This window comes from Eleutherodactylus coqui, chromosome 9, assembly GCF_035609145.1.
Source record: "Eleutherodactylus coqui strain aEleCoq1 chromosome 9, aEleCoq1.hap1, whole genome shotgun sequence".
In the NCBI taxonomy this organism is placed as follows: domain Eukaryota; kingdom Metazoa; phylum Chordata; class Amphibia; order Anura; family Eleutherodactylidae; genus Eleutherodactylus; species Eleutherodactylus coqui.
The window spans coordinates 151385798-151529976 of record NC_089845.1 but is presented as its reverse complement, the minus strand read 5'-3'; the positions used below and the strand labels follow the sequence as shown (position 1 = coordinate 151529976).

General features: G+C 46.5%; 3 protein-coding genes across 4 annotated transcripts in view; 1 reads left to right on the top strand and 2 right to left on the bottom strand.

Annotated features, from left to right (window-relative positions):
* Positions 1-29377: 29377 nt before the first annotated feature.
* On the bottom strand, positions 29378-43431 carry LOC136578521 (fucolectin-like). Its single transcript, XM_066578647.1, has 4 exons — positions 43361-43431; positions 31385-31458; positions 30765-31047; positions 29378-29696 (listed from the first exon to the last, which is right to left on the bottom strand). The coding sequence occupies exons 2-4, from the start codon at positions 31455-31457 to the stop codon at positions 29528-29530; spliced, it is 525 nt and encodes a 174-aa protein (XP_066434744.1). The 5' UTR covers position 31458; positions 43361-43431; the 3' UTR covers positions 29378-29527.
* Positions 43432-55218: 11787 nt separating this feature from the next.
* Positions 55219-80679, bottom strand: LOC136578522 (fucolectin-like). 2 transcript variants are annotated; one of them, XM_066578649.1, is made up of 4 exons: positions 80675-80679; positions 57226-57299; positions 56606-56888; positions 55219-55537 (listed from the first exon to the last, which is right to left on the bottom strand). In XM_066578649.1, exons 2-4 carry the CDS (start codon positions 57296-57298, stop codon positions 55369-55371), a joined length of 525 nt encoding a protein of 174 aa, XP_066434746.1. In that variant the 5' UTR covers position 57299; positions 80675-80679; the 3' UTR covers positions 55219-55368. The 2 variants fall into 2 exon arrangements, with proteins under 2 accessions (XP_066434746.1, XP_066434745.1); XM_066578648.1 differs by lacking the exon at positions 80675-80679 and adding an exon at positions 62027-62091.
* Positions 80680-143574: 62895 nt separating this feature from the next.
* Positions 143575-144179, top strand: part of PRDM14 (PR/SET domain 14) — an 8172-nt gene continuing 7567 nt past the window's right edge. The window contains exon 1 of the mRNA XM_066579050.1: positions 143575-144179. This exon is cut by the window's right edge and continues 12 nt beyond it. Within this exon, the coding sequence (XP_066435147.1) occupies positions 143594-144179 (586 nt within the window). The 5' untranslated portion in view covers positions 143575-143593.

Genomic DNA, 144179 nt, shown 5'->3' with positions numbered 1-144179 from the left:
GGGGGTAGCAGCGCGAAACAGGGACGAGCTCTCTCTCTCTCCTTCTCCCCCCCACTCCCCTCTGCAACCCCCCGCTCACCCACGGCGCCTCCCGAATCTTTTCACCCGAGTAGTGAAGTACTCGAAAATCGCGGTGCTCGATTGCGAAATCGGCCTTACCGAGTACGTTCGCTCATCTCTAGAGATGATCAATGAGTGGAAAAAATGGATCTGCGCTAGAGATGAGCGAGCACCAAAATGCTCGGGTGCTCGTTACTCAGGACGAAATTATCGCGATGCTCGAGGGTTCGTTTCGAGTAACGAACCCCATTGAAGTCAATGGGCGACCCGAGCATTTTTGTATTTCGCCGATGCTCGCTAAGGTTTTCATGTGTGAAAATCTGGGCAATTCAAGAAAATGATGGGAACGACACAGCAACGGATAGGGCAGGCGAGGGGCTACATGTTGGGCTGCATCTCAAGTTCACAGGTCCCACTATTAAGCCACAATAGCGGCAAGAGTGGGCCCCCCCCCAACAACTTTTACTTCTGAAAAGCCCTCATTAGCAATGGATACCTTAGCTAAGCACCACACTACCTCCAACAAAGCACAATCACTGCCTGCATGACACTCCGCTGCCACTTCTCCTGGGTTACATGCTGCCCAACCCCCCCCCCACGACCCAGTGTCCACAGCGCACACCAAACTGTCCCTGCCCAGCCTTCAGCTGCCCTCATGCCACGCCACCCTCATGTCTATTTATAAGAGCGTCTGCCATGACGAGGAACCGCAGGCACACACTGCAGAGGGTTGGCATGGCTAGGCAGCGACCCTCTTTAAAAGGGGCGGGGCGATAGCCCACAATGCTGTACAGAAGCAATGAGAAATATAATCCTGTGCCACCGCCATCAGGAGCTGCACACGTGGGCATAGCAATGGGGAACCTATGTGCCACACACTATTCATTCTGTCAAGGTGTCTGCATGCCCCAGTCAGAGCGCGGTTTTTAATTCATAGACACAGGCAGGTACAACTCCCTATTGTGAAGTCCCTGTGGACCGACAGCATGGGTGGCTCCCTGGAACCCACCGGCGGTACATAAAAATATCCCATTGCATTGCCCAACACAGCTGAGGTAGTAATGTCGTGCTTAATGCAGGTGGGCTTCGGCCCACACTGCATGCCCCAGTCAGACTGGGGTTCTTTAGAAGTGGAAACAGATGCATTTATAATTCCCTGTGGACCCACAGCATGGGTGGGTGCCAGGAAGCCACCGGCGGTACATAAATATATCCCATTGCATTGCCCAACACAGCGGATGTAACGTCAGCTGTAATGCAGGTGGGCTAAAAATTAATTTGATTACACTGTAGGCGAGGGCCCACAAAAATTGCTGTATCAACAGTACTAATGTACATCCAAAAAATTGGCCATGGCCAACCAAGAGGGCAGGTGAAACCCATTAATCGCTTTGGTTAATGTGGCTTAAGTGGTAACTAGGCCTGGAGGCAGCCCAGTTTAACGAAAAATTGGTTCAAGTTAAAGTTTCAACGCTTTTAAGAGCATTGAAACGTATAAAAATTGTTTAGAAAAATTATATGAGTGAGCCTTGGGGCCCTAAGAAAAATTGCCCGTTCAGCGTGATTACGTGAGGTTTCAGGAGGAGGAGCAGGAGGAGGAGGAGGAGGAATAATATACACAGATTGATGAAGCAGAAATGTCCCCGTTTTGGATGGTGAGAGAGAACGATGCTTCCATCCGCGGGTGCAGCCTACGTATTGCTTACGTATCGCTGCTGTCCGCTGGTGGAGAAGAGAAGTCTGGGGAAATCCAGGCTTTGTTCATCTTGATGAGTGTTAGCCTGTCGGCACTGTCGGTTGAGAGGTGGGTACGCTTATCCGTGATGATTCCCCCAGCCACACTAAACACACTCTCTGACAAGACGCTAGCCGCAGGACAAGCAAGCACCTCCAGGGCATACAGCGCGAGCTCAGGCCACGTGTCCAGCTTCGACACCCAGTAGTTGTAGGGGGCAGAGGCGTCACGGAGGACGGTCGTGCGATCGGCTACGTACTCCCTCACCATCCTTTTACAGTGCTCCCGCCAACTCAGCCTTGACTGGGGAGCGGTGACACAGTCTTGCTGGGGAGCCATAAAGCTGGCAAAGGCCTTGGAGAATGTTCCCCTGCCTGCGCTGTACATGCTGCCTGATCTCTGCGCCTCCCCTGCTACCTGGCCCTCGGAACTGCGCCTTCGGCCACTAGCGCTGTCGGATGGGAAGTTTACCATCAGTTTGTCCACCAGCGCCCTGTGGTATAGCATCATTCTCGAACCCCTTTCCTCTTCGGGAATGAGAGTGCAAAGGCTCTCCTTATACCGTGGATCGAGCAGTGTGTACACCCAGTAATCCGTAGTGGCCAGAATGCGTGTAACGCGAGGGTCACGAGAAAGGCATCCTAACATGAAGTCAGCCATGTGTGCCAGGGTACCTGTACGCAACACATGGCTGTCTTCACTAGGAAGATCACTTTCAGGATCCTCCTCCTCCTCCTCTTCCTCCTCCTCAGGCCATACACACTGAAAGGATGACAGGCAAGCAGCATGGGTACCGTCAGCAGTGGGCCAAGCTGTCTCTTCCCCCTCCTCCTCATCCTCCTCATGCTCCTCCTCCTCCTCCTGAACGCGCTGAGATATAGACAGGAGGGTGCTCTGACTATCCAGCGACATACTGTCTTCCCCCAGCTCTGTTTCCGAGCGCAAAGCGTCTGCCTTTATGCTTTGCAGGGAACTTCTCAAGATGCATAGCAGAGGAATGGTGACGCTAATGATTGCAGCATCGCCGCTCACCACCTGGGTAGACTCCTCAAATTTTCCAAGGACCTGGCAGATGTCTGCCAACCAGGCCCACTCTTCTGTAAAGAATTGAGGAGGCTGACTCCCACTGCGCCGCGCAAGTTGGAGTTGGTATTCCACTATAGCTCTACGCTGCTCATAGAGTCTGGCCAACATGTGGAGCGTAGAGTTCCACTGTGTGGGCACGTCGCACAGCAGTCGGTGCACTGGCAGATTAAATCGATGTTGCAGGGTCCGCAGGGTGGCAGCGTGCGTGTGTGATTTGCGGAAATGTGCGCAGATCCGGCGCACCTTTCCGAGCAGGTATGACAAGTGGGGGTAGCTTTTCAGAAAGCGCTGAACCACCAAATTAAACACATGGGCCAGGCATGGCACGTGCGTGAGGCTGCCGAGCTGCAGAGCCGCCACCAGCTTACGGCCGTTGTCACACACGACCATGCCCGGTTGGAGGCTCAGCGGCGCAAGCCAGCGGTCCGTCTGCTCTGTCAGACCCTGCAGCAGTTCGTGGGCCGTGTGCCTCTTCTCTCCTAAGCTGAGTAGTTTCAGCACGGCCTGCTGACGCTTGCCCACCGCTGTGCTGCCACGCCGCGTGACACCGACTGCTGGCGACGTGCTGCTGCTGACACATCTTGATTGCGAGACAGAGGTTGCGTTGGAGGAGGAGGAGGGTGGTTTAGTGGAGGAAGCATACACCCCCGCAGATACCACCACCGAGCTGGGGCACGCAATTCGGGGGGTGGGTAGGACGTGAGCGGTCCCAGGCTCTGACTCTGTCCCAGCCTCCACTAAATTCACCCAATGTGCCGTCAGAGAGATATAGTGGCCCTGCCCGCCTGTGCTTGTCCACGTGTCTGTTGTTAAGTGGACTTTGGCAGTAACCGCGTTGGTGAGGGCGCGTACAATGTTGCGGGAGACGTGGTCGTGCAGGTCTGGGACGGCACATCGGGAAAAGTAGTGGCGACTGGGAACCGAGTAGCGCGGGGCCGCCGCCGCCATCATGCTTTTGAAAGCCTCCGTTTCCACAAGCCTATACGGCAGCATCTCTAGGCTGATCAATTTGGCAATGTGCACGTTTAACGCTTGAGCGTGCGGGTGCGTGGCGTCGTACTTGCGCTTGCGCTCAAACTGTGGCGCTAGTGACGTCTGGACGCTACGCTGAGAGACATTGCTGGATGGGGCCGAGGACAGCGGAGGTGAGGGTGTGGGTACAGGCCAGGAGACGGTAGTGCCTGTGTCCTCAGAGGGGGGTTGGATCTCAGTGGCAGGTTGGGGCACAGGGGGAGAGGCAGGGGTGCAAACCGGAGGCGGTGAACGGGCATCGTCCCACCTTGTGGGGTGCTTGGCCATCATATGCCTGCGCATGCTGTTGGTGGTGCCTCCCCAGCTGATCTTGGCGCGACAAAGGTTGCACACCACTGTTCGTCGGTCGTCAGGCGTCTCTGTGAAAAACTGCCAGACCTTAGAGCACCTCGGCCTCTGCAGGGTGGCATGGCGCGAGGGTGCGCTTTGGGAAACAGTTGGTGGATTATTCGGTCTGGCCCTGCCTCCACCCCTGGCCACCGCACTGCCTCTTGCAACCTGCCCTGCTGCTGCCCTTGCCTGCCCCTCTGAAGACCTGTCCTGAGTAGGCGTTGCACACCAGGTGGGGTCAGTCACCTCATCGTCCTGCTGCTCTTCCTCCGAATCCTCTGTGCGCTCCTCCCTCGGACTTACTGCCCTTACTACTACCTCACTGCAAGACAACTGTGTCTCATCGTCATCGTCCTCCTCACCCACTGAAAGGTCTTGAGACAGTTGGCGGAAGTCCCCAGCCTCATCCCCGGACCCCGGGAACTTTCCAATGGTTGTGCATCAGTGACGATAAACTCCTCTGGTGGGAGAGGAACCACTGCTGCCCAATCTGAGCAGGGACCCGAGAACAGTTCCTGGGAGTCTTCCCGCTCCTGAGCATGTGTCATTGTAGTGGAGTGAGGAGGCTGGGAGGAAGGAGGAGCAGCAGACAGAGGATTCGGATTTGCAGCACTGGACGGCGCAGAACTCTGGGTGGATGATAGCTTGCTCGAAGCACTTTCTGCCATCCACGACAGGACCTGCTCACACTGCTCATTTTCTAATAAAGGTCTCCCGCGTGGACCCATTAATTGGGCGATGAATCTGGGGACGCCAGAAACGTGCCTCTCTCCTAATCGCGCAGTAGTCGGCTGCGACACACCTGGATCAGGAGCTCGGCCTGTGCCCACACCCTCACTTGGGCCTCCGCGTCCTCGGCCGCGTCCACGTCCTCTAGGCCTACCCCTACCCCTCAGCATGCTGTATTACCAGTGATTTCCAAGCCAGGAAAAAAATTGGCGCAAGCCTGCAGCCAAAATAGAATTTTTTCCCTTGTTTTTCAAAGGACAAGCCACACTGCGTGTATTCAATGAATACTACTAAGTTTAATAACTGTGTTGTGGCCCTGCAAATGTGTCAGAGAACTGCAGTGATGCAAAGTTATTCGCTACAGCAGATCAGGGATTTCCCATGCAGGAAAAAAATTGGCGCAAGCCTGCAGTAAAACGTAGCTGGCTGCGTCTGATTTTTTTAAACGTTCTGCACGCAGCACACATGTACCCAGAGCCCTGAGGACTGTCAGAGGCAGGCGAAATAGAATTTTTTCCCTTGTTTTTCAAAGGAAAAGCCACACTGCGTCTATTCAATGAATAATGTATGTCTTCTGGCCCTGCCTACACAATTCTATCCCTGTAGTATTAATGCCGGGTGCAATGGTCTGCACAGCCGGTTTTGAGAAAAAAAAATAAAAATGCAACACTGCTAACAGCAGCCTGGACAGTACTGCACACGGATAGATGTGGCCCTAGAAAGGACCGTTGGGGTTCTTGAAGCCTACACTCACTGCTAACACTCTCCCTGCCTAACCCCCACTTCTGTCCCTATTGCAGGGCGCAATGCTCTGCAGATCCAATTTTGAAAAAAAAATTAAAAATACAGTGCTAACACAGTGCTGCACACTAGTAGATGTGGCCCTGAGAAGGACCGTTGGGGTTCTTGAAGCCTACACTAACTCCTAACGCTCTCCCTACAGCAGCTCCAGCACGATACCACTGTCCCTCAGCTAACTCACAAGGCATCTGAGCCGAGCCGCGGGAGGGGCCGATTTTTATACTCGGGTGACACCTGATCTCGCCAGCCACTCACAGCAGGGGGGTGGTATATGGCTTGAACGTCACAGGGGGAAGTTGTAATGCCTTCCCTGTCTTTCAATTGGCCAGAAAAGCGCGCTAACGTCTCAGAGAGGAAACTGAAAGTAACCAGAACATCGCGTGGTACTCGTTACGAGTACCGAGCATCCCGAACACGCTAATATTCGCCCGAGTATCAAGCTCGGACGAGTACGTTCGCTCATCTCTAATCTGTGCTCCTTTTTTCCACTCATTGATCATTTCTTATACGGTTCCCGGTACTCTGGGATACGGAGGATCCGCTTGTTCTCCTGCCTATAGCCCGGTAGGATTTCTGGAGTTTCCGGATGTTATGTTAAAGGCTCACCAGGATATGGGGTGTTAGTGGAGACCCCCATTTGGGCTCCACTATACACCGGGTAAGTCATACCCATTTTTGTTTTAGTGTCTAATTTGATTCCTGAATGTCTTGGAGCGCTATCCTTGCTTACACTTTGTCATTAATGAGAGAGAGAGAGAGAGAGAGAGAGCACACGAACCAAAAAAAAAAAAGCTTGGCACCCGGAAGTCCACATACAAAAAATGCTTGAGTCTCCCATTGTAGTCAATGGGATTTGTTACTCGAGTAGAGCTCTCAAATTTTACGAAAAGCTCCACTCGAATAATGAGGACCCGAGCATTTGGGTGCTTGCTCATCTCTAGATAGGATCAATCCCACTCTTGAGTGGGCACCAGCACCTGCCTGGGTAAGCCAGGTGCTGACGCCAGCCAAGCCCTGGGGGTTGCACAAACTTTGCCCCTGAGATAGACCAGCTTTGTCCGTGACCTCTTCAGGCTTCTCTTATGACCATCTGCTTCCTCTTCTCTAAGTCTGAAAACTTTGGTTTCTTGCATTGAGTTTGGTCTTGACTCTTGTCATAATTTCTCCAGAACACAACAACACTTGGTCATTGTGGTTCTCAATCAGACAACTGCAGATCTGGAGGGCATTAATACAAACGTGACAGTGAAATATGAAGTAGTATCCCAAAAGGGAGGATGGAGTACTGGAATGACACACTGTGGAAAGTTAGAAACTGCAGGACTTTTGGCTAGGGGTGAGTGAGATAAAGGTCTTACAAAAAATCCTTAATTCAGCGACTATTTTAGTAAGTTGTTTAGCTTAAACTTACATATCTCACAGCGAAAAGTTTTTTCTGCCCACAATACCCCTTTAAAGTTGGAATCTAGTTAGATTAAAGGGGTTGTGCCAAGACAGACATTTTCAACATAGGTGATAAAAGTCTGATCGATGGGGGCCACAACGCTAAGACCACCACAATGTTGGAGAACTGGGGTCCCACATCCCCCTCTTCTGTCACTGTGGGGATGCATCTCCCACCTGCAGTCACGTCAGATTGAATGCTGCGATGGCCTCAAACTCTCAGAGATAAGTGGGAATGCACATGCATGTGCACAGTAACTTCCCCAGAGGACACCTCAGGAATGGGGGACCAGGTGAGTAGGAAAAGAGGGCACCCGGACTCCAAGTCACCTAAATTGTAAGCACCATAACTAGTTTATGATAGTCATAGTCGATGACAGATTCCCTTTAAAGGGGTGGTCTCGTGAAAGCAAGTGGGTCTATACACTTCTGTATGGCCATATTAATGCACTTTGTAATATACATCGTGCATTAAATGTGAGCCATACAGAAGTTATTCACTTACCTGCTCCGTTGCTAGCGTCCCCGTTGCCATGGTTCCGTCTAACTTCGGTGTCTTCTTGCTTTTTTAGACGCGCTTGCGCAGATGCATCTTCTCCCTTCGGCTGGTCTTGGAAGCATCGGCGTTTTGGCTCCGCCCCCTTGTACGCATCATCGTGTAGCTCCGCCCCATGACGTGTGCCGGTTCCAGCCTCCTGATTGGCTGGAATCGGCATGTGACGGGGGCGGAGCTACGCGATGACGCGAAGGGGGCGGAGCCAAAACGCCGATGCTTCCAAGACCAGCCGAAGGGAGAAGATGCATCTGCGCAAGCGCGTCTAAAAAAGCAAGAAGACACCGAAGTTAGACGGAACCATGGCAACGGGGACGCTAGCAACGGAGCAGGTAAGTGAATAACTTCTGTATGGCTCATATTTAATGCACGATGTATATTACAAAGTGCATTAATATGGCCATACAGAAGTGTATAGACCCACTTGCTTTCACGAGACAACCCCTTTAAGGCTCATCAAAGGAGAGTGGAGGGGAAACCAGATGCCAGACATGTCCTAGATGTCAAAATCCAGCACTTTAATAAGGCCCATTTTTATTTTTGCTATAGGACTCTACCAATTTTATGGCAAGACTGATATTCATTAAACATATAGGTATAGACATTCCCACAACATGGACGAACACTGATTCACATTCTGCAGGAATTCTCTATTTCAGAAAGTCATTGGAAAGCACCACTTTCTGACCACTAGGTGGCGCACACACTCTGTACATCATCTTTTAACTCTCTGGATTTGTTTGTTTGCTTTTCCAAATGAATGAAATAATTGTTACAATTTTACAGCTTTCTTTTTTCTCCACACTGGATACAAATAGTAACAGCCTGATGCTGTCTGGTAATAGGGGACTACAGTAGTAGCAGTGGGAACAGTAGAGTATGGGGCTATACAGCGTTACTGATCAGGGGGATCAGCACAATTGGGGGAGGATCAGCACTAGAGATGAGCGAGCGTACTTGTCCGAGCTTGATGCTCGTTCGAGTATTAGGGTGTTCGAGATGCTCGTTACTCGAGACGAGCACCATGCGGCACTCGACTCAATTACATTTCCTTCCCTGAGAAATTTGCGCGCTTTTCTGGCCAATAGAAGCACCGGGAAGGCATTAAAACTTCCTCCTGTCACATTCCAGCCCTATCCCACCTCCCTGCAGTGAGTGGCTGGGGAGATCAGGTGTCACCCGAGTATTTAAATCTGCCCCGCCCACGGCTCGCCACAGATGCACGCTGACAGAGATCAGGGAAAGTGCTGTTGATGCTGTTGCTGCTATAGGGAGAGTATTAGGTGTTATTTTAGGCTTGAAGAACCCCAACGGTCCTTCTTAGGGCCACATCTGACCGTGTGCAGTACTGTTGAGGCTGCTTTTAGCAGTGTTGCACCATTTTTTTTTTTTTTTTTGTATATCAGGCGTGCAGACCATAGCGTCCTCAGTCTGCAGTCATTTTACTGAGTATAGGGGCAGTACTGGTGAGGCAGGGACAGTGGTACAGGGAAAGAGGTATACTGGCTATATAGGCAGTGAGCTTTTTCCAAAAAATTGGAGAAAAATACTATATTTGGGCTGCCTGTGACGTCTTCAGTTTACTGCGTGTCTGCTGGGGGTAGTAGTCGCTAATTAATACCCAGCTAAGCGTTACAGCAGGCTTGCGCATAATTGTTTCCTGGCTCTGCTGCGCCCGTTACATGACCGCCGTCATCCCGCCAGAGGGAAACAGTATACATAATATACGCTGCATATGGTGTCTGTCTGGTTTTTCACCTCACCATTTTAAAAAATAGAAGCAAAATACTTAAGGCCTACTACTGCCCTTTGGCCACTTGACTGGTTCTGCGCTGTGAATTCCAGTAGCTCAGTCATACGCACCTAGGTCTCACTACAGGCTTGCGCATAATTGTTTCCTGGCTCTGCTGTGCCCGTTACATGACCGCCGTCATCCCGTCAGAGGGAAACAGTATACATAATATACGCTGCATACGGTGTCTGTCTGGTTTTTCACTTCACCATTTTAAAAAATAGAAGCAAAATACTTAAGGCCTACCACTGGCCTTTGGCCACTTGACTGGTTCTGCCCTATGAATTCCAGTAGCTCAGTCATACGCACCTAGATCTCACTACAGGCTTGTGCATAATTGTTTCCTGGCTCTGCTGTGCGTTCCGTAAGCGAAGCGAAGCCTCCAACCACAGGCCAATAAGCGGCACATTTAATTACAGCGTTCTGTTTCTGCTCTACTCGTAATACACCATGCTGAGGGGTAGGGGTAGGCCTGGAGGACATGGACGGGGATGAGGACACGGAGGCCCAAGCCAGGGTGTGGACACAGGCCGAGCTCCTGGTCCAGGTGTATTGCAGCCGACTGCTGCGGGATTAGGAGAGAGGCAAGTTTCTGGGGTCCCCAGATTCATCTCACAATTAATGGGTCCACGCGGTAGACCTTTATTAGAAACTGAGCAGTGTGAGCAGGTCCTGTCGTGGATGGCAGAAAGTGCATCCAGCAATCTATCGACCACCCAGTTCATGGACAACTACAGCGGATTCGACGGAACTGTACATTGGATTCTGATTTTGAAGAGCAAGCTTTAGTTTTAAAAAATCGTTTTAAAGGAAAAAACTATCCAGTACAAATAATAGATGACGCATACAGTAAATTAGATAATAAGAACAGTGATAGAGTAAAAAAAACTTAATAAAACTCATAAAAAGACAATTTCAAAAAATTTTAAAAATCCAGCTTTTATCACTCGATACAATAGTGATCATGTTGCAATTAGGAATATTTTTAAAAAAACATTGGCCTATAGTATTGAATGACCCTTTTTTAATGGATCAATTAGATAAAAACTAGAGATGAGCGAGCGTACTCGGATAAGCACTACTCGCTCGAGTAATTTGCTTTATCCGAGTATTGCTGTGCTCGGGTCTGAAGATTCGGGTGCCGGCACAGAGCGGGGAGCTGCAGGGGAGAGCGGGGAGGAACGGAGGGGAGATCTTTCTCTACCTCTCTCCCGCCCGCTCTCCCCTGCTCCCCGCTGCGACTCACCTGTCAGCCGCAGCGGCACCCGAATCTTCAGACCCGAGCACAGCGATACTTGGATAAAGCAAATTACTCGAGCGAGTAGTGCTTTTCCGAGTACGCTCGCTCATCTCTAATAAAAACTCTTTGTTAATATTTAGAAAAAATACGTCAATACAAAATTTAATAGCACCCTCTGACCCGGAGAAGAAAAAGAAAAAACTAAAAGCTATAGATTCTGAAAAATCGGGAAATTATAAATGCATGCGTAATAAATGTAAATGCTGTTTAGTTATTTCACACAAGAAAACCTATATAGATCATATTAAAATAAAAATCCCCATTTCCCAACATCTTACGTGTAGCTCCACACAAATTATATATTTAGTAGAGTGCCCTTGTGAACTCAAATATATAGGTAGAACTATAAATAGTTTAAAAAAACGGATCAGCAACCATCGACAAAATATAAAAAATAATTTACGGATACATAGTTTATCCAAACATTTCAATGATTTCCATAATGGGGACTCGTCCTTAATGAGGGTTACAGCGTTAGAAAGGATCGAAACAAAATCAATTATCTCATTGAGAAAAAAAGAAATGTTTTGGATATACCGTGTCAATACATTAGTCCCCTTCGGCCTGAATGAATTGTTAGAAAAGATTTAACAATTTTTTTTTAAATTTTCTAACAAATTAATTATTAATTAGAGATGAGCGAACACCAAAATGTTCGGGTGTTCGTTATTTGGAACGAACTTCCCGCGATGTTCGAGGGTTCGTTTCGAATAACGAACCCCATTGAAGTCAATGGGCGACCAGAGCATTTTTGTATTTCGCCGATGCTCGCTAAGGTTTTCATGTGTGAAAATCTGGGCAATTCAAGAAAGTGATGGGAACGACACAGCAACGGATAGGGCAGGCGAGGGGCTACATGTTGGGCTGCATCTCAAGTTCACATGTCCCACTATTAAGCCACAATAGCGGCAAGAGTGCCCCCCCCCCTCCCAACAACTTTTACTTCTGAAAAGCCCTCATTAGCATGGCATACCTTTGCTAAGCACCACACTACCTCCAACAAAGCACAATCACTGCCTGGATGACACTCCGCTGCCACTTCTCCTGGGTTACATGCTGCCCAACCGCCCCGCCTCCCCCCCACAGCGCACACCAAAGTGTCCCTGCGCAGCCTTCAGCTGCCCTCATGCCACGCCACACTCATGTCTATTTAGAAGTGCGTCTGCCATGAGGAGGAACCGCAGGCACACACTGCAGAGGGTTGGCACGGCTAGGCAGCGACCCTCTTTAAAAGGGGCGGGGCGATAGCCCACAATGCTGTACAGAAGCAATGAGAAATAGAATCCTGTGCCACCGCCATCAGGAGCTGCACACGTGGGCATAGCAATGGGGAGCCTATGTGCCACACACTATTCATTCTGTCAAGGTGTCTGCATGCCCCAGTCAGACTGGTAATATGTACCTTAACAGTAACCGCGTTGGTGGTAATGTGGTGGTGACTGCGGACCTAGTAGCACGGTTGTATTTTGTTGGTTTTCGGAATGCGGCCAGGATTAAGTGGGCCGTGGCGGGGGGATGGTGTGGGGGCTCTCTTGTTGTGTCGGTAAAGGTGAAATTCTTGGACTGCCACCAGACGAACCAATGCAAAGGCATTTGCCAAGAATGTTTTCCCTGTTGGAGGAGGAGGGGGATGTTTTTGAGGCACTACGTGTCTACTCCACGTGTCCGTGGTTATATGCACCTTAACAGTAACCGCGTTGGTGGGAAATGGCCTCGCCGCCATCATGTCTTTGGGAAGCCTCTGTTTCCACACCCCAGAGACATACCATTAGCAGCGGTATAGGCAGAGCCCAGAATTCGTAACATTTCAGCTGTAGCATTAGGACAGGCCCCACTAACATATCAGTAGCAGCATTATAGGAGGAGCGCAGTCTTCGTTCCATGTCAGCAATAGTAGCACTCAAGACAGGCCCCAGTAACAATTCCGAAGCAGCAGTATAGCGGGAGCGCAGTCTTCGTTCCATGTCAGCAATAGTAGCACTCAAGACAGGCCCCAGTAACAATTCCGAAGCAGCAGTATAGCGGGAGCGCAGTCTTCGTTCCATGTCAGCAATAGTAGCACTCAAGACAGGCCCCAGTAACAATTCCGAAGCAGCAGTATAGCGGGAGCGCAGTCTTCGTACCATGTCAGCAATAGTAGCACTCAAGACAGGCCCCAGTAACAATTCCGAAACAGCAGTATAGCGGGAGCGCAGTCTTAGTTCCATTTCAGTAGCCTTAGTATAGCCAAGGCCCAAGTTACATTTATGTAGCTAAAGTGTAGGCCAACCCCACACACTTTTCTGTACCATGAGTGCAGGCGAAGAACATACAAATTGCTATGATTACACTGTAGGTGAGGGCCCCAAAAATTTGGTGTACCAACAGTACTAATGTACCTCAGTAAAAATTGGCCATGCCCAACCAAGATGGCAGGTGAATCGCTTTGGTTAATGTGGCTTAAGTGGTAACTAGGCCTGGAGGCAGCCCAGTGTAACGAAAAATTGGTTCAAGTTAAAGTTCCAATGCTTTTAAGCGCATTGAAACTTATAAAAATTGTTCAGAAAAATTATTTGAGTGAGCCTTGTGGCCCTAAGAAAAATTGCCCGTTCAGCGTGATTACGTGAGGTTTCAGGAGGAGGAGCAGGAGAAGGAGGAGGAATATTAGACACAGATTGATGAAGCAGAAATGTCCCCGTTTTGGATGGTGAGAGAGAACGTAGCTTCCATCCGCGGGTGCAGCCTACGTATTGCTTACGTATCGCTGCTGTCCGCTGGTGGAGAACAGAAGTCTGGGGAAATCCAGCCTTTGTTCATCTTGATGAGTGTTAGCCTGTCGGCACTGTCGGTTGACAAGCGGCTACGCTTATCTGTGATGATTCCCCCAGCCGCACTAAACACCCTCTCCGACAAGACGCTAGCCGCAGGACAAGCAAGCACCTCCAGGGCATACAGCGCTAGTTCAGGCCACGTGTCCAGCTTCGACACCCAGTAGTTGTAGGTGGCAGAGGCGTCACGGAGGACGGTCGTGCGATCGGCTACGTACTCCCTCACCATCCTTTTACAGTGCTCCCGCCGACTCAGCCTTGACTGGGGAGCGGTGACACAGTCTTGGTGGGGAGCCATAAAGCTGTCCAGGCCCTTAAAGACTGTTGCACTGCCTGGGATGTACATGCTGCTCGATCTACGCACCTCCCCTGCTACCTTGCCCTCGGTACTGCGCCTTCTGCCACTAGCGCTGTCGGCTGGGAATTTTACCATCAGCTTGTCCGCAAGGGTCCTGTGGTATAGCAACACTCTCGAACCCCTTTCCTCTTCGGGAATGAGAGTGGGCAGGTTCTCCTTATAGCGTGGGTCGAGCAGTGTGTACACCCAGTAATCCGTCGTGGCCAGAATGCGTGCAACGCGAGGGTCACGAGAAAGGCATCCTAACATGAAGTCAGCCATGTGTGCCAGGGTACCTGTACGCAACACATGGCTGTCTTCACTAGGAAGATCACTTTCAGGATCCTCCTCCTCCTCCTCCTCCTCAGGCCATACACGCTGAAAGGATGACAGGCAATCAGCCGGTGTACCGTCAGCAGCGGGTCAAGCTGTCTCTTCCCCCTCCTCCTCATCCTCCTCATGCTCCTCCTCCTCCTCCTGTACGCGCTGAGAAATAGACAGGAGGGTGCCCTGACTATCCAGCGGCATACTGTCTTCCCCCGCCCCCGTTTCCGAGCGCAAAGCAGCTGCCTTTATGGTTTGCCGGGAATTTCTCAAGATGCATAGCAGAGGAATGGTGACGCTAATGATTGTAGCATCACCGCTCACCACCTGGGTAGACTCCTCAAAATTACCAAGGACATGGCAGATGTCTGCCAACCAGGCCCACTCTTCTGAAAGGAATTGAGGAGGCTGACTCACACTGCGCCGCCCATGTTGGAGTTGGTATTCGACTATAGCTCTACGCTGTTCATAGAGCCTGGCCAACATGTGGAGCGTAGAGTTCCACCGTGTGGGCACGTCGCACAGCAGTCGGTGCACTGGCAGCTTAAAGTGATGTTGCAGGGTGCGCAGGGTGGCAGCGTCCGTGTGGGACTTGCGGAAATGTGCGCAGAGCCGGCGCGCCTTTACGAGCAGGTCTGACAAGCGTGGGTAGCTTTTCAGAAAGCGCTGAACCACCAAATTAAAGACGTGGGCCAGGCATGGCACGTGCGTGAGGCTGCCGAGCTGCAGAGCCGCCACCAGGTTACGGCCGTTGTCACACACGACCATGCCCGGTTGGAGGCTCAGCGGCGCAAGCCAGCGGTCGGTCTGCTGTGTCAGACCCTGCAGCAGTTCGTGGGCCGTGTGCCTCTTATCGCCTAAGCTGAGTAGTTTCAGCACGGCCTGCTGACGCTTGCCCACCGCTGTGCTGCCACACCGCGCGACACCGACTGCTGGCGACATGCTGCTGCTAACACATCTTGATTGCGAGACAGAGGAGGAGGAGGAGGAGGGTGCTTTAGTGGAGGAAGCATACACCTCCGCAGATACCACCACCGAGCTGGGGCCCGCAATTCTGGGGGTGGGTAGGACGTGAGCGGTCCCAGGCTCTGACTCTGTCCCAGCCTCCACTAAATTCACCCAATGTGCCGTCAGGGAGATGTAGTGGCCCTGCCCGCCTGTGCTTGTCCACGTGTCCGTTGTTAAGTGGACCGTGGCAGTAACCGCGTTGGTGAGGGCGCGTACAATGTTGCGGGAGACGTGGTCGTGCAGGGCTGGGACGGCACATCGGGAAAAGTAGTGGCGACTGGGAACTGAGTAGCGCGGGGCCGCCGCCTCCATGATACTTTTGAAGGACTCCGTTTCCACAACCCTATACGGCAGCATCTCAAGGCTGATGAATTTTGCTATGCACACGGTTAACGTTTGAGCGTGCGGGTGCGTGGCGGCGTACTTGCGCTTACGCTCCAACAGTTGCGCAAGCGACGGCTGGACGGTGCGCTGAACTACACTGCTGGATGGGGCCGAGGACAGCGGAGATGAGGGTGTGGGTGCAGGCCATGAGGCGGTAGTGCCTGTGTCCTGAGAGGGGGGTTGCATCTCAGTGGCAGGTTGGGGCACAGGGGGAGAGGCAGGGGTGCAAACCGGAGGCGCTGAACGGCCTTCGTTCCACCTTGTGGGGTGCTTGGCCATCATATGTCTGCGCATGGTGGTGGTGGTGAGGCTGTTGGTGTTGGCTCCCCGGCTGAGCTTTGCGCGACAAAGGTTGCACACCACTGTTCGTCGGTCGTCAGGCGTTTCTGTGAAAAACTGCCAGACCTTAGAGCACCTCGGCCTCTGCAGGGTGGCATGGCGCGAGGGGGCGCTTTGGGAAACAGTTGGTGGATTATTCGGTCTGGCCCTGCCTCTACCCCTGGCCACCGCACTGCCTCTTGCAACCTGCCCTGCTGATGCCCTTGACTCCCCCTCTGAAGACCTGTCCTCCTGAGTAAGCGTTGCACACCAGGTGGGGTCAGTCACCTCATCGTCCTGCTGCTCTTCCGCCGAATCCTCTGTGCGCTGCTCCCTCGGACTTACTGCCCTTACTACTACCTCACTGCAAGACAACTGTGTCTGATCGTCATCGTCCTCCTCACCCACAGAAAGTTGTTGAGACAGTTGGCGTAAGTCCCCAGCCTCTTCCCCCGGACCCCGGGAACTTTCGAATGGTTGGGCATCAGTGACGATAAACTCCTCTGGTGGGAGAGGAACCGCTGCTGCCCAATCTAAGCAGGGGCCCGAGAACAGTTCCTGGGAGTGTTCCCGCTCCTGAGCAGGTGTCATTGTAGTGGAGTGAGGAGGCTGGGAGGAAGGAGGAGCAGCAGATAGAGGATTCGGATTTGCAGCAGTGGACGGCGCAGAACTGCGTGTTGACGATAGGTTGCTCGAAGCACTTTCTGCCATCCAGGACAGGACCTGCTCACACTGCTCATTTTCTAATAACCGTCTCCCGCGTGGACCCATTAATTGGGCGATGAATGTGGGGACTCCAGAAACGTGCCTCTCTCCTAATCGCGCAGCAGTCGGCTGCGACACACCTGGATCAGGAGCTCGGCCTGTGCCCACACCCTGACTTGGCCCTCCGCATCCTCGGCCGCGTCCACGTCCTCTAGGTCTACCCCTACCCCTCAGCGTGCTGTATTACCAGTGATTTGATTTCACAGGCAGGAAATAAATTGGCGCAAGACTGCAGCCAAATATAATTTTTTCCCTTTTTTGAAAACGAAAGGCCCCACTGCCTCTAGTGAATGAATAATCTAAGTTTAATAACTGTGCTGTGTCCCTGCTAATGTGTCACAGAACGTGAGGGTAGCAGAGTTATTAACTCTGGCAGAGCAGGTATTTTTTTTCCCAATTAAGGAAAGCAAATGGCGAAGCCAGGAGTAAAACGTAGCTGGGTGCGTCTGATTTTTAAACGTTGCACACGCAGCCGACACGTGTCCACCGCCCTTAGGACGGACAGAGGCAGGACAAATAGAATTATTTTCAGTGTTTTTCCACCAAAAGGCAGCACTGCGTATATTCAATGAACATGAGAAGTTTAATAACTGTGCTGTGTCCCTGCTAATGTGGCACAGAATGTGAGGGTAGCAGAGTTATTAACTCTGGCAGAGCAGGTATTTTTTTTCCCAATTAAGGAAAGCAAATGGCGAAGCCAGGAGTAAAACGTAGCTGGGTGCGTCTGATTTTTAAACGTTGCACACGCAGCCGACACGTGTCCACCGCCCTTAGGACGGACAGAGGCAGGACAAATACAATTATTTTCAGTTTTTTTCCACCAAAAGGCAGCACTGCGTATATTCAATGAATAATAACTGTGTTGTGGCCCTGCCTACACAATTCTTTCCCTGCAGTATCAATGGAGGGTGCAATGCTCTGCAGAGGCGATTTTGAGAAGAAAAAAAATATGCAGCACAGCTAACAGCAGCCAGCACAGTACTGCACACGGTTAAATATGGCCCTAGAAAGGACTGTTGAGGTTCTTGAAGGCTACACTCTCCCTGCCTATGCAGCACTTCTGTCCCTAATGCCGGGTGCAACGCTCTGCAGAGCCGATTTTGAGAAAAAAAATAATTGCCACTGCTAACAGCAGCCAACACACAGCTATCAGTGGCCCTAATAAGGACCTTTGGGGGTCTTGAAGCCTACACTAACTACCAATTCTTTCCCTACAGCAGCTCCGGTACAAACAGCACTGTCCCTCATCTAACTCACACGGCATCTGAGGCGAGCCGTGGGAGGGGCCGACTTTTATATTCGGCGGACACCTGATCACCCCAGCCACTCACAGCAGGGGGGTGGTATAGGGCTGGAACAACACAGGGGGAAGTTGTAATGCCTTCCCTGTCTCTCAATTGGCCAGAAAAGCGCGCTAACGTCTCAGGGAAGGAAGTGAAAGTAACCCGAACACCGCATGGTGTTCGTTACGAATAACGAACATCCCGAACACCCTAATATTCGCACGAATATCAAGCTCGGAAGAACACGTTCGCTCATCTCTATTATTAATCATTAATTATTTATTATACAATTTTATTATATCTTGTTTCCGTAGGGTCTTTATAAGAATTAATTAATTGTAATTATTGATTGTACAAAAATAGATTTTATATATATATATATATATATATATATACATTATAAATTTTATTCTATAAGTAATGAGAATATTGATGCACAATGAGAATGTTTTTTAAACACTATAGTAATAACAATACACTATAATTGAGTGTGGTAGGTTGAATTTGAATCTGACCGTACTGTGTTTGCGGCTGTTTTAATAAAGTTTCATTAATCAATATATGGAACGCAAAGAGCGTTCCATGTGACTTAGTACTATTTGACACTACTAGTGATGTAATTGTGGGACGGGAGGGGCGTTCCCTATGCCTCCAGTTTCTCCCTTTGGAGCAACCTTGATTGCTGCTTTGAAAGCTTATGGAAGCATGTGAGTAGACTATATAAATACCTGCTATATTGTACTTGTATGTATGTTTATTTTGGAGCTTGAAAAAGGCGATTGCATTCGCCGAAACGCGTCGCTCTCATCTATGTAAATAAATTTAATTATATTTACATTCTTCGTCTTTTATCCCGACGACCGCAAAAGCAGCTCTTTTTTTTCTTTTCATTATTGTTAGTCTTCTACGCCGTCCACTGCTGCAACTCTGAATCTTCTGGCTGCTGCTCCTCCTTCCTCCCAGCCTCCTCACTCCATGAAAATGACACATTCTGAGGAGCGGGCAGACTCCCAGGAACTGTTCTCGGGCCCCTGCCCAGATTGGGCAGCAATGGTTCCTCTCCCACCTGAGGAGTTTGACATGACCGATGCCCAACCTTTGGAAAGTTCCCGGGGTCCGGGGGATGAGGCTGGGGACTTCCGGCAACTGTCTCAAGAGCTTTCAGTGGGTGAGGAGGACGACAACGATGAGACAGAGTTGTCTATCAGTGAGGTAGTAGTAAGGGCAATAAGTCCGAGGGAGGAGTGCACAGAGGATTCGGAGGAAGAGCAGCTGGACGATGAGGTGACTGACCCCACCTGGTTTGCTAAGCCTACTCAGGCAGGTCTTCAGAGGGGGAGGCAAGTGCAGCAGCAGCAGTGCGGTGGCCAGGGGTAGAGGCAGGGCCAGACCGAATAATCCACCAACTGTTTCCCAAAGCGCCCCCTCGCGCCATGCCACCCTGCAGAGGCCGAGGTGCTCAAAGGTGTGGCAGTTTTTCACTGAGAGTGCAGACGACCGACGAACAGTGGTGTGCAAGGTTTGTCGCGCCAAGATCAGCCGGGGAGCCACCACCACCAGCCTCACCACCACCAGCATGCGCAGGCATATGATGGCCAAGCACCCCACAAGGTGGGATGAAGGCCGTTCACCGCCTCCAGTTTGCACCACTGCCTCTCCCTCTGTACCCCAACCTGCCACTGAGATCCAACCCCCCTCTCAGGATACAGGCATGACCGTCTCCCGGCCTGCACCCACACGCTCACCTCCGCTGTCCTCGGCCCCATCCAGCAATGTCTCTCAGCGCAGCGTCCAGCCATCGCTAGCGCAACTGTTTGAGCGCAAGCGCAAATACACCACCACGCACCCGCACGCTCAAGCGTTAAACGTGCACATAGCCAAATTGATCAGCCTGGAGATGCTGCCGTATAGGCTTGTGGAAACGGAGGCTTTCAAAAACATGATGGCGGCGGCAGCCCGGCGCTACTTGATTCCCAGTCGCACCTTTTCCCGATGTGCCATCCCAGCCCTGCACGACCACGTCTCCCGCAACATTGTACGCGCCCTCACCAACGCGGTTACTGCCAAGGTCCACTTAACAACGGACACGTGGACAAGCACAGGCGGGCAGGGCCACTATATCTCCCTGACAGCACATTGGGTGAATTTAGTGGAGGCTGGGACCGAGTCAGAGCCTGGGACCGCTCACGTCCTACCCACCCCCAGAATTGCGGGCCCCAGCTTGGTGGTGGTATCTGCGGCGGTGTATGCTTCCTCCACTAAACCACCCTCCTCCACCTACACAACCTCTGTCTCACAATCAAGATGTGTCAGCAGCAGCAGGACGTCGCCAGCAGTCGGTGTCGCGCGGGGTGGCAGCACAGCGGTGGGCAAGCGTCAGCAGGCAGTGCTGAAACTACTCAGCTTAGGAGAGAAGAGGCACACGGCCCATGAAGTGCTATAGGGTCTGACAGAGCAGACCGACCGCTGGCTTTCGCCGCTGAGCCTTCACCTGGGCATGGTCGTGTGTGACAACGGCCGTAACCTGGTGGCGGCTCTGCAGCTCGGCAGCCTCACACACGTGCCATGCCTGACCCACGTCTTTAATTTGGTAGTTCAGCGCTTTCTGAAAAGCTACCCACACTTGTCAGACCTGCTCGGAAAGGTGCGCCGGCTCAGCGCACATTTCCGCAAGTCCAACACGGACACTGCCACCCTGCGGACCCTGCAAAATCAGTTTAATCTGCCAGTGCACCGACTGCTGTGCGACGTGCCCACACAGTGGAACTCTACGCTCCACATGTTCACCAGGCTCTATGAGCAGCGTAGAGCTATAGTGGAATACCAACTCCAACGTGGGCGGCGCAGTGGGAGTCAGCCTCCTCAATTCTTTACAAAAGAGTGGGCCTGGTTGGCAGACATCTGCCAGGTCGTTGCAAACTTTGAGGAGTCTACCCAGATGGTGAGCGGCGATGCTGCAATCATTAGCGTCACCATTCCTCTGCTATGCCTCTTGAGAAGTTTCCTGCTAAGCATAAAGGCAGATGCTTTGCGCTCGGAAACGGAGGCGGGGGAAGACAGTATGTCGCTGGATAGTCAGAGCACCCTTATGTCTATATCTCAGAGCGTTTTGGAGGAGGAGGAGGGGGAGGAGCATGAGGAGGAGGGGGAAGAGACAGCCTGGCCCACTGCTGACGGTACCCATGCTGCTTGCCTGTCATCCTTTCAGCATGTATGGCCTGAGGAGGAGGAGGAGGAGGAGGAGGATCCTGAAAGTGATCTTCCTAGTGAGGACAGCCATGTGTTGCGTACAGGTACCCTGGCACACATGGCTGACTTCATGTTAGGATGCCTTTCTCGTGACCCTCGCGTTACATGCATTCTGGCCACTACGGATTACTGGGTGTACACACTGCTCGACCCACGGTATAAGGAGAACCTTTCCACTCTCATTCCCGAAGAGGAAAGGGGTTCGAGAATGATGCTATACCACAGGGCGCTGGTGGACAAACTGATGGTAAACTTCCCATCCGACAGCGCTAGTGGCAGAAGGCGCAGTTCCGAGGGCCAGATAGCAGGAGAGGCGCAGAGATCAGGCAGCATGTACAGCGCAGGCAGGGGAACATTCTCCAAGGCCTTTGCCAGCTTTATGGCTCCCCAGCAAGACTGTGTCACCGCTCCCCAGTCAAGGCTGAGTTGGCGGGAGCACTGTTAAAGGATGGTGAGGGAGCACGTAGCCGATCGTACGACCATCCTCTGTGACGCCTCTGCCCCCTACAACTACTGGGTGTCGAAGCTGGACACGTGGCCTGAACTCGCGCTGTATGCCCTGGAGGTGCTTGCTTGTCCTGCGGCTAGCGTCTTGTCAGAGAGGGTGTTTAGTGCGGCTGGGGGAATCATCACGGATAAGCGTACCCGCCTGTCAACTGACAGTGCCGACAGGCTAACACTCATCAAGATGAACAAAGCCTGGATTTCCCCAGACTTCTCTTCTTCACCAGCGGACAGCAGCGATACCTAAGCAATACGTAGGCTGCACCCGCGGATGGAAGCATCGTTCTCTATCACCATCAAAAACGGGGACATTTTTGCTTCATCAATCTGTGTATAATATTCCTCCTGCTCCTCCTCCTGAAACCTCACATAATCATGCCGAACGGGCAATTTTTCTTAGGCCCACAAGGCTCAGTCAAATAATTTTTGTAAACAATTTTTATACGTTTCAATGCTCATTAAAGCGTTGAAACTTGCAACTGAACCAATTTTTATTTTAACTGGGCTGCCTCCAGGCCTAGTTACCAATTAAGCCACATTAACCAAAGCAATTAATGGGTTTCACCTGCCCTCTTGGTTGGGCATGGGCAATTTTTCTCAGGTACATTAGTACTGTTGGTACACCAATTTTTGGGGGCCCTCGCCTACAGTGTAATCCAATTAATTTTTTGCCCACCTGCATTACAGCTGACGTTACATCAGCTGTGTTGGGCACTGCAATGGGATATATTTATGTACCGCCGGTGGGTTCCAGGGAGCCACCCATGCCGTGGATCCACACGGAGTTGTAACTGCATGTGTCCACTTCTAAAGAACCCCAGTCTGACTGGGGCATGCAGTGTGGGCCCAAGCCCACTTGCATTAAACATGACATTACCTCAGCTGTGATGGGCAATGCAATGGGATATTTTTATGTACCGCCGGTGGCTTCCTGGCACCCACCCATGCTGTGGGTCCACACAGAGTTGTAACTGCATGTGTCCACTTCTAAAGAACCCCAGTCTGACTGTGGCATGCAGTGTGGGCCCAAGCCCACCTGCATTTAATCGGACGTTACCTCAGCTGTGATGGGCACTGCAATGGGATACATTAATGTACAGCCAGTGGGTTCCAGGGAGCCACCCATGCTGAGGGTGCACACGGAATTCCCATTGTGGAGTTGTACCTGCCTGTGACTATTTATAAAAAACTGCGGTCTGACTGGAGCATGCAGACACCTTGACAGAATGAATAGTGTGTGGCACATAGGTTCCCCATTGCTATGCCCACGTGTGCAGCTCCTGATGGCGGTGGCACAGGATTATATTTCTCATTGCTTCTGTACAGCATTGTGGGCTATCGCCCCGCCCCTTTTAAAGAGGGTCGCTGCCTAGCCGTGCCAACCCTCTGCAGTGTGTTCCTGCGGTTCCTCCTCATGGCAGACGCACTTATAAATAGACATGAGGGTGGCGTGGCATGAGGGCAGCTGAAGGCTGGGCAGGGACAGTTTGGTGTGCGCTGTGGACACTGGGTCGTGCGGGATGGGGGGGGGGGGTTGGGCAGCATGTAACCCAGGAGAAGTGGCAGCGGAGTGTCATGCAGGCAGTGATTGTGCTTTGTTGGAGGTAGTGTGGTGCTTAGCTAAGGTATGCATTGCTAATGAGGGCTTTTCAGAAGTAAAAGTTGTTGGGGGGGGCACTCTTGCCGCTATTGTGGCTTAATAGTGGGACCTGGGAACTTGAGATGCAGCCCAACATGTAGCCCCTCGCCTGCCCTATCCGTTGCTGTGTCGTTCCCATCACTTTCTTGAATTGCCCTGATTTTCACAAATGGAAACCTTAGCGAGCATCGGCGATATACAAAAATGCTCGAGTCGCCCATTGACTTCAATGGGGTTCGTTACTCGAAACGAACCCTCGAGCATCGCGATAATTTCGTCCCGAGTAACGAGCACCCGAGCATTTTGGTGCTCGCTCATCTCTATTGACTACAAAAACCACAGCAGCTATTGTGCAGAAACACTTTATATTGAGCTATGGATGCCCTGATCAAATCTTATCTGACAGAGGTTCAGCATTTGAGTCCCAACTATTTCAAGAACTCTGTGATGTTTATCAATGCAAAATATTTCGCACAACGCTGAAACTGTCATATTGCATGTTTCCTTTTCAGATTTCTACATGCTTATGGACTTTTAACACAGGACTAAAAAGTAATGATGTGTGACTACTGCTTATCCCATAAATTCCTTCCCTTACAGGTTGCCTACTGTACAGTACACGCTATTCAAATGTCTTTTATTGCATTCATGTGTTTTTGCAGAAATTGTCTGACTTTGGGGAGAAAAATAATGTAAGAACCCCATAGCTAGCTGGGACCTAAGACTCTGTCTTAACCCAACGTAATCCCTGAAAATACTTGCAAGTACTCTAATTCCTAAATTAATGTGCTGTCATGCATCCCAGTAGGCATACTTCTGCATCCCCCGAATCTCAGTACACACTGTAGATGGCTATGTTTTAAATAGGGGGGAACTGTAGTGGCCCGGAAGTCCTACAGGACAGTCACCCAGTCACCAGTCCTGTAACACCTCCTGTGCTCCTACGAGACATAGAACGTGCTCGTTTAGAGCAATTACTCAAACGGGTATTGCTTTTTTCGAGTAACTGCCTACTCGGGCGAAAAGATTCGGGGGCGCTGGGGGCTAGCAGGGGGGGAACAGGAGGGGGCTCTCTCTCCTCCCTCCTCCCCCCCTCCTCCCCCTGCTCCCCCCCAGCGCCCCCGAATCTTTTCGACTGATTAGGTAGTTACTCAAAAAAAGCGATACTCATTTGAGTAATTGCTCTAAACGAGCACGTTCGCTCATCTCTAATCCCTAGCAATACTATTGTTAATATTTTCAATTTCTGTATCGAATTCGAGAAGCATGGTGCTGTCCAGTTGTATAAGAAGCTCCATGAACCCCACAGAGCAAGTATTGAACAGCTCCTCCCATTGTCTCTTAAAATCCTCATCATAGCAAATGATGGAAAGATATGGAGAGGTAATCCCCTAGGGGTCAATTCTTTTAAGACATATCTCTCCAGAGAAGCTCTGTTCCACACGGTTTTAGTTCTTCTATGTAGTAACACCTTCAGTTTATCAATCAATTTCCCAACACCTCTCCGGTGCTGATCTAAAACCAAGATGAAGTCATCCTTGAAAACCTGGTCTAAGCGTGACATCCAGGACTCATCACCAGACTTTAAATCCTTAGCGCCTCCAAAACCCGTAACTGTAAAAAATAGAAAAATCAATATGAACACATACAAAAACTTGCAAGATTTACTGATAAAGGGTCCAGGAATGTAGCGAGAAGCAGTATGTGGGGGTCGTCTACAGTTGACTTGGATTTATCCACATATTTGTAGTCCGGCACTCACTGGAATTCTGGAATAATAGTTCCAGATTATTGAATACTCTCTACCCAGACATTTTGTGGATCTCACAGAACCCAGATAGAAAAGTTAGATTTCTGCAAAACTCTGCTTGTAGTTCCATCTCAGACAGATAAGCAAATGATTACAGTTGCAGCATCATTAGATGAAAGGTTTTGCCGCCTGAGGTTATAAAGGTGCTTCACCTGTTGCCATATAAACCCCCCAGTGACCAAGCTTTTTTTCATTTTCAATTTTTGGTGCACTGGAGATGCACCCCCCCCCCCCCCCCCCCCGCGCTGTTAACCCCTTCCCTGCCGGGCTCTCGCGACATAATCTCAAAGAGCCCGGCCTGTCGCCATGGCAACAGGATGCCAGACACTGGCGTCCTGTGTTGCCAGAGCCTATGATCGCTGTATAAGCGATAAGGCATAGCAGGGCAATAGCCCTGCCATGCCTTATCACAGCGATCATAAGTGGTATGCTGCAAGTCCCTCAAAGGGACTCAAATAGTGTAAAAAAAAGCAAATAAAAATGTAAAAAAAATGTTTAAATGGCACATATTTGGTATTGACGCATCTGTAATGATATGTACAAAAAGCTGAACATGCTTTTTATTTTGTATGGCAAAAGGCGTAAAAAAACCCGCTAAAAAACTGAGGCAAAATGCTAACTTTTAGCATTTTGCCTCCCAAAAAATGCAATAAAAGTGATCAAAAATGCCGTATATTCCCCCAAATGGAACCAATAAAAACTACCGCTCATCTCGCAAACAATAAGCCCTCATAGAGCTCCGTACATAGAAAAATAAAAAAGTTACAGGACTTTGAATGCAGCGATATAGAAAAAAAAGATTTCCAAAAAAAGGGTTTTTACTCCAAAAAAGTGGAAAAACCTAAAAAAAATAGGAATTTTGGTATCGCTGTAATCCTACCGACCCGCAGAAAAAAATGGATTGTGTCATTTATGCTGCATGATTAACGCTGTAAAAAAAAACAACCAAAATCTATGGCAGAATTGATGCATTTTCTCTCCCTATTATCATAAAAAAAATAAAAAAAGTTTTACAATATAGTCAATGTACCCAAAAATGGGACCATCAAAAACTACAGCTCGCCACGCAAAAAACAAGCCCTTATACGGCCGCGTCGACGGAAAAAAAAAAAAGTTATGGCTTTTGAAAATGGAGGCGAAAATCCCCCAAAAATCGTTGCATCCTTAAGCCCAAAATAGGCCATGTCATTAAGGGGTTAATGAGGGCTTGTTTTTTTGCGGGATGAGTTGTATTTTTCATTGGTACTATGTAACGTACCATATAATGTACTGAAAATTGTTTTTTAAATTCTAAGGAGGAGTAAAAAGAAAAGACAAAACAACATTCTGCCATCTTTCGATGCGTCTTGTTTCTATGGGCCACAAAGTGCAACAAAATTGACATGATAACTTTATTCTATGGGTCAGTACTACAATACCAAACATATAGTTTTTTTTCCCTATACTACTTGTATTTTTTAAGATATTTCATTTTTAAAAATTATTTTCTACCAACTTCATAGGAATTATAGGATTGTATGATGCTCAGATACCAGCGGCCAGGTCAGGTAGTACTTCTGTATCTGCTGACACTGACATTGTCCTTCTCCCATCTTCCCTCAGATTTGCAGGCAATGCTGGAGGTGGAGGGAGCTTCTCACTTACCTCCTCTGCAGACTGTGTGTGACTTGCAGGATGAAGGACCTGTGATGGTCATGTGACTGTTATGCTTCATCCACTGTACCCTCAGTAATTGTACTGATAAGAAAGGCCAGTATGGTCAGTGCAGTTGGTACTCTCTAGTGAGAGCTGGCCCACTGACTGACTGGCCCACAGGCAATCTGCCCAGCAGATTACCCGTCTGGGCCAGGTACATCCCTTTCTAGTGTATGACTGAGGAGGTAAGGAGAGAATGGCACATTCCTCCTGCCATCCAGGACTGTGGGACAGCGTTCCCAAACTGAAACTATCCCGAAGAATTCAGGATGGTTGGGAGGCTTGTGTGATGTCGAGAATTACCAAGCAAGACCTGGAGAGTGTTACAGACAGTGGTTGGTGATCAAACCTGACAAACAGTGGTTGTTTCAGAGTAGTGAGGCTGGCCATGAAAGAGGAGAGTCTACAGAACTCTGTGTGGGCTGAAGTAGTAGCGTACTGTCAGCTTTGAGAGGTGGTCAGTTATGTGGTGTCAGCTGGGAGTGGGAGACACGACAGCTTAGAGGGAGCCAAGGTGGGTTGGGTGGTGCTGGTCCAAATCTAGGGGTGGCTACAGCTGGGACTTATAAAGGGCTGTATGGAGCTTCAGCCTGAGAGAAGAGGACCATCAGCATGCAGAGGAAGTTTGGCTGCTTTGTGGCCTCTAGTGTGGCCTAGACAGTTCAGTCCTGTGTTGCAGTAGTGCAACGTCCCATAGGGACACCCCAGACACTTGACAAACGTGGGGAGCTGGGAGGGCTAAGTGTTGGCTTGTCACGGCAGCACTTACTAGACTGCTTTTCCCAGAGCGATGACACGTAGCCAAGGCCAGAGCAGGATTGCAGGCCACCATGGACATCCCTAGGATAGGGAATGCCAATAAACAGGATGAAGGGGGTAGTAGTTATCACGGGTGATGTCACTGTTCCTACACAGTGGTATGCTACACGGCAGAGAATAAACACAATAAAGAGAGGGGTGCATAGTACCTCGGGTCCCCAGGAAGAGTTAGGGCCCTGTATAACTTGTAATAAACTTTGGCAAAACAATTATTTAAGGCAATTCAGGTACAATTCTTCACAGTGGAGGTAGAACAGAGATCAGAGGTCAGGGAAGATACACAGGATGAAACCAGTCCTACAGTACATGTTATCTGTCAGGAACCGCTCCTGAACTGGGAGCATTCCAGAGGAGGAAGGGGGTAGGGGTCACTCCAAACACACTCTGGCAGCAATTATTTACTTCAAGGATTAGCACCCCGCACTGGAGGTGTGTGGGCATGACTTAGTAGTGTACTTCTACAAGGTGATTCTGGCGTTGGATGGCCGTATAGGAAAAAAACTTGTGGGATTGAATTAGTACCTCTGCAGTGGGTCTCTCTATACAGAATTACTTACGAGTGCTCTCTCTTAGGCTTGGGCTCACTCCATTCACATCCAAACTTCAAACACTATGGGATACCTCTCCTTCTCTTCCATCATGACCACAAGGAAGCTGAAGGTGCTTCCATGTGGCTCTGTGTTGTAGACTTTCTCTGAAGACAAGATGGAAGCTCCTTTCCCGCTCTCAATCACTCCTATTTATACCCTCACTCATACCACATGGCATGACAAACTGATACAGTTACATGCATGCAATGATTTTTTTAAAGTTAACCTCTCAAGCGCCACAGCTGTGCAACACACACACTGGATATGACAAGACAGGTTCTGCACAGTGCATCCACATAAGACAAACGTGTATGACATTTATGGAGGAGACCAAGATGGTGTACTGGTCCACTACAGTAGCATTCATCTCTATGACACTGCCAAGGATAGCGGAGTACTCCACGTGGCTTCTTCGATAATGCCCTAGAAATAAATGGAGCAGAAGCAGACGGAGAGGACACAAACCCCAGCTTTTGGACCCCCACCAGTCAGACACCTATTCCTATCCTAAGGATTGGGGAAAGTTTAAGACTTGGGACAGGCCCTTTAAATCTAGTTTCTAGGACTTTGAAAAGCCACCTCTGCTGGACATATTCAGAAAGTCATGCTACTGACCCAGAATGCCCTATGTAAAAATGTCGTCAAACTGTGTTTTCAACCCACGTAATTTTACTGCAGTTTTTCCAGGCTTGTTCTTAAAAGAACAGTTACAGGAAATGTACCAAGAACTCATCGAAAACAGCCTTGTATTACACTGGAAAACAGGACAGTCACACCCACAGTAATAAACTGAGTTGTTGAGTTTGGGAGAAGCATCATTACCATCCAGGAGTTTAGCAATCCTGGGTGACAACCTCTGTGGAAATTATAAAGCTAGCCATATTGGTTGTCACCAGCTTTACCAGAAACTGATATAATAGCAAAGCCAAAATAGAATTTATTATCTTCACTATGACTGATGATTTAAAACTTAAGACACGCACGTTGAAAGCAAGAGAAAGCTTTTATTTTTGACTCTTAGCAAATAAAGAAGTTTTAGTTGAGGACATGCTATTTCCAACTTTTGAGCAACTAATTATACAAAGGGAAAAAATGCTAATACAGAGATGGAGATGCAGAAGAAGCATGTGCAGTTTAATAGCAGGTTTGAAAAGGCTTGCCGATGGGTTTTCCATAAACCTCGACTTCGCACAGCGTCAACCACTCTGGGCGATCTGGCATCACCACGCTGATGTACTGACCTTCCATCTCCTTACAGCAGTACGTCAAGGTGCCGTTTGAAAGAGCAGTGACCTTAGCGCACCTGGAGGAGAAAAACAATAAGCCATTTGATAATCAGCTGCTCATTCTTCCACACTCATCATGTTTAGGGTGACTTGGAACATAAAACACGTACAAATTCTACAACTTCAAGATTGATTGAATGAAGAAGAACTGCAAAGGTGGTCAAACACATGTGATTGTCTTAAGAACTGTATATTTTGTTGAATTTATCACATGGACCAAAGGACAGTATATAAAGTATAGATTAGATTAGGAAATGTGGCTGTTACCCTATGAAAACTGAACTAATGTGTGCAATATAGGCACTAGATCAGCCTTGAAAGGCTAGACTAGAAGAGAAGAACTTTCATAGCTGGGATGTAGATGCATCTTGGGACCTATGAAGGGAAATATTAAATAAGGATAGCAAGGAAAAAAAGAAAAACGGATCATTCACCAAATTATGTAAAATCTTCCACATATAACTTACAAGATGTTTCAGCTACTAGAGGAGACAATTCGGTATATAGGATGAAGGTACAAATCAAAAAGAATTATTACGAATATATCGAATGATTCATGACTATGAGGCCAAAACAATAAAAAAAGGACATTGAGGAGAAACACATGATGGGACATTGTGGAGAAATACAAGACAAGACATTGTGGAGGAACAGAAGATGGGACATTTTGGAGAAGCAGAAGATGGGGAGGAACACAAGACAAAAAAACAGGACATTGTGGACGAACACAAGATGGGAAATTATGAAGGAAGACAGTATGGGACATTGCGAAGAAATGCAAGACAGGATATTTTGCAAAATGCAAGATGGGATTGTGAAGAAACACAAGATGGAATATTCTGGAGGAACCCAAGATGGGACATTGTGGAGGAACACAAGACAAGAGAATGTGGAGGAACACAAGATGGGATATTGTGAAGGAACACAAAACACAATAAGATGGTACATTGTGGAGGAACACAAGACCGGATGTTGTGGAGAAACACAACACAGGACATTGTGGAGTAACACAATATAGGACTATATATTTATATGGTCCCCAGGAGTTAAAAATAAGTATATAGTGTCAAATATTAATAACTTACACTGGGTTGTTGTTATCTTTAGAGTTTCCAATCCGGATCTCGGCTCCCAGCAGTCGTTCCGGACAACAGTCTAGCCTGTTTGTTATGATAACAGTTGTTATCTTGTAGACCTCCTTCAGGTCCACTTTCCACCAGGAAATTGTCCCATAATGGTTGTGAGCACATGATCCCTTGTAGTAATCAGTGTTTTTGTTACCATCTATGGCATTACTGGCATGTCCCATGTTATCACTCATATATTGGGAATCCTGGGAGGCTTCTCCCCTTCTTGCTAGATTTATGGCTGAGGAAGTAACAACAGAAGAGTTTTAAATCATGTAGAGTTGAAATGTGAGCAGTGTCGTTCTTTGTTTTCATTCTGTCCATTTCTTCCCATAAAATCCAATAAGAGTCAGATGGAGGAGGGACTGAGAAATCAAAGCATGACAGTGCAATCCATTGAAGACATAGTGTCATATAGTGCCAAAATAACAGAGCTCTGTACCACAATGTAAGTTTAGCGGTAGTTTGGTGCAGGGCATGGAGGCTTCTGGGCCTCTAACTCCTTTGGCCATGCTATAACCCAGCCTTGGGTTCCTATGTGTGGCACAGATATATTACAGATGTACATCTTATCTCACCTCCAGGTTCAGGCAAACATCCCAGAGTTAGAGCCAGAAATCCGAGCAAAATCAGAGACGTCAGAAGAGTCATTCTGGAGAAAAAAAAAGGGGTACAGAGAGTTGGAGTGGCAGTCGTAGTGGCTGTAGTAGTTGTAGTAGTATTAGTAGTAGTAATACTTGTAGTGATGGTAGCATTAGTATTAGCAGGAGTAATACTTGTAGTAGTAGTATTAGATTTAGTATTAGCTGCATTAGCATTAGAAGTAGTGGTGGCAGTAGTAGCAGTAATGCCTGTAGTGATAGTAGTATTTGTATAAGCAGTAGTAACACTTCTATCGTAGCCGTATTAGATTTAGTAGCAGCAGTGGTGGTATTAGACGTGGTGGCAGTAGTAGTGCTAGTAGTAGTAGTTTTTGGTAGTGACAGCAATTGTAGCACTAGTAGTATTAGTAGTAGTCATGGTAGTTGTAGTATTAGAATTAGTGGTACTTGCACTACTTCCCTTTTTTTTATTTGAGGATGCAAATAGGTTAAGATTAGAGATGAGCGAGCATACTCGTCCGAGCTTGATACTCGTTTGAGTATTAGGGTGTTCGAGATGCTCGTTACTCGTAACGAGTACCACGCGGTGTTCGGGTTACTTTCATTTTCTTCCCTGAGAAATTTGCGCGCTTTTCTGGCCAATAGAAAGACAGGGAAGGCATTACAACTTCCCCCTGCAACGTTCAAGCCCTATACCACCCCCCTGCAGTGAGTGGCTGGCGAGATTAGGTGTCACCCGAGTATTAAAATGTGCCCCTCCCGCGGCTCGCCACAGATGCATTCTGACATTAGTTCAGGGAAAGTGGTATCTTGGTGGAGCTGCTATAGGGAGAGCGTTAGGAGTATTTTAGGTTTCAAGAACCCCAACGGTCCTTCTTAAGGCCATAGAAATCGCAGATCGCACCTATGTGCGATCTGCGATTTCTGTTCTCTTCTCTATATGCGCTCAATGGGGCCAGCGGCAGCAGCGCCGACCCCATTGAGAACATATAGAAGACAAATCATTCTTCTCTGCCACAGCTGTAACAGCTGTGGCAGAGAAGAACGATGTTTGCCCATTGAATTCAATGGAGCCAGCAATACAGCAGGTTCCACTGAAAGCAATGGGCTGCCAGCGTGCGCGGGGATGAATTGTCAGGAAGGGCTTAAATATATAAGCCCTTCCCTGCAATTCATCCAGAAATGTGTTACAATAAAAATATATACCGGCGTATAAGGCGACGGGACAATGATGTCATTGAATGGCTGTGATTGGCTGAAGGCACGTGTGTTTCTGGAGGTGGGGATTTCAACCACTGTGTCCAGAAAGCAATGCTCTGCCGGGGACCAGAAGGGAGCGACAGCCTGCAGGAGCACCGCAGAACGTCAGAAGAAGTGAGTAATGATTTTTATTCTTTGCTCCACTGTATTGCCGGCGTATAAGGTGACAGTTGGGGGGTCGCCTTATACGCCCCGTCGCCTTATACGCCGGTATATATTTTTATTGTAACACATTTCTGGATGAATTGCAGGGAAGGGCTTATATATTTAACCCCTTCCCGACCATTCATCCTGCGATCGCCGGCAGCCCATTGCTTTCAGTGGAACCTGCTGTATTGCTGGCTCCATTGAATTCAATGGGCAAACATCGTTCTTCTCTGCCACAGCTGTTACAGCTATGGCAGAGGAGAACGATCTTTACGCTGACAGTGCGGGGGGGGGGGCACTCTTGCCGCTATTGTGTCTTAATAGTGGGACCTGGGAACTTGAGATGCAGCCCAACATGTAGCCCCTAGCCTGCCCTATCCGTTGCTGTGTCGTTCCCATCACTTTCTTGAATTGCCCAGATTTTCACAAACGAAAACCTTAGCGAGCATCGGCGATATACAAAAATGCTCGGGTCGCCCATTGACTTCAATGGGGTTCGTTACTCGAAACGAACCCTCGAGCATTGCGAAAATCTCGTCCCGAGTAACGAGCACCCGAGCATTTTGGTGCTCGCTCATCTCTAGTTAAGATCTCAGGATGCAGTAGCGGCTCAATGTGTTATCCAGAAACATATAATTGCCAGAATCCCATCCTAGTCCAGGGATGGTGACACCTTCCTATTTTCCCTCCTGAGGTCAGTGACTGCATTGTAGATGACTCTCTGACTGTCTCATTTTGATAACTTGGCCATCTCCCTTCTCTGTTTCAGCAATGGCTATGAAAGAGGCTTCCTGCAGACGGGACTCGACCTGAGCGCCTGCAGAGAGCAGCGCGTACTCACTCGCGCCCCGCAGCTCCGGATATTTCATGTGCCGGCTGCCGGGCAGCCGGCGCATGCGCACACCGGAGCCGGCGGTGGGTGAGTGACGTTTCTGTGCGGGGCTCTTTGTTAACGCAATCCTATGCAGGCTTGCCGCGGCGGAAATCCGCCCATCTGCAGGCGGCCAGAGAAGGGGGCTGGTTCAGTTATTGAGGTGCTGACACCTCTAGACCCAAATTGGATTCTGGTAAGTATATGTGTCTGACAAACCTTGTTAACCCCTTGGCTAGATTCGCCATGCATGTACACTGGATTTCCTGATGGCCACTTAAATGTTCCAGATGGTCCCCTGTGATGAGATGGCAGGGTACCCTTTGTGTGTTGCGGCAGCTTAAGGCTTGTACAGGCCTCGTTGGTTGACATGTATTTCTGCTTATTAAGATGTGCCTGTGACCTGAGCCACTTCTTAATATAATGCCTTCAGGAATATAATATACTGTAATGCTGAGGTATTGCTGTATATTGTATAAGCAAACAAGGAATCGCAATTTTAAGTCCCCTTAAGGGACTAAAAAGAAATAATAATTACAAAAAATAGTAAATATTAAAATTATTATTAAAACAAGGGATGCATTACTGTGTAGGAGACATAACTGGAGGCCTTATTACCAAATCAGGCACAAAGTTGGCCAAGTTGTATATATATACATATTTTAATTAGATACCTGGTGGAGGCTTATGGTCGCGTACTGCCGGCAATGTATGTATATACAAATATATGTGTTATACTCTGTATGCTTGAAAAAGGCTCATTTGAGAGCTGAAATGCGTTGCATTACTTTTTTGAATAAAGCTCTTGCAACAGGATCGTATGGTGTTATTCATAACTTCATCTCTGCCTGACCCGGAGTGGATACTACGAGGGGTGCATTCATCTGAGGCACCCCTGTGAAGTAAGTTCTCCACTCTTTACATGTTTTCTTTGTGCTACCTGGAGCGCTGGGATTTTTTTAGGCCTTGACCTACTTTGTATCATTTCCTGGAATAGGTACACTGTTAAGGATACAGTGTGTAATACTACCAAGAGTGTAGTGTTAAGTGTTCCGGCACAATACAGGCTTTTTTTATTGCAACTAGACAGCACTTTAAACCTCTGTCAAAGATTGTTAGCCTAAGGTGAGTTACAATGGGGAACTCACAGGAAAATGGCGATAAGAACGGTGCCTGGAAGACTGCTAAACACCAGGCTGAGGGAAGAAAAGTTAAAAATGCAGTACAAGGATGTCAAGCAATGCTAAAAAGAGATAGTATGAATCAAGAAGGATGCTTGGACAGTTGTGCAAGTGGAAATCGGCCATGTGTTTGCTTCTGAGAGACGTTAGCAGCATTAGGTGACACGTCAAACCGCAGTGCATAAAACTTTCTTACTTGTGTCTGTACACTGTTGGCCGTACTGCGTAATTAAGACTCAATCTTTACTTACAAAACCTAGCTTTTCAGTCTGTGTAAGAATGAATAACTGTTTGTGTAGTGTGGATTTGCAGTTTGTAATAGGGGGAAGCTTTATTATATATAGTCTTGATTAGAGAAGGTTAATACAGTCTTGCTTCTCCGAGACTCGGAGATAAAGTGAATTCTGAAGGGAGGGGCTGTCAGCTTAGGAGAAACTTATACAGTGGATCAAAAAGACTGCTGCATAGAATTACAGAACAATAAATGAGATGCAGAAATAAACTTGTTTTATAGGTGGTTTGCGGAAGTGAAATGTTGAATAGCAGATTGTGATGAAAAAAAAATGAAGTGAATTAAAGTGTCTCAGCAAGTATGTGCAGAAGGTTATAAGAAAGTTGAATTGAAAGGATGTTTATCTACAGTTGTTTTAAAGTTGTCTGTGCAATGTGAATTGAAAATGTGCGGTTTTTGCTGCAAAACAGAATTAGAGAGTAATACTTGTCAATTCTGACCATAAATAATGTGGATCTGTTATTTTTGTGAATTTTTTGTGTGTGAATGGCTGCTGTAAGTGTTGTATATGAGATATATACTATTGGTCTGTTAAACTTATAGTGTGAAAAAGACGCTCAAACAGGGAGCCAAACCACAGATTGACTGGATACAGCTACCAAAGGTAGGCGTTGTGGAGATTAAAATGCCAAGACAAAAACTACGGCAAAGAGATTGTCAAATGAAGTTTTATATATATATATATATATCTATATATATATATTGTACCAGAAGTCATAGAAAATAGTAGAGGCACACATTTTATTAGCCCTCTACTACTGCTCAGACCTGCATCTAATTGTAAGACTGAGTTGAGCTCCATATGAAGTTTTGTTTTGTAGGGCCCCTGTAAAAGGTCTATACTTTCTTCAGTCCCAGCATTAGGACCTCACTTCCCATGTGAGTGCCTTATATCAGAAGTTAACTGTCACTTATAAATGTGTATTTTCCTCGATTCCAGATCCAGACTCAAGAGAGGAGTCGCATAGTCTTGCTTACAAGTGATTGTGTAATTCTCAAAAGGACATATTGAAAAAAAAGTTTAGAACCGAGTTTTGATCAACCATACCAGATCCACTTGACAGCTGCCACTTCAGTCAAATTGGATAATAATGTGCTTGAAAAGGACTACTGTTGATAGCCGAAACGCGTTGCACTCCAGCACTTTGTTTTTCATGTACATCACCCAGTGGGTCTCTTGTTAGAGACCCACTCTGTTCTTTTACAAATAAAGTGGAACCTCCATATCTACACCCTGGATGTGGACCCAGCATGATTTGTATTTACAAGGCGTTCCTGGATACCCAGAGGGGAGAGAGTATTTCTGCATCCAGCTGATCTCCCTCCCATCTGCCGGGTGTGTTTATTTCTATCTTCCTGACCCAGTGCCCGAGTGCATGAATGGTATTTATTGATCTCAATGGGGAAGGTATTGCTGTGCTGGGGGAGAAGATGGCTAGAAGGTTGGAGGAGTATTTAAACTAGGAACTGGGGGAGGTTAACGAAAGAGATATAGGAGAAGACAGTGTAGGCAGTGACCTGGGACTAAGTAATGAAAATGGAAGTGGAGCAGTGGGAGTGGTTAGTAGAGTTAGAACTGGCAGAAGAGTTAGAAGGCATACACGTAATATAAAAAAATAACCAAAACCTTCTAAACTCTATGGTGACTAATGCTTGAAGTCTGACCAATAAAGTAGACATACTAGAAGTAATAATGTCTGAGGAAAACTACGACATAGTGGGAATAACTAAAATCTGGTTGAATGAAAGCTGTGACTGGGCGGTCAACTTACTGGCTTACAGTCTGTTCAGAAGGGATGGTAAAAAAAACATACAGGGGGAGGAGTTTGTCTCTCTGCAAAATCCTGTTTAAAGCCCACATTACGGAAAGATATATAGGACAGAGATGAACATGTGGAGTCTCTATGTATAGAAATACATGGAGGGGAAAACAACAATATAATTCTCATAGGGGTTTTCTATGGACCACCAAATACTACAGAAACTACTGAAAATCTACTATTGAAGTAATTAGATAAAGCAGCAAATCACAATGAGGTAATTATTACAGGGGACTTTAACTATCCAGATGTAAACTGGAAAGCCGAAACCTGCAGATTTCAGAGCGTTAACAACTTTCTCTTGATTACTACAGATAATTACCTCACCCAATTTTTACAAGACTGAACTAGAAGGATGGCCATTTTGGAAGTAATATTAACCAACAGACCAGACAGAATAACAGGGGTGCAGGTTGAGAGGAACCTAGGAAATAGCGAACATAATAATACATTTCAACTTGTCTTTCAGAAGAGAGTTTTATGAAAATACTAAACTTTAGTAAAGACAAGTTCAATCAGCTTAGTGATGCCCTCAACCTGATTGACTGGGATAATGTCCTCAAAAATAAGAGTTCAAACAATAAATGGAAAATGTTTAAAAACATCCCAATTACTTAATGTGAGAGGTTCATACTTAGAGGAATAAAAGGGTTAGGAGTAGGAGATAACCAATGTGGCTCAGTAAAGATGTAAAGTGGGCAATAAACATCAAAAAGAAAGACTTTACACTACTAAAACAAGAAGGCAGCAAAGAAGCACTAAAAACCTATAGGGAAAAAATTAATGATTAGAGATGAGCGAACATACTCGTTTCGAGTAATTACGCGATCGAGCACCGCGATTTTCGAGTACTTCCATACTCGGGTGAAAAGATTTGGGGGCGCCGGGGGGCAGGGGGAGGCGTGGCGGAGTGGGGGGTAGCAGCAGGGAACAGGGGGGAGCCCTCTCTCTCTCCCTCTCCCCCCCCACTCCCCGCTGCAACTCCCCACTCACCCACGCCGCCCCCCGAATCTTTTTGCCCGAGTACAGAAGTACTCGAAAATCGCGGCACTCGGGCAAAAAAGGGGCGTGGCCGAGTAGGTTCGCTCATCTCTATTAATGATATAAAAATCAAATAAAAGCAGCAAAGATAGAGACAGAGAGACTTGTTGCCAAAGAGAGTAAAACTAAGCCTAAACTGTTCTTCAACTATATAAATAATAAAAAGATTAATACTGAAATTCTTGTCCCTTTAATAAATAATGTAGGAAAAATTGTTGAGGGTGATGAAGAGAAAGCAAATCTATTAAATAGTTTTTTTCTCCAGTGTATTCACAGGGGAAAATGAAATGTCAGGTGAGATGCAGAGTGATAATGTAAACTCTCTTCACTAAATGTCACTAGTCTAATCCAGGAAGAAGTGCAGAATCGTCTTTAAAAAATTAAAATAGAGAAATCACCAGGTACCAATGGCATACACCCCCAGGTTCTAAGAAAATTAGGTAATATGATATACAGACTGTTGTTTCTAATATTCAAGGACTCAATGGTGAGAATGTCTTTTCCATTGGATTAGAGCATAGCCAGTGTGGTGCTCATATTCAAAAAGGGGTGAAAACGTGAACCTGGAAATTTCATTACTTCTAATGAGGGAAAAATATTTGAAGGGGTCTTGTGTATCTGGACTCTTCCAAGATGTTTGATACTGTGCCACATAAAAGGTTGGTATATAAAATGAGAATGCTTGGTTTGGGTGAGAATGTGTGTAAGTAAGTGGCCCAGTAAAAGAAAGATGAGGGTGTTTATTAATGGTACATGCTGTCATTGGTGCATTGTTACTAGTGGGGTACCACAAGGGTAAGTTTTGCGCCCTAGTCTTTATAATATATTTATAAAGGACCTAGTAGAAGGATTGTGCAGTAAAATAGCCGTATTTGCTGGTGACAGAAAACTATGTAAAGAAATTAACACCAGAGAGGATGCATGGCAGTTGCAAGAGGATCTGGATAAATTGGGGTCTTGGGCGGAAAAGTGGCAAATAAGGTTTAACACTGATGATTGTAAGGTTATGCACATGGGCAGAGGAAATACATGTCACCATTACACACTAAATGGGAAACCACTGGGCAAAACTCATATGGAAAAAGACTTGGGGATTTTAGTTAACTGCAAGCTTAACTGGAGCAACCAGTGTCAGGTAGCTGCTGCCAAGGAAAATAGGATCATGGGGTGCATCAAAGGAGATCTAGGGACACATGACAAGAACATTTGTTCTTCCTCTTTACTGGTCACTGGTCAGACCACATATGGAATATTCTATACAACTTTGGGTACCATTACTTAAGGAGGACATATCAGAGCCTGAGCAGGCACAAGGGCCGGCAACTAAAGTAATAAATGGAATGGGCGGACTATAATACCCAGAGAGATTATCAAAATTCAGGTTATTTAGTTTAGAAAAAAGATGTCCGAGGGTCGACCCAATAACTATGCATAAATATATCAGAGGACAATACAGAGATGTCCCCCATCATCTATTTATACCCAGGACTGTGACTGTAACAAGGGGGCGCCCTCTACGTCTAGAGGAAAGAAGGTTTCTACACCGACGTAGAAGGGGGTTCTTTACTATAAGAGCAGTGAGACTATGGAACTCTCTGCCTGAGGACGTGGTGATGGCAAATTAGATAAAAGAGTACAAGTGGCCTGGACGCCTATCTTGAGTGTTACAATGTTACATGTTATATCACTAGTTACTTCAGAAGGTTGTTGATTTGGGGATTATTCCAATTGACAAATTGGGGTCAGGAAGGATTTTTTTCCCTAAATGGGGAAAATTGGCTTCTATTTTATTGGGGTTTTTTTTTTTTTATTTCCTTTCCCCTGGATCAACATTGGGGAGTAATAGGCTGAACGTGTCTTTTTCAGACTTACATACTATGTTACTACGTACTATATGTAATCTATATATCTAAAGATGAAAGCCCTCACTGACTCACTGACTGACTGACTCACTGACTGACTGACTCGCCAAAAGTTCTCCAACTTCCCTATGTCGTAGAAACATGAAATTGGGCACACACATAGATTATCTCCAAAATAGGAAAAGTAATTGGGTCCCAACTCGATTATTCAATTCTAGCGCAAAAGAATTGGCGTCGAAATTTTACGTACGTAATCTAAATCTGTCACTTTCCAATGTCATAGAAACTTAACATTTGGCCCGAGCATTGATTATGTCATAAATGGGAAAAGTTAATGGGTCCCAACTCGATTATTCAATTCTATGCGCAAAAGAATTAGCGTCGAAATTTTACGTACTGAATCTAATTCTCTCACTTCCCGGTGTTATAGAAACTCGAAATTTGGAAGGAGCATTGATTATGTCATAAATAGGAAAAGTTAATGGGTCCCAACTCGATTATTCAATTCTATGCGCAAAAGAATTAGCGTCCAAATTTTACGTACGGAATCTAATTATCTCACTTTCCGGTGTCATAGAAACGTGAAATTTGGCACGAGCATTGATTATGTCATAAGTAGGAAAAGTTCGTAGGTCCCAACTCGATTATTCAATTCTAGCGCAAAAGAATTGACGTAGAAATTTTACGTGCGGAATGTAATTTTTCCACTTTCCGGTGTCATAGAAACGCGAAATTTGGCACGAGCATTGATTATGTCATAAATAGGAAAAGCTAATGGGTCCCAACTCAATTATTCAATTCTATGCGCAAAAGAATTAGCGTCCAAATTTTACTTACGGAATCTAAATCTGTGACTTTCCAATGTCATAGAAACGTAAAATTTCGCCCGAGCTTTGATTATGTCATAAATGGGAAAAGTTAATGGGTCCCAACACGATTATTCAATTCTATGCGCAAAAGAATTAGCGTCCAAATTTTACGTACGGAATCGAATTCTCTCACTTCCCGGTGTTATAGAAACTCGAAATTTGGCATGAGCATTGATTATGTCATCTATAGGAAAAGTTAATGGGTCCCAACTCGATTATTCAATTCTATGCGCAAAAGAATTAGCGTCCAAATTTTAAGTACGGAATCTAATTTTCTCACTTTGCGGTGTCATAGAAACGTGAAATTTGGCACGAGCATTGATTATGTCATAAATAGGAAGAGCAAATGGGTCCCAACTAGATTATTCAATTCTAGCGCAAAAGAATTGGCGTTGAAATTTTACGTGCGGAATGTAATTTTCTCACTTTCCGGTGTCATAGAAACGGGAAATTTGGCACGAGCATTGATTATGTCAGAAGTAGGAAAAGCTGATGGGTCCCAACTCGATTATTCATTTCTATGCACAAAAGAATTAGCATCCAAATTTTACGTGCGGAATGTAATTTCTTCACTTTCCGGTGTCATAGAAACAGGAAATTTGGCACGAGCATTGATTATGTCATTAATAGGAAAAGCTAATGGGTCCCAACTCGATTATTCAATTCTATGCGCAAAAGAATTAGTATCCAAATTTTACGTACGGAATCTAATTTTCTCACTTCCCAATGTAATAGAAACGGGAAATTTGGCACGAGCATTGATTATGTCATAAATAGAAAAAGTTAATGTGTCCCAACTACATTATTCAATTCTAGCGCAAAAGAATTGGCGTCGAAATTTTACATGCGGAATGTAATTTCTTCACTTTCCAGTGTCATAGAAACAGGAAATTTGGCACAAGCATTGATTATGTCATAAATAGTAAAAGCAAATGGGTCCCAACTCCATTATTCAATTCTATGCGCAAAAGAATTGGCGTCGTAATTTTACGTGCGGAATGTAATTTTCTCACTTTCCGGTGTCATAGAAACGGGAAAATTGTCATGAGCATTGATTATGTCATAAGTAGGAAAAGCTAATGGGTCCCAATTCCATTATTCAATTCTATGCGCAAAAGAATTAGCATCCAAATTTTACGTGCGGAATGTAATTTTCTCACTTTCCGGTGTCATAGAAACGGGAAATTTGGCACGAGCATTGATTGTCATAAGTGGGAAAAGCTAATGGGTCCCAACTCGATTATTCAATTCTATGCGCAAAAGAATTAGCGTCCAAATTTTACGTGCAGAATGTAATTTCTTCACTTCCCGGTGTCATAGAAACAGGAAATTTGGCACGAGCATTGATTATGTCATAAATAGGAAAAGCTAATGGGTCCCAACTCCATTATTCAAGTCTAGTGCAAAAGAATTGGCATCGAAATTTTACGTACGGAATGTAATTTTTTCACTTTCCGGTGTCATAGAAACAGGAAATTTGGCACAAGCATTGATTATGTCATAAATACTAAAAGCTAATGGGTCCCAACTTCATTATTCAATTCTATGCGCAAAAGAATTAGCGTTCAAATTTTACGTACGGAATATAATTTTCTCACTTTCCGGTGTCATAGAAACGGGAAATTTGGCACGAGCATTGATTATGTAATAAGTAGGAAAAGCTAATGGGTCCCAACAAGATTATTCAATTTCCTGCGCAAAAGAATTAGCGTCCAAATTTTACGTGCGGAATGTAATTTTCTCACTTTCCGGTGTCATAGAAACGGGAATTTTGGCACGAGCATTGATTATGTTATAAATAGGAAAAGCTAATGGGCCCCAACTCGATTATTAAATTTCATGCGCAAAAGAATTAGCGTCCAAATTTTACGTGCGGAATGTAATTTTCTCACTTTTCGGTGTCATAGAAACGGGAAATTTGGCACGAGCATTGATTATGTCATAAATAGGGAAAGCTAATGGGTCCCAACTCCATTATTCAATTCTATGCGCAAAAGAATTAGCATCCAAATTTTACGTACATAATCTAATTTTCTCACTTTCCGGTGTCATAGAAACATGAAATTTGGCACAAGCATTGATTGTCATAAATAGGAAAAGTTAATAGGTCCCAACTAGATTATTCAATTCTAAGTGCAAAATAATTAGTGTCCAAATTTTATGTACGGAATCTAATTTTCTCTCTTCCTGATGTCATTTTATAAAAAGGAAGCATCGCATGGTTGCCTCCCCGTGGTATTTCCTGGGTAACGCAGAGAACTATGCAAAATGGTGAACATATGTTTTTCCTCAGTATCTCTAAAGCAACCATGACTTCATAAGATTTTCCGTGTGAACACCAGATAAACACCAGTACCAAATTAACTCGGGCGAAGCCGGGTATATCAGCTAGTTATATATATACAGCAGGTACAGTTATATATCTTCTGTATACAGTGATATGGACCATGCTGGTATAACCTGGGTATCTCCTACTCCAGTAAAAAGTAGATCTCTTGCATATTATTATATATGTTATCTGATTGCAAGTGACACCTGTGAATTATGGAGCTACCCTGCTTTCAGTGACTTATTCCTGCAGAGCGTTCTCGCAGTTGGACTGTACTCACATTTTAGGAGTCCTTTGGCCTCTGTGACTGGAGCGGCCTCAGTCCTGAATATTTATACAGTATTAAGTGCCAGTCCTCCTCCTTCTCTTTTCTTGCCTGCCATCTGTGGTTTTTCCAATGAATTCACCTCCCGTAGGAAACTTCCTTATAGCTTATAATATCAAACAAACTCACCTTCATGGGAAAGCGTCTTATTGGGAAATCACTAACCCATCATCATTGTCCCAAGATTGTCATTATACTTTTATGTTAAATAGGGGTAACGCCAGGCTCCTGGCACTCAGCCCCATTCTCAAGATTGGTAGAGATCACAGCAGGTCGGACCACCACTAATCAGAAACATTGACATAGCTGAGCTGAGTGTGTAGGGGGGAAGCAGCAGAGATAGTCACCATATCAACCAGGTCTCCCAACTCTTCTGAATCTATACCTGTATCAAGATGTAATGATGAAGCAGGGAGCCATCAGCCAGCCATCTTTCTGCAGCTCGGTAGGCGTGATGCAGTGACATCATTGTGTCTGTCAAGCCACAGAAAACACAGTGGACACCCGTGGAGTGATCCCCTCTGTGGGAGCGGGATAGGGGGTAATTTGCTATTTTAAGTGAAAGGCACTCAGTGCATCATAGTTTGTGGAGGCACTTCAGAGGCATCACTGGGGGCACATTTTCAGGAGGGCACCATACTGTGTAGGGACGTCACCGTGGGAACCATACTGTGTGGGGGCATAACTGACAACACTTTTTATTTGGGGGCAATAGGGAAACATCATACTTATGGGGGATAATCACTGAGTGTATCATGCTATGTGGAGGCATCGGTAAGGACAGCTTTTCTGTGTAGGGGCACTAGAGAAACATCATACTCTGGGAAGGCATCACTGGAGGCAGCTTTGTCTGTGTGGGAGCACTAACTGGGCATCTTTCTGTGGGTGGGGGAGCATCTGTTACGGCACTCTGCTCCCCCGAGCGCCAGATGGGGGTGCCCTGATCTTCCCGCACCCCACTGTCCCTGCCTACTTGCCTCGGCCCTGGCTAACCCCAGGCGGACAACTGGATGGCGGTCCTTGCCCTGGCTAGGGACCTGGCGACTGACAAGAAGCAAGCTACCTAATGGGGGGAACAGAGTGCCAACAGGGGAGGCAGATGGAACCGACCAACAAAACTACCAAGCTGGAGATGGAGCTCACAGGCAAACAGACAGAATACTGGATAGCAACTAGTGCTGACTGGGCCAGACTAAACTAGAGGCTAACAGAACCGACAAGAGCAGACAGAACAAAGGGAACCAGAGAGAACCAGAGGGAGCTGACCGGCAACTATGGACTGGCTGAGGCTAACCGCAGACAGACTGGCTAGGTGCAAGCAGAACCAATAACTGGCAGTGAGCTCACTTCACTGCCAGTCTTTTAACCACAAGGTTCCGCCCAGGGGCGGAGAGTGGGAGGAGGCAACTCCACCCACTGCTGTATAAGAAGAATGGAGGAGTGTGGGCGGCACCCTACGGGTGGACACGCCCACGCCGCCACCCACCGGCCGCCCCAAGCTGCTGGGATAACCTCGACACAGGGCTCCAGGCTGCCGGAGCGACGCGCGCTGACCGCGGGACCCCGTGCCGCGCTGTATGGTAACAGCATCACTAGAGACACTTTTTTCTGTGTGGGAGCACTAAGGGGAATCTTTACTGTTTGTGTGTCACTAATATGTAGGGGCAATACAGGGCCATCATACTGCTGTGATTGCACTAAGCAGGTATTATATTGTGGGGGGGGGGGGCACCAAAAGGAAGTACATGCTGTCAGGCGATTACTGCGGGGACATAGTTAGTGTGAGGGGGCACTATTGCAACACCCCAGAAGGGTGACTCTGGGCACCTGGCTAACAGGTAGAGCTGGGAGGGATAAGTGCTGGCTTGTCATGGCGGCACTTAGCAGGCTCTGGTCCCGGAGCGATGACACGTAGCCAAGGCCCGAGCAGGATCCCAGGCTAGCTTCGACACTCCTTTGGCAGGGAGTGCCAATAAATGGGATGGAGGGAGTAGTAGTACTTATCACTCGTGACGCCAGTGTTCCCACATACAACGATATTCTATGCGGCAGAGTAATAAACACGGAGACTTGTGTATAGTACCTCGGGTCCCTAGGAACGGTTAGGGCCCAGTATAATTTTTACTTGCAATAAACTTGTATAACAGGTAATGCAGGTAAAATTCACTTTCAGTAGTTACAGGCTATAGCTCAGAGGTAGGGAGGATACACAGGATGAATACGGCCCTACAGTCCACGTTATCTGTATGTCATCAGGTCCTGGATTGGGAGTTCTCCAGAGGAGGAAGGGGGTTGGGGGTCACTCCGCATACACTCTGGCAAACAATTATTCAGGAACGCTTAGCCAATATACACCCACAAAGCAGATGTATGGGTGTCTCAATAAAATACCTCTGTGCGGTGATCCTAATGACGGATGGCCGAACAGGTAAAGTCTGTGGTGTGAACAGGTACCTATTTTAGAAGTACCCTGCACTCCTTTCATGCCCACTCTCCAAATGCTACTGGATGCCACTCTTCCTCCTCCATCTTCACCTACATGGAAGCTGAAGGTGCTTCCATGCGGCTCTGAGTTAGGACACTCCTCTCCTGAAGATGGACTCCTTTCCCGCTCTCAGTCTCTCCCATTTATAACCTCACTGATACTACCTAACAAGACAAACTGACACATTTACAGGCATGCAGTGAGTTTATTAAAGTTAACCCTTTAGACGCTGCAGCTGTGCAACACACATACAGAAAATGACATGACAGCTTTGCACAGTTCATCCACATGGGACAATACATGTATGACATTCATGGAGGGGATCAGGATGATGTTCTGGGCCACTACACTATTACTATATGCCATATAAAGAGGACCCTATGAAAGTGTGTGGGGCACAAGGGGGCACCATAATTGTGTAAGGACACAGAGGGGAATTAGGCGGGGTTGGAGTCATGGTTTAATGTTAAAAAAAATGCCTTTTCCTCTTTTCATGAGTTGAAAGTTGGGAGGCATGTTAACAAGTGTTCAGTATCTCATGTACGATTAAATTGTACACTGTGTTGACAACAGTATTGGGGCCCCCACCAATCTCGGGCTGTCAGGCGAATAGGATATGCAAATTGGAAGCGTGATCATTAGGTATAAAGGGCAGTATCACACAGGCATATCCCAGTACAGAAACCATTAGAATGCCACAATGTATAGAGTTGACAGACTTTCAATAGGTTATCACATTAGGACATCGCAGTGCTTCATTAACTGATAGAACGTGGACAACAGGGGGCGTGGCTAGGCATGAGAGGGTAAAGCCGCACATCTCGGCGCTCCGCAGCCACCGACGTCCAGATAGCCGGAAAAGCGCCAAAATAACCCAAACCCGATGATGACCATAGTGGGGAAGAAGAAGGCAGACCAGCCGCAGACCCATGGTTCCCCTTTGAGCCGGTTCCTGCACGGAACAAACGCCGCCGGAGCGGGAAGACGGCTGTCCAATATGGCGCCGGGTCAGCGCGAGAAGCCCGCGCTGAAGCAGAGCGGCAGCACAGTAACTTCACCCACAAGCCGGGAGACAGCAGGAGAGCCCCAGGCTGGCACACCGCCAGGGCAGAGAGAAAAGCCCTCACAGCAGCGGAACAGAGCATCGGAGGTTCCGCCGGCAGACACCGCTGGTACAGTGAGGTCCCTCCCAGACACAGCGCAGGGACCGAGGGGGAAGACAGCAGTGCGACCAGCTGGAGAAGCGGGAGCGCTGCAGAAATACCTGGGTGGAGCGGGAAAACCTCCTCCCGATGAGATCCAGGGGCTGCAGGCAGAAAGGAGCGAGCAGCAGGCACAAGGTGCAGAAGCACCAGCGACAAACACCAGAGCAGCAGAGCAGCACAACACTGACATGGAGCAGCGAGCAGGACGGAAGGAGCTGCGGACCGGGAGTACAGGTACCCCACCACCAAGCAGAGCCCAACAACCTGATCTGGGCGGGAGGGGGAATAGGGCAGTGGCCCCAGGGTCACCAATCAGTTATCCCACTGACCCTACACTCTACAAAATGGGCAATAAACCCCATGAGACCCCCAGCCAGGAACACAGCCCCAACGCAAAGGGCAGCAGAAGGGACCTGGAGGCAGACCCCACCCCTCCCTGGAAGGACAACCCAAGCCAGAACGGGTTAATGCAGGGAGACAATTTAACCCCTGATGCCCAACCCCCACAGAGAGACAACAGAGACATAAATACCTTTCAGGACCACAACTCCCAGCAAGTTACTGAAGCAGAAGCCCTGGGCAAGCAAACAGCGCCTCCTGCGGATGATTCCCAAACACTACAAGCCCTCTGGGTGATGATACGCGCCCTACCCACCAAAACAGATTTAGAGATGCAAATACGACGAATAGAAGAGAAACACGAGAGGGCCATCGCGACAGTCAACCACTCTGTACAGGCCCTTTCAGAACGGGTGACGGCGCTAGAAGAGAACCCCGAGGTCTCCTATACGGACTTTCAACAACTAACAAGCATCATAGAACAACAGCAGAAACAGCTCAGCGAGCTAACTTTCCACCTCGACAATGTCGAAAATAGAGGCCGGCGCAATAACTTAAAGCTGAGAGGTCTCCCAGAGGACATACCACCAGATGCGCTCTACGAGTGCGCAACAAACATCTTTAACAAGCTACTACGTCGTCCAGAAGACAGGACGATAGAACTGGACAGGGTCCACAGAATGATGGGCGGGAGAACACGGAACCCCAATCTGCCAAGGGATGTCATCTGCCGAGTGCACTTTTATAGACAAAAGGAGGTGAGACGACCTGAGGTGTTGGTATAAGCTCTATTATCTTTAAAATCAAGGAGATCACGGCTGAACTGTGTGTGCTTTCTGTCCTTGATTTGTGTCGTAAATTTTTCGATATTTGTGTAGAGGGCCTTCTCTTTTATAGAGAACTCAGGATCAGTACTGAATGCTTTAGCTCTTTCTATCTGCTCCTCCAACTTTTTTTGGTTAACCCCAAGTGTTGATTTTTCTTCGTCCAATAACAATTTAATCAATTTGAGGGAGGCTAATGTAGATTCGTCTTGCCATTTTTTGAGAAATGTAGGATTTTGGAGACGTTTAGGTGGTACAATTGGGTTACGGAGGCCCCGGGGGACTATCTGATGTTCAATATATTTTTGTAGACCCTGGACCTCCCACCAATTTCGTAGATATTCACGGTATAAAAATGTAAGATCTTTAAAACATTTTTCAATAGATTGATTCTGATGTGTAGCTCTGAATTCCCCTTCTGAGAAAACCGCACCTGCCTCAGACAGCCACTGAGACGTGTTAAAGTCTTTTGAAAGAAAACCCGCCATAAAATAGAGAGACTAGTCACAGAGACGGAAAGAGTCTATAGACTAAATTGTTGGGCCCTTGTCACAGTTATAGACTAAAATGTAAATACTTTAATGAAAATTATCTTTAAAAACATAAATGGGCTGACACACACACGTTACGCACAGACAGACAAAACATCCACAAATTAACACGATAATCACCTCTTCCTTAAAAAAGGAAGTTGATAGAGGCTGGAAAAATCGGTGTTAACAGAGGACACCTAACGTTGTGTCCTCTGTTCTTTAAATCACGTAGGAGGGAGGAAGATGACTTCATCTACTGGGAAAAACAGGGAACGTCTAAAAGAATTGGGTTTGGATTTATCGGACCTTCAGGGTCTTCAGATGTTACAAGACCTTGAGGATGAGAACTCTAGAATTTTAGGTTCTGGTCCTTTCACTGATCTTAAACCTTCTAGCAAAAACAACCCTCCGTCTCTTCACAGCCCCGAAATAGATATATTTGAGAAATTGGTGAAAAATGACCTAAAAACTTTAACAACTTACCATAAACCAAAGTCTAATTTGACTCAAGGAGAAATTAAGGCATTAAAAACTTTGGAAAACAATCCTAAGATCATTATAAAGCAAGCGGATAAAGGTGGTAATATAGTAGTACTTAATAGACCACATTACGTGGACATGTGCCGCCGACTTCTGAATGATCCTGCTACATACAGCACTCTCTCTAGTGACCCGACCAATCTTTTTCTGACGCAATTACGTAATTTGTTACAACAAGAATTGACCAATGGCAATTGATACCAACGAATATCGCTTTATGTACTCTTCTTCTCCTACCATTGCTACGTTTTACGCATTACCGAAGGTACATAAGGGGACTAAGCCCATTAAGGGATGTCCTATTGTCTCCGGGGTAAACAATCTTACCCAAAACATCAGTATATACGTTGATAAGATCCTACGTCCTTACGTCCTATCGTTAAGATCATATGTCAGAGATACGATGGACGTTCTTAGGATCCTTGAAGGTATCACTATTGAATCAGACGTCCTATTAGCATCATTGGACATTGAAGCATTATACAGCTCAATCCCCCATGAGGGGGGTCTGATGGCAGTATCTTTTTTTCTCCAGCAAAGAGGTGTGCATTTTGAGAGCCACAATCAGTGTGTCGTTGACCTACTGGAATTCATCCTTAAACACAATTATTTTGTGTTTGACTCCGAGTACTTCCACCAGCTCAGGGGTACAGCGATGGGGACGCCATGTGCCCCATCCTATGCTAACCTGTACCTGGGCTGGTGGGAGGAAAAGGTCATTTACAATAACCCGCAGTGGTCCGACAACATCGTACTTTGGTTACGATACATAGATGACATCCTCATTCTATGGAAGGGTACATCTACTTCTTTTGAGTCCTTTGTTGATGCATTAAATACCAACACTCTCAATCTACGCGTGACCAGCGAGATCAATTCTACGACATTACCCTTCCTGGACATTCAGATCTCCAAAAACGAGGATGGTACCATCTCATCTACTTTATATCGAAAAAAGACTGCTACCAATAGTCTATTGGGGTGGCAGAGTCATCACCCTACCCCTTTAAAACGTGGCATCCCGAAGGGCCAATTCCTTCGTTTACGAAGGAATTGTTCCGATGAAACTTCATTCCTTCAAGAGAGTAAAAAACTGATGAAAAACTTCAGCTCGAGAGGGTACCCATAGGAAATAATTCTCCAGGCTTACCATTACGCGTCTCAACAACAACGTACCAAATTATTAACACCACGAGTACGTTCTACCGATCACTCTTCAAGAGTGATAGGTACATATGATACAGCCTGTTCCCAGATACGTGAGATACTATCTCACTATTGGGACATTTTGAAGAATGATCAGGACATCAGAGACTATATTTCCCCTAAACCTTGCATAACATACAGACGTGGTCACAACTTAAAAGACCACCTCGTCAAAAGCCATCTATCACCTGATGAATCCAAAGTGACTTTGCTAGGGTCAAATCGACCACGAGGCACTTTCCCTTGCTACTCCTGTGCTGCTTGTCCTTTTATCTACAAGTCAAGTTCCTTCACCTGTGCTGTCTCCCATCGCACGTACAATTGCCATGATTTCATTAATTGTAAGACCAGAAATATTATATATATGGCCACATGTCCGTGCCCGAAAAACTACATTGGGAAGACAATTCAGGAATTTCGCCGTAGGATCCTTGGCCACGTTGGTAACATCCAAAGACACAAATCCACTCCCCTTGCTGATCATATTTGGTTGGCACACAATAGAGATGCGCATTCTTTAAAATTTCAAGGCATCGAACTTTTACGCACGCACGGGAGACGAGGGAATGTAGACCAACGCCTTTTGCAGAAAGAAGCATCCTGGATCTTTCGTATGAACAGCCTCAGTCCATCTGGCCGGAACGAAAGTCTATGCTTTAACTGCTTTTTGTAACGAAAAATCTTCTAATACTCTCCTTGACGCTATTCATACATCTGAGGTCCTTACTAACCGCCCCTGTTTTCTTACAGCCACTTTATACTCTATTGTGAGAATCATTCATCCTGTTTGATTATCATATATCAAATCTATTAACAATAGTATGCTTTACTGGATTATGCTAATCAACTTGATAACTAAAGCAATAATATCTATCTTGAATCATACAGCTAATAAGAAAATTAGATTGCTGCTTGCTGCTTTTCTCTGTCACTGTCAACTGTATCACAGTTGCCAGAACTGCTCCTTTGCCCTTATCAGTAATGGGACTTTGTTCCCATACATGTGATCAACTTAGCGATCACATGACCGGCGTAATGACGACACTAGTGACGCACGCATGCGTGATGACATCGCGCGCATGCGCGGCAGCTCATCCTGCCGTTCGGAGCTACTACTGACACTGTACAACAATCGGAACTTCAGGTAAGCGATCAGATACTATTCTGGTCACTCTGAGCCTGTCCGCTTTCTTGACAGAACAATAAGTAATTTCTGAAACCCACGATGATTGAGTTGGAGCATCTAATTACTGTAGTCCGGCCCCTATCCTCCCCGGACATCAGCGATTGGGTTATACTATAATCCCCTCCCCTGGGGCGTTCCAGTAAAGCACTATATGGGCACACTCTCATTCAATCCAGTATTACTCCTGTGGCTCACCATCAGAGCCACAGGCTTTATCTTTTTATTTATTTGCTTTCTATTTTTGGGTGCTTCAGGGATACTCTGGCAGACTGGATACTTGATAATCACTTGCAGGCTCAATTAGATAGCATTTCCAATAGCCTTATCGGGCCTTTAATGGTATGACTATCTAAGCATGGGAATTTGACTCTTAAACTAGCTGCATCATCTGAAGCTACTACAAAACAAGGGTCAAAGATTCTAAGGCTTATTAGTCACGGGGGCTGTTCCATTCGTTTTGCGACAACCTCTGCTGCTTGCCATAATCTATACCTATCTCTTGCAAAAATCAATTTTCCTGTGAGCTAGATTTAGTGATTATCAGTTACTACACTTAGCTATAAGCTTCATCTGTCACTCCTATCGTGGATATTCACTTTATCTAACGACCTTGTCTTTTGTCCTTGAAAAAGGCGACAAAGTTACGTTGAGGCATTGTAGTACTGCAAGATCCAGATACAAATTACCTTTTGGGATCCAGATTCTATATGACAAAGTACTGAAATTGCGCTTTCCCGAATCACCCTTTCCTACTATCTTAAAGGGGTTGTCCCGCGCCGAAACGGGGTTTTTTTTTTTTTAAACCCCCCCCCCGTTCGGCGCGAGACAACCCCGATGCAGGGGTTAAAAAAACCACCCGCACAGCGCTTACCTGAATCCCGGCGGTCCGGCGTCTTCATACTCACCTGCTGAAGATGGCCGCCGGGATCCTCTGTCTTCATGGACCGCAGGGCTTCTGTGCGGTCCATTGCCGATTCCAGCCTCCTGATTGGCTGGAATCGGCACGTGACGGGGCGGAGCTACACAGAGCCCCATTCGGAAAAGAAGAAGACCCGGACTGCGCAAGCGCGGCTAATTTGGCCATCGGAGGGCGAAAATTAGTCGGCACCATGAAGACGAGGACGCCAGCAACGGAGCAGGTAAGTATAAAACTTTTTATAACTTCTGTATGGCTCATAATTAATGCACAATGTACATTACAAAGTGCATTATTATGGCCATACAGAAGTGTATAGACCCACTTGCTGCCGCGGGACAACCCCTTTAAATATCTACCGACCACTAACTTATCACGACAAAGACAACAAAAAGCAAAATCGGTTATTGCCCTGATTTAGTGTTCTTTTGTTAAAAAAATCTAAGTGCTCCTGATAAACCACATTCGTGTGGGGAAACGCGTCGAGCCGAGCCTACTACAATTGAATAACCCTATCCTGCGCTACATTTTCTGCGCATAAGGGTTTTTTTCTCTTGGAGTTTTTCATATCTAAACCATCCTGCTATGCGCTATGCGCTATATTTCAATCACATAAGGGCTATTTTCTGTTAGGAAGAAGTCTTCCATTCAAAACACTCCGCTGTGGGCATCTTATCCCTATGTGCCCTCACAGTAGATGAAGTCATCTTCCTCCCTCCTACGTGATTTAAAGAACAGAGGACACAACGTTAGGTGTCCTCTGTTAACACCGATTTTTCCAGCCTCTATCAACTTCCTTTTTTAAGGAAGAGGTGATTATCGTGTTAATTTGTGGATGTTTTGTCTGTCTGTGCGTAACGTGTGTGTGTCAGCCCATTTATGTTTTTAAAGATAATTTTCATTAAAGTATTTACATTTTAGTCTATAACTGTGACAAGGGCCCAACAATTTAGTCTATAGACTCTTTCCGTCTCTGTGACACGTAGCCAAGGCCAGAGCAGGATTGCAGGCCACCATGGACATCCCTAGGATAGGGAATGCCAATAAACAGGATGAAGGGGGTAGTAGTTATCATCGGTGATGCCACTGTTCCTACACAGTGGTATGCTACACGGCAGAGAATAAACACAATAAAGAGAGGGGTGCATAGTACCTCGGGTCCCCAGGAAGAGTTAGGGCCCTGTATAACTTGTAATAAACTTTGGCAAAACAATTATTTAAGGCAATTCAGGTACAATTCTTCACAGTGCAGGTAGAACAGAGATCAGAGGTCAGGGAAGATACACAGGATGAAACCAGTCCTACAGTACATGTTATCTGTCAGGAACCGCTCCTGAACTGGGAGCATTCCGGAGGAGGAAGGGGGTAGGGGTCACTCCAAACACACTCTGGCAGCAATTATTTACTTCAAGGATTAGCACCCCGCACTGGAGATGTGTGGGCATAACTTAGTAGTGTACTTCTACAAGGTGATTCTGGCTTTGGATGGCCGTATAGGAAAAAAAACTTGTGGGATTGAATTAGTACCTCTGCAGTGGGTCTCTCTATACAGAATTACTTACGAGTGCTCTCTCTTAGGCTTGGGCTCACTCCATTCACATCCAAACTTCAAACACTACGGGATACCTCTCCTTCTCTTCCATCATGACCACAAGGAAGCTGAAGGTGCTTCCATGTGGCTCTGTGTTGTAGACTTTCTCTGAAGACAAGATGGAAGCTCCTTTCCCGCTCTCAATCACTCCTATTTATACCCTCACTCATACCACATGGCATGACAAACTGATACAGTTACATGCATGCAATGATTTTTTTAAAGTTAACCTCTCAAGCGCCACAGCTGTGCAACACACACACTGGATAGGACAAGACAGGTTCTGCACAGTGCATCCACATAAGACAAACGTGTATGACATTTATGGAGGAGACCAAGATGGTGTACTGGTCCACTACAGTAGCATTCATCTCTATGACACTGCCAAGGATAGCGGAGTACTCCACGTGGCTTCTTCGATAATGCCCTAGAAATAAATGGAGCAGAAGCAGACGGAGAGGACACAAACCCCAGCTTTTGGACCCCCACCAGTCAGACACCTTTTCCTATCCTAAGGATTGGGGAAAGTTTAAGACTTGGGACAGGCCCTTTAAATCTAGTTTCTAGGACTTTGAAAAGCCACCTCTGCTGGACATATTCAGAAAGTCATGCTACTGACCCAGAATGCCCTATGTAAAAATGTTGTCAAACTGTGTTTTCAACCCACGTAATTTTACTGCAGTTTTTCCAGGCTTGTTCTTAAACGAACAGTTACAGGAAATGTACCAAGAACTCATCGAAAACAGCCTTGTATTACACTGGAAAACAGGACAGTCACACCCACAGTAATAAACTGAGTTGTTGAGTTTGGGAGAAGCATCATTACCATCCAGGAGTTTAGCAATCCTGGGTGACAACCTCTGTGGAAATTATAAAGGTGGCCATATTGGTTGTCACCAGCTTTACCAGAAACTGATATAATAGCAAAGCCAAAATGGAATTTATTATCTTCACTATGACTGATGATTTAAAACTTAAGACACGCACGTTGAAAGCAAGAGAAAGTTTTTATTTTTGACTCTTAGCAAATAAAGAAGTTTTAGTTGAGGACATGCTATTTCCAACTTTTGAGCAACTAATTATACAAAGGGAAAAAATGCTAATACAGAGATGGAGATGCAGAAGAAGCATGTGCAGTTTAATAGCAGGTTTGAAAAGGCTTTGCGATGGGTTTTCCATAAACCTCGACTTCGCACAGCGTCAACCACTCTGGGCGATCTGGCATCACCACGCTGATGTACTGACCTTCCATCTCCTTACAGCAGTACGTCAAGGTGCCGTTTGAAAGAGCAGTGACCTTAGCGCACCTGGAGGAGAAAAACAATAAGCCATTTGATAATCAGCTACTCATTCTTCCACACTCATCATGTTTAGGGCGACTTGGAACATAAAACACGTACAAATTCTACAACTTCAAGATTGATTGAATGAAGAAGAACTGCAAAGGTGGTCAAACACATGTGATTGTCTTAAGAACTGTATATTTTGTTGAATTTATCACATGGACCAAAGGACAGTATATAAAGTATAGATTAGATTAGGAAATGTGGCTGTTACCCTATGAAAACTGAACTAATGTGTGCAATATAGGCACTAGATCAGCCTTGAAAGGCTAGACTAGAAGAGAAGAACTTTCATAGCTGGGATGTAGATGCATCTTGGGACCTATGAAGGGAAATATTAAATAAGGATAGCGAGGAAAAAAAGAAAAACGGATCATTCACCAAATTATGTAAAATCTTCCACATATAACTTACAAGATGTTTCAGCTACTAGAGGAGACAATTCGGTATATAGGATGAAGGTACAAATCAAAAAGAATTATTACGAATATATCGAATGATTCATGACTATGAGGCCAAAACAATAAAAAAAGGACATTGAGGAGAAACACATGATGGGACATTGTGGAGAAATACAAGACAAGACATTGTGGAGGAACAGAAGATGGGACATTTTGGAGAAGCAGAAGATGGGGAGGAACACAAGACAAAAAAACAGGACATTGTGGACGAACACAAGATGGGAAATTATGAAGGAAGACAGTATGGGACATTGCGAAGAAATGCAAGACAGGATATTTTGCAAAATGCAAGATGGGATTGTGAAGAAACACAAGATGGAATATTCTGGAGGAACCCAAGATGGGACATTGTGGAGGAACACAAGACAAGAGAATGTGGAGGAACACAAGATGGGATATTGTGAAGGAACACAAAACACAATAAGATGGTACATTGTGGAGGAACACAAGACCGGATGTTGTGGAGAAACACAACACAGGACATTGTGGAGTAACACAATATAGGACTATATATTTATATGGTCCCCAGGAGTTAAAAATAAGTATATAGTGTCAAATATTAATAACTTACACTGGGTTGTTGTTATCTTTAGAGTTTCCAATCCGGATCTCGGCTCCCAGCAGTCGTTCCGGACAACAGTCCAGCCTGTTTGTTATGATAACAGTTGTTATCTTGTAGACCTCCTTCAGGTCCACTTTCCACCAGGAAATTGTCCCATAATGGTTGTGAGCACATGATCCCTTGTAGTAATCAGTGTTTTTGTTACCATCTATGGCATTACTGGCATGTCCCATGTTATCACTCATATATTGGGAATCCTGGGAGGCTTCTCCCCTTCTTGCTAGATTTATGGCTGAGGAAGTAAGAACAGAAGAGTTTTAAATCATGTAGAGTTGAAATGTGAGCAGTGTCGTTCTTTGTTTTCATTCTGTCCATTTCTTCCCATAAAATCCAATAAGAGTCAGATGGAGGAGGGACTGAGAAATCAAAGCATGACAGTGCAATCCATTGAAGACATAGTGTCATATAGTGCCAAAATAACAGAGCTCTGTACCACAATGTAAGTTTAGCGGTAGTTTGGTGCAGGGCATGGAGGCTTCTGGGCCTCTAACTCCTTTGGCCATGCTATAACCCAGCCTTGGGTTCCTATGTGTGGCACAGATATATTACAGATGTACATCTTATCTCACCTCCAGGTTCAGGCAAACATCCCAGAGTTAGAGCCAGAAATCCGAGCAAAATCAGAGACGTCAGAAGAGTCATTCTGGAGAAAAAAAGGGGAACAGAGAGTTGGAGTGGCAGTCGTAGTGGCTGTAGTAGTATTAGTAGCAGTAATACTTGTACTGATGGTAGCATCAGTATTAGCAGGAGTAATACTTGTAGTAGTAGTAGTAGTATTAGATTTAGTAGTAGCTGCATTAGCATTAGAAGTAGTGGTGGCAGTAGTAGCAGTAATGCTTGTAGTGATAGTAGTATTTGTATAAGCAGTAGTAACACTTCTATCGTAGCCGTATTAGATTTAGTAGCAGCAGTGGTGGTATTAGACGTGGTGGCAGTAGTAGTGCTAGTAGTAGTAGTTTTTGGTAGTGACAGCAATTGTAGCATTGGTAGTATTAGTAGTAGTCATGGTAGTTGTAGTATTAGAATTAGTGGTACTTGTACTACTTCACTTTTTTATTTGAGGATGCAAATAGGTTAAGATCTCAGGATGCAGTAGCGGCTCAATGTGTTATCCAGAAACATATAATTGCCAGAATCCCATCCTAGTCCAGGGATGGTGACACCTTCCTATTTTCCCTCCTGAGGTCAGTGACTGCATTGCACATGACTCTCTGACTGGCTCATTTTGATAACTTGGCCAGCACCTTTCTCTGTTTTGGCAATGGCTATGACAGAGAAGGGGGCTGGTTCAGTTATTGAGGTGCTGACACCTCTAGACCCAAATTGGATTCTGGTAAGTATATGTGTCTGAAAAACCTTGTTAACCCCTTGGCTAGATTTCCCTTGCATGTACACTGGATTTCCTGATGGCCACTTAAATGTTCCAGATGGTCCCCTGTGATGAGATGGCAGGGTACCCTTTGGGTGTTGTGGCAGCTTAGGGCTTGTACAGGCCTCGTTGGTTGACATGTATTTCTGCTTATTAAGATGTGCCTGTGACCTGAGCCACTTCTTAATATAATGCCTTCAGGAATATAATATACTGTAATGCTGAGGTATTGCTGTATATTGTATAAGCAAACAAGCAATCGCATTTTTAAGTCCCCTTAAGGGACTAAAAAGAAATAATAATTACAAAAAATAGTAAATATTAAAATTATTATTAAAACAAGGGATGCATTACTGTGTAGGAGACATAACTGGAGGCCGTATTACCAAATCAGGCACAAAGTTGGCCAAGTTGTATATATATATACATATTTTAATTAGATACCTGGTGGAGGCTTAGGGTCACGTACTGCCGGCAATGTATGTATATACAAATATATGTGTTATACTCTGTATGACATGAAAAAGGCTAATTTGAGAGCTGAAATGCGTTGCATTACTTTTTTGAATAAAGCTCTTGCAACAGGATCGGATGGTGTTATTCATAACTTCATCTCTGCCTGACCCGGAGTGGATACTACGAGGGGTGCATTCATCTGAGGCACCCCTGTGAAGTAAGTTCTCCACTCTTTACATGTTTTCTTTGTACTACCTGGAGCACTGGGATTTTTTTAGGCCTTGACCTACTTTGTATCATTTCCTGGAATAGGTACACTGTTAAGGATACAGTGTGTTTACCAAGAGTGTAGTGTTAAGTGTTCCGGCACAATACAGGCTTTTTTTATTGCAACTAGACAGCACTTTAAACCTCTGTCAAAGATTGTTAGCCTAAGGTGAGTTACAATGGGGAACTCACAGGAAAATGGCGGTAAGAACGGTGCCTGGAAGACTGCTAAACACCTGGCTGAGGGAACAAAAGTTAAAAATGCAGTACAAGGATGTCAAGCAATGCTAAAAAGAGATAGTATGAATCAAAAAGGATGCTTGGACAGTTGTGCAAGTGGAAATCGGCCATGTGTTGGCTTCTGAGAGAAACTCTATGGTGACTAATGCTTGAAGTCTGACCAATAAAGTAGACATACTAGAAGTAATAATGTCTGAGGAAAACTACAAACAAAGTGGGAATAACTAAAATCTGGTTGAATGAAAGCTGTGACTGGGTGGTCAACTTACTGGCTTACAGTCTGTTCAGTAGGGATGGTAAAAAAACATACAGGGGGAGGGGTTTGTCTCTATGCAAAATGCTGTTTAAAGCCCACATTGCGGAAAGATATATGGGACAGAGATGAACATGTGGAGTCTCTATGTATAGAAATACATGGAAGGGAAAACAACAATATCATTCTCATATGGGGTTTTCTATGGGCCACCAAATACTACAGAAACTACTGAAAATGTACTATTGAAGTAATTAGATAAAGCAGCAAATCACAATGAGGTAATTATTATAGGGGACTTTAGCTATCCAGATGTAAACTGGAAAGCCGAAACCTGCAGATTTCAAAGAGTTAACAACTTTCTTTTGATTACTAAAGATAATTACCTCACCCAATTTGTACAGGACTGAACTAGAAGGATGGTAATTTTGGACTTAATATTAACCAACAGACCAGACAGAATAACAGGGGTGCAGGTTGGGAGGAACCAAGGAAATAGCGACCATAATACATTTCAACGTGTCTTTCAGAAGAGAGTTTTATGAAAATACTAAACTTTAGTAAAGACAAGTTCAATCAGCTTAGTGATGCCCTCAACCTGGTTGACTGGGATAATGTCCTCAAAAATAAGAGTTCAAACAATAAATGGAAAATGTTTAAAAACATCCCAATTACTTACTGTGAGAGGTTCATACTAAGAGGAATAAAAGGGTTAGGAGTAGGAGATAACCAATGTGGCTCAATAAAGATGTAAAGGGGGCAATAAACATCAAAAAGAAAGACTTTAAACTACTAAAACAAGAAGGCAGTAAAGAAGCAATAAAAACCTATAGGGAAAAAATTAATTATATAAAAATCAAATAAAAGCAGCAAAGATGGAGACAGAGAGACTTATTGCCAAAGAGAGTAAAACTAAGTCTAAACTGTCCTTCAACTATATAAATAATAAAAAGATTAATACTGAAATTCTTGTCCATTTAATAAATAATGTAGGAAAAATTGTTGAGGGTGATGAAGAGAAAGCAAATCTATTAAATAGTTTTTTTCTCCAGTGTATTCACAGAGGAAAATGAAATGTCAGGTGGGATGCAGAGTGATAATGTAAACTCTCCACTAAATGTCACCAGTCTAACCCAGGAAGAAGTGCAGAATCGTCTTTAAAAAATTAAATTTGAGAACTCACCAGGTACCAATGGCATACACCCCCAGGTTCTAAGAAAATTAGGTAATATGATATACAGACTGTTGTTTCTAATATTCAAGGACTCAATAGTGACAATGTCTTTTCCATTGGATTAGAGCATAGCCAGTGTGGTGCTCATATTCAAAAAAGGGTGAAAACGTGAACCTGGAAATTTCATTACTTCTAATGTGGGAAAAATATTTGAAGGGGTCTTGTGTATCTGGACTCTTCCAAGACGTTTGATACTGTGCCACATAAAAAGTTGGTATATAAAATGAGAATGCTTGGTTTGGGTGAGAATGTGTGTAAATAAGTGGCTCAGTAAAAGAAAGATGAGGGTGTTTATTAATGGTACATGCTGTCATTGGTTCACTGTTACTAGTGGGGTATCACAAGGGTAAGTTTTGCGCCCTAGTCTTCATAATATATTTATAAAGGACCTAGTAGAAGGATTGTGCAGTAAAATAGCCGTATTTGCAGATGACACAAAACTTTGTAAAGAAATTAACACCAGAGAGGATGCATGGCAGTTGCAAGAGGATCTGGATAAATTGGGGTCTTGGGCGGAAAAGTGGCAAATAAGGTTTAACACTGATGATTGTAAGGTTCTGCACATGGGCAGAGGAAATACATGTCACCATTACACACTAAATGGGAAACCACTGGGCAAAACTCATATGGAAAAAGACTTGGGGATTTTAGTTAACTGCAAGCTTAACTGGAGCAACCAGTGTCAGGCAGCTGCTGTCAAGGAAAATAGGATCATGGAGTGCATCAAAGGAGATCTAGGGGCTCATGATGAGAACATTGGGCTGGCAACTAAAGTAATAAATGGAATGGGCGGACTATAATACCCAGAGAGATTATCAAAATTCAGGTTATTTAGTTTAGAAAAAACACGGCTGAGGGGCGACCCAATAACTATGCATAAATATATTAGAGGACAATACAGAGATCTCCGCCATCATCTATTATACCCAGGATTGTGACTGTAACAAGGGGGCGCCCTCTACGTCTAGAGAAAAGAAGGTTTCTACACCGACGTAGAAGGGGGTTCTTTACTATAAGAGCAGTGAGACTATGGAACTCTCTGCCTGGGGACGTGGTGATGGCAAATTAGATAAAAGAGTACAAGTTGCCTGGACGCCTATCTTGAGTGTTACAATGTTACATGTTATATCACTAGTTACTTCAGAAGGTTGTTGATTTGGGGATTATTCCAATTGACATATTGGGCTCAGGAAGGATTTTTTTCCCTAAATGGGGAAAATTGGCTTCTATTTTATTGGGGGTTTTTTAGCCTTCCTCTGGATCAACATTGGGGGGTAATAGGCTAAATGTGTCTTTTTTCAGACTTACATTCTATGTTACTATGTACTATATGTAATTATATATATACAGCAGGTACAGTTTTATATCTTCTGTACACAGTGATATGGACCATGCTGGTATAACCTGGGTATCTCCTACTCCAGTAAAAAGTAGATCTCTTGTATATTATTATATGTTATCTGATTGCAAGTGACACCTGTGAATTATGGAGCTACCCTGCTTTCAGTGACTTATTCCTGCAGAGCGTTCTCGCAGTTGGACTGTACTTACATTTTAGAAGTCCTTTGGCCTCTGTGACTGGAGCGGCCTCAGTCCTGAATATTTATACAGTATTTAGTGCCAGTCCTCCTCCCTCTCTTTTCTTGCCTGCCATCTGTGGTTTTTCCAATGAATTCACCTCCCGTAGGAAACTTCCTTATAGCTTATAATATCAAGCAAACTCACCTTCATGGGAAAGCGTCTTATTGGGAAATCATTAACGCATCATCATTGTCCCAAGATTGTCATTATACTTTTATGTTAAATAGGGGTAACGCCAGGCTCCTGGCACTCAGCCTCATTCTCAAGATTGGTAGAGATCACAGCAGGTCGGACCACCACTAATCAGAAACATTGACATAGCTGAGCTGAGTGTGTAGGGGGGAAGCAGCAGAGATAGTCACCATGTCAACCAGGTCTCCCAACTCTTCTGAATCTATACCTGTATCAAGATGTAATGATGAAGCAGGGAGCCATCAGCCAGCCATCTTTCTGCGGCTCGGTAGACGTGATGCAGTGACATCATTGTGTCTATCAAGCCACAGAAAACACAGTGGACACCCGAGGAGTGATCCCCTCTGTGGGAGCGGGATAGGGGATAATTTGCTATTTTAAGTGAAAGGCACTCAGTGCATCATAGTTTGTGGAGGCACTTCAGAGGCATCACTGGGGCACATTTTCTGGAGGGCACAAAGAGGGCATCATACTGTGTAAGGACATCACCGTGGGAACCATACTGTGTGGGGGCATAACTGACAACACTTTTTCTTTGGGGGCAATAGGGGAACATCATACTTTGTGGGGGATAATCACTGAGTGTATCATGCTGTGTGGAGGAATCGGTAAGGACAGCTTTTCTGTGTAGGGGCACTAGAGGAACATCATACTCTGGGAAGGCATCACTGGAGGCAGCTTTGTCTGTGTGGGAGCACTAACTGGGCATCTTTCTGTGGGTGCGGGAGCATCACTAGAGACACTTTTTTCTGTGTGGGAGCACTAAGGGGAATCTTTACTGTTTGTGTGTCACTAATATGTAGGGGCAATACAGGGCCATCATACTGCTGTGGTTGTACCAAACAGGTATCATACTGTGGGGGGGGGGGGCACCAAAAGGAAGTACATGCTGTCAGGCGATTACTGCGGGGACATAGTTAGTGTGAGGGGGCACTATTGCAACACCCCAGAGGGGTGACCCTGGGCACCTGGCTAACAGGTAGAGCTGGGAGGGATAAGTGCTGGCTTGTCATGGCGGCACTTAGCAGGCTCTGGTCCCGGAGCCATGACATGTAGTCAAGGCCAGAGCAGGATCGCAGGCTAGCTTCGACACTCCTTTGGCAGGGAGTGCCAATAAATGGGATGGGGGCAGTAGTAGTACTTATCAACCGTGACACCACCATTCCCACATACAACGATATTGTATGCGGCAGAGTAATAAACACGGAGACTTGTGTATAGTACCTCGGGTCCCTAGGAAAGGTTAGGGCCCGGTATAATTTTTACTTGCAATAAACTTGTATAACAGGTAATGCAGGTAAAATTCACTTTCAGTAGTTACAGGCTATAGCTCAGGGGTAGGGAGGATACACAGGATGAATACGGCCCTACAGTCCACGTTATCTGTATGTCATCAGGTCCTGGATTGGGAGCTCTCCAGAGGAGGAAGGGGGCTGGGGGTCACTCCGCATACACTCTGGCAAACAATTATTCAGGAAGGCCTAGCCAATATACACCCACAAAGCAGATGCATGGGTGTCTCAATAAAGTACCTCTGTGCGGTGATCCTAATGACCGATGGCCACACAGAAAAAGCCTGTGGTGTGAACAGGTATCTATTTTAGAAGTACTTGGGGTTGCTCACTCTGTCTCTCTGTTGCTGGGATGCACTCCTTTCATTCCCACTCTCCAAATGCTACGGGATGCCACTCTTCCTCCTCCATCTTCACCTACATGGAAGCTGAAGGTGCTTCCATGCGGCTCTGTGTTAGCACACTCCTCTCCTGAAGATGGACTCCTTTCCCGCTCTCAGTCTCTCCCATTTATAACCTCACTGATACTACATGACAAGACAAACTGACACATTTACAGGCATGCAGTGAGTTTATTAAAGTTAACCCTTTAGACGCTGCAGCTGTGCAACACACATACAGAAAATGACATGACAGCTTTGCACAGTTCATCCACATGGGACAATACATGTATGACATTCATGGAGGGGATCAGGATGATGTTCTGGGCCACTACACTATTACTATATGCCATACAAAGAGGACCCTATGAAAGTGTGTGGGGCACAAGGGGGCACCATAATTGTGTAAGGACACAGAGGGGAATTAGGCGGGGCTGGAGTCATGGTTTAATGTTAAAAAAAATGCCTTTTCCTCTTTTCATGAGTTGAAAGTTGGGAGGCATGTTAACAAGTGTTCAGTATCTCATGTACGATTAAATTGTACACTGTGTTGACAACAGTATCGGGGCCCCCACCAATCTTGGGCTGTCAGGCGAATAGGATATGCAAATTGGAAGCGTGATCATTAGGTATAAAGGGCAGTATCACACAGGCATATCCCAGTACAGAAACCATTAGAATGCCACAATGTATAGAGTTGACAGACTTTCAATAGGTTATCACATTAGGACATCGCAGCGCTTCATTAACTGATAGAACGTGGACAACAAAGCCATGTACAGGATGGGAATGTATCAGACACATTATTTGCCAAAACACTTGCTCAGGACATCACTGGCAATGTGAACATCCGTTTGAGGTAGAACCATCCGTAGGGATATGCATGTGAAAGGTTACCATGGAAGAGCAGCTACACACAAGCCCAGCATCCCAATAGTGAATGCACAGAGACGCCTGCGGTGGTCCTTGGAGCATTGAGCTTGGACTGTAAATATGTGAAAGCAAGTGTTGTGGACAGCTGATTCATGGTGCACCATTTTCCAATCGGATGGCCACACTTGGGTGTGAAGGTTGCCTAGAGGTTGCCTGCATCATCCCAACAGTGAAATTTAGTGGAGGTTCTGTTATGGTGGGGGGGGGGGGGGTTCTGCTGGGAAGGACTAGCGACAATGGTTATAGCAAAGTCCACCATCAATGCCAATGGGTACAGAAAAGAACAGAGGTTTGCCAGCAGCACAACCTAATAGCTTTTTCCAGCAAGGCAGTTATAATGCACAGCCACAACGGAGCCCAAATCATGGATCCAAATACCTATGAGAAGTAGAGAGCGCTGCAGCATAAGTGATGCAAAAGTATCAAAAGATATGCTTTATTCCAAGGACGGAAGTCCACCATACCCCGGGGATGACAACTCTGATACCATAATAGGTTATTCTTATCTGTAGGTTTTACAAACAGATCTGTGTGTAGGTTCTCTCCCCGCTTAAAAACCATGATGTCCAAAAACTGGATCCTCTCTGTGGAGTGAGATAATGTAAACCATAACTCAGGATACACCTCATTGATTTCTGCTTGAAAGGCTATCAAATCATTCTGTGTGCCTTCTCAGACAACAAAAATGTCATCTATAAATCTCCACCAGGCTCGAACCTCATGCCAAAAGGAGAAGTTAACACAAAGTCATCCTCAAAGGCCCCCATAGCGGTCCTCTGATGCTGCCGATAAAAAGTGTGTGTAAAATACTTTTATAGTCGAAATGTTGCTGTCTGTCATCATGGAAGATTAAAGGGGTTGTCCCGCGAAAGCAAGTGGGGTTATACACTTCTGTATGGCCATATTAATGCACTTTGTAATGTACATCGTGCATTAATTATGAGCCATACAGAAGTTATTCACTTACCTGTTCCATTGCTAGCGTCCTCGTCTCCATGATGCCGTCTGATTTCAGCGTCTAATCGCCCGATTAGATGCGCTTGCGCAGTCCGGTCTTCTCCCTTCCGAATGGGGCCGCTCGTGCCGGAGAGCTGGTCCTCGTAGCTCCGCCCCGTCACGTGTGCCGATTCCAGCCAATCAGGAGGCTGGAATCGGCAATGGACCGCACAGAGCCCACGGTGCACCATGGGAGAAGACCCGCGGTGCATTGTGGGTGAAGATCCCGGCGGCCATCTTGCTAAGGTAAGGAAGAAGTCGCCGCAGCGCGGGGATTCGGGTAAGTACTAAATGTTTGTTTTTTTTAACACATGCATTGGGTTTGTCTCGCGCCGAACGGGGGGCCTATTGAAAAAAAAAAAAACACGTTTCGGCGCGGGACAACCCCTTTAAAGCATATCTTTTGATATTTTTGCACCACTTATGCTGCCACGCTCTCTACGTCTGCCAATGGGTACAGAGACATTCCAGACAATGTGGCATTAGCTATTCTGTGGCAAAACTTTGGTACAGCTCTGTGTCTCTACCACATGACTGAACATCATGTAATAGAGCTTGTAATGTTGACTCTTGGATTGAGGAGCAGAATATCTTCAATCTTCATTGGCCAGCCCAAAGTCCGGATCTCAAACCCAACAAGCATCTTTCAGACAAACTGGATGTTAGGTTGTGTTGCTGGGACCTGTTGTTTTATGAGGTTCCAGGAGCACACCTCCTCAGGTGTGGAAGAATTTAGCTGACTGGGTGTGAAGTTTCTCCAGCCAGCCAATCCCCACTGGTCTGCTGCTCATATATACCAGCCTCTTTGCTAGAGGAAGCTGGTTTCTCGTCACCCTGGTGTTTGCTTCATGGATGCTGCTTGTGTGTATTTGTGTGAATAGTGACGTATCCTGTGTGTCTGTTATGGTGGCCGGACATGGGGTGTGGACAGTCCTGTTCTGTGTCCTGTGTGTGTGAACAGTGATGTGTTTATTGGGTCTGTGCAGGTGGCCAGACAAGGTGTATAAACAGTCCTGTTCTATCTTGCATGCAAATCCCTGGTGTGTTGGTGTAAACTGCATCCTGTTCTGCTTTGGACCATTTTCCATCCTGGGCGAGTTAGGTCCGTAGGTTCCAGCATGGGATGATTGCCTTGAATGCAGGCAGGTTTCATGTGGAAGTTGTCTCCTTAGAGTAAGGACCTGCAAGACAACAAGGACCCTTGAAGTGGGCCCACAGGTTTAAGTTTCTTGCCCAAAATATGAACTAATACCTCATACATTCTATAGTTATTTCATCTGGCTATGTGTGCGGGTATGCTGGTGAGTGTTCTGAGCGTTTGTCAGTCTTTATGTTGTGTCTGTCCATGAGTCCAGTATGCAGTTCTTCCATTTGGTGTTCCAGTGTACATTTGAGTAGAATCTTAAGTCTCCAACCTGCTCTAGCGCATTCCGTTGGGAAGCGATACCGCCTTGCATCCGTGCTGAGGCGTGGTGTGCCCAGCGGACGTAACATAACGACCAGCCATACCATTTCCATCAGACCCCTGTTTGTTGTGTACGTGTATTATTTTCCCTCTCCTGTTTGTAACATTGGTGCATCGGCACTAGGCCCATATGGATAAGTCCTATACCAAGTTGTGTCAGTAGGGAAGGTTGCCATCTTTGATCCTTCTGCGCTGTGTACTCTCTTTTCTGGCTGCTGTGACTGAGGCCATTTGTGTAAGGTGCAGTGGTTCTGTTTAGAGGTGCACTATAGTTTATTCCCTCCTGTTTATGGTGTGCATGCATTGGTGTTAGGCTCATAAGATAAGTCCTGTAACGTGTGTCTTTTGAAGGAGAGCAATTTTTTTTCATGCCCTAAGGGTCCAGAGGACCTTTTTTTTTAATGGGGAGGTACTGTTAGGTTGTGCTGCTGGGTCCTGTTGTTCTATTACAACAGGTGTGTGTTAATTGAGCTGGCTGGGTGTGGAGATTCTCCAGCCAGCGAATCCCCCTGGTCTGCTGCACATAAACTCCAGCTCCTCTTGCTAGAGGATGCTAGTAATTTTACTCATTCTGTCTTTTCCCACTCTGAGTTTGGTGTATTTATGGACTGAAGAGTTTCTCTCAGCCTCCCTGAGGATGGTCTGGACACCTGTATTCCCTGTCTGCATCTTATACAGAGCCCCTCTCCCATTCCTTCATACAAGTGCAGCCTCCAGACATCTGATGCCTTGTGTGTATTCAGGTGGGTGATGCCTGACATAGTTCACTTTGCGATAGCTGTGATTGGTTCACCGAGCGCTGCAGTGATTGGCTGAGCCGTGGCGCTTAAGAACCAATCTGAGCCAGCACTTCTTGGAGACGGGGATTTTGAAACCTTCAAAGCAAGAAATGCTGGCTGAAAACTGCAGAGAAGTCCGCCGGAGCTTCAGAAGGTGATGTGCGGTGGAGAGGACATCGCCTCTTAGGTGATGTATTGTGTTTTTTTTTATGTAGTTAGGACTTATTTTAGGGCTCAAATAGTAGGACTTCCTACTCTAAAAGTTGCATCGCACGGCACGAAAATGTGGTGCAACACATAGGAAGACGCTAAAGGGAAACATGGGCTACAAAACATAGCAAATCGCGGCATGCGGAATATTCAGCATGCCACTATTTTTTCTTTCTCGCAATGTAGCAGCTACAAAACATCGCTAATGTGAATTAACCCATTAGAAAGCATGGGCTTTACATACATGCAGTTTGTAGCGCTGTCGCTTCGTGAAAAAAATCGCGCGATATTGTCGCCCGTGTGAAATCAGCCTCAGGGTAGAACCATAAGCTCCAAGACCTCCATCCTGGGCAGGGATTTTGTACAATTGGTCTCTGCAGCTGCTCTCTCCGCTCAGGACCTGTGACGCAGTTCCTCTCCTTAAGGCCTTTGGCACACTACAGGGCCGGATCCGGCATGTGGGATCTCGTAGCAGGATCCGAGCCTGTGCCCGGCAGGTGACCCCACTCACCTGTCCGGATTCTTCTTTTTCTGTACTGCGGGAGCACCGGCCATCACGCCAGTGCGCATACACAGTACAGATAAAGCCGTGCCATCGCTAGGCGATAACACAGATCCCGCGACCCTTCTGCAGTTCTCACTGTGGAAGGCCTGTGGGATAAACGACTTCCATTGACTTTAATAGAAGCCATCCGTGCGGGAAAATGCACAGAAAGAGGCAAGCTACGATTTTTCTGCCACGAGTGGAAATTTCCGCTCGTGTGCAGAAAACAGCGGGTCTGTATAGAAGGCTATGTGTGGTATTTGCTGGAGAGCCTTTAGGGACCTTCACACAAACGTATTTGCATGCGCAATACACAGAGAATAGAACCCATTCATTTCAATGGGTTCTAAGTATTCTTTTTTAAATGCGCAAAAAAATACAGAATGCTGTATGTTTGTGCGTACTGGCACACCAAAGGTCCCCATAGAAGTCTATGGGAGGTGCGCAAATGTGCACTCAGTATCCGTGCAATTGTGCGGGAAAAAAAACCTGGAACTCATTAGAGTAAATAGCCTTTAAAATCACAGTGTGAATTGGCTCTGTGAGCGCCAAACAAAAACATGCGCAAAAGTGCCTCGTTCATGGTGCAAATACGTTGTGGTTTTGCGCATATGCCCGTGTGAAGAAGACCTTACATAGGATGCCTGCAGAGCTTCTTGAACGTTCCTGCACATTAGCCTATAGTAGCTGGTTTTTATTCCCAGATATATTGGCCCACTGTTTGTACCCCCTCCCTTTATCGGGGTCGCCATGTTGTGCAATCAGATTGTACAAGCCCCCCTAAAAAATCCATTCTAATTCCAGGTTGCAATGCAATAAACAAAAAAAACATGAATGTGTGTGTGTGGAGGGGGTTAATACTTTACAAGGCGTAGCATGTACAGATTTCTGATCTGGATGTGAACTAGAATGCTCTCACTCCCTGACAGAAGTTCAAGCACAAAGTGTAATAAAAAGTTGTAGGAGTTTCATTTACAAGGAAATTCTCTTTGCACAGAACTTCAGAGGAAATGTTGACCTGTTACTAGTGAGTCACGGTGCGAGCCCTCGAGCCAGGAGGCGTATGACAGTGGATTTACCAACAAACTCTCACATCTACACACCCTGCATGAGAAAATATTGAGGTGATAAAGTTTCTGAAATCCTCTACTATACTTTGTGTTAAAGATCTCTGCATGCTGTCAGTGAACAGAAGTACGAACAGAAAATTTACCCTACATAGTAACATAGTATGCTAGGCTGAAAAAAGATAAATGTCCATCCAGTTGAGCCAGTACCGCCCTTGTTAATCCAGAGGAAGGCAAAAAGAAATCATATTGGGAAGAAGCCAATTTACCCTCATTATGGGGCAAAAAATCCCCTCCCGACTCCATAATAGCAGTCAGAATAATCCCTGGGTCAACATCTGAAAAGAAATTCACTGGGGCAGAAAAAGGCTATGATTGATCCTAACAGCCCTTCACAGAATAGATACTTAATTAAAATAATCTTTATAAATAGAATTTAAAGGGGTTGTCCCGCACCGAAACGGTTTTTTTTTTTTTTTCAATAGCCCCCCCGTTCGGCGCGAGACAAACCCGATGCAGGGGTTAAAAAAAAAAAACATCCAGTACTTACCCGAATCCCCGCGCTCCCGCGACTTCTTACTTACCTTAGTAAGATGTCCGCCGGGATCTTCACCCACGATGCACCGCGGGTCTTCTCCCATGGTGCACCGTGGGCTCTGTGCGGTCCATTGCCGATTCCAGCCTCCTGATTGGCTGGAATCGGCACACGTGACGGGGCGGAGCTACAAGGAGCAGCTCTCCGGCACGAGCGGCCCCATTCGGAAGGGAGAAGACCGGACTGCGCAAGCGCATCTAATCGGGCGATTAGACGCTGAAATTAGACGGCACCATGGAGACGAGGACGCCAGCAACGGAACAGGTAAGTGAATAACTTCTGTATGGCTCATAATTAATGCACGATGTACATTACAAAGTGCATTAATATGGCCATACAGAAGTGTATAACCCCACTTGCTTTCGCGGGACAACCCCTTTAAGACATACGGGGCTCAGACTGACACATATACATATAACACTTATACCCCCACAACCATAGAATGGTTTCAGCAGGATGGGGTAATGCCTGACACAGAGTCTAGAAGTGGACGGGTACACCAGGGGATATTCTAACCCACACAATAAACCCCTAGTGCATTAATAGGATAATGTCCCTTTCTATGTACTCCACCATAACTTTCATACACTAAATGATAGGATTACATGGGTCATTTAATATATACCATTTGTCCCAGAAGAGCGAGAATCCGACCAATATTGTCTAAAAATTCTTAACTTCACGATAAAATATTTATGGTTTAAAGTTCATAATCATAATTCATTTCATGGTTCAATTTGATGGTTTGAAGCGTGGCCCTATTTGCATAGTCCTTCAGGAACCAGATACCTCTGTCTAGATAGAATCACGTATGTAGAAGGCTAGAGAGTACTGCCTAGCTAAAAGCTAGAGTGATAACCTATGTGTGGCAAAGCAAAGAAAAATGTCCTCAATCCTACATGCCAACGGCAGTGAGCCAATCGCAAGTAGCTAGAACGACGCAGTCTAAGATATCAAGATCTAGGCTGTAGTGAGCTAATAGCAAGTCATTCAAGAAGACTAAGGGCTGACACCCACTGGCGATATTTTCTTTCTTGTGCTGTGAGACCACGTGAAAACTCTTGCCTCGCAGCGCAAGAAAGAGGCCGAAATACGACCGGGATATCGCCAGTCTTTTCAATGGGGCCAGCGGCAGCAGCGCTAGCCCCATTGAAAAGATATGGAGAATACCGCGGACTTCTGCCACAGCTGTCACAGCTGTGGCAGGAGTTTCCTTCATAGCACTATCTTAGCTATTCATGAATGAATAGCTAAGGACTATCTGTAATTGACTGAGCGCTCAGCCAATAGCTAAGCACTAGCTGCTTTTGGCTGAGCGCTCAGCCAATCAGCACAGCCCTTTCAGGAGGCGGGGATTCTGTGCATGGAGAATCCACGCCGGCCTGAATTTCCGAGTAGACATGAGGCCTAAGACAACAAGGTCCAGACCAGCTATAGGTATAAAGACTGTACCTAGCTACAAGCTAGATTGGAAAAATATATACATGGCAAGAATTGAGGACTATGCAGGGCATAGCTTAGGCATGGTGGCATAGAGCATCAGAAAGAAGGAGCTTCAGACCCACAGAACTCAGTCAGCCAGGACACATTCAGTTTCTCCTATTTCACCACCAAAGACTCATGGCCAAGGGGAGTCAGAGAAAGGTGAGGGTTCCGCCACCGGTGGTCGCCCAATGACCCATTTGCAGTGGTCCAGAACATGCTTTCCTGGCCCCCTCCATAAATGTCATACATGTATGTCTTGTATATTGCACAGTTGCAGCAAGTGAGGGGTTACATTTTTGCAGAGTTTGGAGACTGCATGTAAAGTCTAGCAAGTTTAGAAAAGTGAGTGTTTGAGAGCGGGAAAGGGCTTCCATCTAAGATTCTTCTTGGTTCCTGCTAAAAAGTGCCAGACACATGGGGGCACCTTCAGCCCTCATGTGTTGAATGGAAGAGGAGGAGGGGTTTTTCCCAACTCTGGATGTGACTGTATGCTGATGGAGTGAGCCCCAAGAGAGAGAGCAATTGTAATTGACAGTTTTTCCTCAAGGCAAGTGCAGAGGTACTCTTCTTTAAGTTGTTCACGCCCAAGCATCTCTAAGGCTGGGTGGAGGTACTCTAAGTCAATAATCTCTGTTCACACACGCATGTCTTAAAAGTCTGGAAGAGCTGTGTGGAGGTACTCATATTCAAGTCTGCTTATTTGCCTGCACTGTAAAGTCTATGAACTATGCCTTGTATTTGTTCAAGTGTTTCTGCAAGTAAAGTTTATTTCAGGCCCTGACCATTCCCAGGGACCTGAAGTACTTTAAGACTGTCTGTGGCTCTTTTATTCTCTGCCAAGGACCATACCGGTGGGAACCGAAACGGTGGTGTCGCCCATGACAAGTGTTCTCTCTGTTTCCCCCTTTATTGGGCATCCCTATCTTAGGGGTGTCCGGGACAAGACCAGCACTACTCTGGCCTTGTTTGTGTGTGTCCCTCCCGGATGAAGCATGGTAAGTGCCACTGTCACAAGCCAACACTTTACCCTCCCAGCTCCTCAATGTACGACAGGTGTCTCCCTATGGGACGCTTCCCGTTGCCTCTACAGTGCAGCTGTCCCGTCTCCACGAGGCTTTGCTATTATGGCCCCGGGACACCACATGGATCCATCCACAGAGAAGGTTTTGCAAATTTCCCCACAGCACCAGCAGCAGGGAGAAGAGCACATTGCTCAGCACACAGGACCTGATCAAGCAGTTCACATCGCGGGTGCAGAGAAGTCTCTCCAGGAGCCAGCAAAGAAGGGGTCAGCATGGCCAGCGCTCTCACTGGGTGGAGGGGTGAATGATTCTTACTTTGTGGCGGGTTGTCGGTACTCCCCAGCTCCTCTCCTACAACCAGCACACAGGAGGAGCAGAGAAGCAATGCAGGGAGAAAGAAGACTGCTAATGAAGTGGCCGTCTGACAATCACAACAGCCAGAGGAAAGAAAGAATTCCTCCTTGGGAGGTCTCCCAACATGGTGCTCATTAACCACGTGCACCCCTCTAAGTGGGGATTTCACCATTCAGTCCCCCCTCCTCCAAAACCACAGCCAGGTAAACCCACACCTCTGACTGCATCAGACCCTGCAGTTTTACTTGATGTGGCACCACAGGTCCGAGAGCCATTCCCTCCAGGACAGAGGCAGTCACCCTTCTCACAGGGGATATACAGCCCTGAGCAGACAGCAGAACGCAGAACCCTGGTCACGAGGCTCCTCCACTGGGTGTCCCCTCTTTGGAAGGGTGCATAGAGGGCAGCAGCTTCCATTTCCCTGCTGCAGACCCCTTACAGTGCCAACTCGCTATGTCTCTGTTACGGTTGTGCGTCTGTGACCTGTGGTTCTACAGGTTTCTATGAGCACAGCTTTACAGGTTGGGGATAATTGAGCTGGCTGGGTGTGGTATTTTCCACCAGCCAATCCCCTCTGGTCTTTTGCACATATATACCAGATAGTGAAGACAGTAGCAGCATCAATGTATGGTGAAAAGAATAATCACCAATTCTTTTATTTTCCCTTGTCCATACAGCAAGGCAACGTTTCAACCCGTGAGGGTCTTGACCCCTCCACCCTCTGCATGGTGGTTCACCTGTCTTAAGGAATTGGGGAAAGATTGTGTTTCTGCTTCTCATTCTGCCTTTACACTCTCTAGGCTGTCCCCTAACCAAACTCCTTTAACACTTTAAGGCTGATTTAGACACAAGGATTCTCGCTCAAAGCCATCTTTTGAGCGAGAATCGTTGGGTTTAACTGCATTGACATTGTGCAGCTTTCGTTAACAAGTCACTGATCGTTCTCTTTCAGTATGCTGAAGTATCAGGAGTTCACAGCGGGATATCAGTTGGCTCCAGAATCAAACAAGAACGTAGCTGCCAACTTAAAGACCTCCTGGGTCATATCCAGACCTTGGAGTCAGCCCATAAGCATACTGCAGACACAGAGAAGAGTCGAACTAGCACAGTTAAGGGAGCAGGTACATTTATTGTACATGTCCTGTGCTAAGGGAATCCTAGCAAAAATGCAGGAGACACTTTTACAAGTTTGGTAACAAACCCAGTCATACCCTGGCCCTTGCATTATGAAAGGAGAGGACTCGCTTCTACATCAAACACATCTTTTCCACCTCTGGCCATTTCCTCCACCTGCCACAACAGATCACGGAGTCAATCAGGGACTATTACCAATTTCTCTACAACCTGTCTCCACCTCTTTCAGAGCAAGCCCGGACCTCTTGCAGATCACTTATCCAGGCCTACCTCTTAAACTCAGGGTTTTCCTATCTCTTTCAAGAAATACTTCAAGCACTAGTATCCCCAATCTCACAAGAAGAACTCACTCTCACATTAAAAGAATCCTGCACGGGTAAAGCCCCCGGCCCAGACGGTTTTACGTTATCATTTTATAAAACATTCTCTGAAGTCCTGTCCCCTCACTTCCTGGAAGCCATCAATTCCCTTACCTCAGGAAACAGTCTAGCTAGAGACACTCCGATTGCATTAATCCCAGTTATCCCAAAAGGGGGGAAAGATCCCTCCCAGTGCCAGAGCTACCATCACATATCCCTTTAAAACGTAGACTTTCAACTTTTCTCAAAAATACTAGCCAATTGTCTATCCCCCATTCTCCATTATGTGATACATGAAGACCAAGTGGGTTTAGTGCCCTTACGGGAGGCACGAGACAACACCATGAAAGCCATAAATATTATCCACCAGGCAAAAAAACCCTTCCCTTCCTTTATGCCTTCTCTCCACGGATGCCAACAATGCCTTCGATATGATTGGCTGGGATTTTATGCACGAATCCTCCGCCACATTGGATTGGGTCATAACATGATGAAATGGATTTCTAGTTAATACTCCTCCCCCTGCACTTCAGTAAAAGCAAATGGTCAGTCTCCTCCCCTTTTCAAATTTCCAACGGTACGAGGCAGGGTTGCTCCCTCTCCCCGCTGCTCTTTGTTTTGTGCTTGGAGCCTCGCCTTAGACATATTTGTGCAAATAACAGTATTGGGGGTGTCCAGATGAGGGGTTCCACGCACAAGGTGGCGGCATACGCTAATGATATGCTGTTCTTGAGTGTTCCTCAGATCTGGAATCTCGCCTAGTGCCCTCACCCCTATTTCCCATTCTGGGAAGTGGTACATTTCATCTATTGTTCTGCAATGGCAGATTTAGAGCATTTCATTTTATAACGGAAGGACAGTGGCTACTGCTAGAAATCCTGTCAAACATTACAAAACCAACGCCCCTGTCCTACTGGCAAAGCCTCCAAATCAGGCACTTTCCTTTCTTTTTACCCCCTGCCCAAGGATTCTCCAGAGCAAAGACTCTTTTCGAACAACTCTGCAGTGGGTCTGGTCCCTCTCGTCACACCCTATCATGCATATACAGACACCAAGAAAGCTACCAGCTTCTTTAACACTGATTGCAACAGCCCCCCCCCCCCCCACCTTTCGTGCATTTTTAGCTTTTTTTTATCTTGACCGCAGAGAAGAGCATCCTTCTAATATGCCCCTCTACTCTATTGTAACAAACCAGAGTCCTACTGCTCTTTCCTCTGCGCTTTCCTCCTTTAGCCCTATGTAATAATCGAGAGGGAACTGCCATACGACATGTTGGATGTCCCATGATGAGCTCCTCCCTCAATGGCTCCCCAAGCCCGTAAGCTAAAGCAAGCAAATGCTGATCTGAAAGATTATGTTGGCTATACCCCATCAGTAGTCTGACAAAGAATTTCTCTACTGTCTCGTCTTTCTGTTTCATGCCAGTCAGAATGTGTGCTGGACATATACACTGATTAGGAAACTGAACGGTCCGTAAATGAGGCTTGCATGTCCGTTATGGTGTATTGTCAGCATATAGTCAGGATTTTCTGTGTTAAACTTGTCATTTAAACCACATCTTGTCTCCTCCTCTGACACCTTCTTCCCCTTGTTAGCCATTTCAGATAAATCTTTGTCACTCAACCTTCCTCTATGTTCACAGAAATTTTTTTCCAGAGCCTCTGATTGCATTTTTGCCCTCTTTCTACTTTACAATCTGTTTGGCAGCCTTTCAGCCCCCTGGGTGGGTTTTCACACCGAGCCGATATACGTCGTCCTCATCTGCAGGGGGGAGGATTGAAGAGCCAGGAGCAGGAACTGAGCTCCCGCCCCCTCTCTTCCTCCTCTCCGCCCCTCTGCACTATTTGCAATGGGGATAGGCCAGACGGGGGCGGGGCTAATTCTTGGAACTTAGCCCTGCCCCCGTCCTGCCTCCTTTCATTGCAAATAGTGCAGAGGGGCGGAGAGGAGGCAGAGAGGGGGCGGGAGCTCAGTTCCTGCTCCTGGCTCTTCTACCCCCCCCCCTTCCTGCAGATGAGGACAACGTATATCGGCTCAGCGTGAAAACCAAGCCGATATACGTTCGTGTGAATACAGCCTGAATCTCAGATTCTACAGTAAATACAGAAGGATACACATTTGGGAGGGCAGAGAAAAAACAATCCCAACACTTCACTTTAAATATTATGCCAAATTAAGATATTCTCTGTCTATCTCAACCACAAGAGGATCTGAAGAAACCCTTTCTTTAGTCAGATTATATATTTCAATATACATTTATATTTGCCAAATTAAATTGCTATCATCTACAGTGTTAAATCGTCAGAAGAGGGAAGAAAGGGAGGGTTGGAACCTCACCAAAACCCATGCATTCCAAAGAAAGCAGTGTAAGGCCGCCTGCAGACGAGCGGGTCGGATCCGGCAGCGAGAAATCTCGCCGCGCGATCCGACCCCAGAGCCTGCAGGGACGAGCGCGTACTCACCCGCGCCTGGCGGCCCCGGCTCTTTGATGTGCCGGCTGCCGCGCAGCCGGCGCATGCGCAGACCGGAGCCGGCGGCCAGGTGAGTGCGTGCCCCGCAGAAAATTAGAACATGCCGCGGTTTGTTTGCCGCGCGAGATTTCGCGCGGCCAAACCGCGGCCGTCTGCATAGGAGTGCGTATTGTAATGCACTCCTATGCAGACTTTCAGCGGCGGAAATCCCCCGGGAAATCCCGCGGCGGGATTTCCGCTCGTCTGCAGGGGGCCTAAGATATAGCATATAACATAGCTTCAGTACTTATTAAGCAATTAAATAATTTTGATCACACAGCAAACTTTTTCCCTTCAGATTCACTCAATTTGCTATTGTAGCATTCATTCACAATCTCATCTCAGGGCAATAAAGCCATGCACGCTAATAGCACTCACCTCAAATGTCCAGACAGCATTCACATACAGTTTCCAAACTTACCCATAAGCATATCAATCTGTCTGGTTCTTTGCATGGATCAAAATATGACAGGTGTGCCCTTTATCCTCCAGCGCAGATTGTTAATCACAACCTCAGCGAGAAATCAGACAGTTTGTATGAAATCTTACTTTTGTAGACCATGCTTTTTCTGCGTTTTGCTAGGGGAGTGAAAGTCACTGAATTCTTCACTGGGGTTGGGAGTAGACCCAATGCCCCCATTGGGCGTCAAATGTTAATGCAAATAAATCTATTTGCTATAAGATATGCTTCTGGAGTCCAAATTGAAGAATAAGCGAGCTTGGGAAATAACCTTCACCACAACACCAATTAGTGTGAGCAAAAGCTATCTGTTAATTAATTGACAGGCACCAGTTTTTAGAGAGGCACATGCTTTGATTACAATAATTCAAATGTATTATAATTCATTTATTATCATTGGTCAATAGAACTTATACACAATATGAATATGCAAGAGAAGGAATTTAACATCAAAAATGCCAAACAAATGCAGCACAGGCACAGTAAAAATATACAGGGTTAGATTCTCAGAACACAAAACTATAGTATTGCTTAACAAGAAATTGTTTAGAGAGAATATTTGGAACACATGTGAACAGCGAGAAACATGTCATCATGACATGGCGGCCAGTCTGGAGGACTTTTTATTATCTTCTGGTAGATTTGGCCTCAGCTGTTCAACCAAGGCTTTTTGAAAAACTATTTAATTTCTGTAATTTTCTTCTTTTAAAGGGAAAATGCCAATCATAGAATCATAGAATGGTAGAGTTGGAAGGGATCTCCAGGGCCATCGGGTCCAACCCCCTGCTCAGTGCAGGATTCAATCATCCCAGACAGACATTTGTCCAGCCTTTGTTTGAACACTTCCATTGAAGCAGAACTCACCTCCTCCTGTGGTAACCTGTTCCACTCATTGATCACCCTCATTGTCTAATAACTAATCTGTGTCTCCTCCCTTTCAGTTTCATCCCATTGCTTCTAGTCTTGCCTTGTGCAGATGAGAATAGGGCTGATCCCTCTGCACTGTGACAGCCCTTCAGATATTTGTAGACAGCTTTTAAGTCTCCTCTCAGCGGCGGAGAGGTAAGTTGTTTTTTTTATTAAGTTTTTTTTTACACTAAAATTTTTGTTTTTCATGGAAGGGCTTACATGTAAAGCCCTTCCATGAAAAACATTTCAGGGGTATCGTCAGATGATTGTCTTCAATGGAGCCGCCGGCAGCAGCCATGGCTCCACTGCAAACAATGCACGCTCTTCCTGGAGCATCGGTCACCCTGAAAAATGCTCGAGTCTCTCATTCACTTCAATGGGGTTTGTTACTCGAAATGAGCTCTTGAGCATTACAAAGAGCTTGGCCAAAGTACCGAGCACCCGAGCATCTTGGTGCTCGCTCATCTCTATTCTTAACCAATTCACCATTTTCATCTTGTAAGCATCCAATAGCATCTTTGACTTTTCTTTTGCTTTTAATATACCCCCAAAATCCATATTGCTTTGGCCTCTGTTGCAAGCCTCAATTCATTATTAGCTTTTCTGACACTTGCCCTACAGTTTCTTCTTTAGATATCCTCCCTCTTTCCATTTGATAAACATATTTTTCTTTGTTTTTAACGTGTGCAGATTCTGCGTTCATCCATCCTGGTCTCTTTAAATGCTTCCCATTCTTCCTTCTTTTAGGGATTGTTAACAATTGTGCGCTGAGAATCCCATTTCACACCTTCTTGGACATTTCTGTTCTTAAGAACATCCAGCCATTGGATCCTTCCTACCCTCTTTCTGAGTTCATTAAAGTCTGCCTTTCTGAAATCCAACCTTGAGGTCTGAGTTTTCTCAGGTTTTCCTCCCCTTTTTATCCAAAATTCATGGATAGCATGATCACTGCCTCCTAAGGTCCCAGCCACTAAGATAGCAGATCCCCTTGTTTTCTCTTTGACCTTTTGGAAGATAAAGTTATCAGCAAGAGCGGATAAGAATTTGTTGGATCCATTACTTTTACCTGAGAGAGATTCCCAACAAATGTCTGGATAGTTAAAATCTCCCATAATCACTATGTTGGGCTTTTTTGAGAGCTTGGCCATCTGATGTAGAAAGAGTTCATCCATATCTTCTGCCTGTCCAGGTGGCCTATAGTAAATGCCTGCAATGGTGTCCTTTCTGTTGTTCTCTCCTTGTATTCTTACCCAAGCAGTTTCTACAGAACTGCCATGCTCTGGAGATTAATGTTTTCCTAACATACAATATAACACCTCCTTCCCTTTATTAGGTCTGTTTCTTATAATAATAAAGGGTCATACAAGATGGCTGCTGCATACAAAATGGAGTCCTATTCATTTCACTAACAATAGCATCATCCGGCACCCCGCGGCCCCACACGGACCATACGCAAGTCTATGGTAGGATTACCTGTTATTTATCTTATAAATTGTATTCGCTCTGTATGTCTTTTATGCTTGAAACGTATTGCATGATTCCCTATTAATAAAATAAAAGGCAAATAATGTCACTGGACTATTAGTGGATCTTTTGATTTAGGCAAGGGGTTTCTTGATGGCTGCCTAAGACCCCCCCCCCCCCCCCCCCCGCCCCACACACACACACATATTCATGTAAGTTACGTCCTCCAGTTTTCTTTGATCCCATATGACCGCAGAGGATCTTTTTACAATTATTTTTCTTTTTGCTGTTCATCTTTACCCATTTTTCTATGTAAAAGCTGGGTCTTTCCTCATGCTGCTCTTCATGAATTTGGATGCCCTGCGGGATACTAAGATGATTGAGTACTATTTGACTCCAGGTGCTAGCGGGTGGGTTCCCTCATACCCAGGGACCCTCCGCATACACCAGGTAAGTCCTTTCCCTCCTATTTTAGGAGTTCTTCTTTATTGAACCTAAAATATCAATATCAAGGCGCTGCCCTATTTATGTTGTGATTTCCTAGCCTTAGTCTGGGTATGGCTGTACATATCTATCATATTTCATGAAGTCCCTCCCATTCCTTCTGCATGTAACCCTTTCAGTTTCCACCAGTGTATATGGAGCTTCTTACATTTGTATTTATCTCACATACTCCCTATATTTCTATGTGTATTAGTGAAGTCTACAATTCACACCTTTTACTACAAGCTGGATCCTGCGCTGTAATTGCTCCTGCATGTTATGTTCTTGTGTACTGGTGACAGTTTGCTCCTTCACCACAAGATGGCACTCCCGTCTGTGTATTTACCCACACTCGTGGGAATTTATCAACAGGAGAATTTCTGATGCCGCTTTTCTGGCATCTTTTCTTCCTTTCTTCAGTTTAAAGATGCAACAAATTTATCAAAGTTCACACGATCAGGGACTTTTAGGGCCTTATGCCAGAATACTGGTACGGAAAAAGTCACAAAAGTTTTATACTCTCTTTTCTAGACACTTTTGAAAAATGGAGTGAGAGGTGGAACATTTGTTCTTTTTGGTGCAAAGTATTTCTCTTCAGTATTTTGTGAGCCAAAACCCGGAGTCGGTGCAACATATGGAAGCTTTCCATTATATATATATAAACCTTTCCATTATATTGTCTCTGTACGTTCCACGTCTTGTTTAAAATACAGATGAAAAATCCGCCCGTGTGAAGAAGCCCTAGTAGTAAATTTGTCTAAACTGATTTCCACCAAAATAAGGCGCAATGTAGAACAGAATTGTGCCACAACACCAGTAATAAATGTGCACCCCTGGGTCCTGCAGACTTTAACATACTGCATTTTCCACACATATCACCAACATTATCTGCCTTCCTGATGTAGAATTGAGCTTGGGTGGAGGTTGGGCTGTCACGCTATCCACTTGGGTGTTTCTACAGTGTCCGCTCTCTTGCTGGCACTATGGAAGCTCACTCGGCCTGAACAGTAGCAAGTACCCTTCTGGGATCATAATGGTTTTTTCGAATGTAGAAGTAAATAGGGTCATCAGCATCTCGTGCCCAGGATCTGGCCAGCATAACATGGGTCATTGGTCAATGGCTGGGCTCTTTAAACTGAGCCTGGGACAATATGGGAGGCTAGGAATTTAAGGGATGCTGCCGGAAATTCTTGCTGCTTACAACTTTTATTAAACAGTAGCTGTGAATGATGGAAGGCCAATCCAGTCGCTTAATGGTTTCAACAGTCCAGAAATGGAGGTATAAAGGATGATGCATCAGGTATGAAGGATGATTATTATCCTAAAGAATTTTCAATAATGAAGTGCAGCCATGCTAATTAACAGGAGTAAAAGTCCAAGAGTCCTTCTACTCAGACGCCCGGTGAATGATGTCCTGGCCGGATACCGGCAATTCTAAAACAATAATCAGAAGGGAAAGTCTCTGAACGTACCCACTCCTCTCGGAGGTGCAGGGAGGCAGCGCCGCTTGTTTCCTGCCCATAGGGCTGATTGGTTCTGGTAGCCTGCTCTGTCCTGACTGCGGGGTGCAGGGGAGCTGCCTGCCAAAGTTCTCGCCCTGTCCAAAGCCTGTCAAGCATTTCTCTCTGCCGGGAAAATGGTCAGAGGTGACAGGAACATAGCAAAAGTAGCCACATCCAGGGACCCTCCTTGTGTCTTTACGTCCTCTAAACTCTCTGGAATTTCAAAGGAACTATTAAAGGGGTTGTCCCGCGGCTAAATCAAAAAATTTTTTCTACATACCCCCACGTTGTGCCCCGTTAAAAACAATCCCTTTGTTATTTTAAAAAAAAAATCGCTTACCTGCATCTCCGTTCGGGCAGTTTCTTCTTTTCTTCTTTTAAAGATGGCCGCCAGTCCTTTCCCTAGGTGCACTGCGGTTTTCTCCCATGGTGCACCGCGGGTCTTCTCCCATGGTGCACCGTGCATTATCTTCTCCTGTCTTGCGTTCCACTGCCGATTACAGCCACCTAATTGGCTGATCGGCACCACGTGACGGAGGCGGAGCTACGATGACCAAGCGCAGACCAGCTCTCCGGCGCGAGCACGCCGGAGCGGCCCCATTCAACAGAGCAGAAGACCGGACAGCGCAAGCACGTCTAAAGAAGGCTCAAGATACAGAAATTAGTCGGAGCCATGGAGACAGGGACTCCAGCACTGGAGGAGGTAAGTGAATAACTTCTGTATGGCTCATATTTAATGCACGATGTACATTACAAAGTGCATTAATATGGCCATACAGAAATGTATAACCCCACTTGATTTCACGGGACAATCCCTTTAAACCAGGAACCATTGATATTAAACACACCCAAAACATTATACGACACAATGTTACCCCTTACCCTATGACTGCGCCCCCAACTGCACACCTCCGTATTAGATTGCTGAGTTTATATTAGTATTCCTATATATCCACCTTCTAATGTCTCCTGCAGTGACTGATCTGTATGAGGGGACTCGTATGATTATTTCTTCATCCTCTTTCTCCACTTTTTGATGCTATTTGCACATATATTTTGTGAAATCTTGAAGTCTCCTTCGGCACGCTACACTTTCTCATACATTCATGAACGTATATATGTGATATGCTACTTAGTTTTGGAGGAATTTCTACTGTTAATCTGGATATTTTGCAGGATTGCCTATTGGAGCGATAATATCATAACGCTGTGAATGCTTGTAATTGTCTGCTCTTGGTCCCTAATGCTGGTTTTGGTAATAATGGAGGTTGAGAGTTTTCCTTTTCTGTGCACACATTTTCTTCTTTGATTTCCCAAGCTTCTCAGCAGCACATTGTCCATCACACAGTCTCCACCAGTTTGTCTTTTCCCTATTCCAGTGCCATCTCTTCCCCGCCAGTCCACATCATATAAAACATGATTCATCAGGTCACAATGCCTTTTTCCATTGCTCTATAGTCCAATTTTGATGCTCATCTGTTGTTGTTTCTTTAGCCTCCGGTCAGCAAGGCTCTTTCAATAGAGACTTGTAAGCTATCCCGTATCCTCAAGATAGTTGATAACTTGCTTATCGGTAGGTATCTCACAGTTCATACTTCTCCGCATCTTGAGAATGAGGGGGGTCCCTGCATTGGGAACACTGAATGTGGCGCTGGTCACACAAGCCCGCTGATGCTGCATTCAGTTTCAGTGGACGGTAGGGATACCCGCCCCATTGAAATGAATGGAGTGCTGGCCGCATATACTCGACCAGCACTTCATTCATTCTGATGTCACTGCAGAGGGAGAAGTGGCCCCCGCAGTGACAGGCTGAGGAGGACACAGGCTCACATTCTTGACATTAGTAGGGGTCTCATTGGTAAGATCCCCACTGGTCAGCAAGTTGTCTCTTATCCACAAGATAACTTGTAATCTTCATGCAGCCCCTTTAAAGCTCCATCTTACTAAGGCTCATCTGCCTCTGTACACTGGGGGCACTTACCTGCTATTTTTTTGTTATTGTTGGCTTATATTCTGTACTATACAATCATTTTGCTCTTTTTGTAGTGGATCTCTTCTCATCTTCTCTTCATGCATTGACGTCTTACTGAGCCTGTGAAAGAGTTGTACACAGCAGCCAATCAGATGAAGCTAAGCTGCAGGAGGACGGGCAGCGCAGCAACCTGAGCCAATGATGAGGGAAGGGGTGTGCCTTCCTGAACCAATGATGAGACAGGGGGCATGGCTGAGACTATCACAGACTGCTGTAGACAAAATACAATGACAGATCATAGCCGTATACTAGTGGAGCTAAAAAGTGGATATGCAGCAAGAGCTGCAGAAAATATATAACACGGGAACATTCCCTGTAAGTATTGACTTGCATATCATTTGTGATTTTCTGACTATGGAGTCACTTGAAAAGTAGTATGACATGGGCAGTTGAATTAAAGAAAATGCATTTAATTTTAAGTTTTCTGAGTTTTGCAAGATGCTGAATTTACTGTGCAGAACATGCTGCTTCCAATCATCCAATAATGGATTATACAACGGAAACAGATAGAAATGAACCAGTCGTAGCTGAAGAAAGAATCTGATACTTTAAGTTCTTCAGTTTGGCAGCTACCAGTAGCATCTACAATAATCGGCATCCAAGTCTCCATAAACCTCGACCTCAACCATCCCATTGCAGCAGAATGACAAGTTGTCAAGACTGGTGACCTTACCGCACCTGCAGGAGAAAAACAGCAAAACCTTGTGATGATCTGCTGCTCATTCTAAGTATTTAAACATTATCTATATAGGAGCTGCGAAAAAATATTGAACTTCAAGATGTACTTGGATGAAGGAACTGCAAAATTGGCCAAACTGATCTGATCGACTTAAGAACTGAACATCTTATTAACCCATCCAATCATGTGATCCAAAGTGACAAAAAAAAACAATTAAGAAAAAACAAGATCTTGGTGAAAAACACATAATGAGCCATTGTAGAGAAAGGCAAGACAGGAAAGTGTCGAGGACCACAAGATGGGTGCCACGCCCGCTACGAATGTTCAGTGACTGTATTCCTTAAATAAACGCTTGGGAACTGTGCACACCACAGAACCCCGACAGCAAACAGTAAGTGATAAACAGAAAAACAAGAAGAGAACTATCCCTATGGAACTCTAGCAAGTGATAGGCCCTACCTAAATAATGAATGGATTGTCCTGATAAGGACGCACTCACGCTGGACCCTGGGGCTCTCACTATCCCTGTACTAGTGTACACACTCCACTATAAAGCCAAAACCAAAAGTGATACATACAGAGAGAAAATATAATGGAAAGATTTGCATTTCTTACATATTTTGGACCGGCTCCTGGTTTTGGCTCAGAAAATACTGAAGAAAAATACTTCCGTGTGAAGGAGCCCTTAATTTGCACCAAAAAGAACAGATGTTTCACCTCTCACTCGACTTTTCAAAAGTGCCTAGAAAAGAGTTTAAAACTTTTTTGACTTTTTTGTATCAGTATTCTGACATAAGGCTCTAAAAGTCCCCGATCTTGTGAACTTTGATAAATTTGTTGCATCTTTAACCCCTTAGTGACAGCCACATTGCCTTTTTACATCCTGGCTTTGTGGACTTTAATCCTAAGGTATGTAAAAACATGCACCCCCTGAGGATTAAAGCCCCATGCGCTGTGGACATGACACCTCCATGCTGTCGGTTCCCTGAGGTGGCCGACACCCTGTAGCTGCCATGTAAGCCCCTTCCCCTCGCACGTCATGTGATCGGCGCTGTCCAATGTATTCTCAAAACACAAAAAGTACAGTAATGGTAAGAAAGATGTTGTTTAGAGAGAATATTTGGAACATATGTGAACAGTGAGAAACATGTCATCTTGACATAGGTGCCAGTCTAGAGGCCTTTCCATAATCTTCTGGTAGCTCCGGCCTGGACTGTTCACTCAAGGCGTTTTGAACAACTATTTAATATCTGTAGTTTTTTCTTTTAAAAGAAAAATGGATAGCGCCGATCACATTAAAGTAAATAAACAGTGAAAAAAGTTAGAGTTTCACCTCCCCTCACGGATGACACCCATGAGGGGGCTGAAAGTACTCACCACCATCCTTCGCAATGTCCCGCAACGATCTGGTCCAAAAAGGACCTTTGGCCATCTTCTGCGCAAGTGCACCAAGGAAAAATTGCAACGCGTGCGCTGGAGACCGGATCAATGCGGGACATTTGAAATCTTCTTCTTCCTGGCTACTGAAGGACTGCGGTGACTGGTCCCCGGGCCCATGATCACTGCTATCCAATGGATAACGGGAATCACAGAAAAGTTCTAAAAAGTAAAAAAAAAGGTAAAGTTTCACCTCCCCTCATGGATTGGATCCATGAGGGGAGGTGAAAGTACTCAACCTCATCATCCGTGATGTCCCGTGGTGATCTGATCCTTCCAGGACCTTATGTCGCCTTCTGCGCACTTAAAATCCCTTTGCTCCCGGCCAGTATGTGCAGCCTGGAGCAGAGAGATGTCACCGGGGGCCGCTGTATGCTGTTCTCTGGCACATGATCGCTGTTATCCAATCGATAACAGTGATCATGTAAAGCAGTGTTCCCCAACTCCAGTCCTCAGGGACCACCAACAAGTCATGTTTTCAGGATTTCCTCAGTGTTGCACAGGTGATGTAATTATTGTAGATGCCTCACACATTGCCACAGGTGTTCTTACCATAGGATATCCTGAAAACATGACCTGTTGGTGGTCCCTGAGGACTGGAGTTGGGGACCCCTGATGTAAAGTAATACAAAGTGTAAAAAAAAAAGTTTAAAAAGTTAAAGTTTCATCTCCCAATAAGGAGGATGAAATTATGTACCTAATGCCCCCAGATTTATCCACAGACATTACCACGACTTCTACGCACAAGCCCATTGCCAAAATGGTGGTCGCATTTGCAAAAGCCGCAGATTGCTTTGGTAATTTAAAATCTCCCTTCTCCTGGCTACCAAACATAGCTGTGAGCCTTGTAGATTTCACGGGGTGCCGTGGTACATGGTCCCTGGTCACGTGATTGCCATTATCCAATGAAAAGTCTTCATTCCTATGTGTGCTGTACAAAAAAAAACTTGTTTTTAAAATCACATGATTGCCAAAAAAATTAAAATCATATTTTTTTCTTTCTGCTTTGCTTAGATTCATTCAAAAACTGTGGGGTCAAAATACGTAGTACTACCCTAGATGAATTCGCTAAGGGGTCTAGTTTTTAAAATGGGGTCATTTGTGGGGGTATCTATCATTCTGACACCTATGAGCCTTTGCAATCTTGGCTTGGTGCAGGAAAACAAAGTGTTCCTCAAAATGTTAAATTTGTACGTCTCCTAAATGGTTAAAAAAAGGGTTTTCAAATGTGCATCCAGAATAAAGTAAACAGATAACTTAGCAAAAATTTGCACAGTATGTTTGCACATATTTGAGATATTTCAGTTGAAAATGTGAAAAAGTTTTCCAAAATGTTTCCAATATTGGCACTTTTAATAAATATACACAAATTCTATGGGTCTATTTTAACCACCTAAATAAATTACAACATGTGGCGAAAAAACAATGTCAGAATCGCTTGGATATGCAAAACCTTTACGGAGTTATTCTATGTTAAAGTGACACATGTCAGATTTCCAAAATTTGGCTTCGTCACTAAGGGGTTAAAGGTACATACCTCTTCATAGGTAATTATTGTAGACACATTTGTTATTAACCATATATACTATTGTGCTTCGATTACTAATGTCTGAATAATTTTATACATCAATATGTTATATTAGCTATTCTTACATTATTATCATATGGATTTTATGTGATCGTTATCTCTGCTCTCGGTTTGACTGCCGTGAGTAGGGAGATTTTAAATTTCTATGGCATGCATGCACAATAGGTGGCATCAGGCCCTTGCTGGATCAGATTGCCATGGGACATCGCAGACGCCAGAGGTGAGTAGTTTGAGCTCCCTCTAAGAAGCTGGACGCGGACCACCGAGGGTCGCGCAGCTAGTTAGCATGGGGGAGTCTTGTTCATTATCAGAATTAATCAGACAAATCGCTCCACCAAGTAAGAACGGCCATGCACCACCACCCACAGAGTCAAGAAATAGCTATCAATCTCTCAATCGGGACCAGGTGAGGTTTCCCATGTTAAGTCAAATTAACCACTTAGTGACCACCCATACATGTTTTCACATCCTGGGCTTTAATCTACAGGGCAGTAAAAACACGCCAACCTTGTAGAATAAAGCCCCGAGATGTGTGCATGTGACAGCTCCCTGTTATCAGCTGCCGGAGGTAGCCAATAGCCTGGAGCTGTCATAGGGGACTACGGTGTGTGACCCCCAGTCATGCAATCGCCGTTATCCAATGAATGGCTTTCAGCCAAGTGAGATTGAGCAATAGCAGGTCTGTGATGCCCTTAGATATCCAGGGCTGCACATGTACTACATTGAACGGACCAGCATGTGTCTACCCTTCGCTGACACATGCGGGTAACCCACTGAACCCCATTCATGATAGAGATCGGGGATTGCATTTATTTCCTATGAACAAGAAATTTCCAGTAAGTGTGATTCATAAGCATTGATTAATTCCCTGCCCTTTGTACAAACCGCCCTTCACTACTACCAATTGGATGGTTTAGTGAGGTCCTTGGATCCGGTCCGCTGGGTTCGGCCATGGCCCTGGTGGAGCGCCGAGAAGACGATCAAACTTGACTATCTAATAGAAGTTAAAGCCATAATAAGGTTCTATAGGTGAACCTACCAAGAAATGTGGGGAACGCCGTCCACTCGGCATTACAGCCCTCTCTCTGGCAAGAGCAGTCGCCCAGGGCCGAAGGAAATGACTGCCTCCGTGCCCTACTCCTGAACTGCTTCACTTCTCAGTTCCCCCCACGGCCGTGACTCTCTCTCTCGAAGAGGGGGAGGTATCGCGAGAGTGGGTACCTTCGAGAGAACGGGGGAGGATGGGGCCCCCCACTCCCGCCACGGTTGACCGATCAAACTGGACTGTATTCAGTGCACCCCGACCGTACCGCCAAGGTGGGAGGGCCGACGGCCCGGCCCCAGTGAGGGGGTCCAGGATGGGACAGTCAGGGGTCAGGGGCAATGTCGGTGACTCTCCTGACAAGTCTTGAAACACAGAGCAAGGAGTCTAATGCGTGTATGCGAGTCGGAGGGCTAGCAATGAAACCGTGTTGTCGCAATGAAGGTGAGGGCACTCACTCAGGTTTTCCGGGTGCTGGTGCAGGCCCTGGTTGGATCACTGGGGCCGGCCGAGGATGGGTATAGTATCTGACAATTTTTATAAAGTAACCGGACAACCCTTTGAAGGGGTCATATCGTTACAAGTAAAGCATTTCTATTGGATGGGCATGAGTTAAAATAAAAAGAGAAAGCATATTCACTTGTCTTTGGTTACCTTGGAAAAGCTTATAGCAGGTGTCCCTTCCCCCCCAGCGTGAACAGCCGTCTAAGTCAGGTGACCACTGTCGTAATGATACAACCCTTTTAACTATCAGGCCATACTTACTAATAAAAAGGTAGCTATAAACACCAATTCCCACCGTATTGTAGCAAAGTCAAACTAGTATATGGGAGAGATTGCAAAGCGCAATACTCATGAACAGCCACTCACATACCTACCATACATTGAGGGGTTGTATTGGATGTCTAAATTAGCATAACTAATATGCTGCAAGCCTTTATGATGCATTACATGTAACAGGAGCAAACATGCAGGTTTATGGGTCCTGGTGCAGAAGCTCATTTTGGACCTTCCCCAACTCCTCTTTGTAGCATATTGGCTGTGGCCTACCTGGAACTTTCCTCTGCATAGCTAGATCTCTTAAGTGACCCATCAGTGTAGTACTACCAGACAGAGGTGTTTCTAGAGTCTTTAAAGATTTTGGGGCATAAGGTATGTAGTGACCCCAAAAATAAAAAGACAGTATATCAATATGCAGTGAGCAGGAGTTGGCAGAAGGGTAGCTCGAGTGGTTGTGCCAATTCTAACTGTGTCACGGTAGTAGCTACTCTGCCTAGAATGGTGACTTGTGCAGCAGGTGGATTGCAAGGTGTTCTTGGCGTAGCCGTTTGTGGTTTGTCTAATGTCTAATGTGACACCAGTACCTTTGAATGCTAGTGTTCTTGCAGTAGCACAATAAAGAGACAAGGCCAAACAGGTTGCAGTAGAACTGAAGGCACACAGTTTACTGATTCTTGTCGATTCAAGCACACAGTTCACATGGCACACAGTACACACATGGTATTTTTAGATGCAGTAAGAACTTCCACAACTGTTCAAGCACAGGCATTAACATTCAGTGATTTCCTTGACTCGCTCTCTCCCTCTGTAATGTGGCGGCTGCCAGACTTTTTGCAGACTTGCTAAGTTAGGAGGTTATTTGGGGAGGAATGGAGGGACTAGAACAGGATTTGCGATGACTCCTCTGACTACTCTGAGATAAATTGCACTTACGGTTGTATAGACTACTCTCCATACAGCCTCTGTGGGGTCTGCCCTGGCTCTAGTTCCTTCCAGCAGGGATGAATAAGACTCCGCGATCTCTCTGGGTGCTATCGGGTCAAGACGCTCCACTCCAGTACTTCTCCCCCGCTCTCTAGCTCCTCTCCCTTCTCATGCTGCCTCCCAACTCCGCACTTCTGGCTGCTTCCCGCCTTTTCTCCTCTCTTGTTAACTCACTTCCTTTCCCTTCAGCTCACTTTCTTGGGCTTAACTTGACTCCTCCAACTCCACCAATTAGAAAATCAAGTGCAAGCAGCTAATCAGCAAATTACCTCTTGCCAAGCAGATTAGTGTGTATTTCCCCTGCAAGGTGCCTCCTATGTCCCCAGAGGGGCTCATAGCGAGGTCCGTAGGATATATTAACCATTTTGACTACCCGGTAGGACCTTCTGGGTCACTACATATAAGACAGGTTTTATAACACAGTGGGTAGGCCTTTGTGCTGCATACAATGAACCCCCTACCCTATGCCCTTCAATGTAATAGTGAACCCCCTCTTTGCTGCACAAAGTAATGGTGACCACCCTCTGTGCCCCTCGAACGAATATTAACCCACTCTGTATCTCCTCAAAGTAATAATGACCCCTCTGTGCCCCTCAGAATATTATTGACCCACTCTATGCCCCTCAATATAATAGTGGTATACTCTCTGGTCCTCAAAGTAATATCATGGCCTCCTTTGTGCCAGCAGAGAAAACCAAACATTGTTACGCTATTGCATTTTAACCAGCGCCACTCCGAACAGAGTTTAGTAGCCTAACTCCTCCCCACTTTCCTGCTCTCAGTAAAGTACATGCGCCAGAGATGGAGAGAAGTCAGGCTTATCACATACTCCACTCAGAGTGGCAATGGCCAGGCAGCGGTACATGCATAACAAAGTTTGGTTTTCTCTGCTGCCCGAGGCTTCAGGAGACTGGCACTTGGCGACTGTGGTGAGGGGTGCCTTTGGGTCCCCTGGCTTAGGATCTTCCTCTGTGATGCCTATAGCTATGCCACTGAAACATAAGCATGGGACTGGCACCTAATGCAAGCCTTATCTATGTGCAAGTATAATACTAATTATTTCTGTGCGATGCGTTACATTTTTAACAGTAGAGGGGGGAGCTCTCTCTCTCTCCCCCCTCCCCCCCACTCCCCTCTGCAACCCCCGGCGCCCCCCGAATCTTTTCGCCCAAGTAGTCAGTTACTCGAAAAAAGCGGTGCTCAATTGCGAAATCGCCCTAAACGAGTACGTTGGCTCATCTCTTACAGTGTATGCAACGCTGCCAAATGCTTGGGCCCTCACACAGACGAGTAAAACGCTGCGTGACCAATGCAGCGTTTTACGCATACGGCCGTGTGATTGAGCCCTTAGGCTGGATTCACGTGGGCAAGTGTGATAGAAGTCTGTGAAACTTTAACCCATGTCGCACTTGGAGTCCTGCGATTTCTGCATCTATGCAACATGATTTTCACGCGCACGAAAATCACTTGCTGTTCCATTTGGAAAAATGTAAAATTTGTGTCCACATAAAAATCGCATCAACATGTGAGTCCATGTTTTTTCTACGACTCTGATAGAAACAATGGGCAAAGATGGGGCATGCGGCGATTTTTTTCCAGCACCGTATGTATATGACTCCATTCAAAAGAATGGGGTTCATATTCGTCTCGCAACACACAAATCTCACGCAAGTTTCTCAGTCGTGTGAAAGTGGCGTCAGAAGGTGATCCAACAGTATGAGGGTTACTAAAAGGCTGTAAGCCTGCGTGGCGCATTGCACATAACCGCGAGAGGGTGCATTTACACGGACGGTTTCTCACGCACATCGGACTGATAGAAATATTGTGCGCGGGAATGAAGAATGGATTTAGCTGCGATACATCCTTCTTGTAAAACGCATCGCGACTGCGGCAGAAGTTGCGGGATTGCAAGTGCCATATCAGTCCGAGTTTCTTCTGACTGGCAGGCTGGTACCCTGTGCAAACCTATCTATGTGCGGGTATAAGGCCTCTTTCACACGAACGCTGTCCGAAAATCACGACCCTCTGAAGCATTGGATTCCAATGCATCTGTTCAGATGGATGATTTTCTGGTGTGTAAAGTCGTCCAGCCGAAAAAGATACGGTGCGCATTCCAGTCGGCCAGTTTTACACATGGAGTGAAAAGATAGGACTTGTCCTATCTTTTGCCAGAATATGCCAGCCATTCCCATAGGCTCCTATGGGAGCCTATCAGAGCAGTAAGAAAAGGGAAGGGTAGTAAGTTTAGCAGCAGCTCTCATTGCTAAAGACCCTCCCCTTGCCGGCAGCTCCCATAGGCTGGAGAGGGAATTTAGCATGGAATGCGCCGCTAAAGACCCTTCCTCTCCTTGTCGGTGGCTCCCATAGGCTTCTATGGGAGCTTCTATTGCCGTTACCAGCCGGCAAGAGGAGAGGGAGAGCAGCGCTAAGGTCTCTCCTCATGGTACAGGGAATTCCGGGCTGTTGCGCACATACACTGCAATCGGCTGTGTGAACAGGCGAGAAGGTGAGAGATTTAGCTGCGATGCGTTACATTTTTAACATTAGAAAGTAACTTTCCTGTTATAAAATCATGTAATATCAAGAGTAACACACCTGTATTCTGGACGTATTACAATACACTCAAGGGAAACTGACCCCAGAGTGATAGTCCGCTGTTTCTATCACTTAGGGCTGTCTCACACAGGCGTATGGTAATTATGCATTACGTGTGCGTAATACACTGTACCAATATCACATGGGCGGCCATGTTTCCGATCACACTAATTGTGTGTATTATGCGCGTAAGAAAAAAATCAAAGCATATTCTATCTTGGCATGTATAACAAGCGCATACTTGGCGATGGGCGGCCCGAGATACACTGATGTGAGCCCGGCCTTACAAAAATAGACTTTTTTTTTTCATTCAGTTACAGTGGCCATTTTCAAAATTATTCCGCAGGAAGAATATTTTTGTCACTATTGAATTAGCTTCTCTAAAATGTTGGTATCTCAGTAAAGCGACCCTCCGGCTCTGGACAAACAAAGATGGCTGCACTGCTTCTCTGACTACCTGATGCACGCTGTACATCAGTATGTATTGGCAGTCTAAGATTCTTCATGCTACTTTGATTGGGCAGTGATGCCCATGTGAGAAGGATGTAGTGTCTCATGTCCCTTTTACGAGGGTCAACAGTCATTTAAACCAGGGGTCCACAACCACCGGTCCGCGGACCGGAACCGGGCCGTTGAGGGTTTCTTGACGGTCAGCCGCTCACCCCGTTAGTGGTGAATACCGTCAGGGACCGTGGCTCCCCTGTCGGTATTCACTAAGCAGCGCTACTAGTGGCACTGATCCCAGCCACACTGTGACGTTAGTGTGCAGCCGGGATCCTCTTCCCCCCTCCTCTGACGTCTCCTACTATGGTATTAGTGTATCTTGACGCCACCAGGAAGCTAGGGGTTGGACAGGAGTAACGCCCCTGTCACACCCCCAGATCCCGATAGGGTCAAGAACCAAAGGTGCTGGAGGAACCTAGTAGCTGTGGATGACTCTTGTAGTGAGGGGGAGCCGAAGCGGGATACATACTGGAGCAGTGAGACTCAGGGACCGGAGTGACAGCGCTCCCGCCTGCCTTGGCCACAGGGGAAGCCGACACAGGTGGAAGCAGTGGCAGACTGAAGTGGGGACACCACTGACAGCACTCCCACCGGCTTGCTCCATAGGGGGACCGCAAGGGGGAGGCAACTTAGTGGGGGGTGCAGGAGTGCCACCTGGGGACACCAGCTGCAACGACAGTTACACCACTACCGGAGGCTGTGGCCGACACCGCTACCAGATGCTGTGGCCGCGGCGGGAGCAGCAGCGCGATACTACACTGCGGGTAGAGGGTGAGTGACAGCAGCGGGGACTCCACTCAATGCGCTCCCGTCTGCTTTGGCTGCAGGGGGAGTGCAAGCGGGGAAGAGCAACGTGCCATCTCTTATTATTTATGTCAAGGATGGAGGGTTAGGGTGAGGGGTACATGTCACAGTTAGCCTTATATGAAAAGTTCAAGGGTAACTGTGACACGTACCTCTCACCCTAACCCTCCATCTCTGACATACATGAAAAATGATGACATGCAGCTCTCTGCCTCCACAGCTGTGCTTAGTGGGATGAAAGGACCTGCAGCCCATCCAGCTTTGCAGCCAATCAGCATCAGAGGGTGTCACCCCCCTCTCAATCTTGACTCCACCAGGACTTCCTGGTGGCGTCAAGATACACTAATACCTCCTACTACTTGGGTCCACGAGAGCAGGGGGAGGAGGCATCCGGCAGCACACTGACGTCACAGTGTGCGCCGGGATCATCGCTGCTAGCGGCTTGACGGGCAGAGGAGCAGTGGTGCTGCCACAAGGTGGAGGGGGTAAGTATATGGGTCTTAGTGGGGGCAAAGTCACTGCTGGGGGCCACTGTGGGATGTCACTATTATATTAGGGGCCACTGTGGGATGTCACTATTACTACTGGGGGCCACTGTAGGATGTCACTTTCCTACCGGGGGCCACTGTGGGATGTCACTATTACTACTGGGGGCTGCTGTGGGATGTCACTATTAGTAATAGTGACCCCTTATATCGGCCCCAGTAGTAATAGCATTACTACTAAAGCCACTAAAACCCCGTCCCCATATGACCAAAGCCCCACCCCCACCCTGCGGGGCCATGGAAAAATAGTTGTGCTTGAAGCCGGTCCCTGGTGCAAAAAAGGTTGGGGACCACTAGTTTAAATGACTGCAGGAGCGCTGACGTCATCACCAAGGTCATTAGCGCTCGTTAGGGTTGCCATCCGGCCGGTAATTCTCCTGCCTGGCCGGTATTTTGCCCGTCAGGCCGATGCAGGTATTTTTGATAAGATAATGCTCTGATTGGCTAGCCAGCGCCAGCGTAAGCCAATTAGAAGCCGGCACTGGGTTAAGCAATCACAGCCATTCAATGACGTAATTGAATGGCTGTGATTGGTTAACCTGGCCCTGGCTAGCCAATTAGAGCATTATCTTTGCTGGAGGTGGGGAATTCAAGCCCCGCTTCCAGAAATAAATGCTCTGCCGGCATGGAGGACATCGCAGCAGCCTGCAGTAGGTGAGTATTGGTGTTTGCTTTTTTAGATGTAGTGTAATGTAGCATAGTGTAGTTAGGGGTTATTTTTGTGCAAATTTTTTTTACAGAATTTTGAGTGGGAAGTAGGGGGTGCGTCTTATGGTATATGGGTAGGAGGGAACTATTACTATTGTAACCGGGCGCAAGCGGGTTACTACTATTGCTGAAGGAGGGTTACTACTATTGCTGATGAGGGGTGTTACTACTATTGCTAGGGGGGGGGGGTAATATTGCTGAGGGGGTTAATATTGCTGAGGGGGGTTACTATTATTGTGGGGTTAATATTATTACTGAGGGAGGGTTAATAATATTACTGGGGGGGGTTAATATTATTGTGGGGGTCACTATTTCTATTGGGGCCACTGTGGGGGGGGGTCGCTATTTCTACTGGGGCCACTGTGGGGATCGCCATTTCAACTGGGGCCACTGTGTCGAGTGATGCAGCAGCCAGCGAGGCTGCGATCACTAGAGGCCACTTGATGCCCGAAGGTCAAATAATATGCTGTAATAAGCCACGCCCCTATTTTACCATGGCCGGTATTTTTTTGTGACAAATGTGGCAACCCCAGCGCTTGTGCAGAGCGGTTAGACTGAAAGATTTCTCGCTGAATCGCTGGCTTCCCGCTCAGTGCTTCCCCTCCCATGTGGAGCGCTGAGCAGGGAGCGTTTACATGTAACGAGGATCTGGTGATTCACATAACTATTATCGCCTAAATTTGCTCGTTTGAATGAATTTTAAGCGATAATCGTTACGTGTAAATGGGCCATTGGACTACATATACATGCTAATGCACAGCTGTTTGGCCATCGTTGTCCAGGAACAGACGGTTGTTTTAAAGGAATATACTGATAATGAAAGTGACCAGTTTGTGAGAAGCCAGCTCACAACGGACAACCAATGTAGATAGTTGCACTTTTTGTTTTCCCTTCAACAAAAACGGATACCACAACAGAATAGAAAGAAAAATACACCAAGTCAAATCTGCACATAAAGGCTTATTCACAAGAGCATATACCGGACGCCATTTTCACGGCTGGCCGATATATGCTACCATCTGAGCTGTCTTCCCCTTTCCCTTCCCCTCCTGGCTCTCTGCTCCCCTCCAGCTGTTTGCAATGGGATGGGGTGGATCTCAGCTCTACCTCCATCCCGCCCCCTCCCATTGTTGGCTGCAGACAAGGGGGAGAGGCCGGTGCTTAGCCCCATCCACATCCCACCCCCGGGCGCAAGCGGGCGCAAGCTGTCAGCACAGTAATAACAGGGGTCGGAAGCCTCCACGCCAACCTCCCATGTAGTGGCCAGCACTGGTAACTGCATGCACAGCTCTCATTGATTTCAATGAGAGCAGTGCCTGTAGTTACCAGCGCCGGCCACTACATGGGAGGTTGGCGCAGAGACTTCTGCTCCAAATACCCAGAGGTCGAAGTGGAAGCTCCGCTCTGACCTCTGTTATTGTGGCGCTGACAGAATGCGCTCACACAGCTGATTGGTCGGGGTACAGAGCGGCAGACCCCAGCCGATCAACTATCGATGACCTATCCTGAGGATACCTATCATCAATGGTATTTTTGACCAGAGAACCCCTTTATGTATCACTATACTGCTATTCTTAGCAATGATATTGTAAAAATGTAACAAAATTGGATAATAAAATCCCAATCAAAGCTCTATCTTGGAGGGTTTGTTCCACAGAACTGATGTGAATACATTTCATCTATTATTCTCTATATTTTGTCTATAGCGTTCCACCATCGCCCCTTAGGACAGAGGTACACAAGCATATTTCTGTTCCAAGTGCTGTCCGGACCAGCCTCTCGAAACCTTCTACGTGAACGATTGCGACCAAGTTATGGTGACGTCACTCGCTCGTTCAACAAGAATTGGCTCATGTAAAAGAACCATTAGACCTACAGATGGCCTTCAGAAATCACAATTATTTTTCACTGAGTTTCAAAAATGGCGAATATCCCTAAAATCTGGTCTCGCTGCTGTGGATTTGTCTTCTGAATGTCCCTTAAAGCCAAGTCCTCGTGTCCAGTTGTCCTCGGCAGATTCAGTAACTGAGCTCCTCGCCTGGGTGAGTGATGGAAGCGTGACATCAGGCCCATATAGATCTGTTTGTATAGGGCACGCTCCCTGCAGACCATTAAGTGCTTGTGAAGTCTTACTGGCCAGCATGTCTCTCATGTCTACAAAGCCTGAGACTAGAACATCTGAAAGAGCAGAGCGTGATTACTGGAGGTATTAGTATTTCTTCATCAGTTACGGGGAAGTTAGTTGTAAGTACTTGGAATTCACAAGACAAAGACTTACGTTTTTAAGCACCGAGAAAGTAATCAGAGATGATAAACAGTATAAACTGCATAAATCTGCCGTCTCTAAGGTTATCTAGCATGGTGGATATGCTGCAGTTTATCGTCTCGATTCGCATTAGCGGCACAGTGGGCGGTCCATATACTGCGGAAGGCAAATCTGTGTGGAACCCGTGTGAAAATTGATCTGTGGTGCCGACTAAATTTGCAGCATGTTAATTTAAGCAGTGTGCGCACAAGTGATTGAATCCTTTTTTTTTCCTCTTAGGCTGGGTTTACACGGGGCGGATTTGCCGCAGAAATTCCGTGCAGAATCTCGCCGCGGCAAATCCGCATGCGGCCGCTAATCCTGGGATTAGCCAGCCATGGGGACGAGATTTCTGAGAAATCTCGTCCACACGGGACGGCAAATCCGCTGCGGCTAAGCTGGCAGAAGCCGCCGCTGCGGCGCAGATTTGCCGACCGCAGCATGTCCATTTTTTTTTCCCGCTGTGGCCACACTCTCCTCTATGGGAGCGCCGGCCACAGCGAAACAGCGAGCGACCGGGCCGCTTCAAAGCCGCCGCGGGTTTTGCAGCAGCGGTTCCCCTGCCAGAAATCTCGCGGTTTTTTTGCTGCGGCCAAACCGCGAGATTTCCGCCGAGAATCCGCCCTGTGAGAACCCAGCCTTAGGGCGCCCACCCACTGGCGATTTTTTTCCCTGCGAAATTTGCAGCATTTTTTTCTCTGCAGGGGTCTATGGGACTTGTAATGTTAAAATCGCGATCGCGCAAAATCGCAATTTACCGCGAAATCGCGATTTTGCGCGATCGCGATTTTAACATTACAAGTCCCATAGACCCCTGCAGAGAAAAAAATGCTGCGAATTTCGCAGGGAAAAAAAATCGCCAGTGGGTGGGCGCCCTTAGGCTTCTTACACACGGCCAAGCACAAAAAAACACCTCCCGTGCCGGAGGATCAGTAAGTGTTTGCAATGGTTTTTAATGGGGAGCCTCACATCACACTCGCGTGCACCTCTCATTGCTTTTTCCCGGCCCTATTGAAAACAATGGGCAATGCATCCCATGTATGACCCCATGGGTCAAAAGAATGGGGTTCATAGTCGTGCAAGATTTGTGCATCTCGTAAAGCACAAATCTTGCACGACTTTCACGACCTTGTGAAAGCTGCCTTAGGCCGCTTCACACAAGCGTCAAAAACGAGACGCACAAATATGAACCCCATTCTTTTGAATGGGTCATATATGTGACTAATTTTATTTGCTTTCTGCATGGCACCGCGATACAATGTTAAGCGGGAAACAAATTTCTGCATGCTCTTGGGTAGCAGCGCCCATTGTTTTCAGTGGCAGCACTGCCGGCCCCATTGAAAGCAATGGGAGAAATCCCGCAATCCTGTCACAGCCGTACCAGACAAACCCTGCATCCCTGAAGTCTGTTTTGCCTTGAAGATGCCTCGCATCCATTGGGATTTGACTTGACGGGGAGCACAATATGGGGGTGGTATTCACGGTCCCATAACACGCTCGCCTGTGTGAAGTCAGCCTTAGGGCGGTTTCGCACAGGCAATAATCGCGCTATGCGAGAGAGAGTATAAAAGCAGATTTATGAAGCCAACGATTTACAATGGTTTCCTTACCATCTGCAATGTTTTCACTGATGCCATGTTGAGAGAACAAAAAATCGCGGCGTGCTCTATCTTTTTGCGCTGTTCGTTTTTTGTTGTTGTTGTTTTTTAGTCTCCCATGATTCGGTATCCAACGTCCTTTTTATTGCATTGCAAAGGATGAACCTGTGTTACGATACAATGCGATTTTCACAATAGAAAGTCCTATTGACCTTGATTTTAAAAAACTGTGCAATTTTATCGCGGGTGACACCGAGCGAGATTATTCTCAAAAAAATTCTCAAAGACGTCATTTTGCCGTGATTTTCTCACAACAAAATCGCAATTAGAGCTACCCTCAGTGAAGCGAAATGGAAAAAAACGCTATTCCGCCATCTTTAGGTGGTCTTGTTTGTACTAAGTACATACTGCAAAAATGACATAACTTTTATTCTGAGTCAGTACAATTATTGCGATACCCAATTTTTAAATTTTTTTTGCTGTACTTTAGAAAACAAAATTCATTTCTGCCGCCATCTTCTGACCGCCATCACTTTTTATTATTTTTCCCGTGAGAGAGTTGTGTGAGGGCTCATATTTTGCGGGATGTTCTATAGTGATTTTAAAGTATGACTTTTTGATTGCTTTTTATCACATTTTTTTTACCTGGGGATGGTGTGACCAAAAAAGCGCAATTCTGGTGATTATTTTTTTTTGATGATCTTCACCATACAGCATTAATAGTGTGTTACTTTGATAGATTGGACTTCTACAGACACTGCAATGCCAAATATGTTTTTGCTTTATGTCTTTTTATTTTCCTAGCATTTCCCCTGAAAATAGGCCCTACCACGATAATAAGCCCTACCCCTGTTTTCGGGGAAGGGGGGGGGCGCGGACCAGGTCTGTTTAACTTCCACCACCGAAAATAAGACACTTTGCCTCTTTTGGGGTAAAAATTAATATGACAGTGTCTTATTTTCAGGGAAACGCTGTATAAATATGGGAAGAGCAAAGAGGGGAAGTTTAAACTTTTATTTTCTGTTGTTTTTTCTTTAAATTAGTAAACAATTTAGAAACGTCTTTTTAGAATATTTTTTTATTTTTTAGTCCCCCTAGGGGACCTGAACTTGGGATCGTTTGATCACTCTTGCAGTATGATATGAAACCATGATATTTCATTAGACTGCCATGTGACAGTCTATCAAGCCACACCACAGGTATGGCTTCATAGGCAATCTGCAATAGCAAGCCCATGGGCCTTCAGAAAGCCCCAGGCCGGCATGACAACCAAACGGCAATAGTATCACAGGGGTGGCTGCTCAGGACCCCTGTACTCTGATCGGGGCATGTAACTGCAGCTGTCAGAATTGACTACAGCATTTAAAGGGTTAATAGCTGCAATCAGTGTGAGTGCTGATTGCAGCTCTCACAGGCTTCTGTCAGCTGTCAAACATCTCGCTCCATACAAACTCCGAACCTCCATGACATAACCTCCACGTCCGGGGGCATTAAGGGGTTAAAGCTGTATTTTATCTAAATCTACTTACTTCTAAATGTTTACAATAAACATAAAGGTGAATGTATTTGGGGGTCATCATGGGAGACAAAATAAAAAATGTTAAAATCTGCTTTGAGTGCAAGAAAAAGAAAAAAAGAAGCCGTTCTCGCCCTACAGGATCCCTGCTGCTCCTGTTCCGCCAGTGCCTTTTTGCAGAAGCGATGACATCCCAATACATGGACATGTGAGCCCTGTGATTGCCTGCTGATCATTATACATATCAGTCACTGTTTCCTGCCGTGAATGGCATGTGACCACTGAAGTCAGTAATTGGCTGAGGAATTGCATGTCCAATTAATGGTATGTGACTGCTGTAAAGGGACCGTAATAGCTAGAGATGAGCGAGCACCAAAATGCTCGGGTGCTCGTTACTCGGAACGAAAATTTCGCGATGCTCGAGGGTTCGTTTCGAGTAACGAACCCCATTGAAGTCAATGGGCGACCCGAGCATTTTTGTATATCGCCGATGCTCGCTAAGGTTTCCATTTGTGAAAATCTGGGCAATTCAAGAAAGTGATGGGAACGACACAGCAACGGATAGGGCAGGCGAGGGGCTACATGTTGGGCTGCATCTCAAGTTCCCAGGTCCCACTATTAAGCCACAATAGCGGCAAGAGTGGGCCCCCCCTCCAAACAATTTTTACTTCTGAAAAGCCCTCATTAGCAATGCATACCTTAGCTAAGCACCACACTACCTCCAACAAAGCACAATCACTTCCTGCATGACACTCCGCTGCCACTTCTCCTGGGTTACATGCTGCCCAACCCCCCCCCTCCCGCACGACCCAGTGTCCACAGCGCACACCAAAGTGTCCCTGCGCAGCCTTCAACTGCCCTCACGCCACAACACCCTCATGTCTATTTATAAGTGCGTCTGCCATGAGGAGTAACCGCGGGCACACACTGCAGAGGGTTGGCACGGCTAGGCAGCGACCCTCTTTAAAAGGGGCGGGGAGATAGCCCACAATGCTGTACAGAAGCAATGAGAAATATAATCCTGTGCCACCGCCATCAGGAGCTGCACACGTCGGCATAGCAATGGGGAACCTATGTGCCACACACTATTCATTCTGTCAAGGTGTCTGCATGCCCCAGTCAGACCGCGTTTTTTTATAAATAGTCACAGGCAGGTACAACTCCGCAATGGGAATTCTGTGTGCACCCACAGCAGGGGTGGCTCCCTGGAACCCACCGGCGGTACATAAATGTATCCCATTGCAGTGCCCATCACAGCTGAGGTAATGTCATGTTTAATGCAGGTGGGCTTCGGCCCACACTGCATGCCCCAGTCAGACTGGGGTTCTTTAGAAGTGGACACATGCAGTTACAACTCCGTGTGGACCGACAGCATGGGTGGGTGCCAGGAAGCCACCGGCGGTACATAAATATATCCCATTGCAGTGCCCAGCACAGCTGATGTAACATCAGCTTTAATGCAGGTGGGCAAAAAATTAATTGGATTACACTGTAGGCTAGGGCCCCAAAAAATTGGTGTACCAACAGTACTAATGTACCTCAGAAAAATTGCCCATGCCCAACCAAGAGGGCAGGTGAAACCCATTAATCGCTTTGGTTAATGTGGCTTAATTGGTAACTAGGCCTGGAGGCAGCCCAGTTAAAATAAAAATTGGTTCAGGTGCAAGTTTCAACGCTTTAATGAGCATTGAAACGTATAAAAATTGTTTACAAAAATTATATGACCGAGCCTTGTGGGCCTAAGAAAAATTACCCGTTCGGCGTGATTACGTCAGGTTTCAGGAGGAGGAGCAGGAGGAGGAGGATGAATATTATACACAGATTGATGAAGCTAAAAGGTCCACGTTTTTGATGGTGATAGAGAACGATGCTTCCATCCGCGGGTGCAGCCTACATATTGTTTAGGTATCGCTGCTGTCCGCTGGTGGAGAAGAGAAGTCTGGGGAAATCCAAGCTTTGTTCATCTTGATGAGTGTAAGCCTGTCGGCACTGTCGGTTGACAGGCGGGTACGCTTATCTGTGATGATTCCCCCAGCCGCACTAAACACCCTCTCTGACAAGACGCTAGCCGCAGGACAAGCAAGCACCTCCAGGGCATACAGCGCGAGTTCAGGCCACGTGTCCAGCTTCGACACCCAGTAGTTGTAGGGGGCAGAGGCGTCACGGAGGACGGTTGTGCGATCGGCTACGTACTCCCTCACCATCCTTTTACATTGCTCCCGCCGACTCGGCCTTGACTGGGGAGCAGTGACACAGTCTTGCTGGGGAGCCATAAAGCTGTCAAAGCCTTAGAGAGTGTTCCCCTGCCTGTGCTGTACATGCTGCCTGATCTCCGCGCCTCCCCTGCTACCTGGCCCTCGGAACTGCACCTTCGGCCACTAGCGCTGTCGGATGGGAATTTTACCATCAGTCTGTCCGCCAGGGTCCTGTGGTATAGCATCACTCTCGAACCCCTTTCCTCTTCGGGTATGAGAGTGGAAAGGTTCTCCTTATACCGTGGGTCGAGCAGTGTGTACACCCAGTATTCCGTAGTGGCCAGAATGCGTGTAATGCGAGGGTCACGAGAAAGGCATCCTAACATGAATTCAGCCATGTGTGCCAGGGTACCTGTACGCAACACATGGCTGTCCTCACTAGGAAGATCACTTTCAGGATCCTCCTCCTCCTCCTCCTCAGGCCATACACGCTGAAAGGATGACAGGCAAGCAGCATGGGTACCCTCAGCAGTGCCCAAGCTGTCTCTTCCCCCTCCTCCTCATCCTCCTCATGCTCCTCCTCCTCCTCCTCAACGCGCTGAGATATAGACAGGAGGGTGCTCTGACTATCCAGCGACATACTGTCTTCCCCCGCCTCTGTTTCCGAGCGCAAAGCGTCTGCCTTTATGCTTTGCAGGGAACTTCTCAAGAGGCATAGCAGAGGAATGGTGACGCTAATGATTGCAGCATCGCCGCTCACCATCTGGGTAGACTCCTCAAAGTTTCCAAGGACCTGGCAGATGTCTGCCAACCAGGCCCACTCTTCTGTAAAGAATTGAGGAGGCTGACTCCCACTGCGCCGCCCATGTTGGAGTTGGTATTCCACTATAGCTCTATGCTGCTCATAGAGCCTGGCCAACATGTGGAGCGTAGAGTTCCACCCGGTGGGCACGTCGCACAGCAGTCGGTGCACTGGCAGATGAAACCGATGTTGCAGCGTGCGCAGGGTGGCAGCGTCCGTGTGGGACTTGCGAAAATGTGCGCAGAGCCGGCGCACCTTTCCAAGCAGGTCTGACAAGCGTGGGTAGCTTTTCAGAAAGCACTGAACCACGAAATTAAAGACGTGGGCCAGGCATGGCACGTGCGTGAGGCTGCCGAGCTGCAGAGCCGCCACCAGGTTACGGCCGTTGTCACACACGACCATGCCCGGTTGGAGGCTCAGCGGCGCAAGCCAGCGGTCGGTCTGCTCTGTCAGACCCTGCAGCAGTTCGTGGGCCGTGTGCCTCTTCTCTCCTAAGCTGAGTAGTTTCAGCACGGCCTGCTGATGCATGCCCACCGCTGTGCTGCCATGCCGCGCGACACCGACTGCTGGCGACGTGCTGCTGACACATCTTGATTGCGAGAGAGAGGTTGCGTGGGAGGAGGAGGAGGAGGGTGGTTTAGTGGAGGAAGCATACACCGCCGCAGATACCAGCACCGAGCTGGGGCCCGCAATTCTGGGGGTGGGTAGGACGTGAGCGGTCCCAGGCTCTGACTCGGTCCCAGCCTCCACTAAATTCACCCAATGTGCCGTCAGGGAGATATAGCGGCCCTGCCCGCCTGTGCTTGTCCACGTGTCCATTGTTAAGTGGACCTTGGCAGTAACCGCATTGGTGAGGGCGCATACAATGTTGCGGGAGACGTGGTCGTGCAGGGTTGTGACGGCACATCGGGAAAAGTAGTGGCGACTGGGAACTGAATAGCGCAGGGCGGCCGCCGCCATCATACCTTTGAAAGCCTCCGTTTCCACAACCCTATACGGCAGCATCTCCAGGCTGATAAATTTGGCTATGTGCACGTTTAACGCTTGAGCGTGCTGGTGCGTGGCGGCGTACTTGCGCTTGCACTCCAACACTTGCGCTAGCGACAGCTGGATGGTGCGCTGAGAGACATTGGTGGATGGGGCCGAGGACAGCGGAGGCGAGGGTGTGGGTGCAGGCCAGGAGACGGTAGTGCCTGTGTCCTGAGAGGGGGGTTGGATCTCAGTGGCAGGTTGGGGCACAGGGGGAGAGGCAGCGGTGCAAACCGGAGGCGGTGAACGGCCATCATATGTCTGCGCATGCTGGTGGTGGTGAGGCTGGTGGTGGTGGCTCCCCGGCTGATCTTGGCGCGAGAAAGGTTGCACACCACTGTTCGTCGGTCGTCTGCACTCTCAGTGAAAAACTGCCAGACCTTTGAGCACCTCGGCCTCTGCAGGGTGGCATGGCGCGAGGGGGCGCTTTGGGAAGCAGTTGGTGGATTATTCGGTCTGGCCCTGCCTCTACCCCTGGCCACCGCACTGCCTCTTCCAACCTGCCCTGCTGCTGCACTTGCCTCCCCCTCTGAAGACCTGTCCTCAGTAGGCGTAGCAAACCAGGTGGGGTCAGTCACCTCATCGTCCTGCTGCTCTTCCTCCGAATCCTCTGTGCGCTCCTCCCTCGGACTTACTCCAATTACTACTACCTGAGTGATAGACAACTGTGTCTCATCGTCATCGTCCTCCTCACCCACTGAAAGCTCTTGAGACAGTTGCCGGAAGTCCCCAGCCTCATACCCCGGACCCCGGGAACTTTCCAAAGGTTGGGCATCGGTCACGACAAACTCCTCCAGTGGGAGAGGATTCGGAACCATTGCTGGCCATTCTGGGCAGGGGCCTGAAAACAGTTCCTGGGAGTCTGCCTGCTCCTCAGAATGTGTCATTGTAATGGAGTGAGGAGGCTGGGAGGAAGGAGGAGCAGCAGCCAGAGGATTCAGAGTTACAGCAGTGGACGGCGTAGAAGACTGGGTGGTCGATAGATTGCTGGATGCACTTTCTGCCATCCACGACAGGACCTGCTCACACTGCTCATTTTCTAATAAAGGTCTACCGCGTGGACCCATTAATTGTGAGATGAATGTGGGGACGCCAGAAACGTGCCTCTCTCCTAATCCCGCAGCAGTCGGCTGCGATACACCTGGATCAGGAGCTCGGCCTGTGCCCACACCCTGACTTGGGCCTCCGCGTCCTCGCCCGCATCCACGTCCTCTAGGCCTACCCCTACCCCTCAGCATGCTGTATTACCAGTAGTGCAGAAACAGAACGCTGTAATTAAATGTGCCGCTTATTGGCCTGTGGTTGGAGGCTGACATCGCTTACGGAACGCACAGCAGAGGCAGGAAAGAATTTTGCGCAAGCCTGCTGTAACACTTAGCTGGCTGCGTATGTATTAGGACAACTACCCCCAGCAGAGACGCAGTACAGTCAGGACGGTCACAGGCAGCCCAAATAGATTTTCTTTCCCAAATTTTTTTGGAAAAGCCCACTGCCTATATAGACTGGATATGTCTTTCACTGTCCCTGCCTCACCACCACTACTGGCCGTGGACTATATAAAATTACTGCAGGACGCAATGCTCTGGACGCAATGCTCTGCACGGCCGATATACCCAAAAAAAAATGTGCAACACTGCAAAAAGCAGCCTCAACAGGTCAGATGTGGCCCTAAGAAGGACCGTTGGGGTTCTTGAAGCCTAAAATAACTCCTAACACTCTCCCTATAGCAGCTCCGGCATCAGCAGCACTTTCCCTGATCTCTGTCAGAATGCATCTGTGGCGAGCCGCGGGAGGGGCCGATTTATATACTCGGGTGACACCTGATCTCGCCAGCCACTCACTGCAGGGGGGTGGTAGAGGGCTTGAACGTCGCAGGGGGAAGTTGTAATGCCTTCCCTGTCTTTCTATTGGCCAGAAAAGCACACTAACGTCTCAGAGATGAAAGTGAAAGTAACTCGAACATCGCGTGGTGCTCGCCTCTAGTAACGTGCATCTCGAACACGCTAATACTCGACTGAGCATCAAGCTCGGACGAGTACATTCGCTCATCTCTAGTAATAGCTGAACATGCAGTTCATTTGAGGTGAATACTACTTATGTTCTACCATTCTCTGCCTATACAATCAATTTTTTTACTTTTCTTTTAAGTCTGGGAAAAGCCTTTTGAAGTTGTTTTCCAATCAGTAACTAGAATTGTTGCAAAGGAGGATACATTTGTAGTGGCCCGGAGTTAACGGGGCCCCTCCATAATGCATGAATGCATTTGTCTCGTGCCTATGTATTGTCAGTGTCTTTCATGTTGCATGAATATGATGTGTATTGCATAACTGCAGCACTGAATGAGTTAACTGTCTGGTATGTGAGATGTCTGGAAATGTATCTTGTTGTTTGTCACGTGATCGTGCTTTATATATGAATGTAAGGTGTTTGCAGGAGGTCTTCTGTCCTGAACTTGTGAGTGAGAGGAGTGTTGGTGGAGCTACAAGTGAGCCACGCAGGCACCTTCAGTTCTGTGTTGGTCAAGATGGAAGAGACTGAAAGTTATCCTCAGCCTTCCCTGGGCCTGCTTTTCCTAGAGATGCCAGGGGTGTCCTGAGTCACTGATGAATGGAGAGAGTGGTACCGCCATTGCAGTGTGGAGTGCCTCCCGAATGTGAGTGCCAACCAGTAGAGAGCTGGCGAGAGTAAAAAGAGTTTATACCAGGAACCGAACCCTGCAGATAACTAGGACTGTAGATTCTTCTGTCAACTCATAATTTCCCTCCCTGTCGTACCACTTTGTGATTTATGCTTTGGTTTTCCTGCTGGCGTGAGTTTATACTTGTAACTGGACTATAAGTAGTTTTCTTCAAGTAATCACAATTAGAGCTACCAGCAGGCGGGGATTGTAAATTCCCAGCTGCTGATAGCTCAGTACTACAGAGCCGGGTAGAGCAGCAGAAGTCGCGGGTGAGCCCTGGCAGGTAAGTATAGATTTTTTTTGTCACACCATATTAAAAGGCTTTTCAGAGAAGGGCTTATGAAGCCCTTCCCTGAAAAGCTATTGACGGCTGCCGGGGCTCAGCGGCAACTTCTGCTGCTGTCCCTGACTCTGCACTGCTGTTTTGAGCTTTCTTCAGCTGGGGATTTAAAATCCCCGCCTGCAAGTAGTTCTGATTGTGATTGGCTGAAGTGCTTCTGCCAATCACAATCAGAGCTACCAGCAGGCGGGGATTTTAAATGCCCAGCTGCTGATAGCTCATAACTACAGAGCAGGGGACAGTGCCAGAAGTCATAGCTGAGCCCCGGCAGCTGAAGGGAGGTGAGTTTTTTTTTTAATACACTTTTTTAAATGGCTTTTCAGGGAAGGGCTTACGAAGTCCTTCCCTAAAGCCATTGACGGGATGCCGGCAGCAGGATTCTGTACCACAGAATTGAAGAATTCTCTACCGAGAATTGAAGAATTCTCTACCGAGAATTGAAGAATTCCCCTGTAACAGAAGGGAATTCTTTTAACTAGCAGCTCCATTGAAAACAATGCGTGCATTCACTATGGTGCACGCATGTCCTATCTTTGCAGGCACGCACCTGCAAAGTACGGACATGTGCACACACTATAGGGAATGCATTGTTGCAAAAAGGAGCATGTTTTTGTGCGTGCGTATGTATGCAGAAAAACACGCTTGTGTAAACGCACCCCAAGTAGTGGTGGTTATTCTGTACTTTGTAGGAGAGTGTGGCAAAGTAATCGGGTTGAAAAGTATTTGCAAAAATGAACAAATGCAATTTCTTTAATCTTTATAATTCCGTAAGAGTCTATGTACAAGTTTTAATTATATATGAATTTCTTTAATTGTCCTTTGGATCTGATCTGGTGGCAGATCATCAAATATTCTGGATTATCAATCTGTTAGAAAGTGCAATATATAGAAGGATGTCAGCAGCATTCCACAAGGGATGGACGGTAAATGCAAAACCACCTAAGCAGATCCTGATCCAATCAGATCCATAAACACCAGAATGAAGTAAAGAGGATGGCAGCATATACTGTGCTATTTCTCCACAGGAAAATCCTTTATTCCTTCAAAAGTGGTTACAACGTTTTGACATACACGTCATTTTCAAGTATACAGAAACTCCCATACAGGTCACATATATACAAAAAACACTTAATTACATGTCAAATCACAGCATACTAAGAGGTGGTCTCTCCTCCGCTCACCACACCTGCTGCGTGTAATCACCACCATGGCGTCTCCCCGTACCAGCCCAGCGTCTCCACGATGTTCTGCGATTGCGCAATGACGGCAATGATTTCCAGCGCTGTCCGAAATCTCGCGGGAAATGCGATCACACTGCGCATCGAATGGAGCGCAACTAGCGTTCCATAATGCCGCGATTCAATCAAGCCTCGCGTGAGCCGCAATCACACTGAGTCTGCGCACCAGGTGGAGCGCTGCCCACGTTCCATGATAATGTGGTTCATTTACAAAAATATGTTGCGCATGAAAGTCAATCAAGAAGACTATCAAATCGCTATGTTTCTATAACATTACATGTAGAAACCATCATCTTACAGTTTTGACATAAGTGTAACACATCAGCTGTGCATACATAAACAGCGGATCAGGAATGCTCATGTTTATAATGCATAATCATGCATGTAAAGCCAAAAAATACTGGCATGAACTAATGCATATATCATTAAGGATGAGCGAGTATACTCGCTAGGGCACTACTCATTCGAGTAATGTGCCTTAGACGAGTATCTCCCTGCTCGTCCATAAAGATTCGGGGACCGCCGCGGCTGACAGGTGAGTCGCAGCGGGGAGCAGGGCAGAGTGGGCGGGAGAGAGGGAGAGAGATCTCCCCTCCATTCCTCCCGCAGCTCCCCGCCTCGCGGCGGCCCCCGAATCTTTAAGGACGAGCAGGGAGATACTCGTCTAAGGCACATTACTCGAATGAGTAGTGCCCTAGCGAGTATACTCGCTCATCCTTAATCATCCCAATGCACTTGCATATGTAATATTTAATAGGGAGAAAGGAGAAAAAAAAAAAAAGAGGGGGGGTAGGCATGGAGAACACCATATCGGAGAGACCACATCATACCTGTAACAAGACAAAGAACAAACAATTAAAATCATGTCAAAATGTAAAACACCCATAATACATAAAAATGGGGAAGATGTGAACACCAGATACAGACAGTTACAAGAAGGGACCACAATCACATTCTTGGTTCAATCCTTTTGGGCTTAATGTATCTAACAAATAGATCCAACGCAGCTCTTTTTTCTTGAGCATACCAATCCTGTCACCACCTCTTATCGACAGGGGTACCACATCGATGACACGGAATTTCAACTGATAGAGTGGTCAGCATCATGGAAATGGCGAGGGATGGGCAAATCTAATTTATTGGTATGTATGTTACTTTTATGCTGTCCTATTCTACATCTTATTTCCTGAGTTGTTTCACCTACGTACTGTAGCCCGCACGGGCATGTAATTAGATATATTACATAGGAGGAAGAACACAACGATCAATGATTTTAAATGCCGTACCAGAATGTGCATGGTGAAAGCGATCACCCTTCACCATGTTATTGCATGAAACTAGAGATGAGCGAGCATACTCATCCGAGCTTGATACTCGTTCGAGTATTAGGGTGTTCGAGATGCTCGTTACTCGTAACGAGTAACACGCGGTGTTCGGGTTACTTTTTTTCTTCCCTGAGAAATTTGCGCGCTTTTCTGGCCAATAGAAAGACAGGGAAGGCATTACAACTTCCCCCTGCAACGTTCAAGCCCTATACCACCCCCCTGCAAGTGAGTGGCTGGCGAGATTAGGTGTCACCCGAGTATTAAAATCTGCCCTTCTCTATATGCGCTCAATGGGGCCGGCGGCAGCAGCGCCGACCCCATTGAGAGCATATAGAAGACAAATCATTCTTCTCTGCCACAGCTGTAACAGCTGTGGCAGAGAAGAACGATGTTTGCCCATTGAATTCAATGGAGCCGGCAATACAGCAGGTTCCACTGAAAGCAATGGGCTGCCGGCGATCACGGGATGAATTGTCGGGAAGGGCTTAAATATATAAGCCCTTCCCTGCAATTCATCCAGAAATGTGTTACAATAAAAATATATACCGGCGTATAAGGCGACGGGGCGTATAAGACGACCCCCCAACTGTCACCTTATACGCCGGGAATACAGTGGAGCAAAGAATAAAAAGCATTACTCACTTCACCCGGCGTTCTGCGGTGCTGCTGCAGGCTGTCGCTCCCTCCTGGTTCCCGGCAGAGCATTGCTTTCTCTACGAAGGGCTTTAAATCCCCGCCTCCAGAAACACACGTGCCTTCAGCCAATGACAATGATGTCATTGAATGGCTGTGATTGGCTGAAGGCACGTGTGTTTTCTGGGAGGTGGGGATTTCAAGCCCTGCGTCCAGAAAGCAATGCTCTGCCGAGGACCAGGAGGGAGCGACAGCCTGCAGGAGCACCGCAGAACGCCAGGAGAAGGGAGTAATGATTTTTATTCTTTGCTCCACTGTATTCCCGGCGTATAAGGTGACAGTTGGGGGGTCGTCTTATACGCCGGTATATATTTTTATTGTAACACATTTCTGGATGAATTGCAGGGAAGGGCTTATATATTTAAGCCCTTCCCGACAATTCATCCTGCGATCGCCGGCAGCCCATTGCCTTCAGTGGAACCTGCTGTATTGCTCGCTCCATTGACTTCAATGGGCAAACAGTTCTTCTCTGCTACAGCTGTTACAGCTATGGCAGAGGAGAACGATCTTTATGCTGACAGTGCGGGGGGGGGGGGCACTCTTGCCGCTATTGTGGCTTAATAGTGGGACCTGGGAACTTGAGATGCAGCCCAACCTGTAGCCCCTCGCCTGCCCTATCTGTTGCTGTGTCGTTCCCATTACTTTCTTGAATTGCCCAGATTTTCACAAACGAAAACCTTAGCGAGCATCGGCGATATACAAAAATGCTCGGGTCGCCCATTGACTTCAATGGGGTTCGTTACTCGAAACTAACCCTCGAGCATTGCGAAAAGTTTCTCCCGAGTAATGAGCACTTTGGTGCTCGCTCATCTCTACATGAAACACAATTGAGACATGGATAGTTTCCCGATTTGAGCGGGGCAAACACAGGTTCTGTGGAAAGCTTTGTTTTTTTGTAAAAGGAATGAACCAGCTTGTCCTTTAAATTCTGACCCCGTTTGTATGACATCAGCAGAGAATTAATGAATTCCTCCGCTGTGTTACACAAACCAACAATGGGCCAATGTTTCTTGAGTATAGCCTGAACTCTTTTGCTAACTGGATTATATGTGGATACAAAGGGGATCCTTTTAAGCTGATCTCCTTTGTCTTTAGATGTAAGTAATGTTTGCCTATCCACTGCCCTCGTCTTGTTCGCCGCATCCATCGCCAGATCTGCTGGGTACCCCCTATTTGTGATCTTTTTAACTCTAAGGAGCTGGCTTCAATGTTAGTGACCGAATAGTGGACTGCGGATGGAAACTGCTATATGTCAACATACTGTTCTGATCTGTTGGTTTCACATATAGGTCTGTTTCAAAGCCAGTGTCATTCTTGGTTACTAGAAAATCAAGAAACTCGATACATTCACGAGAGTGTTTCATGGTGAACTTAAGTTCTGGACAAGCGTGATTCAATTCATCATAGAATGAGGATAACTCACTGTCAGAGCCCCTCCAGATCAAGAAAATATCACCTATATAGTAGTGCCAGGAGACCTTCCGGTGCCAGTGGGCCGACGTATACACATGTTGTTCTTCAAATACATCCATGTATATATTGGCATACGTCGGCGCCACATTCGAGCCCATGGCGGTCCCCTGGCACTGCCTAAAGAACTTGTCCAAGAACACGAAGTAACTCCTAGAGAGGAGGAACTCCAACAACATCAAAATAATGTATTCACTCTCCACTGAAAAATTTGCACCTAAGATTTTTGGCCTAACTGCATCAATGCCCCGCTCGTGCGTAATTGAGGTGTACAGTGAGGTGACATCGAATGTGACCAAAATGACATGACCCCAGACTGATTTCATTCAATTTAGAATTTTGTTAGAAAGTGCATCCCTGTAGTGTTAAATACTCTTGTCTTAAAAAGATACGGATTACTTACCGGTAGTCCCATTTCCAGGAGTCATCACGACGGCCCCATTGCATATGGAAGTTGCCCTGACCCAGGTAGGGACAGGAAGAGTTCAAAAGCACCTCACTTTCCACCATGCTTTAGTGACTTACAAATTATTACGATGGACAATGTTTACTAAACCAAAATTTACCTTTATTTGGTCAAATTTACATTGAAAGAACATAAATTATTCTAAAAGGGAGGGAACTATGGGCCGTCGTGATGACTCCTGGAAAAGGGACTACCGGTAAGTAATCCGTATCTTTCCAGAGCGTCATCCCGACGGCCCCATTTACATATGGAGTATACCAAATTATACGTGGCTTTAGGGCGGGACTACTGCCTGAAGGACTTTCCGTCCATAGCTCAGGTCTTTGACCGACTGGACGTTAACCCTGTAGTGTCGGATAAATGTATGTATGCTAGACCAGGTGGCCGCTTTGCAAATTTGCTCGGCAGACACCTGGCCTTTTTCTGCCCAAGAGGAGGAGAGAGAGCGTGTGGAGTGGGCTCTAATTTTTTTTTCTCGGAGGATCGAGGCCCCTGGCTTTATATGCCTCTTGGATGGCATTCTTGATCCACCTCGCAATGGTGCCCTTAGATGCCGTCTTTCCTTTTGCCGGCCCCTGAAATTGGATAAAGGTTATTTTTACGGAAAGAGCGGGTAGCCTCTATATACGCTAGAACGGCTCTCCTAACATCTAGGCTATGAAATTCTTGTTTTTTCATTCCGGGGATTTTGACAGAAGGAGGGCAGGGTGATTGTCTGCTCCCTATGAAAATTTGACACTACCTGCGGTAGGAAGGCTGGGTCCAATTTAAAGGTAATTCTGTCATCTTGTATTACCATGTATGGTTCAATACAGTATAAGGCTTGTAATTCCCCTATTCTTCGAGCCGAAGTTAGAGCGACTAAAAGGGTAACTTAGTGTGAGTAATCTCAGGGGAATTTGGGAGAGGGGTTCAAAGGGGGGTTGGCAAAAACTATTTAGGACTAAGTTTAGGTCCCAGGTAAGGAAGGTTTCTCTAATAAAGGGTCGAAGTCTTTCTGCCCCTTTGAGAAACCTACGCACCCAGCGGTGTTCTGCAAAAGGGAAGTCTAGGTAGGATCCTAGTGCTGCTGTATGAACCTTAAGGCCTCATGTCCACGGGGAAAATCGGGCCCGCTACGGATTCTACATGTAGAATCTGCAGCGGGTCCCTCCTGCCCCGCGGACATGAGCGCTGAAAATACAAATAAATAAGAATTTACCTATCTGTAGCGGGCGGCGAAGCTCTGCTCTTCCTCACGGCCGGATCTTCTTTTTCGGCCGGCGGATGAATTCCTTACGCCGGCGGCACATCGCCGGCACGTCATCGACGTGCCGCGCGCATGCGCCGGGCACATCCGCCGAGCCGAAGCAAGGGAGATGCGGCCGTGAGGAAGAGAAGAGCTTCGCGGTCCGCTGCGGGTGAGTAAATTCTTTAAATTCCTATTTTAGGTCTCCCGCGGATCCGGACGGCTTCCATAGGCTTCAATAGAAGCCCGCGGGAGCCGACCCCGCGGGAGACCCGCACGAAAATGGAGCATGGTCCAGATTTTTTCATGCTCCATTTTTTTTTTAAATCCCTTTTATTGACGATCCGCGGGTATTTATCTACCCGCGGGTGGTCAATGCATCCCTATGGGGTGCGGATCCGCGCGCGGGAGATCCGCTGCGGATTTTAAATCTCATTTTGCCCGTGGACATGAGCCCTAAGGGTTCTTGGGCTAAGGCCTTTCTCTAGGCCTGCCTGTAAAAATTCCAGAATTGCAGGTATGTCAATCCCTGGGATTTTCCCTGGCTCTATTTTGCAAAAGTCTGTGAACTTCCTCCATATCCTATCATAGATGGCTGTCGTGATAGGTTTATGGCTCTTTGTCAGGTTGTTAATTACATTATGGGAGAGTCCCTTCCCACGCAGTATCATGCCTTCAGCATCCATGCTGCTAGATTCAATTTTTCGACCCCCGGGTATGTTAGCGGGCCCTGGAGCAGGAGATCTTCCACAGCTGGTAGTAGGAGTGGACCCCGAATAGTCAAGCCTTTTAGTAGGGGATACCAGGGCCTTTCGTCCCACATGGGGGCAACTAGGATGACCGACACCCTGCTGGTCTGGATTTTCCTGAGGGTGTGTGTGTGTGGGGGGGGGGAATCAATGGGAAAGGGGGAAAGGCGTAGGCTAGGTCCATGTCCCAGCTTTGAGACAGGGCATCTACCCCACACGGATTGTCTCTTGGATTCAGCGAGCAAAAGTCAAAGTCCCGGCACTTTGAATTTTTCCTCGTGGCGAACAGGTCTATCTGCGGTTCTCCCCACTGGCAGATTAGTTGGTCGAAGACTCGCTGGTTCAGCCCCCATTCTCCTGGAAGGATGCTCTGTCTGCTCAGGAAGTCGGCAATGACGTTTGTGGACCCTTTTAGATGGATCGCTGAGAGAGATAGCACGTTGGATTCCGCCCAGCAGAGTATCTTTAGCGCCAGTTGTTGCAGGTGTGGGTGTCGCGTTCCCCCTGGTGATGAACAAACGACAGCTGTCATATTATCAGTCAGAATTTTAATATGCCTTCCTCTTACAAGGGGTTCTGCTGCCTGAAGGGCCTCCCAGATTGCCCTTAATTCTCTGTAATTTGATGAGCGCTTAGCTACTTGGGAGTCCCAGATTCGCTGTAGATTTAGATCGGCTACTTGCGCTCCTCATCCTCTTTTGCTGGCATCTGTTGTGATGGGTACAGTAGGTTCTTGCGACCAGGAGGTACCTTTGCTTAGGTTTCTCTGCGAGGTCCACCAGCGAAGGGACTCTGACGGACAGGCTCACCTTATCCAGGGATGTCTGCCATTTGTCCCACTTGGCAAGGATGAACCCTTGTAGTTGTCGAGTATGGACTTGTGCCCATGTTACTATCTGAATGCAGGCTGTTAGAATGTCCAGCACCTTCATTGTTTCTCTGATAGAAACAATGGAAGGGGATGGCGCAGAGCTTGTTTTTAGATGTTATATCTGCGGCCCATGTCTTCAGCCATAATGCCCTTCTTGCTGAATTGCTAAGGACTCCGGTTTTTGCACCGTATCTCACTGTCTCCGCTGATGCGTCGGCCAGGAAAGCGGTAGCCATTTTTAGGAGGAGAAGACAACTGGCTAACTCCTCTCTGGGGGCCGATCTTTGATGGAGGCTTCAAGCCTGTTTAGCCATAGGACCATGGATCTGGCCACAGAAGTTGAGGCTATGTTGGCCTCAATGGTAAAGGATGTTGCCTCCCAGGCTTTCTTCATTAATTCGTCGATCTCTTTATCCATCGGATCAGACAGCTAGGAAGTGTCCTCAAAGGGCAAGAGGGTTTTCTTGGCCACCTTTGCAATTTGTATATCCACCTTAGGGGTCTCCCAGTACAGGCGGACGTCCTCAGTAGCGAACGCGAGCCGGTTTCGGATTTCTCTTGAAACCGCTATTCTTTTCTCCGGTTCCTGCCATTCATCTACAATCACTTGTTGCAGGGTCTGATTGACTGCGAACATGGTCTTTCTCCTTGACCGGAGGCCGCCGAACATTTCATCTTGGATTGTCCTAGGCGGGTTATCCTCTTCTATTTGCATCGTCTCCCTCGCCGCCTTGATGAGGTGCGCAATGTCGCTTGATGAGAAATAATATTTTTTCTCATCTTCTATAAGAACTGGCGGGTCTCCTAGTTCTCCTTCAGACAGGAGCTCCAGTGAGTCACCGGAGATTGAGCTCGCCGATTCGGTCTCCCTTGGCCTTTTAGGGACCCGTGACGGACCTGGCTGGGCCTGGGGAAGGGACGCCATGGAGGCCTGCAATTCTTCCCTGATCATACAGCGGATGTCAGATTTAAACACCGCTTTTTCTTCTGCAAGTATCTTCCCCGTGCATTCCTCACATAGGGGCTTTTTAGAATTTTCCTCGAGCCTTTTGCTGCAGAGGACACATTTTTTATACTTTTTTCTGGGGTCCGTTTTCTTTGGACCTTCCTTATCCATCTACCCATGCAAAAATGGGGGAGAGGGGAGAGAAGAAAAAAGGGGAACATATATGCATCCGATTGGTATAAGTAGCAATTTTGCGCATTTCCTTTTGGCATATAGCCTACTTACAGTTGGTAGGGTATCAGTCTCTCCCTCTCGTGCTGAGCTGTCGCGGGTAGAAATACTCACTTGCACTGTCTGGCAGTCAGCAGGATCCTCCATGGAGCATAGCCTGCTTATATGGGGAGGATTTTCAAATTTGGCGCCCATTTCCGAGCTCTCGCCGTTAGCCACGCCCCCTACGTTGAGCGCGTGACGTCACCACGCCGGATGAAGTCACCGCTATGCGCGCCGAGGACCAGGGAGGCCGCCGCTGCCGTTCCCCTGCCAGGAGGAACTATCCCATCGCGGCAGCCCGAACATGCAGACCGCGCGAGGGAGACCAGCGCTGCTGAGGCGACTTATGGCTCAGTCGGCGGCGCAGGTCGGGGAGCTTGCTTCATCTGGCCACCGTAGGGACAGGAAGACACTAAAGCATGGTGGAAAGGGAGGTGCTTTTGAACTCTTCCTGTCCCTACCTGGGTCAGTGGGCAACCTCCATATGTAAATGGGGCCGTCGGGATGATGCCCTGGAAAAAAAGTATTATGGAGGTGATACCTTTACTGGATAAGCAGAAAAATATACAGGCTTTGGGTACTTCTACACGGATTGAGAAATCATTCACCCGAAGGAACTATGTCAGTTTGCTCGTTCGCTTGAGCGGTCAGTTTAAACACACAGATAATATTTTATTTTTAACAGGATCATGTCTGAGAACGACCGAATGATCAGTGTTCAAACCGAACAATTAGTGAACGAGCCAACGATGACTTTCATGTTTACAGAAAATGATCAAAAAGTGATTGAATTATATCGTTCATTGTTCAAATTCAAACAATTCAGCGATTTTTAGTCAGTGAAAATCTTTCCGACTTGAAAATAGGAATTTCTTAATCATTTCATCATGGAAGAAACGAAAATGACATTGACAACTCTGAGTTAGCCATTGGATCTGAGATTTAGCCCATTTAAGGTAAATATATTGTTACACAATGACAATTCTCTCCCTTCACTTCCTGTAGGCCATGCTGTCCACAAGGAAGAAACATGAAAATATGAACTCACTTCTGAAAGCAATTAAGTCCACCGACCATCAGTGGTAGATCTGTGGAGACTTGCAATACTGTTGGGCATGCAGTTGGGATACACCAAGTACTGCTGTGTCAGTGGGACAGTCGGGATAGGTCTATTCACTACAAGATAAAGGTCTGGCCCCCAAGGAAAATCTGTGCCCCGAAGAGAAAAATGTCCAGCATAATCCTCTGGTAGAAAGAAACAAAATTCTTTTGCCCCATCTACACATAAAACTTGGACTCATGAATAACTTTGTAAAGTCGATGAACTGGGGTAGAAATGATTTTCAGTACCTCAGAAGACAACTTCCACAGCTCAGTGATGCTAAAGTTAAAGAAGGCATCTTCATTGGCTCGCAGATTCGTCATCTTCTTAAAGATAAAAACTTTAAGAAAGTTCTTCGGCATCACGAGAAAGCAGCATGGGAGGCATTTACAGATGTTGTGCACGGCTTCCTGGGAAATCGAATTGTTGAGATTGTGAATAAACTTCTAGAGAAGCACCATCGATTAGGTTGCAGCACGTCACTCATCAGTTTCCTACATTCTCACCTGGATTTCTTCACTGACAACTGCGGTGCCGCGAGCGACGAACACGGAGAGCGATTCCATCAGGATATGTTGAAAATGGAACAAAGGTATCAGGGAAGATGGAAGCTTCTCTGCTTGCGGACTACTGGTGGAGAGTGACAAGAGACGCCCCAGAAAAGGAGTGCAAGCGACCAGAAAAGAGAATCCGTTCACGTGATTAAGCCCTTTTATTTGAAGTTAGTGTATCTATAAAGCCAGAGTTAGACCGACTAAAAATATAACGTCACATTCATGGTCCTCGACCCAAAATTAGGGTAGTTTGACTTTTTTTGTTCTTAACCCTTTCCAATCCATTTATTTTTTCTCACCCATTCTCCCCAGCTCCAAATAAATTGAAGCTGGGAGAATGGGTGAGAAAAAATACATTTTCCCTGCACCCTCCTGAACTGACAGAGTTCAGGAGGGTGCAGGGAGGGACCTGCTTACCTGACCGGCGTCTTCTGCATTCTCCTTCTGCCTCCCGGCTCGGCGATCATGTGACCGCTGGGGTCAGGTGACACCTGGCGGTCACATGATCACCGGGTCGGGAGACAGAAGGAGAATGCACAAGACGCCGGTCAGGTAAGCAGGTCCTTGCACGGTGCAGGCTCCCGGCTCGGAGTTCATGTGACCGCCGGGGGTCAGGTAACACCGGCGGTCACATGATCGCCGGCCGGAATCTATGCATTACATAGCGCTAATTGAGCGCTATGTAATGTGTAAAGGAGTGGGCAGAAAGGGTTAAAAACCCTTTCTGCCTTCTCCTCGGGGGTCCTCGATGACGACCAGTAAAGGAGTGCATCTGCACCCGATGTGTCTGACGATCGGGTGCAGATCCACTCCTGCACTGCAGTGTCGGGCCTGCCCCGACATCGGAGCTGTGGAGGGAAATTATGATGTTGGGGCAGGCCCGACATTGGACTGGAAAGGGTTAAAATAGTTAAAGTGTATTTCTGTTATACAGTGATAATCATTCCATGTAAAAGCGCCTTGAGGCTACATTCACACAAACATGAATCTCACGTGAACTTCCTGCATTGCGAGTCACAAAACTCACGTGAATGTGAACTCCATTCTTTCGAATGGAGTCATTCAGATGAGCAATTGAATGAGCAAAAAAAAAAACACTGCATGTAATATTTTTTCACATCCCTCGGAACGCATCACCTATTGTTTCCAATGGTACAGTCAAACCTACCGCATGCAATGCGATGTGCACGTGAGTGTAATGTGATGTTTCCCATTGAAATCAATGGAACACACTTGCCGATCCACAGATCGGGGGGGATCATAATTTCAGAGAAGTGATGCGAGGCGTTTTTGCATGAAGAACACCTCCCATCCATGGGTAAAAGGCATTTTGACAAGCGTGTTGTTGTGCTAGTTTCTCAGCCCTTGTGCTTGTGAGCCGTCCTCATGTGATCCCCTACCACAGGGGAGACCTATACCGGGCTACCTATATAGGGATCATAGATGAAATATATCTAGCATTATTCAAACTAACTGAGTATTGTATACTGGAGGGCACCTACTATGAAAAAATGTATTGGCCCCTACTAAACTGACAATACGATTTAAAAGCCCTTCGCAGATAGACTAAATTAAAATTCAACCTTTATTAGATCCTTACTAAAAAAACATGAATAGGGGCCGACAAAAACAAACCATTTAATGGCAAGGATACAAATATAGTGGGGTGATTTAGTCACTGTTGATAACGCTGTTGGTGTTACCAATAGTATGTGATATAAGAGCTGAATAGCCGTAAGTCACTCTCAGTCAAAAGATGTAGAGTGACTAATATCCCAATATAAATCTAGTCCAGTATTTATGCATCAATCTCCGCACTATGATCGGAATGATTCATACAGTGTCGGAGTTGCAGCTTATATGGAGTTGGATCCAGAATAACACATAGTAACCCAGGACAGACGATGTCAAAATATTTCTGGACCTTAGTGTTTTGTCTTATCTTGACATCAATTATCTGTAGATTTAAATTTTTAATCCAATCAGGATGACTCATGGATTTAATACTTGTACTAGCATCTATCTTTTGACGCTAGATAGAATCAGATCATTCAGAAAGATAGCGGCTCTACGCGTTTCCCTGCTGTGATTACCAGCAGTTCATCAGGAGCTATGAATAAATGACCGTGAATATCTCTGGGCGGTGAACTGGGAAAATAAAGAAAATATATCCCTGTCAATCTCAATGGATAGCGTATCGTGAGGTCAGTGCACTACTGTAAAAAATTGCGCAAAGGACGTTATGTCCCAAGGGTTTTAGTGTTACGGTATCCTACCCGATGATACGCCAGCCCTAGAACTTACCAGCAACCCCTGTCCCTGCCTACTTGCCTCCACTCCTGGCTGACCCCAGGCGGGCAACTGGGCGGCGGTCCCTACACTCGCTAGGGACCGAGGAGGGACGCTGGAGTACCAAGATGGAACAGGGTAGGATACCGACAGGAAGGGCAGATGAATAAACCAACAGAAAATAAAGCAGACCGAGGCAGATGGATAACCTGGCAGATAAAGCAAAGCTGAAACACAGGAGACTGACAGAGGCAGGAAGCTAGCACACTGAACAGAAACCAATAACTGGCAGTAAATGGACCTCACCGCCAGCCTTATAAACAGAAGCCTCCGCCCAGGGGCGGAGAAGGGGAGGCGACACCTCCCAGCAGAATTCCATAACAGGGACTTGTGCATAGAGCTGTGCTCAGACGCCTGCACGCATGCCGCCCAGACCCACGAGCACCGTGCCGACCAACCACCCGCGGCCCCTGGAAGCCGCTGCATGGTAACATTACCCCCCCTCCGGTCTATCTGGAAACAGACGGTGGAAACGCCGCACCAAAACTGGAGCATGAACATCATGTGCTGCCACCCAGGAATGAGCTTCTGGTCCAAAGCCCTTCCAGGCCACCAAATATTGTAAGGTTCCCCGACACAGGCGAGAATCCAGGATCTCCTGGACCTCGTATTCAACTTCATCCCGGACTAAGGTGGGTGGACGGGGACCGAAGGTGGGCATCACCAAAGGGACAAAAGGTTTCAATAAAGACTTATGGAACACCCTGTGAACCCTCCATGTAGCTGGCAAACCCAGTTCGTAGGCGAGCGGGTTCACCACACGTGATGACAAAGGGACCCACGTAACGTGGCGCCAGCTTCAAGGATGGGACCCTTAATTTGAGATTTTTAGAAGACAGGTATACCTTCTGTCCCACCCTGTAAGGTTCAGATACAGACAGACTCTTCCCACTATGCAACTGTATGAGTCCCCGTTGCTTCCAAGTTTTTCTGTACCTCTTTCCATACTCCCTGCAGAGTATCTGTGGCGACATCAGCTGCAGGACAGACAGATGGAGTAGGGATCACTGTAAGGAAGCGAGGATGCTGACCGTATGCACAAAAGAATGGAGATACCCCAGTGGAAGAACAAGTGCGGTTGTTTAGTACAAACTCTGCCAACAGCAGGAACTCTGCTCACTGATGAGCCTTTTCGCTAGCAAACAACCGTAAATATTGCACTAAATCTTGGTTCTTCCGCTCAGTCTGACCATTAGTTTGTGGGTGGAATGCTGAGGAGAAGGAAAGAGGTTCCCAGGTTTCTGCAGAAGGCATGCCAAAACTGCAACACAAACTGAACCCCGCGATCAGATACAATGTTTTGGGGAACCCTATGTAGGCAAATTATTTCTTTTACGAAAAGCTTGGCAAGTTCTTTTGCCGAAGGTAGCTTTTTTTTTTAACGCCACAAAATGTGCCATCTTTGAGAACTGGTCGACAACCACTAAGATAGTGGTGCACTTCTGGGATTCCAGTAGATCAGTGATAAAATCTACCGATAACTGCGACCACGGACTAGAAGGTACCGGTAACGGTCTCAGAGGACCCTCCGGAGGACGCCGCTGACTCTTATTGCATGCACAGAGCATCCCTTAACAAAGTTGTGGATCTCCTGAGACATGCCTGGCCACCAGAAGTGTCTAGAACAAAGATCCAGGGTTCCCTGAAACCCCGGATGCCCTGCGAGAACCAACGAGTGAGTTTCATCCATGACTCTAAGACGTAAGGTCTCTGGCACAAACCATCTGCCCTCTGGCACCCCCGAAGGAGCGTCCTGATGAGCATTCTGTAGTTGAGGGACGAAGTTAGACTCTACAGCTGCCACCACCACGCCAGGTGCCAAGATATTCTTGGGAGTCATGGTCTCACTTTCCGGCACCCGGAAACTCCGTGACAGGGCGTCCGCCTTTACGTTCTTCTCCTGGGATATACGTCACGACGAAATTAAGCCTGGTGAAAAACAACGCCCACCTAGCTTGACGAGCTGTGAGTCTTTTAGCATTGGCGAGATATACCAAATTCTTGTAATCAGTATACACGGTAATAGGGTGTCTAGCACCCTCAAGATGGTGTCGCCACTCTTCTAAAGCCCATTTGATCGCCAGTAACTCAGTTACCCACGTCGTAGTTGCGTTCTGCTGAACTAAACTTCCACGAAGAGAACGCACATGGGCTATACCCAGATCTCCCACTGACTTCCTGCGACAATACTGCTCCTGTCCCCACCTCAGACGCATCTACCTCAATGAAAAAGGGTAGGCGTGCGTCCGGCTGTATTAGCACCGGGGCAGTCGTAAATGCCCTTTTTAGATGACTAAAGGCCTCTAGGGCTGCAGGCGACCATTTTACCAAGTCGGCCCCCTTCTTAGTCAGATCTGTCAGAGGTTGAGCAATAACTGAGTAATTCTTAATGAATTTGTGGTAAAATTTTGCGAAACCCAAGAACCGCTGGAGAGCCTTGAGGTTGTCTGGTCTGACCCATTGGGAGATTGCTGCTACTTTCTCAGACTCCATCTGAATCTCCGTGGGTGAAATCCCATAACCAAGGAAAGATACTTGTTTAGAACCAAACGTACGTTTCTCCAACTTGACAAAAAGTTGATACTCGCGCAAACGGGTCAGAACCAACCTCAGGTGCCGCACATGTGAATCCCAGTCAAGAGAATACACCAGAATGTCATCAAGATAGATGACCAGAAATACCCCCAGTAAGTCGTGAAAGACTTCATTCATAAAACCCTGAAACACAGCGGGGGCGTTACAAAGTCCGGAAGGCATGACCAGACATTCAAAATGTCCTAACGGGGTGTTAAACGCCGTCTTCCATTCATCTCCCTCTCGAATGCGAATTAAATTGTAAACCCCCCCCCCCTTAAGTCCAGTTTGGAGAACCAGTGGGCCCCTACCACCTGGTTCAGCAAGTCTGGAATCAGGGGCAAGGAGCACTGGTTCTTCACTGTGATTTTATTCAAGGCCTGATAATCCACACAAGGCCTCAATGTCCCATCTTTCTTCTCAACAAAGGAGACCTGCCCTGGCAGGGGACCTGGACGGCCGGATATGTCGTTTGGCCAGAGACTCCGAGATATAGGACTTAAGGGCTTCGTGCTCACGGCCTGACAAATTGAAAATGGCTCCCTTAGGGATGGGACTGTCAGGAATCAGATCAATACCACAGTCCCACTCCCTGTGGGGAGGCAAGACCTCAGACAGTTTTTTGGAGAATACGTCCCGAAAATCCGGAGTATTTGTCGGAATAAGCACAGCATCTGCGGAGCACTTGGTTATAGTAGTTAGGTGATTATGACAGGATGACCCCCAATGAGTCAATTCCAGAGTGGACCAATCAAATTGGGGATTGTGCAGTGCCAACCAGGGCATACCAAGCACCACAACAGACATCTTTTGCATAACCAGAAAAGATAGAGGCTCAGAATGGAGAACACCCACAGTGAACTGCAGAATGGGAGTCCTCCATTTAACAACACCTGCAGAGAAAGGGGTCAAATCAATACCAATGAAGCACATGGGGGGCTTCAGCACGGAAAATTCGGTTATCAGAGGTCTGACAAAATTTAAATTAATCAGATTGACGGCAGCACCAGAATCAATATAGGCTTGACCGGACCGAATGAAATTCCGGAAGCCAACCTGACAAGGCACCAACAGCCTAAGGCAGTGGTGGCGAACCTATGGCACGCGTGCCAGAGGCGGCACGCAGAGCCGTCCCTACTGGCACGCGCCCCATCGGCCGCTCACCACTTGTGAATACCAGCAGGGGCCGCGGCTCCCCTGCCGGCATTCACAAACGGCACTGCTAGCCGCGCTGATCCCGCCACACACTGACTTCAGTGTGCAGCTGGAATCCCTCTCCCCCCTGCCCCGACATTTCCTACTACTTGGTTCCGCCGGGAGGAGGAAGGCGTCCAGCAGCATGTGTGTCAGAGTGTGTGCCGGGAGTAGAGTTGAGCAGCAATCAGCAATTCCCAGCAACCTGATTGGTTGTTTGGTGAATCAGCCAACCCAAACAACCAATCAGGTTGCTGGGAATAACCTATTGAGGGAGAAGTGGGTAAGAAAAAGTTAATATGCATGCCGGGACCATCGCTGACCAGAAGAGGAGCATCAGCTTCCAGAAGAAGGGGGAGGAGGAGGAGGTAAGCATGTGGGTCTCAGGAGGGGCACTGTGGGGTGTCCCTACTGCACTGGGGGGGGGAGCCGCTGGGGGTGTCCCTACTGCACTGGGGGGGGCCCCGCTGGGGGTGTCCCTACTGCACTGGGGGGGGCCCCGCTGGGGGTGTCCCTACTGCACTGGGGGGGGCCCCGCTGGGGGTGTCCCTACTGCACTGGGGGGGGCCCCGCTGGGGGTGTCCCTACTGCACTGGGGGGGGGCCCCGCTGGGGGTGTCCCTACTGCACTGGGGGGGGGCCCCGCTGGGGGTGTCCCTACTGCACTGGGGGGGGGCCCCGCTGGGGGTGTCCCTACTGCACTGGGGGGGGGCCGCTGGGGGTGTCCCTACTGCACTGGGGGGGGGCCGCTGGGGGTGTCCCTACTGCACTGGGGGGGGGCCGCTGGGGGTGTCCCTACTGCACTGGGGGGGGGCCGCTGGGGGTGTCCCTACTGCACTGGGGGGGGGCCGCTGGGGGTGTCCCTACTGCACTGGGGGGGGGCCGCTGGGGGTGTCCCTACTGCACTGGGGGGGGGCCGCTGGGGGTGTCCCTACTGCACTGGGGGGGGGCCGCTGGGGGTGTCCCTACTGCACTGGGGGGGGGCCGCTGGGGGTGTCCCTACTGCACTGGGGGGGGGGCCGCTGGGGGTGTCCCTACTGCACTGGGGGGGGGCCGCTGGGGGTGTCCCTACTGCACTGGGGGGGGCCGCTGGGGGTGTCCCTACTGCACTGGGGGGGGGCCGCTGGGGGTGTCCCTACTGCACTGGGGGGGGGCCGCTGGGGGTGTCCCTACTGCACTGGGGGGGGGCCGCTGGGGGTGTCCCTACTGCACTGGGGGGGGGCCGCTGGGGGTGTCCCTACTGCACTGGGGGGGGGCCGCTGGGGGTGTCCCTACTGCACTGGGGGGGGGCCGCTGGGGGTGTCCCTACTGCACTGGGGGGGGGCCGCTGGGGGTGTCCCTACTGCACTGGGGGGGGGCCGCTGGGGGTGTCCCTACTGCACTGGGGGGGGGCCGCTGGGGGTGTCCCTACTGCACTGGGGGGGGGCCGCTGGGGGTGTCCCTACTGCACTGGGGGGGGGCCGCTGGGGGTGTCCCTACTGCACTGGGGGGGGGCCGCTGGGGGTGTCCCTACTGCACTGGGGGGGGGCCGCTGGGGGTGTCCCTACTGCACTGGGGGGGGGGCCGCTGGGGGTGTCCCTACTGCACTGGGGGGGGGCCGCTGGGGGTGTCCCTACTGCACTGGGGGGGGGCCGCTGGGGGTGTCCCTACTGCACTGGGGGGGGGCCGCTGGGGGTGTCCCTACTGCACTGGGGGGGGGCCGCTGGGGGTGTCCCTACTGCACTGGGGGGGGCCGCTGGGGGTGTCCCTACTGCACTGGGGGGGGGGCCGCTGGGGGTGTCCCTACTGCACTGGGGGGGGGGGGCCGCTGGGGGTGTCCCTACTGCACTGGGGGGGGGGGGCCGCTGGGGGTGTCCCTACTGCACTGGGGGGGGGGGCCGCTGGGGGTGTCCCTACTGCACTGGGGGGGGGGGCCGCTGGGGGTGTCCCTACTGCACTGGGGGGGGGGGCCGCTGGGGGTGTCCCTACTGCACTGGGGGGGGGGGCCGCTGGGGGTGTCCCTACTGCACTGGGGGGGGGGCCGCTGGGGGTGTCCCTACTGCACTGGGGGGGGGGCCGCTGGGGGTGTCCCTACTGCACTGGGGGGGGGCCGCTGGGGGTGTCCCTACTGCACTGGGGGGGGGGCCGCTGGGGGTGTCCCTACTGCACTGGGGGGGGGGGCCGCTGGGGGTGTCCCTACTGCACTGGGGGGGGGGCCGCTGGGGGTGTCCCTACTGCACTGGGGGGGGGCCGCTGGGGGTGTCCCTACTGCACTGGGGGGGGGCCGCTGGGGGTGTCCCTACTGCACTGGGGGGGGGCCGCTGGGGGTGTCCCTACTGCACTGGGGGGGGCCCGCTGGGGGTGTCCCTACTGCACTGGGGGGGGCCGCTGGGGGTGTCCCTACTGCACTGGGGGGGGCCGCTGGGGGTGTCCCTACTGCACTGGGGGGGGGCCGCTGGGGGTGTCCCTACTGCACTGGGGGGGGGGCCGCTGGGGGTGTCCCTACTGCACTGGGGGGGGGCCGCTGGGGGTGTCCCTACTGCACTGGGGGGGGGCCGCTGGGGGTGTCCCTACTGCACTGGGGGGGGGCCGCTGGGGGTGTCCCTACTGCACTGGGGGGGGGCCGCTGGGGGTGTCCCTACTGCACGGGGGGGGGGCCGCTGGGGGTGTCCCTACTGCACGGGGGGGGGGGCCGCTGGGGGTGTCCCTACTGCACGGGGGGGGGGGCCGCTGGGGGTGTCCCTACTGCACGGGGGGGGGGGCCGCTGGGGGTGTCCCTACTGCACGGGGGGGGGGCCGCTGGGGGTGTCCCTACTGCACGGGGGGGGGGCCGCTGGGGGTGTCCCTACTGCACTGGGGGGGGGGGCCGCTGGGGGTGTCCCTACTGCACTGGGGGGGGGGGCCGCTGGGGGTGTCCCTACTGCACTGGGGGGGGGCCGCTGGGGGTGTCCCTACTGCACTGGGGGGGGCCGCTGGGGGTGTCCCTACTGCACTGGGGGGGGGGCCGCTGGGGGTGTCCCTACTGCACTGGGGGGGGGCCGCTGGGGGTGTCCCTACTGCACTGGGGGGGGCCGCTGGGGGTGTCCCTACTGCACTGGGGGGGGCCGCTGGGGGTGTCCCTACTGCACTGGGGGGGGGCCGCTGGGGGTGTCCCTACTGCACTGGGGGGGCCGCTGGGGGCGTCTACTGCACTGGGGGGCCGCTGGGGGTGTTCCTACTGCACTGGGGGGCCGCTGTGATGTGGGGGTCACTATTATCGCTGGGGGGTTGGGGTCACTATCACTGCTGGGGCCGCTGTGGGGGTATCTATGACCGCTGGGGCCGCTGTGGGGGTCACTATTACCGCTGGGGCTGCTGTGATGTGGGGGGGTCACTATTATCGCTGGGGGTCACTATTATCACTGGGGGTGCTGGGGGGGGGTCACTATTACTGCTGTGGGGGTCACTATTACCGCTGGGGCCGCTGTGTGGTGGGGGGGGTTGTCACTATTACCGCTGTGGGGTGGGGGTCACTATTACCGCTGGGGCCGCTGTGTGGTGGGGGGGGGGGTCACTTACCGCTGGGGCCGCTGTGTGGTGGGGGGGGGGGTCACTATTACCGCTGGAGCCGCTGTGTGGTGGTGGGGGGGGGGGGGGGTCACTATTACCGCTGGGGCCGCTGTGTGGTGGGGGGTGGTCACTATTACCGCTGGGGCCGCTGTGTGGTGGTGGGGGGGGGGGGGGGGTCACTATTACCGCTGGGGCCGCTGTGTGGTGGTGGTGGTGGGGTCACTATTACCGCTGGGGCCGCTGTGTGGTGGTGGTGGGGGGGGTCACTATTACCGCTGTGGCCGCCGTGTGGTGGGGGGGGGGGGGGTCACTATTACCGCTGGGGCCGCTGTGGGGGGGGGGGGGGGTCACTATTACCGCTGGGGCCGCTGTGGGGGGGGGGGGGTCACTATTACTGCTGGGGCCGCTGTGGGGGGGGGGGGGGGGTGTCACTATTACCGCTGGGGCCACTGTGTGGTGGGGGGTCACTATTACCGTTGGGGCCGCTGGGTGGGGGGGGGGGGTCACTATTACTGCTGGGGGGTGGGGGGGGGTCACTATCACTGCTGGGGCCGCTGTGTGGTGGGGGGGGAATCACTATTACCGCTGGGGCCGCTGTGATGTGGGGGTCACTATTACCGCTGGGGCTGGGTCACTATTACCGCTGGGGTATGTTTACATATGGCAGACATGGGCAGGGCTGTTTTATAATAGACGGGGTGCAGATTTTGACTACTTTTTGGATGCTGAAATGCTGCAGAATTTTCCACAGAAATTTCCGCTGAGGACATCCTGCAGTATTTCCGCATCCAAAAAGCAGTCAAAATCTGCACCCCGTCTATTTTGAAGCGGCCCTGTCCTTTTTAGAACGACGGGGGTAAAATCATATGTCGTGATAAGCCCCGCCCCCTGACATGTTGGCACTTTGCGCTAAATAAGTGGGTTTTAGGTTGCAGTTTGGGCACTCGGTCTGTAAAAGGTTCGCCATCACTGGCCTAGGGAGTACCTGTGATCCTAGGCGACCCTTCCGAGAATCACCTAGGATCAGTAGTTTTTCCGCTGCTTTAGACTGATGTTGCCGTTGCTTCTGTGGACAGGTTGCTACTCGATGTCCGGCTTCCCCACAGTAGAGGCAAAGATGGTGAGTCATCCGGAACTGTCGCCATTTCCTGGGACTTAGCTGGTCCACTTCCATAGGCTCGGCCCCAGGAGCTGGCATGGGAGAAATGGGAACGGATCTACAGGACTCCCTAGTTTTACAGGCCTGATGTTCCTTTTCTCTAGATCTCAGTCTCCTGTCAGCCTTTACTGCCAATACCATCGCCTCATTAAGCGTTATGGGAGCGGGATGGGAAATACTTAGATCTGACAGCATCAGAAAGACCCAACAAAAACACATCTTTGAGGGCACCATCATTCCAGGAGGTTTCACCGGCATACTGTCTAAACCTAGAGCAGTAGTCTTCAGCACACTGCTGTCCCTGATGCAAAGCCATGAGGTGAGATACGGCTAACCCCGCCCGGCTCATCAAAAATACCTCCTAGTTCCTGAAAAAATGAATCAACAGACTGCAGGCAAGCCGAACTCTCGGGTAAGGAGTAGGCCCATGTCTGGGGGGGACCCCGCAGCAAGGACAGAATCAATCCTACCTTCTGGGACTCAGAGCTGGAGGATCCAGGCCGCATCTGGAAATATAGTCTACATGCCTGCTGAAAAAAAAACAAAAAAAAAACTTGCTTCTCTCCCCAGAAAACACCTCAGGGAGAGGAAACTTGGGCTCAGGAATAGATGGGGTGGCAGGAACCTGCACCAACATCCACTGCTCCTGGGCCACCACACGACCGGACAGGTCTTGGATCACACCCATTAGCTCCTGCAGCTGATTAGCAAGGACGCTCAAAGTCTCCATTGGAGAGCAAACAAAAAACCCACAGGGTAATTTTAAAGGGCCAGTTATTTTACGGTATCCTACCCGATGATACGCCAGCCCGGGTTGCCCTAGAACTTAGCCGCAACCCCTGTCCCTGCCTACTTACCTCCATTCCTGGCTAACCCCAGGCAAGCAACTGGGCGGCAGTCCCTACACTCACTAGTGACAGAGGAGGGACGCTGGCATACCAAGATGGACCAGGGTAGAATACCAACAGGAAGGGCAGGTGAATAAACCAACAGAAAATAAAGCAGACCGAGGCAGATGGATAACCTGGCAGATAAAGCACACAAGCTGAAACACAGGAGACTGACAGAGACAGGACACTGAACAGAAACCAATAACTGGCAGTGAATGGACCTCACTGCCAGCCTTATAAACAGAAGCCTCCGCCCAGGGGCGGAGAGAGGGAGGCGACACCTCCTAGCAGAATCTCATAAGAGGGACTCGTACATAGAGCGGCACTCACAGACGCCCGCGTGCACGCTGCCGCCCAGACCCTCGAGCACACGGCCCCTGGCAGCCGCCGCATGGTAACATTTAGTGAACCCAAATATTGCAAAACTAGGGATAAATAGTGCAAGAGCGCAAACTGCTAGATCAATACAGTCAAGATAGAATAGATGACTGATTGTTGCAGACTATCTAAACTGTTGCTCTAAGATAATATTCTAGTGAACTTCTATAGCTAAAGCGCTGTCCCTAGTATAAGGTGCCATGATACCGGGACAATACAAATAAAAGGGGTTTTCCAGGAAATACTATTGATGGCCTATCATCAGGATAGGTCATCAAAAGTTGATTGGCCGGGGTCTGTCACTCAGGACCCTGACTGCTCAGCTGAGCGGGTGCGATGCGGAAGCCTCTGGGCCAACCTCCGTGTAGTGGCCGGCTCTTGTAACTGCAGGCATGGATCTTTTTGATTTCAATAAGACCCGTGCCTGCAGTTACAAGCCACTTAGCGATGACGCATATACCCGCCTCCCATAGACTATGCCATTGCGTATGGGCGCATGTATATATGCACCCACAGAGAACAATGGGCTCTATCTCGTATATACGCAGCAAATTAAAACATGCTGCATTCTTTTTTGCGCTCGCGTTTTACGCAACTCTGAGCCGCTAATATGAGCAAAACTATGTAAGGCTGCATTCACAAGAACGTATATCGGCTCGGTTTTCACGCCGAGCCGATATTCGTCCTCCTCACCTGCAGGGGGGGGGGGCTGGAAGAGCCAGGAGAAGGAACTGAGCTTCCGCCCCCTATCTGCCTCCTCTCCACCCCTCTGCACTATTTGTAATGGGGAGAGGTGGGACGGGGGCGGGGCTAATTTGCGTGATTTAGCCCCACCCCCATCCTGCCTCCTCTCATTGCAAATAGTGCAAAGGGGCGGAGAGGAGGCAGAGAGGGGGCGGGAGCTCAGTTCCTGCTCCTGACTCTTCCAGGCTCCCCCCCCCCCCCCTGCAGATGAGGAGGACGTATATCGGCTCGGCGTGAAAACCGAGCCGATATACGTTCTTGTGAATGCAGCCTAAGGCAATGCAACTTGCTGCCTGCGAGTTAATGCGTATCATGTCTTATTTTGGCATTCTAATTTACAATTAGTCTAATTATCTCAACTGGAGTGGATCGTAAAGAGAGAAAAGTATAAAGGATGAATCTCTATATATAAAGACGAAAGCCCTCACTGACTGACTCGCCAAAAGTTCTCCAACTTTCCGATGTCGTAGAAACATGAATTTTGGCAGAAGCATAGATTATCTCCAAAATAGGAAAAATAATTGGGTCCCAACTCGATTATTCAATTCTAGCGCAAAAGAATTGGCGTCGAAATTTAACGTACAGAATCTAAATCTCTCACTTCCCAATGTCATAGAAACTTAAAATTTGGCACGGGCATCGATTATGTCATAAATAGGAAAAGTTAATGGGTCCCAAATCGATTATTCAATTCTATGTGCAAAAGAATTAGCATCCAAATTTTATGTACGGAATCTAATTCTCTCACTTCCCGATGTCATAGAAACGTGAAATTTGGCACGAGCAATGATTATGTCATAAATAGGAAAAGTTAATGGGTCCCACCTCGATTATTCAATTCTATGCGCAAAAGAATTAGCATCCACATTTTACGTACGGAATGTAATTTTCTAACTTTCCGGTGTCATAGAATTGGGAAATTTGGCACGGGCATTGATTATGTCATAAATAGGAAAAGCTAATGGGTCCCACCTCGATTATTCAATTCTATGCGCAAAAGAATTAGCGTCAAAATTTTACGTACAGAATGTATTTTTCTCACTTTCCTGTGTCATAGAAACGTAAAATTTGCCATAAGCATTGAATATGTCATAAATAGGAAAAGTTAATGGGTCCCAACTCGATTATTCAATTCTAGCGCAAAAGAACTAGCGTCCAAATTTTACGCACGGAATCGAATTCTCTCACTTCTTGGTGTCATAGAAACATGAAATTTGGAACGGGAATTGATTGTTATAAACAGGAAAAGTTAATGGGTCCCACCTCGATTGTTCAATTCTAAGCGCAAAAGAATTAGCGCCCCCATTTTATGTACGAAATCTAATTCTCTCACTTCCCGATGTCATAGAAACTTGAAATTTGGCACGAGCATTAATTATGTCAAATAGGAAAAGCTAATGGGTCCCAACTCGATTATTCAATTCTATGCGCAAAAGAATTAATGTCCAAATTTTACGTACGGAATGTAATTTTCTCACCTTCCGGTGTCATAGAAACGTGAAATTTGGCACGACCATTGATTATGTCATAAATATGAAAAGCTAATAAGTCCCAACTCGATTATTCAATTCTATGCGCAAAAGAATTAGCATCAAAATTTTACGTACGGAATCTAATTCTCTCACTTCTTGGTGTCATAGAAACATGAAATTTGGAACGGGCATTGATTATGTCATAAATAGGCAAAGTTAATGGGTCCCAACTTGATTGTTCAATTCTATGCGCAAAAGAATTAGCGTCCAAATTTTACGTATGGGATGTATTTTTCTCACTTTCCGATGTCATAGAAACGGGAAATTTGGCACGAGCATTGATTATGTCATAAATATGAAAAGCTAATGGGTCCCAACTCAATTATTCAATTCTATGCGCAAAAGAATTAACGTCCAAATTTTACGTACGGAATGTAATTTTATCCCTTTCCGGTGTCATAGAAACGTGAAATTTGGCACGACCATTGATTGTCATAAATAGGAAAAGCTAATGGGTCCCAACTCAATTAATCAATTCTATGCGCAAAAGAATTAGCGTCCAAATTTTACATACGGAATGTAATTTTATCCCTTTCCGGTGTCATAGAAACATGAAATTTGGCACGACCATTGATTGTCATAAATAGGAAAAGCTAATGGGTCCAAACTCGATTATTCACTTCTATGTGCAAAAGAATTAGCGTCAAAATTTTACGTACATAATCTAAATCTCTCACTTCCCAAAGTCATAGAAACATGAAATTTGCCATAAGCATTGAATATGTCATAAATAGGAAAAGTTAATGGGTCCCAACTCGATTATTCAATTCTAGCGCAAAAGAACTAGCGTCCAAATTTTACGTACGGAATCTAATTCTCTCACTACTTGGTGTCATAGAAACATGAAATTTGGAACGGGCATTGATTATGTCATAAATAGGAAAAGTTAATGGGTCCCACCTCGATTGTTCAATTCTAAGCGCAAAAGAATTAGCGCCCACATTTTACGTACAAAATCTAATTCTCTCACTTCCCGATGTCATAGAAACGTTAAATTTGGCACGGGCATTGATTATGTCATAAGTAGAAAAAGTTAATGGGTCCCAACTCGATTATTCAATTCTAAGTGCAAAAGAATTAGCGTCCAAATTTAACGTATGGAATCTAATTCTCTCACTTCCTGATGTCATTTTATATAAAGGAAATGTCGCATGGTTACCTCCACATGGTGTTTCCTGGGTAACGCAGAGAACTATGCAAAATGGTGAACATATGTTTTTCCAGTATCTGTAAAGTAACCACGACTTCATAAGATTTTCCGTGTGAACACCAGATAAACACCAGTGCCAAATTAACTCGGGCAAAGCCGGGTATATCAGCTAGTGTGTGTATATATATATATGTGTGTGTGTGTATATATATGTGTATATATATATATATATATGTGTGTGTTATATATATATATATATATATATATATATATATATATATATATATATATATATATATTGCACAGTGCGAGTCTCGCCTAATGTAAAGAAATCCAACTTAAAAACATCATTTGAAGTGCCTGATCCCTGTCCTTCTAGGACTTGTAGTTCCACAACTACATGTTCTACATTGGACTGTTGCTGCAGACCTTCCCCCATTCCTTGTGCTTTGCATGTGCTAATACCCTATGATGGGAGTAATAAGGGAGATCATTGGCAGGAGCCTTGGGTCTGTGTACAGTAATCACACAGCTCTGCTCCCTGCTGCTCTGTAGTAAGCCATGCAGGGTGTGGACCTATAAATATGATAATGATATATTATCATCCAGAGAGTGCTTTCACATACTGGTTTTTGTGTTTAGTTTGTTTTTTTTTAAACCAAAGCCAGAAGTGGATCCAGCGGGGAGAAGAAATAGAAGTCTGTCATGTAGATTTCCCATATTTTGGAATTCTGTTCTGAGCCTGGCTAAAAAAAAACTGCATGAAAAACTACCACAAAAACCTGTTTTTCAAGCACAGTCCTGTTAGTGAGAAAATCCCTACCCAATACGTACTACAATGTTGTAAAGTTTCTGACCCTTCCACAACTTGTGTTAATGCCCCATGTTTATGCCAGCGTCAGGTAATCGCAGCGCTACAGTTGTAATCTAGTGCTGCAATGTCCCACAGTCGGCATGGCATCAACTGGTGATTTGCTATAAAAACCTGGAGCAGTGATGTAATATGATTGTTAGAATGTTCTAAAGAAAATCGAAAATGAATAAATATGACTAATAGAAATAAATGTCTGAACCAAATAATAAGGTTCCCTGCATCTACTGTGTCAGAGGTGATCTAAAATGGTTTGTGCCTCCTGCATTGCAGAATGGCAGAACGTATACATAATAAAATTGAATGTCTGATTTAGTTAAAAAAAATAAAAAAAATGAAATTTGTATGCCCGCAGTATGTTTTGTATTACATGTGCTATGGTGTAATATTATAATTTGTTACATATACACTAAGTGCCTGATCATAAACTAAAACTCTGGGTTAGTTCAAAGGCAGAATTGAAACATTTCTATAACCAACATAATATAAAAAATAAATATAACACAATACATATAATATAAAGAATAAATATAACACAATACATATAATATACAGAATAAATATAACAAAATACATATAATATACAGAATAAATATAACAAAATACATATAATATGCAGAATAAATATAACACAATACATATAATATACAGAATAAATATAACACAATACATATAAAGAATAAACATAAAACAATGCAAATAATATACAGAATAAACATAACAATATATATAATATGCAGAATAAATATAACATAATATATATAATATACAGAATAAATATAACACAATACATATAATATACAGAATAAATATTACACAATACATATAATATACAGAATAAATATAACATAATATATATAATATACAGAATAAATATAACACAATATATATAATATACAGAATAAATATAACACAATACATATAATATACAGAATAAATATAACACAATACATATAATATACAGAATAAATATTACACAATACATATAATATACAGAATAAATATAACACAATACATATAATATACAGAATAAATATAACACAATACATATAATATACAGAATAAATATAACACAATACATATAATATACAGAATAAATATTACACAATACATATAATATACAGAATAAATATTACACAATACATATAATATACAGAATAAATATTACACAATACATATAATATATAGAATAAATATTACACAATACATATAATATATAGAATAAATATTACACAATACATATAATATATAGAATACTTATTCCACAAATATGCAGAACACTTGGAACATAAATATCATAACAAAGGTATTACACAGAACGCTTAGAGCACAAATTATATGCAGTATGCTGAATATTTATAAACTAACTAATACATGTCAACGAAGCTCATAAATCTCCAGCTCGCCTGTTCACACATATCCACTCATCCTGAGTTCCAAGGGCTTGTAGTAAACTTTGTAGAGAAAAAAACTTCTGCTTTATTGGAAAATTTGGTAAAACCACACGATAAACCCCATAAGGAAAAGGGGGCATAACTAACACATATAACACCATACAGAAAATAATTATAACTAGCATAATATATAATACACAGGATAAATATAGAACTGGTATAATACAGAGAATACATATAACACACATAATACATACAACTCACCAAATAAGTAGCACAAGGACAGATTATACACAGATCATGTAACACCATCTACAGAATACTTAGAACATAGATATGATGCACACATACATGCAGCGGACAGCTAGTACCTACATATCAACACATACTGTGTGTAATAATAAGCAAATATATCATACACGTTTTAATGTAACTCTTCTGCATTGGTATTTATAGATTTTTAATTCCTTTAATTAAGGAACTGGAGTTTATTATCGGGTGTTTTTGCATTTTGTGTTTTTGTGATCTATATAATTGGTGGTATTTTAGTAGTGTGTTATGTTCTCATTTGTTATGTTAATATTTGTATCACCGGTGTTGTGTAAACTGTATTGCACTTGTCCTTTAAATGAACTAATCTGCATTAGGATTGATGGGATTTAATTGAATATCTTTAGTGTGCCAGTTGTGCCTACATTGTATATGAAACCAAGTTAAAACAGTAAATGCATTGCTAGTTATGCTTAGGCTTAGGCTCATCCTCACCAGGGTATATCCTCCCTGTGTGATAATTTGTATGGAGGGGCTGATGTGCCTGCACATTACATTACATATAGTGAAACCTTTTTTCTCTAACTGGTTGTACTTGTTTTTTTCATTACAGCTTCTATGTGTGTGAGGGGGGTGACCATGAATAAAGCCATTGCATGCGGTAAATGAGGGTAGGGCTGGACTCTTGGTACAACCTGTAAGTGGTCAGGGGAGATGAACTGCTCTTGGGCCAATAGTAGCAGTGGGAGGAGGGGCACATGCTGGTTGGTATTGAAGAAGGACTTGTGGTCCACTCTGATTTCTACCCCCCTCCTTCTCCTCCCTTTTAACCCATCTGCCTTCATTTGCCTTTAAACAAAAGTAAGACCCCACATTGCACTGATAAGACCTCTCCAGGACTGAGATGGGCAGGAAGACAGGAGCCATCACACCTCACTAGTACCTAACACTGAGCTCTGGAGTTTGGATGGGGGGGTGGAGGGGTACCTGAAGTCTCCTCAGCATTAATAAGAATCTGTAATAACACAGTAAGTACAAGAGTCATCAGGAAACTAACAGGATTCGCTCTCCTCTTCCACTAGATGTGGCTCATGTAGTACTACTGCTTGGGTACATGAGTTGGCTACATCCCATGGGCGGCTGCTGATGGCAAAGGGTGTCAATGCTTCCTCCTTAATGTGGAGAGATGTGTTCATTATTGTGACCTTTCCCCTGACCCCATGTTCCTCTATGTGAGTGTCATGACCCTGTTTTGTCTGACCCATTGGCTGCCATTGATCTGGTCATTCTATCAGATTGGTGAAGATTTAAGCTCCTTGTGTTCAGCAGTTGTTCAGTGATCATTAGGAGGAGGTTATATTAATAGACTGGTTAACCCGACAGCAAGGAAACTTCTATGTATCTGGAGCTACAGAGGTCAGTACAGCAACCTGCCTGGAGAAATGTCACCGTCCAGAACCTGGAAAGGACAAGTTGTGATCCTGGAGACACAGAAGTTGTGATGATGATGATGGCTGTTAATGTTTGTGGTGTTGTAGTTATCTGGTAAACTAATTTATAGCTTTATGTATATCTGGGCAGAGATCTGTGCAATGAGTAGAAACTTTCTAATATTGACTGAGCTGAATGAATACTTCTGAATTATCTATCTATATTTTGTCTATCTCTCATATCTATCTATCTCATATCTATCTATCTCATATCTATCTATCTCATATCTATCTATCTCATATCTATCTATCTATCTCTCTCATATCTATGTCTCTCATATCTATCTCTCTCATATCTATCTATCTATCTCTCTATCTATCTCTCTATCTATCTCTCTATCTCATATCTATCTATCTCATATCTATCTATCTCATATCTATCTATCTCATATCTATCTATCTCATATCTATCTATCTCATATCTATCTATCTCATATCTATCTATCTCATATCTATCTATCTCATATCTATCTATCTATCTCTCTATCTCATATCTATCTATCTCATATCTATCTATCTCATATCTATCTATCTCATATCTATCTATCTCATATCTATCTATCTATCTCTCTATCTATCTAATATCTATCTCTCTATCTATCTAATATCTATCTCTCTATCTATCTATCTCATATCTATCTATCTCATATCTATCTCTCTATCTCATATCTATCTCTCTATCTCATATCTATCTCTCTATCTCATATCTATCTATCTATCTCTCTATCTCATATCTATCTATCTATCTCTCTATCTCATATCTATCTATCTATCTATCTCTCTCATATCTATCTATCTCTCTATCTCATATCTATCTATCTATCTATCTATCTCATATCTATCTATCTATCTATCTATCTCATATCTATCTATCTATCTCATCTATCTATCTCATATCTATCTCTCTATCTCATATCTATCTCTCTATCTCATATCTATCTATCTATCTCTCTATCTCATATCTATCTATCTATCTCTCTATCTCATATCTATCTATCTATCTCTCTATCTCATATCTATCTATCTATCTCTCTATCTCATATCTATCTATCTCTCTATCTCATATCTATCTATCTCTCTCTCTATCTCATATCTATCTATCTCTCTATCTATCTCATATCTATCTATCTATCTATCTATCTCTCTATCTATCTCATATGTATCTATCTACATCTCTATCCTATCTCATATGTATCTATCTACCTCTCTATCCTATCTCATTATCTATCTATCCTATCTCATTATCTATCTATCTATCTATCCTATCTCATTATCTATCTATCTATCTCCTGCCTATCTATCTATCTCCTGCCTATCTATCTATCTCCTGCCTATCTATCTATGTCCTGCCTATCTATCTATCTCCTGCCTATCTATCTATCTATCTCCTGCCTATCTATCTATCTATCTCCTGCCTATCTATCTATCTATCTCCTGCCTATCTATCTATCTCCTGCCTATCTATCTATCTCCTGCCTATCTATCTATCTATCTCCTGCCTATCTATCTATCTATCTCCTGCCTATCTATCTATCTATCTCCTGCCTATCTATCTATCTATCTCCTGCCTATCTATCTATCTATCTCCTGCCTATCTATCTATCTATCTATCTCCTGCCTATCTATCTATCTCCTGCCTATCTATCTATCTATCTCCTGCCTATCTATCTATCTATCTCCTGCCTATCTATCTATCTATCTCCTGCCTATCTATCTATCTATCTATCTCCTGCCTATCTATCTATCTCCTGCCTATCTATCTATCTCCTGCCTATCTATCTCCTGCCTATCTATCTCCTGCCTATCTATCTCCTGCCTATCTATCTATCTCCTGCCTATCTATCTATCTCCTGCCTATCTATCTCTATCTATCTCATATCTATCTATCTCTATCTATCTCATATCTATCTATCTCTATCTATCTCATATCTATCTATCTCTATCTATCTCATATCTATCTATCTCTATCTATCTCATATCTATCTATCTCTATCTATCTCATATCTATCTATCTCTATCTATCTATCTCTATCTATCTATCTATCCCATAACTATCTATCCCATAACTATCTATCGCTACATACATATTGCCCTCATGATACAGGGATAAGGGTAAGTTGTAGATAAAATGGAGAGAAATATTTAATACTCAGTGCTTTCTTTCTCTTTCTTTCTTTCTCTCTCTCTTTCTTTCTCTCACTTTCTTTCTTTCTTTCTTTCTCTTTCTTTTTTTCTTTTTTTCTTTCTCTCACTTTCTTTTTTTCTTTCTTTCTTTTTTTCTCTTTTTTTTCTCTCTTTTTTTCTCTTCTCTTAATCTTTTTTCTCTTCTTTTTTCTCTCTTTTTCTCCTCTTTTTTCTCATCTTTTTTCTCTTTTTTTCTCTTTTTTTCTCTTTTTTTCTCTTTTTTTCTCTCTTTTTTCTCTTTTTTTCTCTTTTTTTCTCTCTTTTTTTCTCTTTTTTCTCTCTTTTTTTCTCTCTTTTCTTATCATTTTTTCCTCTCTTTTTTTCTCTCTTTTTTTCTCTCTTTTTTTCTCTCTTTTTTTCTCTCTTTTTTTCTCTCTTTTTTTCTCTTTTTTTTTCTCTTTTTTTCTCTCTTTTTTTCTCTCTTTTTTTCTCTCTTCTTTTTCTTCTCACTCTTCTTTTTTCTCTCTCTTTTTTCTCTCTCTTTTTTTCTCTCTTTTTTTCTCTCTTTTTTTCTCTCCTCTTTTTTTCTCTCCTCTTTTTTTCTCTCCTCTTTTTTTCTCTCCTCTTTTTTTCTCTCCTCTTTTTTTCTCTCCTCTTTTTTTCTCTCCTCTTTTTTTCTCTCCTCTTTTTTTCTCTCCTCTTTTTTTCTCTCCTCTTTTTTTCTCTCCTCTTTTTTTCTCTCCTCTTTTTTTCTCTCCTCTTTTTTTCTCTCCTCTTTTTTTCTCTCCTCTTTTTTTCTCTCCTCTTTTTTTCTCTCCTCTTTTTTTCTCTCCTCTTTTTTTCTCTCCTCTTTTTTTCTCTCCTCTTTTTTTCTCTCCTCTTTTTTTCTCTCCTCTTTTTTTCTCTTTTTTTCTCTTTTTTTTCTCTCTTTTTTTCTCTTTTTTTCTCTTTTTTTCTCTCTTTTTTTCTCTCTTTTTTTCTCTCTTTTTTTCTCTCTTTTTTTCTCTCTTTTTTTCTCTCTTTTTTTCTCTTTTTTTTTCTCTTTTTTTTTCTCTTTTTTTCTCTCTTTTTTTCTCTCTTTTTTTCTCTCTTTTTTTCTCTCTTTTTTTCTCTCTTTTTTTCTCTCTTTTTTTCTCTCTTTTTTTCTCTCTCTTTTTTTCTCTCCTCTTTTTTTCTCTCCTCTTTTTTTCTCTCCTCTTTTTTTCTCTCCTCTTTTTTTCTCTCCTCTTTTTTTCTCTCCTCTTTTTTTCTCTCCTCTTTTTTTCTCTCCTCTTTTTTTCTCTCCTCTTTTTTTCTCTCCTCTTTTTTTCTCTCCTCTTTTTTTCTCTCCTCTTTTTTTCTCTCCTCTTTTTTTCTCTCCTCTTTTTTTCTCTCCTCTTTTTTTCTCTCCTCTTTTTTTCTCTCCTCTTTTTTTCTCTCCTCTTTTTTTCTCTCCTCTTTTTTTCTCTCCTCTTTTTTTCTCTCCTCTTTTTTTCTCTCCTCTTTTTTTCTCTCCTCTTTTTTTCTCTCCTCTTTTTTTCTCTCCTCTTTTTTTCTCTCCTCTTTTTTTCTCTCCTCTTTTTTTCTCTTTTTCTTTTTTTCTCTCCTCTTTTTTTCTCTCCTCTTTTTTTCTCTCCTCTTTTTTTCTCTTTTTCTTTTTTTCTCTCCTCTTTTTTTCTCTTTTTCTTTTTCTTTCTTTCAGTCCTTCCTTATTTCTCTGTCTCTTCCTTCCACACTCTCTATTTTTCCTCTTCTTTGGATACAGACTTTTCTCACTATTTATCTAGTTATATTTGCTGAAGGTGATTCTTGTGTAGACAGATTCTCATTACTCTGCTACTTGTTGGGTTATTAGAGAGGGTTGTGTTATTCAAGGTAAATGTATCTGTAGAAGCAATGGTAATGCCATCCTGGTACTTCATAACCCCACGCACAGACCCCCTCAGACCCCTAACAAGTCACTTGTAGATTCTCAATAGGTAGCACAGGAGCAGATTTATCTCAGATGCCATTATATCAGGGACAACCAGTCTGTGCCAGTCCCATTAGTTTTCCTGTGCAGTGACATTGTATCTTTTCTTGTCCAGCATTCTCCATAGTGTAACACAAGGGCAGGGTGAGCAAACATTGTTGTTTTTTCTTTACGTTTTTGATACACATTATCTCTGCAAAATAGATTGCACACAGATGGGGGAATCTCAATGCGACGTGATATCAGAGTGCGGCGCTATCGCTGTGCTTTATTTACACTTTGAATCGCTTTACAATGATTTTTGTTGCGTTTTAATATAAAATAACCAAACTTTATAACGGGTTAATATAAGATAACTTTCTGCGCTGCGCTATAAATTATACACAAACACATACAATTACAGGATCCGAAGAAATGATTGAGGATCTGAGGATTCTTACTATCTGATCAGTTTGAATTATTTGCAGAAAAAAAACAACAATAATTGACTTTAGCGTTTATCCTTAATATTCCAAAAATCTGACAATACAGATTAGTTCAATTTGTCTCTAATAATTGCCACATAACGAATTTTAAGCGAATGAGGTGAATTGTCTGAATATCTGATTGTTCCTGGGCCAGCTTCTGATTCCTCTATGCCTTAATGTTTCATCCAGTAGATGTGATGGAGATACAATAATTATTAGTACATTTATTTTGCAGACCGATTGTACACTGAAGACAAGAAATGAGGATGGCAGTGTCTATGCCCAGTAACTCTATTTCCACCCCAAGCATTGAACGGCTCCCCCCAAACATGGCCTCCTATTTCTCCACATTAATGCCCCATGGTAACCCATATCTGGGCATCCTGACCAGCACCCCTCATGACCTGTTCCATCCTCTGAAGTCTCTGGGGAGACTAGTCACCAAATCTTCATCACCTCTTGGGCCCGTTAATTTTAGGGACATATCCTCCATTCTGTCCCAGAGTTCTCCTCCTGGTGAGACCCTCTTCACTTATCCACCTTTGGCATACCCCACATTTGGTAAGGCCCTGACTGGAGTGAGCAGTAAAGAACCTCTCTGCAGTAATAATAATGGTCAATCACTGGAAGCAGGATTTCTCCATAATTCCACACAGAGCCTCAAATCAAAGAAATACCGGGGGATCCCTATGAGTTCCTCTAGCTTGGAGGTGGTGAACCCGAGCACCGTGTACCAGTTCACAGAAGAGGATCTGCATACTGTCCTGTATGGGTACACTGGCTTGTACGAAGACCAGCGCCCCCAGCACCGTGCTGCACATGCAATCTCTGGGCTCCGCATTCCTG

Bases quoted from the DNA above. Each gene is read 5' to 3' on its own strand.
- LOC136578521 (XM_066578647.1), bottom strand. From the start codon at position 31,457: ATGACTCTTCTGACGTCTCTGATTTTGCTCGGATTTCTGGCTCTAACT. The intron at 31,048-31,384 runs GTGAGATAAGAT...TTACTTCCTCAG, and splicing joins ATGTTTGCCTGAACCTGGAG to CCATAAATCTAGCAAGAAGG. The intron at 29,697-30,764 runs GTAAGTTATTAA...TTTCTCCTCCAG, and splicing joins AAAGATAACAACAACCCAGT to GTGCGCTAAGGTCACTGCTC.
- LOC136578522 (XM_066578649.1), bottom strand. From the start codon at position 57,298: ATGACTCTTCTGACGTCTCTGATTTTGCTCGGATTTCTGGCTCTAACT. The intron at 56,889-57,225 runs GTGAGATAAGAT...TTACTTCCTCAG, and splicing joins ATGTTTGCCTGAACCTGGAG to CCATAAATCTAGCAAGAAGG. The intron at 55,538-56,605 runs GTAAGTTATTAA...TTTCTCCTCCAG, and splicing joins AAAGATAACAACAACCCAGT to GTGCGCTAAGGTCACTGCTC.